The following is a 144,179-nucleotide window of genomic DNA, read 5'->3' on the forward strand; positions in this document are numbered from 1 at the left end:
TTCTTCATGAGAGTTGTAGCTGAAACGGGAAACGGGAGTGGAGTGATACAATTGCACGCTACGATCCTGCATGTCTCTCTGTGAAGCCACAGTCAGGCTGTAAAGAACATTCACAAGCTAATCTTCACTGTTTGTCATAAATTAAACATGAAAATGGATTTATAAATTAGGTTTTGGGTGGCGAAGTGGTTGCAAACTCATCTGAATTTCCATCATAAAACATTCACGAGAAGATGGCTCCTAAACAGTGTCCAATCCAAGCCGTTCGAAGCTGCCAAGCAATGAAAAAACCCAATAGTCGCTCTTTCCTAGCATTGGGGTTGCTTACATAGTCTCAGTACAAGACACGACATTGCATTTCAGCATCAATTTTTCTTCCCATCCGCTGTTTTAGAACGTCGCAAAAGTACAATTTATATGAGGGACCTAAGTACAAGGGCATCGTGGGGCACAGGATGCTCCCATGGTCTTTCCCAACAGTCGACAGGTGGTTTGAAAACACAGCTGAGTTTGGCAAACAAATTATTTTCCTTCATGGGTACGGAGCCAGTGATTCATGCTTTTGAAAAGAAGAGGCTAGTCAGCAGTGGAGGTAATTGGATATGAGCTGCACTGTCATGTAAATATTTTTAGCCCTCATTCATGCCGATGCAGGAATGACCTTCACAATCACCAAAGCGAGTGTTCTGGCACAAAACCTGGCACAGCAAAAATATAGCTCAGCTGTTTCCACTCACAGCAGGTTTTGCATTTCACTTGATACACGAATCCCTCAGCAGCGCTGAAACTCATCAGTAGGGCGAGCAAAATATTCTGCAACAAAGACAGGAAATGCTGAACACAAGAAACGTCTTTCTTCTCCAAAATTTCGGAAATGCTTGTAAAAGCTGTAGGTGAATGAAACGCGGGCCGCGATCACACGCAAACTTTTGCCCACCCCTTTCCTTCTTTCTCCCCAAGAAAAACAATGGAAAAAAAAAGGATGACAAGACGCCCCCAGACAGAAATGGTCGCGAGTCACGAAAGGTACAGAATGTCGTAATGTCCCGGCCTATACAGCAGATGGAAGCGAGGTTCGCAGTCTTCGGGAAAGTCGTGGGTGTTGACCTTGCCGCTGAGGTTGCGGTCCATGTACTCGATGCGCACGCCGACGCCTAGGTTGCGCGTGAGCGAGATGACATGGATGTGGTCACTCTCCTTGTACATGGGCTCCACTTCCTGCAAGCAGACAAACACGACACGTGAGCCTTTAAGGGACAAAAAAGCTTCACGAAGTGCAAAGTTTCATAAGCCCCCCCAATCAGTTTCCAAAAAGACTCAAGTGTCCGAAATGCACGAGTGTACGAAAATGCTTGGAACAGGAGACTGCATACCTAACTTCGCTTACTTCGCTTTCTTTTCTGAAGGCCCACAACTGACAGCAGCATATGTGGAATTATGGCTGCTGCCACCAAGGGCTAAGCAAGCTTTTCTTAATGCAACAGCATTTTTTTTAAAAAGCGGGCGAGAAATTCCAGTTTGCTCCTCGGCGCTAATGAGCTCGAACAAACCTACCGCAAACCGGAGTCATGCATATGTGCTGGTGAAAGAAATTTGGAAGAAGCTCTCCTTGATTAATATCTACGGAAAGGGTAGATTTGAGAAGAGTGAATAGCATTTTCATCGTCATTCTGCTTCACTATGGATGCCAACACAACAAGACAATTAATATTGTTTACCCATCTATAGCTAGTTTACTCTATACAGGGGCGACCCAGTCAAAATACAATTTGGAGCAATTTTTAGAGCAGCAAAATGTTACTTTTGGAGCACTAAATTCCAAACTTGGAGCAGGTCACGGGGAAAAAAACTTGCATATTTTATCACAAGATATCAAATTTGGAGCAGTATAAACAAGGCTTACATTTAGAAAAATACAAGTATAAACCATTCAGCATCACCTAAATCGTGCAGTGTGGCACTCCTATTTCAATGAAAGTAGTATGTTGAGCCACCTTGTTGAGCAAACAAATGATAAACTCCATATTATCAATTGCTTTGCCTGTCAAATCATTTGACAGACTATGCTAATTTATTATCAATCTGCCAAGCTCCCGACCTTGAAATATTGGAGATTCGTAAAACCTGGGAGTTGCGGTGGAAAAAAAAACTAGTCACATTTAATTTTTTTTTAGGGAAACAAAAATGTTATACACTGCTTCAAATGATGGCCAGTAGCTTATTTAGACCTCAATGATTATACTGGTACTCAGAATTATGCGACGTACAAACACAAGAGTACATGGGCAAAGTGTACAGTGTGCCACTAGAGCTAACAGCCCCTTCTAAATCTCATTACGCTTTTCCGCAGAGCTCCGGTGTACTGTGGCAAAGAAGCTCATTAAGGGGAGATGCTACTCGAAAAAGGTTTTTTTTTATTTCATAACCCAGCTCCTTGAAATTTTAGGTGTTAGTAAAGCTTGCAGTGCTGATTTCATAACTGCAATTATTTGTTTGATAGCTATAGTAGTTCCGGAGTTACTACAACTTTGATATCAAAATATAGTGTTTTTTGTGCACATAATAAAGCTTACTAAAAATTTTCACACAGAATTGCAAAATGGCTCATTCTGCTGCACTTGAGCAGTACAATACAGAAAAGTACCTCAAACAGAAAATTTATTTGCTACATTAAAAAAAAAAAAATTAAAAGTACTAAATGCATATTTTACATCTCTCTATCAGTGTATCAAGTTGTGTAACAAAAAATCTGTGATGTATAATGCAACCTAAAGTAGATACTTGTATTCTAGAGTGGCTGATTAAGCTCTGTGCAAAATTTCATCAAGATAGGACTATTTTATGCCTAAAAAAGATTGTGCACAAGATGAGAGAATTACCTCAAAATGGAAATCGAGAAAAATGCATTTGAAAGTTGTAAATATGTTTACTCATGATTACACAGTGCGATTTGCACAAAACTTGGTGATATCATAGAAGGGACACAGCTAGAGCACCTAAAATTGTCCTGCTCCATATGTGGATCCTTCTCGCCGCTTGAGAAGGGAGTCATCAAGGCGCGCTTTCTTTGCCACGTTCCGCCGATGGGCCCTTGCCTCGGCTGTTTCACACGCAGACATTCTTTCGATTCTCCTCTGGTCGCGGGATTGGCCCAGGGTGATCAGTTGATCTGGTGGGACTACACCAAGCTCCTCTAGCACGTGTTCAAAGCTTGAATGTCCTTTATTGAACCACAACACGGCCATAGCAGCTGCAGTTTCCACTGTTGTCCGGGAGGCAAACTTAGTCTTCGGACACAACAACCAGATTTTGCTGTTCAAAGATTCTGCAGCGTTTTGGGTCTTCCCTTGGATACAACGCACCAGCAACTTTTCATCTGTGAGCCGCTTGTAAATGGGAAGCACAGCCAATCCTTGAGCCTTGGTCAAGATTGGTGTGTGGTCGGGTGGGGCCTCCCCAAGCGCTTCAGCTCGCCTATGCTTGCACCAGGAAGTTGCCCCTTCTGGACAGTATCGGTGGCTGCCTGCTGTGTTGCTCGATGATGAATGGAAATATGAGGCCCAGATGGCACGATGCATTTTCAGAATATCACCTCTGTTGTTTGTGATTGCAATACGGTAATAGTTCTGCAGCTTCTGAATTGTGCCATCTGTCAGCTTTTCCCCTCGTGGAAGTCTTGTTGGCAGTTTCCGAAGTGCAGTGCCTAGACGCTTGGCCACATGGTTTGTGCACTCCTCCTTGTCCACAACAGCTTCACCATATACCTTGGCCTCAGCGACAGCGGTATAAGCTTTGCTGTCCCCATCACTGAGGAACTTGGTGAAGCGCAATGGTGTTGTGTATGAGGATGTCCTGCCCCATATGCGCAAAGCTGCCTCAGTCTCCATGGCATGAGAGGAGCACTCTGTATTTTTTTCGCAGACAGGTGTGTGGAATGCTTGCCATATTTCTTCCTCATCACCCAAGTCCTGGTGCCGGCTACAGGCAAGGCAGTAATTCGATAGCACTTCAAAATCTAGGCACAAACCAGTGTCCACAGACACAGCAGTGCCGATGCCATTGTGGCTCTTGTGCCCTCTTTTTTGCCATGTGCCATCATACATGACAGCAACATCAGCCCCATCCACTTTCTCTTTAGTTATCATCCGCGCTTTCGCCAGGTTTTCTTGCACAGCTTTGGTAGCTGCAGCATGAACTTTTTTGCCAATTGCAATAAAAGTCTTATGATGCATAGGTATTGGCAGTCCAAGAATAGCGCAAAAACGCGACAGCTGTTCATGCCCAATGCCTATTGCACGCGCAGCCACAACTACCTTCACATTGACAGCGAAGCTGTCACGCGAGCTGCCGCTTCGGTAGCTCCAGTCATCAACGGCATCGGTGGGCTGTCTTTCCGGCAGAACACGCCGCGAACTATGCGCGGCAGAAACCACTGACTCAGGACACTCACTGTTATCACAGTGCAGCTCGAGGAACGAAGAGAGGCCCTTACGTTTACTTGCGGTGTCGCGAACGACGAGTCCAGCGGTGTGGCATGTTGGACAAACAGCACGGCTTACCATCGATGTCAGTGCGCCGATGTCACAAAATACTCCGCTCACAGAGCCACAAACACTCTTCGTTCTTTCGCTTTCGAACTGTTCAATCTTTTTTTCTGATGCGCTGATGAACTTGATCGCGGCGTCGATTTCGTCAAAGTTCCCGCAAGCCGCCGTATCCCCGCTGCCTTGATTAGGCCTAGTGGCCCGCGGCTCGCATTCTTCTACCGCTGCTTTGCGCTTCGGTTTACGTCGACGCCCTTGGTACTTGTTCTTGCTTGCAAACTTTCGTGCTCGGAAGTCTCGCTTCTTCGAGTTATCCATGGTGAACTCGGAAAAACGTAGAAACGCACGGCAAGTGCCGATCGTCGCAAGCGCTCAGCGAGCGAGGCCGATCAGATGTAGCCAATGGCGGCCTCGGTAGCGTACCATGTGACCGGTAGAGATGCGCGAAGCGGCTGCAGCTTGGCTGCAAACCGACTTGGAAACGACTGTTTTGTGAAATTCCTCACTAAAATACGAAACTAGGGGGACGCCTGTACACTAGAAGGAGCCTTGATCTACACCACCGAACAAACCCCGATGGCGGACGTCATCGTGTTGCCGAGTGGCGGATTTTCAAAAATAGCCGTCGGATGCGTGAATTCGCGACTTCGGCAGCTACCTTCACTAGCGCAGATCGACTTTTTACCACTTTCTCGTTTGAATTCAGCTATGACCTTTGGGGAAATGATAGTTGAATGATCAAAAGTGATTTTAGAAGCAATATCTCAAAAGTGGAAATTTTCGCAAAAAACGCGATTTTTCGACCCGCATCTCCCCTTAAGACCAAAATCAAGCACTTTTCTAACCGCTACACCATTTTTTCACCAAGGGGTTCAGAGCCGATTCGGCTTCCTTGCAAGGCTTGTTCGACCAGGCGCACGCCCGCTGGCCAGGCGATGGTATCGGATATCTATCGGACCATGGCAGGAACAGTGCAACTTCAAGACAAAAATAAATATTTTATGTGCCGCTGCTAAGGCAATCAACGTGGTCACCGGTGACGCCGGCATTTGCCGCACGTCGAGCTTGTTCACGCGAGAAATACGTGACATACGCTTCCAGCTTTAGTTCTTAACAAGCCATAGTCGCGTTTTCAGGCTAGAAATTTTACATTTCCCGCGAAGTGTTGGTGGCTACAATAACACATTTTTGTCTTGAAGTCCCGTAATCCTGCCAATAGGTATCCTCTGCGTTCAGCGCGCCGATGGGCGAGCAGCGTTACTTTATCTGGTCGATCGCATCTCACGAGTGTAGGGTGGGCGCCTAGAACATTTGAAGTAAATTCTAGGCACAATAGTTCGGGTCTGCGTGCTTTGAATGATGGTGCAAGCTGCAGGTGGCAGACATGGCCTGCATTTCTTGCCTAATTTAGCGCACCTGAAAAAATTTTGAGGCTGGCTGGGCAGTTTTGGCGCAATTGCAGCAAATTTCTTGGGTTTGGTGCAGCTTGGCGTAACAATCAGTAAGTGTATCTAATTGCCGCAATTGGCACAGGTGTTGCACTCTTGCCTATATCATTTCGCAACGTTCAGGAACAGAAGAGACAAACATCTTAATAACAGGCGTGTAGTTGTTACTGAACATTGCCTTATTTTTACGCTGTGCAGCAGTTCAAACTAGCTACTGGCTGCGTTTCCAAAGCATGAGACGTCAGCGAAATATTACCGCCGATTGGGCTTGGGGTCGCAAGCCCATACAAGCCTCCACAAAGAGCACGTTTTGACGCTGAGCCAATGCGCATTGACAAAAGCTGCACTGACACAGTACATGCTGTCAAAATCGAATTGAAAAGCGCTGCTTCCTATGGTGAATAATTTTGGGTGCACTGTTGTGACTTTCACATCCCCCAATAACAATGTTTAAGTTGCACATGTTTTGAAGCACTGGCACGGTGGTTGCTGCTGTGTTATACCTCGCCAAAGCCAAGAGAGGCGCAGTCTGGCCCCATTTGCACCAATTTTATGAGGACCGTGCAATAACTTTGATCTGGTGCACTTCAGCCCTGCTGGTAGAAGTGGAATCGTGGCATTCCTGCTGTCTGGTCAGATCTCAAGAGAATTAGAAACACCTATTCATTAATACCCATTATTCATATGTTGTTACCACAATGCGAGATACCTTGCAACTACTGTTATGCAGGATATGCCAAGGAGATACATCAATGAGCTTGGCTTTGTTAAGTGCCACAAAGCCACACAACCACTCAAAGAGGGTCTGGCTAGGGCAGAGGCATGATGGCAATGTCAGAATACCAAATAATTTTTTTTCCCCCGAGAATGAGGCGTGTGCAGTGCTTCTTTTATTATTTAGCTGCACTAACTCCAGATTTTAACTGCCATGTTTATGTCCTACGTTCCCGGCTTTATGCCCTTTTTTTTCTTGTGGTACGTACATATTTCTCGTCCTTTTCTTTACTAAACAAACTCTTACCACTAAACTGTTTGCATACGTTATCCAGTTATATGTGGTCCTACTAAGATTTTTTAACTTGCTTATCTTCGGCCAATTTTTGTGACAAATTGTTCAAGATAACATAAGTGGTTTCTCACGAAAAGTTCTGTAGCAGAATACTAATCTATGTGCATCAAATCCCATTTTTCAGGAGACCGTTTACTAAACACCCACAACAGCCTGTCAGTAAGTGAGGAATATTTATTTAAACACAAGAGCTATAGTCCCTAGGTGGCGCCATTCACAGCATAGCGATCCTCTCCACTACTATTATCATGCTCTACTGAATGAAAACACCAGGACAACGTGAAGTTTCCTAAAGCAACTTTGTCACAACACAGCTCAGATAAGACCTTTGCTCATTTGTCTTCAGTGGCACTGAACTTTCATTAAACTTAATTCTTTGATTGAAATCTACGGAAACAGTTCCAATATGACAGTGTGGCATGTCTAAAACAGCTTGCAAAACTCTTTCAGCATGGTCATAAAACAATGCCAATCATTAGTGAAGGCTTTTGAAAACAGGCAAGCTAAAACTGACAGCACAATACATGGCCTGAAATTTACAATTAATACAGAAAGTCAGCTAGAAATAGTTTCCTTCTAGCTACAAATCATGTTATACACCATGCCACAACCCAAATTTACGTATGGCCATCAGCTGATTTGAGAATACTAGTGACATGCAAAGACTGGTGGCCGCCGCAACAGACCGCCTCGTAACAGCGTGCGCATTTGGTATTACACTGAATGTAACAGATGCGTTCATATGAAGAAAAAATATTTAAATAGTGCTCAAGGTCATGATGCACTCATGATGTAACTTGTTTCCCCGTGCCACCCCTTTGTGCTTAGTTTTCAGTGTACTCGCTGCGACAAGAAAAGACAAAGCAATAACTGCATTAAACAGACCTGTAACTCCTCCCGTACTTAAGATAATCTAGTTGTTTTGCGCCAGACGATTCGCGAGGCAATAAAACCTATTCATGAAGCAATTCAATGTTTGTTTTTTTAGAAATGCTGCAGGGCATTTTTAATGATGGGAGACAACTGCAGTACCGAGTTGCTATGTCCTTTGTTGTCGTCTGACAGAGGATGTACGTGCGGGTTGCGGTAGTCCAAAAAGCATAGACAGTCTGGGTAAAAACTTTTTTACTACGTGGACGTGGCAGCCAAACTGCCGGGAGAAATGGTGTTGACTCGCTTGTAACGAGCGGGAGGAGAAGAGGAGCAGTTGTCAACCGGACGCCTGCAGGTATGGCGAACCACTTAGATGGTCGGGGCTTTCACGGGAACAAAAGGAGTGTGTGGAAGTCAGGACACAACACGACTGCATCATAAAAGGCAGTAGCATAGGATTTCCCACGGGATGTTACAGCTCTTCAATCAACATTCACTAATGAATCCATCTTGAAAGAGGGCAGGGGTGTACTCTTTCTATTCCATTCCAGAAACCTCACAGTGCTTGTTGAACGACAATAAAAGGCCGAATTTCAGGGAGAACAGCCTTCAGAGGGTGCGCATATCCCCAACACAATCCATTTGAAGTGACCCAAGGCAAGCAGCGATGCTGCATACACCATCACTGCCTCTAAATTGCCATAATTACTCGAATCTAACGCGCACCTTTTTTCCGGTTAAGCGAGTTCATAAATCGCATGCGCGTTAGAATCGAGTACGAACAAAAAAATTATGGTCAATCTATTGCCATTGGCAAATCCAAAATGGCCGCCCCCTACGTGCGTCGGCATGGCGCGTCGGCCATTTCTGCCTATGTGTTTCCCATGTGCGGCACTTCGTATGTGTGCTGAGGAGTTCGTCATCTAGTAGTGCATTAGCATCCACGGCGTGGAAGGGCCGACTCCAAAAACTCTAGTGTATCACGATGCCGCTTTTAAAGGAAAAGTCATCGCGTGTGCAGAAAAGGATGGAAATCGGGCCGCATCGCGGTCGTTCGGAGTTCCCGAAACGTGCGTGCGGGACCGGCGGAAACAAAAGCAGAAGATTGTCGACAGCAAAGCTTCACGCAAAGGCTTCAGTGGAGCATCGCAGGGTCGGTTTCCGCAAATTAAAGAGCTGCTCGGCGAGTATGTGCTTGAGCAGCGAGCGGCACAGCGGCCCGTGACGACAGAACTGCTCCAATTAGTCTTAGAAAAAGGTCTAATGCGGAGCCAGTTTAAAAGCGAGCAGGTGCTGGCTAACTAACTTTATGAAGAGGAAAGGCTTTTCGCTCCGAAGGGGAACATGCATATGCGAAAAGTTTTGCAGAGGAGTACGATGAAAAGCTTCACGATTTTCAGAGGTTCGTCCTAAACTTGCGGCGCAACAACGGCTACCTGCTTGGGCAAATCGGGAATGCCGATCAGACGCCTCTTTACTTCGACATGCCTGGCACGACAACCGTCGAGAAGAAGGGGGCGAAGCAAGTTCGCGTGCTCACATCGGTCCACGGTAAAACTACAGAGACGGCAATGCTCTGTTACACGTCAGATGGGCACAAGCTTCGCCCGAACCTCATATTTAAATGGAAGACCCTCCCGAAAGGAGTCGTTTTTTCGAGTGGTGTGATCGTGCGGGCCAGCGAGAAAAATGGGAGCGCGTTGCAATCGATGCCTTACGTTTTTTTTTTTTTTTTTTTCGGGGTGGAAATCAGGTGCGCGTTACAATCGAGGGCGCGGTAGAATCGAGTAAATACGGTAACGGTGCACACTTTTGACAGCCTCAAGCTTCAACCAATATCAATCTTGGCCTTAGAAGGGGCCCTATAACACCTTCGATCATGGTCAGAAAAACACTGCCGATCGGTAGTCAAGGCTCCAGAGAAAATGCGAGCCATTGACTAAATTTCTGGCTGCACAGCATGCAGCCAAAAATTTAGTCAATTCTCAACAATTGGCTGCAAATCATTCCCTTTTCTTGCGACAACTAACGCTGTAAACCAAGATGACCATAACATTAACACCAAGTGAATCAGTATTGGCTGATTTGAACATCTTGAGGAGCATAATTGCTGTGCTGGCCGCGAGATGCCACAACATGCAAGCACTATACTATGTTCAGGGAACGAGCGAGATGTAGGTGCGGATCTTCAAGAAGGAAGGGGTTCGCATCACGCACGTGACTTCGTGTACGCTGGGCCACCTCCTCCCCCGCCCAAAACACCGGCCAACAATAGACAGGGCCCCGGTGTCGTTTACGAAATTCCGTGCGCCGAATGCCCCTCGTCGTATATCAGCGGGATGAAAAACCTACCCGAACGACTGAAGCAACACGCATACGATGTGCGAAAGTTCTACAAAGAGCGCAGCGCAGTCGCCGAACATGCTGAGACACTGAATCACCAGATAAATTTCGAAGCGACGGCCATCCTTGAAAGCGAGCCTAACTGGAGGAGAAGGTTGTTACTCGAGTCGTGGCACATACAGAGGACCGCCCATAACATCATCCGCTCTCTCTGAACCCTTTTCTTAGTGTATACACACGAACTGCGCTCCACGGCAAAACGAGAGAGAGAGGGGGGGGGTCATTATCCATCCCGCGAGTGCTTTGAAGTGAGTGCTTTGCTAAGCCTCCGCAGTCGCCCCTGAGGAAGGAACCGAGTCGGTTTCGCAACGTCGGGTTTCTTCAAAGTTTTTGGTTGGAGTCTAAATCATCTCCTAGTTTCATACCCAACCAGACAGACTTCTGTCAAATGTTTAGATACAATCCTACTAAAAGTAAGCCGCGAGTTCAAAGAAAAAAATTAAGTAAAATGTGCTTATTGTCACGGCCAAAGAGTTTGCTAAATATACATTAGTGCTAGTCTTAGTGTCTATGGGAGCTGCAATGCATAGTGCTTCAGCGAGCATGGGAATTATGGGTATGACATGGATTTGCCTAGTCTTAGTGTGGCTTGGAGCTGCTTTGTCATGAAACAACAATTGGCAAATTTTTGGCAATTACGCTTTACCACCTTAATCTTTCAGGCTTACCACTTCAAATCAGGTCATGAAGTGAGAAATGGTAGGCTATTTCTTTCGAAACAAACCAAAACACAGCAATAAATGAAGCCACAAGTGCGTTCGTTGCCCGCAAACATAAAGACTAGGCAAATTCGTGTCGTACCCATTATTCCCACGTTCACTGCCAAATCGCAGCGCCAGAGTCCCCTTTAGTTAATTTCAAGAAACTGTATGGTCACGGCGTGTCCTGACGAATAGTCGCAGCTGCTTGCTTCCTTGTTATCCCCTCCCTGCATATCTTTCAGCACAAAAAAATGAAGGAGGCACTGGGGGTGTGCTAACACCCCCTGTCTGTGCCTATGCGCGCACGTGTTCCCCTGTCTGTGCCTATGCGCGCACGTGTCTTGGCCTATGCGCGCACGTGTTCCGTGCATAGGCAAAATTTAGAGTTCACGTACTATTGAGCGGTAGGTGGCGATGTTCTCGCGAGTGTTTATTACCACCACCTTCATGGTTAGCACGCTAGCGCTGGCAGTGACGCCTAGCGGCAAGCCTGGGTGGCAGCACATGAGAGATGGGCGGGCCTCTTTGGGGTGCGGCAGTTGGCGCACACGGTTGTCTTTCACGGTGGGTCCCCAGTGGACGGCACCGTGGCTCGTCTCCCGTTGCCGCACAAGGTGAGATGCTTTCACGCTACCTTGCTTGTGTTTGTTATGTTGAGTGTAGTGGAATATTGGGCAAGATTGTTTTAGCCTGTTAAACACAATTGATGTATAGTCAACTCCTCTTAAACGTAACTCGACGCGGATCCATAAAACTGTTCATTCAACAGAAATTTCATTTAAGCAATGTACACTTATTTAGTGAATTAAAACCTTTATTCAAATTGCACAAACCTCACCTTACTCATGTGGTTGAGTAGGGAAAAAAAAGGAGTGAAGGGTGGTTTGTTTGGCAAGCTTTACTGTATTTACTCGAATGTAACGCGATTACGATTGTAACGCGAAGGGCGACTTTTCAGTGCCGAAAAAAAAAAAAAAGAACACGAATGTAACGAGAGTAAAGCGGGGGAAAAAAGTACCTTTATTTGCTGCACATGGTAGTGGCAAAGACATCCCAGTTTCTAAATATAAAGTGAGTTTTGTACATTCGTCGCTTTCATCGCCAGTGATCGAGCCCTCTTTATCACTTTCTTCCTCTCAGATGAGGTCATCCTCCGTGCCATCCATATCGTTCGATATACAACACTTTTTAAACGCGCAAACTATCATGTCGTGCGGCAGCGCGTACTAAGCGGCGGACACCCACTCGGCAATCTTCGCGGCGCTAGGTCGCTTTATCCTACCCGTAGGTGTCAAAGCCCGATCTTCTCGCATCCATTCTCCGTACAGCTGCCGCATTCTATCCTTAAATGGTTTGTTCAGGCAGACGTCTAATTGCTGCAGCACGGACAACATACCTTCGGGAATAATAGCGAGCTGCGTCTGAGTTTCCCGCATCAGCTTCTTCACTACGGGCGTCAGGTGACCGCGAAATGAGTCGAGAACTAGGACGGAGGCGGGGTGGAGGAGCGCACCTGGCCGTAGGCACCCCAGTCAAGCATAAGCGGAGTGTCCATCCAACCTTTCTCTTGGCAGCGAACAATCACATCCCTGGGGAACAGCTCCTTCGGGATGGTTTTGCGCCGGAAAATGATGTATGGCGGCAACTTGCGCCCATCCGCCAAGCAGGCTAGCATCACCGTTAACCGCGTCTTCTCGTTGCCTGTTGTCCTTATGCGAACTTGGGGGGCACCTGTTTCGCTGACAGTCCTTGACATAGGCATGTCCAAGAAAACGGGAGTCTGGTCCGCGTTGCCAATGTGCCCCAACAGCATTTGCGACGAGCGGCGCAGGTCGAGCACATAGCGCTGAAACTTTACTAGCTTCGCTTCGCAATCTGCTGGTACCTTCTGCCTTATCGACGTTGTTCGCCGGAGGGAAAATCCATTTCTTCGCATGAACTTTCGTGCCCATCCACGTGAAGCCTTAAAGTTCTCCCGCGGGATCCCCATCTCTCGAGCTACGTCTCGGGCTTTCCACTGAATCAGCTCAACGTTGACCCACAATAGGCGATTTCGCTGCTCAATCACGAACTCCGCCACTTTTTTTTCGAGTTCTGTGTGATGGCCACAACGAGGTCCACGGAAGCCTTTTCGGCCGGGCTCACTCTTGAAGACCGCTTCACGCTAAAACCTCCACTCACGGATAGTAGATTTCGCCACATCTAGCCGTCGAGCCGTGGCTGAGTTCCCGATTTCCTCAGCCATCAGTATTGCACTTCTCTTAAAGCGGGCATCGTACCGAACTCGTCGCGCTGCCATTTGCTCGAGCCGAAGTTGCGGAAGCACAAAGGAAATGAACCGCCCGCAAAACACGTCGCGAACAATAAGATTGGATTGAATTCGATGTTGCCAGCGTGCATATGTTGCCAGCACAAGGTTGAAAGATCGCTAGGTTTGTCGTAGCCATTTTTAAGGAACCAGTGGGGCGGCACCGCCAAGGCACGATTTGAGGTGCTTCGATTATAACACGGACCCCCAAATCACTGCCGATAGATTTTGAAAAAAAAACTCGCGTTACATTTGAGTAAATACGGTAGTTGTTTTTTCACAAGGTACGCACCCATGCCTGACGAACTAGCCAGAAATTCTGGACAAGCCTCATGCTCAAAATTGCGCTGTAAAAGTTCAACAGCCTCTTTAGCTGAGAGGTCTAGTGGCACCAATGCACTGGCAATATTGTCATCATATTCATCGCTGGAAGGTTGATCCTCATCTTGCACTTCGCAATGATTTCCTCGACAGTCCTCACAGCAGGTACGTACATTTTCATCAATTCATTCGTAGTCCTGCAGCGTGAAAGGGACAGAGGGCACGACCTCACTGAATACTGCCTCAATGTCGGCACCAGCAGGGCTTTCTTCTTTATCAAGTACTGCTTCTTGCAATTGAAAACCAGCATGATGAAAGCATCTGTTTATTGTTGCTGGCTTCACTTGTTCCCAGGTACGAGCTAAAATGTGGTAGGCTGCCAAAGATCTATGCTGTAGCATTTCCCGTTGTCTGCACAAAGCATCATTAGATGAAGCAATTGTCTGCAGTAATGAACTTTAATGTTGTGAGTAACCCCTTAATCCATCGGCTGGATCACTGCCACTGCATTGGCTGGCAAGAACTCCAGAGTGATGGCTTGGAGTCTTTCAACCTGACCGTGGGCTGGGCAATGATCGACGATGAAGACAACCTTCCTGTCGTGCCTCGTAAATCTTGGGTCTTCCTCGCGTAGCCAGTTTTCAAAAATGGCCATGGTCATCCACCCTCTTCCGTTTGCATGGTACGCTACGGGAAGGTATCGAATGCCTTTGAAACAATGTGGGTGCCTTGACTTTCCTATTACCAACAGCTTCAATTTCTCATCTCCTACAATGTTTGCACCCACCAGCACAGTGATGCAATGTTTACTGCATTTTCCTCCACTACAGACTTCGCCTTTGAAGGTGAGTCTTTGATGGAAGCACCTTATAAAGAAGACCCATCTCGTCGATGTTGAAGATGCCTCGTGCCTCAAAGCTCATCAAAATTTCCTTGTGCCGCCCCTGTTGCCAGTTGATTCAAATGCTTCTGTTGACTGCAGCACTCTCACCTGAGATTGCGTGTTCTAAAGCGGCTCAGCCATCCGTCGCTTAGGACGTTCTTAACACCCATGTGCATGGCGTTTTCTCGAGCTTTCTGCTCGAGAATTGGTCTGCTTATGGGCAAATCGGAACTCTGTGTACGCTTGAACCGCAGAAAAAAAAAGTTTTTTCTAGTTGTTCATAAGGCGTCATCGGCATCAGTATTCGCTCAGAGGTGAAGGTCCCGTTCTTTACAGCGCCTTCAATCTTTTCTCTGTCTTTGCAGGTCCGCGACAGCGTCGATTTTGGGATGTCATATTTTTTCGCCACCTCGGTCTTGGGCAGGCTGTTTCGATTGAGCTCCCGAAAAATTCGCAGCTTTTTTTTCAAGCAAGAGTGCATGGTGCGGCCCCTTCCTTTCTATCTGGCTGAAATAACACTGTTATCCACAGCACTTAGCCGCACAAGTAGGCCTAACACACAACTGACTCGCCGACTCTGCTCCCACAGCCACCACACAAGTGAAAATGGCTACTAGATTCGCTTGTCTCGAGGTGTTGCCATGGTTGTAAGAATGCCTTTGAGCTGAAGGAGTCTATGCTGTGTTTAGAGTTTGTGCCGTTTAATTGTAGGTGACCAATAATTACTGTTTCGATTAACCAATTAATTTTACTGTGCAACACATAGAAATCCAGCCATATGAGCCCGTTTACTTCCTTTAATGAGGCATTTTGCTTAAGCGAGTTTCGTTTATTGGGAGTCCACTGTACTTTGATTCGGCTGGTGATACAGTCGTCGTAAAAGTAGTTAAATAAGGTGTGTTCTTTCGTTGGGTCCAACCGTGCTAACTGTGTCTGTTCATTTCAAGAGCGTGTCATCATTTCAAGACACCACCTCACTTAAAGAAGCCCTAAACGATGTCCGATAATTAATTATTATTTAAAGTAAATGTGCACATTATAATCAGAATGCCTGTCACAAATTTATCGTGGGAGCTCTTGCGAAGGATGAATTAATGACACTCAATAACACTCAAAAACTCAATGACAACCCAAACTGACGCTCAGTCCAAATTTATTACTAGCCCTAGCCACTAGCCCTAAGCCAGTATGGCGTCAACAATGGAATGTTCTTACAGCTCGCTGCGTTGCGACTCGTTGCCCCTTGCTGTGTCGAGAAGTAATCAGGTCCTCCATCTTTGACGAGCTGCTCCACTTCTTTAGTTACCATCGGTTGATCCCGCTGAACGAACTGCTCTTCCTCATAGCCGATATCCCAGTCCTAGTTTCAATTTTCGGCCTTGCTAGGCTTAGCTCGTCATGGACTTCCCTGCTGATATGTTCGCTATGCTGACTGGTGTGGACTGTTACCATCCCGGCTCGAAGTGGAATGGTGGGGGCAGCTACCGTCCTGGCTCAAAGTGAGATAGCTGCACATCCACCAGCAACTGCAGCGCAAAGGTGCGACAAGTCCGGGCAGCCTCACTCGAACCACCGAGGTCGATAACCACTTCCCGAGCCTCTTCATGCCAACGTCCATCAGAACCTGGCGGTTATGCAGCTCCTGTTGCCGTAGTGACGCTCCTTTCCCACGTCTTCGCAGTTCGGACCCCCTATGCACACTGCCAGCTCATCCTGTGGGATTTTTCACCACAGGTCTGTTCACAAGCCAGGAGCCCTTTTCGACCGATCTCCTGCCACGACGTGGCTGGCGCATGTGCCTTCAGATGAGATTTTTTTTTTTTTTTTTTTCAGAAAAAGCTCACCTGAGGGTCACCATGCTTCCATGTTCCGCAGAAGCCTCATGCCTCTTACGACAATGCCAAACGCAGCAGCACTACAAGCTGTGGGCGACCCCCAAATTTTAAGAAAGATAGTTCATGTCCTCAGGTGTAGGTCGCGACATCAGCATGTCATCGGCTCGTCCTCTACAAAGCTGTCTTCCCAGTGACAAGTACAAGCGCTCGTCGCTTTTCCTCCTCGCACAATAAGGAAGAGAACTCTGTCAGGAGGAGACACGAGCTGACGAGAACAAGTTAAAAGCAAAACGAGCGAGGACCTCTTTTATATCACCAATGGCGCATAACTCCGTTATTACGGCACCATTTCAAAAAGTTCTCGCTGCTACGAGTTCGCTGTAGACTCGCACACAATGGCAACACCACTAGTAAATTTCAACCCCTGGGTGGATTACGGGTTCCTTATACCATGTGACCAACTCCACCTATACTAGACGGACGGTAAATATTTTTGTGGCACTAGATTCGAGAGGCAATAAATGCCTTTAATGAAGTCATTCAACAATTATTTGAAAAAGTGTTGCGGCCCCTTTTAACGCATCGCCTTAATGAACAAAAAGAGAGATCATTCCTTAGCCCATTGGCATAGCCACCATAGCACATGAGGTTGGAAGAGGGCCCTTTATTTTGACTCCATTAAAATGGAGATTGGGACATGTCATAGTTGGAGGCCCGCAATTTTTCTGCACTGGGCTGGAGCAAGCGAAAAGTGAAAAAACGTGCCTGCTTGCAAAACTCCTTGACCGTCCGTTCTCCATCGATGAAGCTCGCAAAGAACGACGCTTCCTTCTGGAGCTGCCCGGAAGTTAGCAACCTGCATACAACAAAGATGCAACAGTCATTGACATGCTGCTGCTTGTAAGATACAAGAGTGAAAAGGCACAGAAATCCTAAAGAGCCTGACAACCATATTTGTGGCATGAGTTTCCTTCAGTGCAGTGGGTGGCTTACAAGAACACATGCATCCTGCTCGGTGATTGTGACGTCATGGCTCGCGCTGTCAAGCAGCCGCCGCGTTCTGACAATCCATCAAAAATCTGACAATCCAACTGTTCAAAAATACAGGAAATTAACTTTGTTTATCGAAACAATGGCATCTTTTGAGTTGAATGTCGAAGTTTCGTCAGTTTTTCCAGCTTTTGTTCAGTATCCCTTTAACTCTGTCACCGCTGCAATCTTGAACTGACTCGCACAAACAGAACTACTAAGCCTGAACTACTGAACGCTTGAAATGCTTCCCAAGAAATGTTTGCTGTTTTTTGTGCATGTCTCTCCGAATTTCGTATGAGAATATAGCGTCCCGCCTGCCATAGGCACTGACGGGCAGCCTTACGAAATCGTCGAAGTCCTTCCCAGGAGTTACAAAGTGAGTCTTTTTCCCTTCCTTGCCCCTTCCCTCAATCCTTCCATGAACATCTTGCTTATTGTTCACTGAACCCTTATCTCCAATCTTCTGCACTGGTGCTCCCACATTCCCTTTGAAGCTCTCTGCACCTCTTGTGGTGTTGCACTGAATAATTCTGAATAAGCCCACATGCCCCCCTGCGATGGCATAGTGGCTAAGGTACTGAGCTGCTGACCCGCAGGTCGCGGGATTGAATCCCAGCTGCGGCGGTTGCATTTTCCATGAAGGTGAAAATGCTGCACACCCACGTGCTCAGATTTGGGTGGACAGTGGTCAAACACCAGGGAGTAGAAATTTCCGGAGCCCTCCACTGCGTCATTCCTCACAATAATATGGTGTTTTTGGGACGTTAAACCCCACATATCAATCAATCAATTAACTAGCCCACCTCTGACCAAGGAACAATATAAAGCGATGACATCAGAAATTTCAGTCGTTCGTGACATCACGATGTCACAAAGTTAGCCAAGCTGTGCTCTTCTATTTCGTGGAGTGAGAGCAGCTGCACTGTCCGTATTGCACACCACATCTTCTAGGTCCCCGTCTGATAGAAAATTACAAAGGGCACTGACAGACAATTTCATGGTCGAGATAACCCGCAGTACCAATTGCTGAGAACATGCCTATGTTATTCACCAAACGTCAACAGCGCACACACATAACCTGGAAGATAATCCACATTAACCTTTCTTTTGAAGTTCGCCTACGAAACCTAGCACGATGCCTCAGCTTGCAACAATGACATCGTCCGAGGTGACCAGACTGCGACCTTCAACTTCAGATATGTTATCACTGGGACCGAGCTCAGAGCTGGCACTGATAGTATGATGGTGTCATGGTCACCATTTCACTTTTGCTGCGCTTGCGCCAGCAGTGGCTGCTCGTGAGTTCATGCCCACGGCGAAACACGTGGAAAGTGTGGAAGCCTCAAAAAGACGTGGTCACCGATTGGCGACGACGGCACAGCACGTATAGCTGGCGAAAGAATGCCAGCGGACAATGCAGACAGCGTGAAAGTGCGCCACAGTTCTGAGCGCTGTTTCACACGCTGGATGGCATTAGTTGCACCCGAATGCTTGCCATAGTTCGAGCTCTTCCAAACCTAAACTGGGGGTGGTCAATAACAAACAGACTTAAAGAAGAATCTCTCGGGCACTGCAGCAAGCACTGTGCTAGGACGTATAGGCTGGAGAAACATAAGCTAGAAAATGACAAACCAAAATGTTTAGTGTCAGTATCATTTTAGAGCATTCACTTTAACAAATAAATCAAAAAACAAAGAAAACAGCTCAACTTTGCCAGCATACCTCATGTACACTACTATGTAGTCCGAGTAGCCCTGGTCGTTGAAGATCTTGAGCAGGTCCTCCAGGCTAATTTTGTTCTCGATCCTTCTCAGAACATCCATGAACTGCAAACGGGGCAAAAAGAAAAGCGAAAGCACGTGGTCAGCAAAAAAATATGCCTGTGCCTTTCCTCGTTCTACTCCGGACAGAACTGCGCGAAGAGCATGTGGAATCAATAGAGTCTGCACAAAACACAACAAACTTATTTACACTGTGAAATACTCATGAACAATGACAGCTTCAATTCCATTTCACCTTTCCCAGCCACAAAGAAGTTGTACCTCATCTGCGACGAGACGTACACTACTGCACTGCCACAAGGTAAGGAGTACTTCGAAATTTCCGACAAACTCAATTCAAATAGTACTCCAATCTTCAAATACTCAAGTGCCCGAGTATTAGCTCACTTCTCTGAATGCAGCTGCCAAAGTTGGGAAACCCAACGCGCAACCTCTTTCTAGGCAGCAGATCATTCCAGGCGTTCTTGAGACACCTAGGCAAACAAAACCCGTGCAGTCGCCGAGCCATTACGCAAGACCACACGCAACTTGTGACTTACGGTGTCATGGAAGTCCTCGATGGTGAATCGCTGGAAGCCAAGTGAGACTAAGTCCTCCCTGCTGTTTTCGGCAACCTTCTTGAACCTGCATGTCAGGCAAGAACGAGAACATTTACAATCGTATCCCGAGGTTTTCACAAGCCAAAACTGCCACGCGATTACAAAGAACACAGTAGACAGAAGGTAACAAATTCCGATGCTCAGGCTTCTTGCTTTTGCGTGCATCTTTCCCACATCCTCCCCCCCCCCCCCCTTTTTTTTAGCCAACACACTGAAGTGAGTCTACAGAGTACATGCAGGTTTTGAAGGACAATACGTTTTCAAGGACATTCAATCACCTGTCGGGAATTTTTCAAGGATGCTGAGCAGCAAACCAAGCAGGCATTCTCAGTTAACCCACTATACTAGATCTAAAAACCGCCTTAAGCTTATGAGAGACACGGCAGTAAAGGACCCCGGAAATTTCGACCACCCGGAACACAATGAATTACCCTAGCTGAGTTGAGTCCCACACATCAAGGAATTGGTGACTTGTAAAGTTGGGGCATCGTGTAACGTTTGTAAAGCATCTGGTGAGTGGAATAGCTTCAGCGAGTCACTGCAATGCGTGTCACACTTTTGCCATACAGTCAACGCCATGGCCCACATGTCTGCGGATGTAACTCCACCCCCGAAGACAAGACTACATTGCCAGAGTTTAAGTTTATCGGTGATCGTTCTCAAATACACTTAGTTTCTCGGCATGCAATTGCAGGTTGTTTCCGTACAGGAGAATAAAATGGTAGGCTGGTAGAGTGGCAGCACCTGCCAGAGCAGATATCAACCACTCCACAAGCATCAACTTTCTTGGAGGCCATTACTAAACACAGCTCTAACCATCGACTGCACATGTGAGAGCGCTGCGACAGCAGTGCTGCCAGGGTGTCTCACGAGTTGAGGCATGGGTGTGGTCATGAAGAGAGTATAAATATATTTGTCCATAGTGGCCTTGGTACATGACGCCTCGCTTAATTTGTGATGCGAATAATTTCACTGTGTTCTTGCTTAATTCACAAGAAAACTTCAAAGAACTTTCTTAGGGTCTTTCTAAACCTTAGAGTAATTTTCCTGTAAATGCATGACGACTGAGTTCCATCCTACAGTGTATTAGCCGTTCGGATACGGTGCTTGAAAATTTCGCACCACAATGACGCTTGAAAATTTCGCACCACAATGACGATGCATTTCCACTGGGAGGTGCTATCACCTCCCAGTGGGAATTCCTCCTGGCGTCGGCACATCGCCTGGCCAGCGGCGATGCCAATGGGCAATACTTTTTTGTGGTTTCGATTTCGCCGTGCGATTGCCACGAAGGCATGCAAGACTTGATATTTACGTTACCGGCACTTTCTCACAAGGGCGGAGGAAGTTAATTTCCGTCTTTATTCGTGCTGCTGTTGGCTTGTTATCAACAACATTCACGAGATATTCTCATTTTCCTCAATCACGGCGTTTCTTCTGCCCAAGCCAACCTCACGCGCCCGAGATTTCGCGTGTGTGTGTGCCAATAAAAGTTACCGATGCAAAAAAAGAACAGATGTGCATTTTATGTGTGCAGACTACAATGAGGCCCTGAAAGCTGACTCGTGTAGTATTGGGAAATACCACGCTCAAAATACTATTGAACATTATGCAGTTCTGAATGATACCAACACAAATATACCATAGTTACTCGCATAATTTGCACACCCCAAATATTTAGCCAGGCTTACTAAAAAAAAAAAACGTATTTACCCGCCATACTTTGTGCTCTTCAACCCGCCCAACCCAGCTCGCTGGAACGCGCACGAAGAGACTTTGGATCTTAGAATGCTCTAAATGAGTGCGCCTCTAACTGAGCACAGTTATATATAAAATAGGCTGCGAGTGCTAAGTCCCTTTTTCCGTGAACTTCACCCAAACTTCAGTCCCTATAATACCATACCCGGGTTGATAAGTCGTCAGAGCTGTTCAAGCTATTGCCTCCCCTTGTCTCCCCATCTCCTTCACCACGAGAATGCACACTCGTGACATGGCGCGGACAATTATCTGCATGGGAGGCTTTCAGGGGCCTGTCATGCCAACTGTTCCCCTTGTTCTCTGCATCCGCACTGCAACGCGCACTTGGTTGATCTTGGAAGCTTAGGTTTCACCATCCATACATCACGTTCATACTGTTCCCCAAAAGTGGGCTATAATGATTATGTATACAGCAAAATGCAAGCTCCCAGGTACTAAGTTTGCAAAAGTAAACGGTAACCGTGCCGCCACCAAGCGTTTCAGTGTGAAGCTCCATGTGTGTTCTTCGGTATGGAAAAAAAGCAGAAGAGTGTGTGCTTGCTAATACAAGTTTCTTGCCGTTGAAGAAAACCTTTTTCGATCATGCGCGAGACCTTGAATCCTCCGGTATCGACATGTTGTGGGACCTGGTCTCACCCAGCATTGTCGACAAGCGCTTTAAGAAAATGGGTTGCAACATTACAGCCAACTGCAGTTTTAGAACTCCCTTCCCTATACCGTATTTACTCGTGCAATGCGCCCACCTGCATAACGAACCCGCGCCACACTTCGGTCCTTTGCAAAAAAAAATTGTTTTTTAATGTATCTGTGTGTTTCATTTCAGTGCGATAGCCAGAGTCGTTTATGATCGAAACAACATTATATCACACCATTATATCATAAAATAACGACGCAATAGAAGTCAAAACAGTTTGACAACCATGCTAAATAGTTGCGAGCAGCGTGAGCGCGGACGACCAAAATTCGAAGTCGTGCCCCTTTGTGGCAAAGTGCCATCTGTCAAATGCAGAAGAAATTTTCAGCCTATAGCACCATGCAAGCACCGCGGCATGAAAACAAAGCAAAAAACAAAGCGCAACTGCTCTTACTGTGCCGATGGAGCGATGTGCAGCCACAACGTGCGTGCACCACCATCCAACATTGCGTTTTTGTTGACGATCATTCGGTACACTAGTAACATGGCCAATTTCAATCTTAAAGTTGGTCAAGCATGTGCTGGAACATGGGAACCAAGCAGCTCGACGGTATTTTGCTCTCCGCTTGCATGCAGCGAGTGTCCTGGCAGGTATAGCGCGGCTGTGCGGATAGCCCGTGTACAACTTCGGGCTACAAAAAAAGCACGTCACACATTTCGTGGGCCAAAACAAGGACAGTTTTCCTTTGAGGAGAGCGAAGTTTTCGAATAGAGTAGTCCTGCCACTGAATGGAAAGCCAACACCAGTTGGACAGCGAGTTTTTATTACCGTCATGCAACATTTGTGCTGTTATAACCACCCAGCCTTTTTTTTCTCTTGCGTTATGAGCCCTCCCCCCTAAGTGTCTTCAACTTTTCAGAAAAAAAAAAGTTGGGTTCATTACGCGAGTAAATACAATAGTTACAATGAGTATAGAATATAAAGAACTAATTTATGGCCAGAGCAAACTTCTCGCCCCATCCCTACTTTGCTACAACCAGGCTCGACTGTATGCACAACTGCTCGAGATCCACGCATCGTGCTGCAACAAAACTGGCTTGCTTTCAACAAAACATGTCAAAATTATGCAGACATGACCCAAGCCGAAAGCAGTATAATGTATGCACTTTACTTAGCCCTGAATTACTGCCTTTAGATTCCTGTCTGCACATCTTGTTTTTGGCATTTTGATATTTTCTAGTCATGCACTTTTGGGCGACGGGTTCTAGAATTCTAGAATCTAAATTACTTCGACAATGCGTAGCCCCTTTGTTTCGTAGCTCGTTTCTCTTGCATATCTTAGCAAATTCGCGAATATGAAGTTTGAGCTCCACTACGAAATAAATTCAGTTTATCCTTGCACGACCATTTCCTGAATCAAGAGGAAAGCACAGCGTAAGCACGTGCCTTGTGTACTCCTCCTTGTCGTTCAACAGGCTTTCGAGGTACGCAAAGCTGAATGCGCGGAAGAAGCAGTTGCCGTCTGGCCGCGTCTTGCGGATGTGGCTGTACTTCCTGCGCAGGTCCTGCGAAGTTGACCAGAGAGCGAAACTTTTCAAAAATATAGCATACGAACACTTTTTCTCCCACATTGCTTACATTTTCCCACCTTAAACGGACACCAAAGAGGAACAATGACTTGAGTTAGATAGATTAAAAGGCACTTTGAGAACTCTGGGGCCGTATGTTTCACTGTCACGAGTTCATTATTAGAAAATAATATCAAGGTTTAAATCTCATTTTTTTATTTCGAGCTGAAATCTCTTATGTGGCGTATGTAATTTCAAATGTACTTTTCGCATTTTCGTGACATTGACTCGATGAGATTGTCTGACACTTTGTATGCAAGGTCTATCGCGCACACAGATGACAATGTACCTCATTTCTATTGTTTAAAAACTATGTAGAGCCTGTGAGATTCCTTCAAAATTAAACACATCAGAGGGTTTGGTGCAGAAATGTCAATGTGGCAACTCCACTAGTACCCTCGTCTCGCACATCTTCTCACTTACCAAGCATCGTGTCGCGGTAAGAATAGTATTTTTGAGATTGTTTAATTGTATTTCCCTAATATATGAGAAATTGTCTTGCTCTTTAGTGTCCCTTTAATGTAGACTGTTGTCAGCTACGCAATTACGAAACATGGCTTGAATTCCTCGTGAGTGCTTTGTTTGATCACAGAACCTCACATGATTATGGAGAGATGCTGCGCTTTGAAACATTTCAAAACTTCTGCATCGATTTCAATGAAACTTGACGACCTTATGCATATATGTGCATAGATTTCAAATATGCACTAATTTTTCTCGTGCACCATATAGTTTTCGAAATGCCAAGCATATCACGAGGCTTTCTTGTGGGCAAGGTCTTTTCCCAATAGAGCTAAAAAGTATACCAGCATATCACAATCCTGAATGATGCCTTGTTATGACCGGCGCCAGAGCTGACGGGGGAGCGGCGCTCTTTTAATCCTCAAACAAGTAGCTGATTGGCCGGCTGCCTATGCCCGCCAGGTATTGTCTCCCCACTAGCCGGAGGGCGAGACGTCGTGTCCCCACGACGCCGTCAGCCGTTCGAGAGAGGACAGCAAATACAGCAACTTCCTCGGAAGAGACCGCGGCAGCCGCCGCAAATCACCCCGCTAATTGAACGAACAGATCGGCGGGCCCTTTGATGTATGCTGTCAGGAGCTTGGGACCCCTCGACCAGCGGAACACACACAACGAGGAAGAGCCCCGCTGGCGCCACCTTGCAGTGCAGTAATAATGACTCAATATTGGATGTTCACGTGGGCCGTGCATGCTCGTACCCCTCGTCTGTTATGTGTGTGTGATTGGTGTTCCACTCAAAGAGGTGGAGCCCGACAGGGCTTAAAACGGCGCCGCAGAGTACTGGACGTCACTCGGAACCACGTAACCGTTCAACCACCACGCTCGTGGTTTGTGAACTCCTAACCTCATGCTGTAAATATTGTAAATAGCGCCATAAACCTGTTAGTTTTTTGTATCCCCGTCCTGTTTGTTTTTCGTATTCCTATCTTGTCAGCGTTCGTTTCCTCAACCCGAAGTTACACCACGCTACCACAAGAGACCGGGTAGCACCTGGTCCACAACAACGGGTGCTCAGCGCTGGGATCCGAAGCGACTACTGGAGTACAGCTCTGGGATCCACAACAACTGGTGTCAGCGGTCGGATACGAAGCTACAAGGGACAACAACAGTTGGCCCCAGGGAAGCAGCTGTTTTGAGACATGGATAACGTATGGGCGAGTGCTCGGCTTTTCCTTTGAGTGAACCAGGTTCTAAAAGAGGGTAAATTTTAGAACTTGTAGTTAACTTTGCCGAAAGACTCAGTTTCGCCGTTTCAGAGTTTGTTTGTTTTTTTTTAGGAAGTAGCGAGCACTCAGTACGATCATGGACTTACGGGAGTTGAAGAAACCAGACTTGTTGCTGTTGTGTGAGGAATCGGGGATCGACACGAAGGGTTTGGTACAAAGACCCATAATCATACAGGCAATTATTGATTTGGGGGCTGATGATGGGGAGCTCTGTGAAGCATTGGACCTCATCAAGCAACGAAAGAAAGAAGAGGAACAGAGAAGAGGATGCGAAAAAAAAAAATGTTGCTTAGAACACGAGCGTGAAACAAAAAAGACAGGAATCTGAAAGAGAGGAACGTCGCATGAAACGTGAGCGTGAGGCAAAAAGACAGGCGCATGAAATTAAGATGCGTAAACTAAACTAGAACTCGAGTTGGGAAAGAGGTCGGGTAGCAGTCCCCAAAAAGTGATAGCTCTTCCCAACAGAGAGGCAGAGTTCAAGATGTCTTACACCCAGCCATACGTGGTACCAGGGGATATTGTTGGTCTGTACCTGGCAAATTTCAAACGGATGTGCGAGAAAATGTCGTTTGAGCAAGACACCTGGTCCTAAAGGCTACTCACGGTTCTGCCCTGCGAGGCAGCGGAGGTTGCTGCGCGACTCAGCAAGGAGGACGCAGACGACTATGAGAAGGTCAAAGCTTACCTTCTAAGAAAGTATAGACTTTGCGCAGAGGCTTTTAGACAAAAGATTTCGGGGCACTAAAAAGTCGAAGAGCGAGAGCTATCCTGACCTTCTGTACAAAATGAGAGCGAATTTGACAGAATGGCTAAAGAGCACCGAGTCATACAGTGACAGGAACTGACAGGAACGCTGTAGTGGAGAGGATTCTATTAGAGCAGTTTTTAAATTGTCTCCCAGAGCAGGAAAAAAACTGGTTACTGGACCGGGGTGACATAAGTTCTGCGAAGAAAGCGGCTGAACTTGTCGAAGAGTACGCATCGCGCAGATATTACAGCAGCAACCTGGGAGCCCATAGAACCTATAATTCTAAATCAAACTCGAATAAAAAAACATTTTTCGAGTTTTCGAAGAGGAAGGGGAAAAGAAAGGTCCCTTCTGGCAAATTTCAAAAGAAGGAGGATAGTGAACCAAGTGAGGTGGGGCAAAACGCGGGACAAGCGAAGAATGCTTTTAAAGTTAAGAAGCCGTTCACTTGCTTCAGATGCAATGAGACCAGTCACATAGCAGCGAACTGCCAAAAAGAAATGATGGCGTTTTCGTATATCAGTGACTGCGAAGACAACATGAGGTTATTGGAGCCTTACATGCATGACCTGGTTGTGAATGGAAAGCCATGTAAAGTGCTGCACGACCCGGCGGCAACAATAGATGTTGTCCACCCGTCGTGTATGTCGCCATCTGACTACACACGACAATGCTCGTGAATCCGCCAGGTGGTAGAAGAGCAGAGTATGCTTGCCCGTTTTAGCTGTGTTAATCGAGGACCCTTTCGGTAAATTAACAACCGAGGCTGCAGTTTTAGGAAAACTCTCTAAATCTTATCTGTACTTGTTCTCAAACAAGTCAGATATGTTATTGCTAGAGAAGGGCATTCTTTTCAGTGACACGGTAGTACAAGTGTTAACCCGTTCAAAGACACGAAAATGGGCAACTCAGTTAACGTCTGAGAAAAATGCTATAGAGGAAGTGCGTCATACGAAAATGGGCAACTCAGTTAACGTCTGAGAAAAATGCTATAGAAGAAGTGCGTGATACATAAGTGGTGAAAACGAATGAAAGCAGTTCAGACAACCGTGATAGCGAGACACTTGAGATCCGCCACTCGGAGAAGAAATCTCGCGAGTATGCGTTACTTCCGCCAGCATCAGACAAGTTTCCTTTACTTCTGAATGGGAACAGGGGTAGCTTGGCTACTAAGCAGTTAGAGGAGGATACCGCCATTCAGGAAATCAGAGAGCATGTCGAGAGCGAGGCCTTAGCTGGTCTAGAGGTAGAGACCATTTCAAAAGACGATACTTGCAAGGTGCCAGCAGCTTTAATGGGCTCAGTAAGGAGCTGGAAACCATCCTCATGCCTCGAAAGAACGCTTCAACATCATCAAATGTAGGGATGGTTAGCGCAGTGGCCGATGAGAGCAAGAACGCCACGCTTCAGCAGTGCAGCCATACCATTGAGGTGGTTTGCAAACATCGCAGAAAAAGAAAAAAGTGGAAGCGTTCGTCACTGCGTAAGCCTAGGACAGGTCCCACTCAGTTGCAAGAACTACGAAAGGGTTGGCCTTTAATTCGTTTCAGGAAACGCCCATGGTGGCCTTCATGGAGGCACAAGCGGCGAGCCAGGTGTAGTGGGGGAAAACTAGGTGCGTCACCCCAACGAAACGAGCGGTTCAGTTCGACAACTTCAAGAAAGTGATCTCGTCCAAAGGGTAAAAATCGAAAAAGCGCAATGGCGAAAAACCGTGTCGGGGCGAGCACAAAGAGACCATGTCCCCTGCTTCACCCCCGCTCCTGGTGTCCCTTTCGCATTCTTGAGGAAAGCCGGCCGAAGTGCAGAATGGGGCGTAACAGCAGCACACAGTCTAGCGTTCGTGCATTTTGCAGCCTCTGGCGTGCTCGAAAACCACCAGGACCGCAAGCCCATCGTGTGCGATTCAAGCAATCTAGCTGAGAAAAGGGGGCAGTCAGTTTTAACAATAGTTGCACGTGCGTGTTAAATATGGCTACTCATTATTGCATTGGAGATGCAGATTTCAGCCAGTTTAATTTTGTAAGTTACGTGATGCGGTGTTAAATTTTTTTTAAAGCAAAACTGCTGAGCTAAAGGCTGAAGGTTTGTAAAAGTGCTTTAACCATTAGGGCAATTATGAGCAGAAGGCGAAAACTGGTAAATTGTGTTATTTATCTAGTATTTTCAAAAGTTAAGTGTAATGGCGTATGCCTTCACTGTGATGTGAATGTGGCATGAATGAGCATTTGAGGGAAGATGTTAGCATAAACCAATTGATTTCGTAAATTGATTAAGCTTGGCACGACACGGCAGAGTTGTTGTTACGCGCTGTGAGAATTGAGAGACATCTAGTACACGGTTTTAGAGAAAAAAAAAAACAGTGCAATTATTGTGAGGTGCTTTTGACGACTATACCACCTAGGATTATTTTTATGTTGTACACAGAGTGTTACAGCGTAACGAAAGAATGTTAGAAAAACTGTGAGGTATTATGCGTTCGGTTAATAGTGCCGTGTATTTTGCAGTGCTGTACGAATGAGATTAATTGAAAACGCTCAAGAGAGCTCGGTTGTTTTTTTAATCAAAGGCGTTAGCATAGGCAGGTAACTTTAACCTATTGAACCTGTTATAAGGCGGATTTTGTGCACTTTTTGTTGTTTTACTTTAGAAGAATGATTGATCGATTGATCATATGAGCAGATCATTGAGCTTTCCTTAATCTTTGAGGTAGTCCGTTATGTCACAGTGTAGGTTAAGGTTTTGGGAAGCTGGTGAGCCTAATGTCTTAAGTAGTAGACGGTTGTTGGCGGCCGTAGACAAAGACGGACATTGACAATTGTAGCTCTCGCTGAATTCGAGTTTATTCAGCGTTCGCATACTTGACGAATGCTCTCCGCGGGACAGAACCGATAAAAGTAGTCAGTGATTAAAAGGAGGAGGCAGCCTTCTAAAGTGAAGAGGCAATACTGATCGTCATCCGGTTTTGAGAGCTTCTGTTTACTACCGAGAATTAACGGTTCGGTGTTATGCGAGAGATCGAGGCCTAGGTGCCGTTCTATGTCAGGACGACAGTGGTAACAAGCAAAGCTGCACTTTACTTGAGTCAGAAATTTGGCTCTCGTGAGATAACGTACTGCGCTTCAGGGAAGGAGTGCGCTTGCCTTGTGTAGGCCATTCATCAGTTGCAGAGTTATCTCGGAGGTGCTAAATTTAAGTTAAAGACAGACCATTGTCCCCTTACATGGCTGCAAACCGTGACATCAAAGAACAGTCACCTTGTGAGACGGGGCTTCATTCTTTGAAAATGTCATTTTGGCATTAGGTAGAGGGCAAATTGAATGGAAATGCTGACGCGCTCCATCGCTCTTTCTAATCTATCTAGGGGTGATTTTGATGTATCAAAATTGATGTTTTAGTTTTTTCGCGCATCTTATGTGAAATGTGGAAGGTAGCACGTCTGGTTTTTCAATGCAAGTGAGTTCTGACAGTTTTGAGTGTGCGCTTTTTGTTAAAGCTAGTAATAAAAATTGGTTTGCCATCCCTCTTTTGGCTTGGTTTGTTTGAAGGGGGCTGAGTGCTTGCTTGTGCATGTGGTCGAGTTTCAGAGACGCTGTCGCAGTTTTCGGCAATTACACAGGCCATGCGACAAGCGAAGGCGAGTTCTTGGCATTACACTACGGACTCTTTCGTCGTCCCTTCGAGCAGCAGTGGTGACTGCTGCTCTCCGTGACTCATCTGGCGAGGGCGAAGCTGTTATGACCGGCGCCAGAGCTGACGGGGGAGCGGTGCTCTTTTAATCCTCAAACAAGTAGCCGACCGGAAGGCTGCCTATGCCCGCCAGGTATTGTCCCTGCTAACCGGAGGGTGAGACGTCGTGTCGCCAAGACGCCGTAAGCCATTCGAGAGAGGACAGCAAATACAGCAACTTCCTCGGAAGAGACCGCGGCGGCTGCCGCAAATCACCCTGCTAATTGAGCGAACAGATCGGTGGACCCTTTGATGTAAGCTGTCAGGAGCTTGGGACCCCTCGACCAGCGGCACACACACGACGAGGAAGAGCCCCGCTGGCGCCACCTTGCAGTGCAGTGATCATGACTCAATATTGGACGTTCAGATGGGCCGTGCATGCTCGTACCCCTGGCCTATTGTGTGTGTGCGATTGGTATTCCACTCAAAGAGGAGGAGCCCGACAAAGCTTAAAACGACGCCGCAAAGTGCTGGACGTCGCTCTGAACGATGTAACTGTTCAACCACCACACTCGTGGTTTGTGAACTCCTAACCTCATGCTGTAAATAATTGTAAATAGTGCCATAAGCCTGTTTGTTTTTCGTATCCCCATCTTGTCAGCATTCGTTTCCTCAACCCGAAGTTACACCACGCTACCACAAGAGACCGGGTAGACCCCGGTCCGCAACAACTGGTGATCAGCGCTGGGATTCGGACTACTGGAGAACAGCGCTGGGATCCACAACAGCCTGTACGCAATAAAACAAAAACAGATGCTCTAGATCCTCTTGAACAAAAGCTTAATATGCTTACAGCTCATAAGTTACTCAACATGAAGCTCCCACATTTTTAGACAAAGACCCATTCAGGAAGGATGATAGACCGGGCATGTTGATATTCCTACAAACTTAAACATATACGGTGCTATGTCGAGAGTAACATTTAAACTGAATTCTTAGGTTGTCACAGGGTTTGGCAGCCCAGAAGGCAGCAGCTGAAAGCATAATGGCATTTAAAAAATGCTAAGGCCCCACTTAACATAACGTAGGACAGAAAACTTTGGTTTGAAACCTCTTTTAGTATGAAGAAGGCTCTTCACTTCAATGAGATTCCTTGCATGAATCCTAAAATAGCTGCTTTAGAAAAGCACCTTTGCCCAGACACCTTTTTTTCGGTTGGCATAATTCCGTGGCTTGAAAAGTTGCACTACAGAAAACAACTCAGTTTGGTCAAAGCACAGTTACTATTTTAGCACATAAGATCACACTACCAATTACTTCAGAGAGTCAAGACAGAGTTCACTTGCAGCGTATTCCACGGTGGAATTACAATGGCTATATTGGAGCAATTTTTTCCGCTCCTTAAGAAGCAGGCTCGTTCTAAAGACGAAACGAGGGCCGGATTCAAGAATTGTAAGCAGCGAGTCGAAGTAGATTTAGAGTAATAGTAATAGTCACTTTGAGGAGCAGGAATAGTTACTCCACAAGAATAGCTGTAGTGGATTAGAAGGCACTGGGTTTGGCTTAATTGGCACTAATCCTTTTTACTTTTGTACTTGCCTTTCGCGCTTAGGAAAGTTGAGGGTTAGAACTCTGCGTGACGCGTTTCCTTTTACACTAATCCTTACTTGAGAGGCGTCACAAAAATCGTGAGGTTTTGTGGCAATGCTAGACTGTACTTATTGAGATATTCAAGTTGGCACATTATGTGTTCCCTGTGGCTTCACATTGTGCTTTATCAAGCTGGTGAAAGGCAACGAGCAGACACAACAGACAGGTGCTCGGAGTAAACAGTAGAAGCGAATGACTACAAATAACTTATCCTGGCAACCTTGCTTACGGAGGACAGAACTTCCATTTGGCTCCGGCTATGGGCATTGCGTTCCAATCATTGAACAGGTGGCATTGCTTTAAGTCAGTGTTGAATGCAGACTCCTAGTTCCAGATCCACCATTGCAATTTGGTAAGTAACACACGAGTTTAGTGATGCTTGTCAAAGCCAACATTCGGTTTTGAAAAATTCATACTGTCGAACAAGGTTTGTAAGGAGGCTTCGACTTGAACTCAGGACAACGCAGGGAGCATTGGAAAAGAAAATAATAAGCACAAGCTAAAGGGACAAAAGGAGAGCAAGGTGGATGAGGAAACAAATGGTGCTAACAAAATCTTAGTGCTTGGAATGGGCATGGACAGGGAATGTAGCGCGAAAGTAAGATAACCGTTTGACATTAAAGGGGCCCTATGACACAAATTGAGCATGTCGCTTTCATTGCTTTTCTCAAACTGAGGAATGTGCCGATATTGTTGTGCAAGTGGCAACACCACAATCGAAGCTGTTATAATTCTATTTCTACGAGGAAGCTACACCGTTTTCAGATTAGCGCGACAAACAGCAGCTATCTTTGTGATCGGAAGCGATGCTTCCGATAAAAAAAATAGCCATGCATTTGATTGGTCTAATGCGACAGGTCATGCGTAATACTCTCATGTTCCCAGATAGGCCACACTATTATTCGCTAAAATTTATAAAAGCGCTTTTCATAATCCCTTGGATACAAAAGGATTATTGTTTTCAAATACAGAACGACACAGAACGAAATCAGTTACAGAACGACACAAAGAGCACTGTACAACGGTCACCACGACGCCAGTAGTCCGGCTCGTCTCTTTAAGAGGTATGCGATGATTGAAAATGGCTTTTGACGTCAGTGGGAGGGCGAAATGCAAAAGGGAACGGTTTCTCTCGTTGTCCGCAGGGATTTTAAAGCTCAATAATGTTGAGAGGTGGGCCAGTTGGCGACTGATCATTATACCGTGTGGTGAAGTAGCGCTTTTTACAGGGACAAAGAGAACAAAGGGAACAAGTAACGAATGTCCTGTGCTTGTTCCCTCTGTCCCACCTCACCGTACGGTATAATGGGGTTCTGAAGTTTGAAGGCTAACTTTCGTTATTCTGCATGCATTTCGATCATTTTGAGTTCACCTCAGTATATGGCCCTACATGAACTCCAGTGCTACTAAATGCAGGTGAAGATGCATCACAATGCCTCGTTAAGAGTAGCAAAATGGATCCTAGGGAAAGGCAAACATGGAAGGACAAGGGCAGATGAACTTGAGAAGTGTGATGGTATAACCTGGTCGGAGCAGGCACAGGATTGGGCTGATTGAAGAAACATTGGAGAGGCCTTTGCCCAGCAGTGAGCGCAGTCTGCTAGCGGTGGCGACGACCATGAAACAAAAAAAGCCTTACCTTGACTTTCTGCTGGTAGACTACGTCGTCTAGGGCATACTCCTTCTCAAGGATCTCCAGGTCTTGCTTTGTGTCTACCAATGGTATGCGTTCGGCAATCTAGAAAGCAAGCAGTTAAGTGATGGCCTGTCACTTACTGCCAGTATAAGTTTGAGCAAGTCTGGTGAATGCATTTTTTTTTTAATTTTTTTTTTTAACACATTCACAGCGGCGTCTGCCACTGGCGGTGCTCTTCCTATGTGGCTGCGTTGTTACGACCATGCGATAATTTCACCAAACATGAGCACAGAGGTACGATTCTTCTTGCAAGAGGTTATATAAAATCAGAAGAGATTTTCTCTTGTGTTACCTGCAATGAACCACTGGTGGGTCGAGGCGCAGCGGCAAGACATGCAGAGTGGACCACCAGTCGGTCCCTCCACACATGAAACAGGACCTCAAAAAAGCTTGTCGCAGCAAACGTGTTATATGGTGCATGTGCATGTTTTGATGACCTACTAATGACAATCTTACAACGAGGCAGTGTAGAAAAATTGGGTAAATAAGCCTCGAGAATACCACCTATGATATTTTAACAGCAACGAGCTGAATACAGACGGCAAGCGCTGACAACACTGAAACAGCCTCATTGGAGCACCGACGTGGTGGGACAACTTCTTGGCAATGTCACGATATTGTTATCAGTTCATTGCATGCCGGTTCCTTTGTTATTCCCTTCACTGACACCCGCTAACGTTCCAGCGATGTCGTTATCACCCTTAAGCAGGTTAATCAGAGTGTGTTTTGACTACCTAAGCCACCATGTTTAAAGCCATGTTGTGCGTCCATGACAATATGTGAAGGCTAGACATGCCCTCACAAGGATGAACGTAAAAAAAAAACCTTGCTTACGAACAGGCCAGCAAACTGGCTTTTAACATTACAAAGAAGGAATCGGGATCGCAATGCTGCTGAATGCAGAGACACAAGGCTTTTTCAACTAACTTAATTAGCTATTTTGTTGAGACTACTCCGTTCATTTTGACATACCACTAATAAGGCCCCTACCACTAAGTCGACAAAGAAATTAACGTCACTGCGACGGGCTTCTGCTCTGATGTCGACAGGGTTTTACGATTTTGCACGCAGGCTTTGGGCACGCACGCTGCTTTCGAAGGAAAGCTTGCGTAGCCTTGTAATTGGCGCGTGAGGCATGAGCTGCTGGGGCAACACGCAAAACTAGGGGCACCCACATCGAACGGGAGCATCACGGTTGTTCAGGAAATTTTTGCTGTCGGTTTCACTTGTCAAGTAGCACATTCGCTCACGCCTGCCGCACGTCAATGTAGAGACCGGCAAACCAGCCCATGAAAAACACGACTCTATGAGCCCGCAAAAAAAAAAAAAAAAAAAAAAACTGCGGCTATCGTAACCGGTCGAATCTGCCAGCTTGACATAGAGGTGGTGTGCCAAACAGGGAAGTTGAAATTTCAAAAGCGTCTGCGAAACAAGAAAGGCACGGAGCTCACCTCGCGTTCGATCTCTTTCTCCTGAGCGAGTATCGCTTCATCGTGATTGACGTCTGAAACAGAGGAAAATATTTTATTCATTTTTTCAGAAATACGCAAGTTGTCAAAATTCGGAGAAGCGACCAGCGTCGTTCAAAACGGAACACCTCCAAAGAATTGGCAATCGAAAACTAAAGGTCGGTCGACTTCGACCACAAACGAGTGTACGAGACATCAATCTTACGATAGGGCGAACCAAATCAGACATTTCGCATAGCATCGACAAAAAAAAAATAAACAAATCGACTCTCTCTCTCGCTACCTCCATCCATCTCATCAAAAGGATTCAGGCTTAGGGAGCCGATACAATGAGCAACCAACCGCTCGGATCCCAGTTCGGCGTCCATCTAGAGTTAAGGGCGTTTGAACAGAGAAACAATACACGGATATCGACGGTAAAGGCTATTTCCAACGTACCCGAAATGGCGTTATCCGAGGGTGATTTTGAGGACTCCTGCCGCACATCGTCAGCCATGTTTACTTTTGAAAGATTCATTTTCGAGTGGCCACCTCCGCGTCGGCTGGTGTCGCTTCGAATGCGGGCGTAGGTGATCTTGGTGTTCTGTGTACGAACTTGCGCGTGATTTTTTGTTGTTGTTGTTGTTTTTGTTTTTTTTTTGATTAAGAAATACAACAGTGCGGGTAAATCGACGAGGCTTTTATTAATTCCAGCCTGCTTGAACGAGTGAGATATCTGTCAAGTTATTTTACTAGAATTATAAAAATTATTAGTATATAATTCCAAACCGCCCACTGGTAGCAGCAACTGCAAACGCACCGCTAAGAAACGTGTCTAATAAATGTACACGTCATCTATACTGAAATCAAGTAACTGTACCATTAGCTTAACTACTAGCGTGCGAAACGTCATGTTCAAACTAAGCTCTTTCTTTCAACCTCTCACCCCAACAACGTTTTCTTGTTTAAAAATTACGAGTCTTGAAGGCTATTTTTCTGGGTGGTACGAGACAAATTTACGTCACGGTCGCCTTTTAGAAGCTGTCATATATCGTCTTTCACAAATTTTCAAGCAAGCCTTTAGAAAAAAAGGCAGAGTTCGTTGCGAGGCAATACTTTTTAACTATACACGTTTGTTTATGTTATCTATACGCTATAAAAGTGTTTGCTTCAGTACTAATGCAATGTTTACGCTGTCTTAATTGAAGCCTCCAAGATTATAAACACACAATAATTTTGTTTTTCTTGTCTATTACTACCTTTAATGACGGCGCTACTAAACATTACACTTTGTGCTGAGCATTTTTGTTTTGTCTCTCCATGCGTTTTGTGCTAGACAAATGAGCCGAGGGAAGTTCCGTAAACACATCACGCGTGGTCGGAGAAAAGCGCAACTTCGCGCCGGGCTTCGTTTGCTTCAGTGAAAGATGAGTGCGAAATATTGTGGTGACAGCTCTCGATGTTGACCCAGATCCGTGCCCGTATTTCCTGTCTTCGCGACAGATCGGTGGTAGTTGGAGTATGGCGCCAAAATTCGAGCTCAGCTTCGGAAACGAAGTGCGACATCGAGACGCAAAATGCGCGCCGCATCAACCCCATCGGAGTGCAGATGCTGTCGCCGGCACTACACCGTCAAGTGTTCGGCGACGTCTGCGACAAACTCGACCGCGAAGCGGTCCAGAAGAGCGTGCAACACTTGAAAGAACAAAAGCTGTGGGGCCACACAACAACGTCACTACCCGAAGTCGACTTCGAGCTCCCACCTTTGCTGGGCTGTGACCTCGACGAACACTTCGCGGAGCTCGGCCGCCGGTACTCTAAAGACTACCGGCTAGCCGCTGAAGCACTCAGTTCGAATCCCCTGCCGCAACAGCCGCCGCACTGGAACTTCGCCCCGGGATGGACCAAGTACACGAACGACGGCAAGGAGGCCGTCGAAGTCGACTACCCCGACGAAACGTCGCTAGTCTTCGATGTCGAAGTGTGCATGAGGGAGGGACACTTTCCGACGCTCGCGACTGCCGCGTCGGGAGACTGCTGGTACTCCTGGTGTAGCCCACAGCTGGTGGGCGAACGTTTCAGGTGGAAAGAGCGCGTAAGACTGAGTGACTTGATACCGCTGGAGAGGACCACAGGGCCGGAGAAGTCGCCGGCGCGTGTAATTGTCGGTCACAATGTCGGATTCGACCGGTCCTTCATCAGGGAACAGTACGCAATCGACGGAAGCCGCCTGAGGTTCCTGGACACACTGTCGCTTCACATGTGCGTTTCGGGCCTGACCAGCTTCCAGAGGGCTCTTTCTATGGCCAGTAAGTCATCAGAGACAGCCGCGCGAGGTCCTCCCGTTGAGCTCTGGCAGGACCTGAGCTCCCTCAACAACCTCGCCGACGTGTACAAGCTCTACTCCGGAGGACGTGAACTCAAGAAGGAGGCAAGAGACACCTTCGTCAATGGCACCCTGCAAGACGTCGCAGAAGACTTCCAGGCGCTGATGACCTACTGTGCAAACGACGTAGTCGCCACCCACTTGGTACTCGGAAAGCTCCTGCCGCTGTACTTCGAGCGCTTCCCGCACCCGGTATCTTTTGCCGGCATGTTGGAGATGTCAACGGCGTACCTTCCGGTGAACCAGAACTGGGAGCGCTACCTCAAGGAAGCAGACTCTATCTACGAAGACTACCAGCAGGAGCTGAAGCAAATGCTGACGAGTATTGCCAACAGTGCCTGCCGTCTGTTGCACGATGAAGCGTACAAGAAGGACCCTTGGCTCTGGGATCTTGACTGGACCGTTCAAAGCATCAGGATCAAAAAGGCACCTGCTGCTTCTGAGGTTCTTGCAAAGAGCACGAAGGGAACCAGGGCATCCTCGAAAAAGATTGTAGCTCGCGCAAGTGAAGCAGGAGCAGGCACTGGAGCCGTTTACGAGACAGCAGTTTCACCAAATTCATCTAACAGTTCTCAAAAGCCTTCGGAAGTAACCCCTGACTCATGCCAAGGAATGCCAGTTTCAGAGGCACAAGAACACAGCAGCCCAGTTCCTACTGAAAAGGAATTGTTGGTGCAAGTTCAGCACATCTTCGATACTTCAAAGCTGTTGTATAAAGTACAGCCATTTATGCCTGGCTACCCTGCCTGGTATCGTGACTTCTGTTCTAAGCCTCCTGAAAATCCTGAAGACAATCCAGAATGGGCACCCGGACCTTACCTAATAAGCACTCAAATGCGCTCAGTGCCAAAGTTGCTTAGGCTGAAGTGGGACGGCTACCCTGTCCACTACGATGAAAAGCATGGCTGGGGCTACTTGGTTCCAAAGGGTGAAACTGACGGGATCGTAAGTATTTCTCCAGCTGCTGAAGAAGAAATGGAAGAAGCTGCTAAAAAACCGAAGTTCCCTCTTGCAGAATTTCTGAAAGCCTGTGGTTACCAGAGGTGCTCTACAGAAAATAGTGACACCGATGCAATGTGGCAGAAGCTAGAGAGGATTCCAGAAGAAGGGGCTAGAGAACTATGGCGAAAAGTTCTGGGAGAGAAAACTGATTCTCCGCGACTGGAGGAAAATGCCGATACCGACATTGGCATTGAGGGGTGCAGCTTCTTCAGACTCCCACACAAGGATGGTCCTCACAAGAGAGTTGGAAACCCACTCGCCAAAGACTTTTTGCCCAAGGTCTCCGACGGAACACTGCAGTCTAGCGACAACCCAGAAGCCAACCAGGTACTGTCGCTGAGCAAGATGATTTCTTATTGGAAGAATGCCCGCGATCGCATTATGGGACAGATGGTGGTGTGGTTCGACAGGGACGAACTGCCGGAAACAGTTGGAGCCAATGAGCCTACCGACAACGGCGTCATCCTTCCGCGAATCATTCCAGCCGGTACGGTCACACGCAGAGGTGTTGAGACGACCTGGCTGACGGCCAGCAATGCTTACAAAGACCGTGTAGGTAGTGAACTCAAGTGCATGATTCAGGCTCCCAAAGGCTATCACATTGTTGGTGCTGACGTAGACTCCCAGGAACTCTGGATTGCTGCCATATTCGCAGATGCTTACTTCGCAGGGATGCACGGCTGTACAGCTTTCGGTTGGATGACCCTCCAGGGAAACAAGGCAGCCGGTACAGACATGCACAGCCGGATCGCACAGTCTGTCGGCATCAGTCGAGACCAGGCCAAAGTCATTAATTATGCCCGCATCTACGGTGCGGGCCTTCCATTTGCGCAACGCCTCTTTATGCAATTCAATCACAGATTGACCTCACAGGAGGCCGCCTCGAAGGCTAAGATGATGTACGCCCAGACGAAGGGTGTGAGGGTACACGGAGGAGAAAACGTCGGTGGACAAAAGGTACGCGTACAAGGTGCCCGCAAAGTGTGGTCTGGAGGAAGTGAGTCTCACATGTTCAACAAGCTTGAAGAGATAGCCAACTCAAAAGTTCCGAAGACTCCAGTTTTGGGTTGCTGCATCAGCCGTGCTTTGGAGCCGGCCGCCGTGAATGCAAACTTTTTCAACAGCCGCATTAACTGGGTCGTACAGAGTTCAGCGGTAGACTACCTGCACCTCATGCTGGTCACCATGAGGTGGCTTATGGAGGACTTTGCAATTCGTGGACGCTTTGCTGTTAGCATTCATGACGAGGTGCGCTTCTTGGTTGCCTCGGAGGACAGGTACAGGGCTGCTCTGGCACTGCAGGTGACCAATCTGCTTACACGCTCCTTCTTTGCCTGGAGATTGGGAATGCGAGACCTTCCGCAAAGCGTGGCTTTCTTCAGCAGCATTGAAGTCGATACGGTGCTTCGAAAAGAGGTGGACATGGACTGCGTAACACCATCGAATCCTCAAGGATTGAAAGAAGGCTATGGCATACCACCCGGCGAAGCATTAGACATTTACGCTGTGCTCCAAAAGACAAAAGGGGGCCGCTTGTCTCGTGAGGCTGAGTTAGCCTGATATTCATTCTTTATTGGTAAATAGCCATGTTCCTAGTTTCGTTTATCAAAGCCTAGTCTATTCTCACTCGAGTCAAACAAGTATTCTGTGTTGATAACACTTTCATGCTTTTTAGATTAATAAATAATAACTCTCTCAACCTCATCATTTCTTGTGTTGTTGATCATTACATTACAACACAGCCAGGTCACAGTTATGCATGCGATTATGCAGGATTATGTTTCTGTCTTTAGAGCTGTGTCCAGCTTGCCTTCTAAGTGCCTTTCATATGACTCATACTTGTTTCATGAAACTGCAAAGGCTTGGCAAATTTATCAAGAATCAATGTACATTTCCTCCTCAGTGTATTTTTTTTCTCCAGACTGCATCTTATGGTAACTGTATTTATGGTTGTTTCTTTTTATGCCTGTGTGACCAATTTGGGGATGTTAGTGTCCAAGCAAAAAAGATACACACCAGAAACACATTCACTGTTATCACTGGTAAATCTGATATATTTTGCAGTCTGACCTGGGTTTTGAAGAAAAATTTCTGAGTGTGGGTTGTGTACTTGATTCATGGCATCATCACATGGGACAGGGCTTTTTACCTTTGTTTCTATGCAGCATTGAAATTCTAAATGTACTACACTAAAAGCAGGCTACAGAGTAAGTCAGAGCCACAGCATACATGCTATTGCTGTGGTGGATATTGCAGAGTCATCGGAGCACAGCCAGGTGGAGATATAGACATATTGAATGCACTGAATTGCTAGCACTATAAAGTGTCTCCTTGCTCACTTTAATTAGGGTTTCATAATATTCCAAGGCACTTTCTTGTATGTGACAGATTGCACGCTCACTCTGGCACGATGTCGCAGTCTTTTTGTTGTTGTTTTGTATATTCTGTAATCGTTTAATTTAAATAAAATTGGCTACACAACTTTTGAAGATTTAACTTGAGGGCAAAATTTCCGACTTGTGGAGTTGTGTGACATTTTTTTTTTATTATGAACGGCGCAACTCGCCTTAATCACAATGTAGTTTTAAACAGAACAAGCAAGAAATCAATAAATAGTAGTAATAAATGGGACGTCAAACAGACCACCACATTTATTCTGATATGGTAGTCCACTTATCTACATCACAGACTACCAAGAGGAATGCCCATTGCTGGCAAGAATCGCAAGTCTGTCACAAGAACCACCATCATCCTGTCACTGCAGACGAACGCTACAGTTGATGCCGACGTTGGTACGTTAGATGCAGTGTGTGTGTTCCCGCTTCCCTCCTTCTTTCGTCCCCTCTTCATTTTCTTTCTCCCCTTACCACTTTGTCAGTGCAGGGAAACAAACCAAACCTTCTAAACAAAGTTTCAGCCCAAATAAGACGATTATTTACCAGTAAGATTTTGAAATTCATGTATTCATTTGTCTTTATCCCTTTCGGTCTTGGCGCAACATTTCCCTTGCATCTCAGAAACGTAACCAATATACTGCGCATTCATGGGGTAATAGTTCTTCAATGATCCCCACTGCAGTTGCGGCACGTTTGTGGTGGTAGCAGCCACAAAGAAGAAGCGCGAGCGAAGTCTTCGGTGAAGCCGAGGTGCACAAGGTGAGGCCAAAGAGGATGGATGGATGAAAAACTTTTATTGGGGTCCTGAAGGATTCCACCCCCGTTTTATAGGGGTAGAATCGCTGGCCGCTCCCACGTTGGGACGGGGAGGCCCAGCCTCACCGCCGCATCGTGGGCCTTCTGGACAGCCTTGAGTTGTTGTATGAGAACCGGACTCGTGAGCATTAAATGAAAGGAGTTCTCAAAAAATTCTTCACTTTTTCTTTGTAAAGAGGGGCACCTCCACAGCAAAGAGGTTTAAAAAAAAATTGCTGGAGTGGAAGTTCCCGCAATGCTTTGCCAGCAGCTCGTGAAGCCAGGTTTTGCCCTCCAAAGATCTCACAAACATGCTGTTTTCTGGTGGTGCCCACTTAGATATCAAAAAGTGACTTTGATTTGTTAGTCTGAAGGCTACGTGAATTGTAAATTAAAAGGTAGTTGTTTCCGAAGAAGTCATCCAAAGTAACTAGTATCGGGGAATTTATCTTCAATAAAATTTGCCTTGAATTCAAAGCTTATTTAAGAAAACTAGTAACAAAAGGACGCACTTTAAGTACTATCTGACCCGAAAAGGTTGCCACTAGGGGTGTGCGAATATGAAATTTTTCGAATACAAATCAAATACGAATATTCATGTCGAATATCAATTCGAATATCGAATATCAAAGGACAAATGCCTCTACAGTAACAATAATTTAAGATGTATTTATCTAAAGAAATACACAACAGCATGTTTGTTAACACAACATACACTGTTATTTGGAAATGCAAGTAATGACTAGCTGTTATCATGAAACATAATGACTACATGTTATCATGGAGGAATAGGAGTTTCTCCACATGATCAGGCAGGAGGCGCTCCCTCCGAACAGAGACAACCTCCCCTGCCACTGAAAAGGCACGCTCGCTTGGAACTGAAGTGGCTGGTATGGGCAAGTACTTGGGGCAAAGCTTTGCCAGACTGGGGTATCTGAAGGTGCCCGCAGTCCGCCACCAGTCACATGGGTCGCTTCTTTCTTCAGTAGGGCTTCTTCAGAATACGCTTTAATTTCCCATTCTGAAGTAGACAGTGGTTTACTTGCTACTTGACTATTTGCAAGATTATCAAATGCACTCCAAACATCAGAGGATGGCTGCACACACTCTTGTGGCTCCTGCACTTTTGCTGCTGGCTGCACGACTTCCACAGCAGGGCATAGGGCAACATCCTGAAGCACCAGATCTTTCAGCCACACCAACTTTTGTTTGTTGTTTCTGAATACCGTTGACTTGAAGCGTGGGTCCAAAAACATAGCCAAGCATGCTTCTTTGTCCTCGGTATATAAGGGCAATCTGGTATTGAGAGACCTTGCCAGTTCCTTATGAAAGCATAACACGCTAGAAGAGATCGCCTAAGCTCAGGAACGCGTGCAATTGACCCGACTCACTGCCACCAAGGCGGGCCGCCATATTCTGCGCGAGCTCGGCTTCTTCTCCTCGAGGGCCAGGTACCCCCCAGAGTTGGCTCTAATTCCCCGTGAAACCCGTGACCTTATCACGATCGCTCCCATACCACGAAATGTACACCCCGAATATAACAGAGGCAAGCGCCTTGCGTGGGCGACCGCCATTCTCAAGCGCATAGACATGGAAGCGGACAACGTCTCGTTCGTGGACGCCGCTGCCTATCGCAACAACCAAGCCTTCGCCGCGGTCGCGGTATCATCCGCGCAGCAGACTCTTAACTCATGATTGATTTGGGGGGTTTAACGTCCCAAAACCAACATATGATTATGAGAGACGCCGTAGTGGAGGACTCCGGAAATTTCGACCACCTGGGGTTCTTTAACGTGCACCGAAATCTGAGCACACGGGCCTACAACATTTCGGCCTCCATCGGAAATGCAGCCGCCGCAGCCGGGAATCGAACCCGCGACCTGCGGGTCAGCAGCCGAGTACCTTAGCCACTAGACCACCGCGGCGGGGCGACTCTTAACTCAGCCACAATCCTCACCCGAAACCCCGAAGTAGCGGAGCAAGTAGCTATAGCTATAGCTATGCTCGACAGCAAACGGGAATTCATCTACAGCGACTCCAGGCCGGCCATCAAAGCCTTCGAACGCAGAGTCATCTCCGACCAGCCTTATGACATCATGTGCTAGACATGAATGATAGACAGGTACGAACAAATCTGGATAAAAAATTGGCCCCGTATCTGCATTTAATCTGCAAATGTCATCGAAAGACGATACTCTTGCGTGTAAAGAGAGTTAATAAAACATTTATTTGATGTTCTGCTCAAGAAAATCAGCGAATGGGGTTCTGGAGGCGCGGCGTTAGACACTCGAGCGTGCAGCAGAGGCGAACGAGCGTATCAAGTCACGTCACACGTGAGACATGAGCTCCATCTGGCAGTTTTTTCTAATAACAAAGCGCGTGGCTCTGAGACGGATGTGCGCGCCCGCCTCAGAGGTGATAAGAAGTAGAACGCAAGGCGACGGGTAGGTGCCACCACCGTCTCGTTTTTAGAAAAGCGTTGGAAACACTCGCCTTTTCGTGCAAGCGTTGAATGGTCACTGCAGCGTGATAAGCGCTACGGTCCTTAAAATTACTTATGTATGCCTTTTCTAGTAAAAGGCGCACATGCAGATTATATACGTGTTGTTATAGTGCCCCAGACACGCGCAATAATTGCTTTTTAATCGACAATTGCACAAATATGAACGCTGAATCTTGATAACGTAGGTGGGCGCTGTGGATGGGGTCGGCCGTTTCAAATACCCGATGCTGTTAAGAGTGGACAAACAGACAAATTTACAGAGAGACAGACACACCAAAATTTTTGCGTCGAAGGTTCCCACGAAAAACTATCGTCTTTAAAAGCGCACCGGAGAAGTTGGAGCGGCTAGCAGTTCCTGCGCGCGGCGCGCGGCTCTTTCAGTACTGTTCGACTGCAGCGCCGCCGCCACGGGGAACGCGGAAGGCATCAGGCGGCGAGGCGTGGTCACGCCACTCAACACTTCTATTACACTCTATCCAAGCAGACAACGTTCGCCGTGCGCAGGAAGCTCCAAAAGCTGAGTTATAAACTGCGATCGTCTTCTCTTTCCTAGTAAAAAAAAAGTTTTAGTCAAAATAAATTATAATATGTTTTACAAATTGCGAAGAACTTTTGTTCCCAGTTTATTAGAAAAGAAATACCTGTGCTGCGTGTTCCAAAGCCCAATCAGATCAGCTGAAAACGATGACGTCAATATGGCAGATCGTGTCGCTTGGTTTGTTGGCGGTTGAAAACTCGTTTGGCCGAGTCGCAGCGATCTGAAAGAATCTCGAGCGAGTCGCAGCTTTAAAGCTTTGTAATAAATTACGCAGTTTACGCATAGAGCTCAAGTCGGTCTCTAAATTACCCTTGGGATTTGGTCTACCGGCCCAATGAGTTAGTGAAAAATTGCCAAAACCATTTCAGGGTCCCTTTAAATCAAGATTACGTGAAGACGAAAAAAACTTTCTTTACTGTACAAAACCTTTTCTTTACTGTGCCAGAAATAAAAATAGAAATGCCTGAAATAAAACGTAGGCATGCAACAAATCAATGGGAACACATCTTCAAGCAACACCAAACTTGTATAGACTCAATGCATAATCGGTCAGTGCAGCCTTGAATGCTGACGCGTCCTTGCTGCAGGCGATGGAGGTAGGAAGGTGGTTCCACTCAGCGCTGGTGTTTGACAATAAGGAGTCTCAACAGAACATTAGTGCCACAAAAGGGAATGGAAATTTTTTACTGATTTTCAAGACTCGATTATGTGTACGGAGGTCCTGAAATGAGTTCCTGTTTGAATAAATTGTTCTGGTAGATAACTTTCTGAAAACGACACGGACAAAAAAAATTTCTGGGAAGTTTAAAATCTGTTTTTCCGAGCACCGATTTCATTTGTGAAACTTTCGGTGTAAGATAATAGTCTTCATTATTTAAACACGCTGAACAATTTGAAATGATTTTACTATAGTTGTTGATGATTTTGTCCGGAATCCCAAACAGAACAAGCGGATTTGAGCTTGTGTCTAATCGATGTTTTGTACAGCAGTAATTTTAAATGTCCCAGTGCTTTGGAACATTTTCTGCTTATATGTACTCGAGAGATCTGTTGGTATTGTTTCTGATGTACTCAATGTGCTCATGTCACAAAGGTTATCGGGGAGCTGAATTCCGAGATATTTATGTGATGTTACGTATTTAAATTTTAAAATGGGTTTCTATGTCTGTGAGAACCATTGTCGGCTGGAAAGGAGAATAATAATAATAATAATAATAATAATAATAATAATAATAATAATAATAATAATAATAATAATAATAATAATAATAATAATAATAATAATAATAATAATAATAATAATAATAATAATAATAATAATAATATAATAATAACATCAAATTTTAATAATAGGCACAATAAGAAGAGTAAGAAGAAGGAGAAGAAATGTTCACCTTGAATCGCCGTGAGAGGGTTTTAGCCATATTTAGGGCGTCATAATTATCATCAGCACCAGCTAGGCGGAGCGTGAGCTACGTCCTCTTTTTGAAAGGTAAGCCATTTTGATCCGCTGTTATTGGGAAAAACTTGCATTATCCCTCTTGTGTTAAAGATGGCTGGAAGGCGAAAGCAATGAGTCGATTGTATTGACCGACTCGAACTAATTCTCCACTTAGCGTGGTTTTGCAGTGTCTCTTTTTGTTTCCGCTCACGATATGGAGCGCCGGTTGAGCGATGCATCGAACGCCGCCATGCAGCAAAAAAACGCAGAGGGCCCGGTCCTTGCACCCGCCTAACATTAAAATAAAATTTCAGACCTGCAGCGAATGCACAGCATCGCTGTTAAATCTCAGCCGTAGCTAAAGCCCAGTCGCTGCGCTGCATGTGTGTTTTTAGATTGAGTAACATGCCTTGCATGAATAATATCATCTGCTGAAACTTTTGGTGAGTGAGTGAGTGAACGAACTTTATTTAACCAGCGCATTGTAAACTTTTGGTGTCGTTTGTACTTTTGAAAGACGTCCAGACTTTTAGGGGCGAAGCTCCTTAGGGCGTGGGCTGTGCGTCCCCTGTAGCCTGTATGTAGCCACCTCTAGTTTAGTTCTTGCAGTGTTCACTAGATGGCGGTACCGTCCCCTGTATGTAGCCACCTCTAGTTTAGTTCTTGCAGTGTTCACTAGATGGCGGTACCGTCTCCTGTATGTAGCCACCTCTCGTTTAGTTCTTGTAGTGTTTACTAGATGGTGGTACTTGTACCTGATGATGAAAAGATGCAAGATGTTATAAACTAGAAAGCGGTACTTGTAGTTGATGAAAGACGCGAGATCGTATAAAATAGGAATGATGTCACATATGGCGCGTGTCATTGGTTGAAGGCAATCGTTCGATTTAGTGCGGCGACGTACGCTAGGGGGAGCGATGTAATAAAATCGAGTGGGCAAAATGTACAGAGGATTCATGGTTTACCAGGTTTACCTCCGGAGCTTCACCCACTCATCATCATTCACTTCGTGGATATGGCGGAATTTTTTTTATCTAGTCGGGTGAAGGGCAGCTGCCGAGTGAAGGAGGAGTATTGGGGCTGTCAACAAGATACCGGTGTGTCTGTAACAAACATGGTCCCGTCAAAGCATGCCAAGAGTAAACGGATACACCACCACAGTTGGTGAAATGCCAGGGAAGGATCGCTCCGGAGGTGTTGCTGTCTACGAAATGCGCGACGCATGTGTGCAAGCCCGCTAACTTCGATGAGACTAAGCATATTGTTGATATGTACGTGGTGTGAAAGCTGAAAATGAAATCTTGATCATCACAGTGTATGTTTATTGCAAATCATTAAAAAAAACTGACACCGGGTACTTCATGCACACAAACTTGCGGGACAGTGACTCACGTCACACCTGTATTCATTGTCGGAGATTTGAATGGGCACATTTTATGTGCCGAGAGAAAATTCTTTCTCCAGCTTCTAATGGAAGGGTTTCTGCTCATGCGCTTCATCAACTGAAGTCACCTAACCGCCGTTCACAGACCTGTGTATGGCGGCTAGGTGACTTGGGTAGGTGATGAACATGAGGATAAAGTATTCCTTTTCAAGCTGGAATGCGAAAGTCAGTGTGTATACTATTGTTATGACAAAACAGTTAGCAATAAGGTTTCAAAATAGTTTTCGTAAAGTTGCATTTCGGGGAAAGAAATGCATAATAACGTTTTCGAATCAGCCTTATGAGGCATGGAACTTCAGTGGTCATCCGCCTTCGCAGCTTGGAAACGTTTCGCAACTTTTTAAAATTTTTACAATGCTTTTTCATATATTTTTTGTGTCTCCGAGTCAATCACGATGTCTCAGATGTGGTAGTTCTAACTCATCTTTCTACTAGATCCTCAATCGTAGTTGCAGCCCCGTGAAAGTAACTCATGGACCAGCATTTCATGTACTTATTGAAGCCAAACACCAGTTCCATATCGTTCGAGCAGAAGTGGCTGATTGCCCTAAGCGGCTTCACGTTCAGAGACGTATATCTATCACACTCGATGCTTGAAAGCCGTCTTCGAAAGTTAATCAGAAAGGCGGGACAGCGTCACCCATCATTCTTTAAAAATGGTGGGGACCTACTTTACCTAGTACTCACCTATTGACCCCAATGTTGGAGGGTAATAAATAATATTAATAATATGCAAGATTTTACGTCTCAAAACCACCATATATGTGCTTTCGAGGGACGCCGTAGTGGCGGGCTCAGGAACATTCGACCCTCTCATGCTCTTTAACGTGCCCTGATATCAAACACTACATTATCTTATGCCATTTCGCCTCTACGGAAATGCGACCGCCACGGCCGGGATCAACCCCACGACCTTTGAGTCAGCAGCCTTGTACCCTAGAGCCACTGATCCACCGAGGTAGACGCGTTGGAGTGTATTATCTCATAAATCGATAGTCGCAAAAATTACTCGAGCCCATTTATAACGAGCGGCGTTACGGGTTTTACCACACACTTTTATCGCTTTCTCTCTTCTCTCGTCCCCGCGAGTGTGCTGCAAGGAAAGAATAGAGAAATGGCACTGGCAAAAGCAGTCACGTCAATGGGTGTCATCACCTTGGGTATGCGTCGTGAAACGTGATCGTTCTCTCGTGTTACTTTTGTCATTGAGTGTTACTCACTGTGAACTGTTGACAGGCTATAGAGTGCTTGCATCCTGAGGGAAGAAGCGCGCCTGGTCAAAACCGCGCATTATTTATTCTTACTATTGGCTAATACCGTGGCATGAGAGTTTTTCACAAAAATACTTACACGGAAGTGTGTCGCCACTGTCTATGCGAACTTCATAAGGGGGCTGGAAATGACGGTATACGTGTCTGCGAGGCTTGTGTTGTTGGTTGTTGAGCGAGGCTTCGGCTCGAAAGCGCATACTACTGCGTAAAAAAGCTTTTCAAAAACACAAAATTTATTGCTGGATCTCATTTATGCCTAATATATTTAAAAATAGAAGCCAACTTACCTTGACAGCACAACGAAACGGCGAAAGAAACAGACGACATAAAAGTGGTGGAGGGAACGCTCACTTTGTCTTCCGCCTTCAGACGTTCGTTGTGTAGTTTGGGAGTTGCACAACCGGGCCTAATTTCGTAGCTCTCGGGCTACCGCTACCACTGTTTCTTGGCCACACAGCCGTGGTGCTATCCACAATAAAAGCACCGTATTGACAACAACGCGCAATTTTTCAGAAATAGGGACTCGAGGGTAGAATCCGCGGAACACCTGTAATCCGTTATGCTAAGACGCCGCCTGTTTTCTTTTTCCGCAGATGTCATTGGTAGATTTCGTTTGCCGGGGATACAGCATGCAGTTCAGCGAGCCCGTGCCTTACTGGGACCACCTGAGGAGCCTGAAACATAAGAAAAGAGTTGAAACCCACAGAATGCTAGTTGAGGTGGCCGCGAGTGAAAGCCCGCTGAACTGCAGCCCGGATGTCAAAACAGGAGCCGGTCCTTCCGCCGCGGGGCAACCGTCGCCCCAGATCGCTTCAAAGCCCTTGGTCTGCGAGTTATGTTGTGTGACCACGACCTGCGAGGACGACCTAATTGCTCACGTTAAGGGCAAAAAGCATAAGAAAACACTACAGAGGAACGAGGGCCTGAGGAAGCTCGCCTCTGCTGAGATCTCGCCCCTGCCATTGGCCTTGTCATCGCCGCCTACGACATCGCTGCCGTCGGCAACGACGCCGCCGATGTCACCACCGATGTCGACCATGTCAGAGCCACAGGAGCTGAAGGAAGAGAACGGCGAAGTGATTGACTTCTCCTGCCGAGTCTGCGGCATCGAGCAGTTTGAACACATCGGCTACTTGATGAAACATCTAGAGAGCGAGGCGCATCGCGAAAGAAGAGTCAGGTCACTGGATAGTGGACGCTCGCAACTAATGCCCAAAACTCTAAGTTCGGCATTGAGCTTCTGGAAGTATAGATAGTGACCCGAAAAGATGAGGTTAACGGTGCATCTAGAAAACGACCGTGGCCGCACTTTTGCGAAGTTTGTCATCTGTATCCTGGGAGAAGATGGGGGCATGCATTTATGTAATAAATCTTTTTCTCCGTCTAGGATTGTTTTTTTTTTTGCCATTCTTTATCGTCGTACTCAAAGTAGTCGTAGATAAATCGTTGTGATTAGTTGTGATCGGCCCATCTCGGTCTGCCTGCCTGGTTCAGCGGTCGTTGATCATTTTTTAGCATTCCTTCTAGCGACCAAAGTGAGCCCTCGTTTCGGCAGCCCCTGCTTCCGCACGAGCTTGTACGACAGCCAGGCTGATAGTTGATGAATCGGTGAGTCGTGATGACGAAGAGCGCGAGGAGGTGACTGAGAAGGAATGCCTCGATGTTGTCTATCAAGCGATGTTTTGATGAGACAACGCGGCAACGGTTAAGCTTTGTTCCTGCCCACGAGGTCCCGCATAGTGAACGTGTGGTAGTCAGCACGTTGCGGCGGCATACGAAAAGCGTGAAATACGTTTACACGAACGTCAACTTTGCTGCTGATTGTTGAACGTCGCTGGCCGACATAGCGCCTCCGTGCACTTCTGACGCTTATCGCCCCTCTGGGCAACGTTTTAATATCTGTGAACCCAGCGGAAATATTAAAGAAGAGTTATTTTCCGCATGATAATCCAATCAAATATTCGATATTGTCGAATATTCGAAGTGATTCGAATATTCGAACTTTTCGAATACACTTTTTTCGATTCGAATACAAATAGTGCGAATTTAATACTCGACGAATATTCGAAACTTTCGAATATTCGCACACCACTAGTTTCCACCCATTGGGCGTGTGAGGAAAACGCTCCTTGTCAATTGCCAAACGCCATCATGCCCCTAGTAAGATGGCTGCCACAACCGCCTACTTATGATTGGCACGACTTCAATCGTTGGCGAGAATTTATATTTTTTTTAACCTCCTTGGGTGAGGAGGGTAAGCGCCATTTTCGGGCCGTCGTACCGACCAACGTTACTAGAACCAGGTTTTAGTAACGTTGGTACCGTCGCTGTTTCAATGAGTATTAAGCTGACAAGCAAGACCTTGGTTCGCATTTTGTATACACTAGTGATTAGCAGGAATAAGCAATTTTTCTCATTTTCCAATCACTGAGCCCTGATGACCTAATTTGACGACATGTTAATTGCTTGCACCACTGGCTCAATTTTTCGTTTGTGGTCTTCTGAGGTCCCAGTGACAAGAAAAACACGCACAAAAAATGTATCCGACCAAAATAAAGCATCCAAGGCTGAAAGGGTTATGAAGACGACCTTGTTGCACATAATGACATCAAGGTTGGCACAGATGTTACTGTTTAGAATCTATTTGCACTCTAGACAATTCACTGCCATAAAATGCCCTGTGAACCGAGGAATGACAGGGGTCGTAATACAGCCTCGTTCAATTAGGCGAATTCTTTGAAGTCAATTAAAAAAAAAAACATTAGCAGTGGCATGGCTTGGCTATGCCAGGATATACGTAGCGTTAGCTACCGACGGACATATTTCCATGTGTGCTGTGAGCGCTGTGAGCTCGTTTCTTGTCCTGTGAACGACAGAAAGTAAATTTTCTCAAGGGGTCGCGGTCTTTTTTACACCCAATCAATTCAATCCAAGAGTCAATAAGGCCAAAGAAAGCCCATCAATTCACTTGATTGTGTCTCGTTCTACACCTAACAGATGGCGCGTAACTTTGTCACATAAATTAAAGGGAGCTCAGTTTGAAGAGGTCGTGGTTTGAAGATGAAATTCTTGAAGCAGTGTCACGGGGGGAAACACTAGGACTAATGTTCTTCGTCATCAACTTCCTATGTTCATCTGTCCGTCCGGGCAGACTGACGAACGCAGGGACAGGTCGACAGAGCAGATGGACGGATGGATGTACGGATGGACTAGCGATCGAGCTCACGCGGGTCAAGCGCCAGCCCACTTCACTCCAGGAGCTCGCAGGATTTTCTTCAGTGTGCCAGCTGTGCGCCGTGTGACGTCACTACTTCTCGGGCATGCGCAGTACGGCTCTCGATGAGCCACGAGAAGCTTGTCAACCTCGGTCAGCCAGGCCAGTGTAGCCTAATTACGCAACGAAAATTCGACGCCGCCTGCACACCCTACCCTTTGACTAGAGACCCTTAACTCGTGTGGACGCTCCCATCGGCCGAATTAGTACACCTGCTGCTGATTAGCGGTCTTCTTCTTCTCAACCTTTCCTCCTATCACTCCGCCAGTAATGTTTTGAACTCCGACTCCCTGAACATGCACTTGACCAATAAAAGCTTGAAGAAACTACTCTTCAGTGTAGTGACGCAACAACAGCTGGGCCTGTGGCGCAACGGATAACGCGTCTGACTACGGATCAGAAGATTCCAGGTTCGAATCCTGGCAGGCTCGTTGAACTTTTTTATTTTCTTTTCACCCATCTTCGTTTTTTTCTTTTAAGCGTGCGAACTTCCTCATCTGATCGTATCCTATCGAATGGGAACCTTTGCGTCCCGACCCTTCTTCACGCTCTCTTTATGTCGCCACAAGCGATGCAGTCAGTCAGTCAGGAACTTCATTAAAAGGTCCTGATGCATTTTTTTTCTCACTACAATGCGCCCCCCCCCCCCCTATTCAAAAAAGTTCATTCACTTGGACTTGCCACCACCTTGAATGTAGCACCGCGTTTCGAACACGCTGTTTTTAGGTGGTGCCAAGACAGCACAAACGCACAGACGCATTTCAAAAGCGCTGCATGAAAGGCAGGGCAAGCAAACTTCAGGTCAAGGAGCGTTCCTGAATACGAGGTTTACAGATAGCAGGAACCTTCAGCAATTACTCTTCACAGCGTCAGGTAAGAAACATGGCAGTGGAACTGTGACATTTTATTTTTTCTCCTTCATCAGGTTAGTGGTCAGGCACGTCAGCAAAATAACACAGCTTTTCTAAAGTAACTATGAAATAGCTTCATTATTGGCTCCAACGATTGGTGGAGACGGGGACAACAACTTAGAAAGACTGTTGCTTCGCAGCCGGCTGGACAGTCACCCTTTGAAGAATACACAGAATGGGCCTCGAAACGTAGGGATATCTTTTAATTATATTAGTATTATTCATCAAAAAATGTGACTAAAATTGGCTGGACAGTTCGATTTATTCATATATTTTTTTTACCCAGCCAAACAGATCTCTTTCAAATATGTTTACCTTTACAAGGCCTAGTCAAGGCCCAGCCACACCCTTGGTTTTTCCCGCACGCTCTTGAGGGTACAAGAATACCACTGACAATGCCTTGCCGCTGACATCGCTCGTTACGCGAGGACATGCCGACACTTACACCACCGACAAGGCCTGCTGGTCTTATGCAACCCATCGATCCACCTCACCAACCGTTTCAGCAGGTCGGTATATGGGCCTAGGGCCTGTCCACGCGCTGCAGCAGAGCCGCAACGCACGTGCCGGGACCTCTGCCGCACCTAAGCGGAGGGTGAAAGTACGCCACCGATTCACCCGTTCCCGACGTCGACTGTCGGAAACAAGTGGATTGTTGTAGCTATAGCGACTACCTCAGCCGATACACCAAAACAGGGGTCCTGCACAAAGGCAGCGACACCAAGGAAGCCAAAATTAGTCTTTTGTCGAGGTCATCAACCTGGGTCATGGTGCCCCAGATGTTCTCATTACCGACGGAGGTACGGTGTTTACTGCGGAGATAACTCAGGCAATCTTGAGATACAGCCCAACAAGCCACCGCCTACCACACACAAACCAGTGGCCTCAGAGCGTCAGAACGAGACCATCGCCGACATGCTGGCCATGTACGCTTACGTCGAGCACAAAACGTGGAATGTTATCCGTCCATACGTGACGTTTGCCTACAACACGGCCGTACAAGAAGCGACGCAGATGACGTCATACAAGTTGGTCTATATATGGATAGAGCCCGGCAATGGCGCTGGACGCCATGTTATGTTACCAAACGTCACCGACGAGCAAAACGTCGACGTCGCCGCCTGTTGGAAAAACCCAACAACTCACCCGTCTGCGCATCCAGTGTCTGTGAAAGACCGACAGCCATCGCTACAATCATTACCACCACCCCGTAGAATAGCGCGCCGGCGACCGTGTGTGAAGCTGGACACCGATTCCGTCGACGTGGACTGTGTGAAAAACTAGGAAGCACTGGGTTAGAGTTACTTGGTACTGATCCATAGCTTTTGTAAGCGCTAATGGCACATTCACAGGACCAGCGCTACTTTCAAGTACAATATTTAATAGAAGGGAACCCCAAATATAAGGGTATAGCAAGCAAAACGAAAAAGCATGAAAACTAGACAAGATTAAAGGAACAATAAAAAAGTCATGCTATCACTATGCAAAGTTCATTCGCGCCAACACGTGTCCAAAGCGTATGCGTCGGAAAGGGACTATGTGATGACTTTGTTAGACATCACGTCCATAGAGTCTGCTAAAGGAAATCGAGGGAGCGCTCTAACGTGTTCTAATCGGGGCTTGGTCATTTGCTCCGGACTAATTGTCGAGGCCGCTGGGATGAAGAGGGATGATTTTATTATGGTTAGTGCTCCCTCGATTGCAGAGAGAGAGAGAGAGAGCTTTTTCTTGAAAAGCAGAGAATTTAGCCGGCTTGCGTATATCGCTGACTTGCTATTCTGCGTGGGGAAGGGGATTGGGGACTGAAAGACAAGAGGAGAGAGAGAGAAAAATATTCAAAAATTAAAATAAAAAAGGAGATATACAGACATTTTTTTGTGTCTTGGGCGGGGACATGTGCTCACAGAATGACTTATGACGAGTTTTCTAGGTGCCACTATAGTTTGCCTAGCTGACCGATACTGTCTAAATACGTGAATAAAAGTTTCATCGCATGCCTCTGTTGCGTGAAGCCCAAGACACAATCAACTGATAAACTTCATTTGGTTAACAGATGCATGCAGTGTTCATAGAGCGCATGCTTATCGGCATACGCTAGGTACTCATACAAGACATTCTCTACAGTTTCTATGGAGACACAGTTACTGCAGTATGGACTTTCTACTTGACCGAAACGGTACCGTAAGTTGTTTCCACAAGCACTGTTCAGCCGGAGACGATGGTAGAGAGTTTCCAGGTGTCGAGGAATTCGGGATGGATGTCTAGTTCTTAGATACGGGTCGACAGAGTGGAGGAAATTATAATGATGCCTCGGGAAGTTCCAGAGCCTCTTCTTTTCTTCGGAAGCAAGCCTTTTAGCCAGTTGGGAAGCATCTGATTCAGTGAAATAGGTTCGCCGGTAATTTTGCTTTTGAAGTCTTTTGCAGGCCGCTTCATCTGCTTTTTCATTGGCCAGTATATCGGAATGAGCCGGTATCCATTGCAATGAGATGGCATGAACTGCGGTAATAGCCAAGTGGTGCAAGTACGCTAAATCGAATGAAATGGGGTGATAATTTGTTTTCTTCAAGAGGTTTAACAGTATTTGTAGTGCTCCATTGGAGCCGGTGAAGACCACCAATCAGTCAGTTCGGCGTTCGACGCAGGGTGTAGAGGACTCAGTGGGACCGCCACCGAAGTTCTGCTGTCGTTGATGATGCACTGCATTGTAGCCGATAAGACAGACTTTGTCCTGTAGAGGGGACATAGAGGCCATATGACTAAATCTCCTGAGTAGTTGAGGCGTCGATATAAATATGAGAATGCTGAGTGTAACCCTAGGCTAAGTAGAATAGAGTAGTGTGCAGCAGTGTGGTCTGTGCAACACGTCTCTTCGCTTCATTGATGCCTGGTACACACGGTTTAATATCAAGAGCTGAAAGAGTTCAGGAAGGAAATCTTGGACGTAATTAACTTCTTCAGCTGTCTAATAGCAGTAAGTTGCTGCATTTTCACAGCTTGGTCGAATGCTGAATTGTTGTAGGTGAGATGTACGCGGTACAGAAAATGCTTCTTCCCATGTAAGATACGGCGGAAATGAGTGCGCAATAATTCTTGAGTGCAGATGACATCAAGCGGGAGACGTCCTGCTTCCGCTACAGTTCCCGAGGTTGATGAGCTCTTCGGAAGGCCTAGGTAGATTCGTAGGCGATTGTTTCGTGTGGTTTCTGAAGCTCTCTTGTTTGCTGGTGATGATCGGTGAAGCTCCGGTAGGCAATAACGCAAGGTTCCTTCGATACACGCTTTCTCAAACAGGACCATTGATCGTCACTTACATCCCCATCGTGTTCCCGCCATGAAATTGAAGAAGTGTGATGCTGCAGCATTTTCGCTGGAAGTTTCTTCACCTGAGACCAGGAAAGACTTCTGTCAATGGATATTCTAAAGAATTGCTGAGGCCGTATACATAGGTCAGTGATCGGCCACCATATTTTGTCATTTTATTTCTCGTGAAAGCGACGGCCGTGCTCTTTTCTGGAGAAAAGTGCATGCCCCGGGGAGCCAAATACTTGTAAAGGTTCCGTAAAGCTTTTTGATTGCCTTGGCAAGCAAGGAACTGCAATTTTTGAAGTGTCAAACGGCAATTTTTGAGGCAGTCACATAATGTGCCCCTTGGCATCTTTGGAGACGCTATGATGTATTAGTCCACTTAGTCCCTTTCCCGCGCATATGCTCTGGAGCAACGTTACGAGAGCTTGCCTCTGTTATGCCAGCGAGTCCTCGTCAAACGTCCGTGCCTCTGAAAAAGGCAATCTGGGTCAAGGCCAGCCCGCAGTCCGCCTGGCGCGATCAACTCGACGGCGTGAACACGCGCGGCGCCCCTCTGGCCCACGTGCATTGAGTCAGCTGCGCACGTGACAGCGAGCCGGCGTCCTCGTGTCTGGTGGTCTGACGCATGGCGCGGCAACCCCATTGGAGGAGTCTGCCCTGACGACCAGCGGCGCTTCTGATTGGACATTTTGGTTGGACCCGGTGCAAATAAAAGGAGCCCTGCGGCGTGTCGCGATCGGCGGTCCTACGAGAGAGGAGTCCCCATGTCGGAGAGCCGACATGTGTGTGAGTCAGCGGTCTTGGGCGAAAAGTTGACCTATGTATTAGAGAGGAGAGCTCGGCTCTTCGAGTCTCTGTCGGCCCCAGTGCCGAATTTGTAATGCCTCTGTGTATATGCTGTACATAAACCTTATTTAACTCACCGTCGTCTCGTCTGCTCGTCTTATCAGCTCTGCGCAGGAGCAGCCGCGAGCTGATAAACATACGCTACCAAACGGCTGGTGACCTTCCCGGCGGAGTTGGAAGCAGTGGCGCCTACAGGACCGTGTTGGCGTCGCCGTCTTTCGCAACAGTGGTGGCTTCGGCGGGATCGGTCCGTCGTTCGCAACAGTGGTGGCAGCGGTGGGATTTCGGAGGTGGCTTCGCAACAGTGGTTGGCAGCTGCGGGATCGGCCGGCGTCAGCGACATCGATGCGGTGAGTGCCTGATGTTTTCCCCTCAGTTCACCAGACTACTCTAGCTCAGGTTGTAGTAGTTTAGAGAAGGGCTGTGTGAAGCATTAGAGTGAGCTTTGATCGTTTCGAGCAAAGTCGAAGTGCTTTGAAACCAAAGTTAATGCGGAGGGGGTAAACACGGGAGAGTGAAAAATTGCTTGCGCGTCTTGCTAGTAGGCTTATAGTGGGTACGGCAAGTAGATTCTTAACAGGGGCAAACAGCAAGAGGCTAGTGTGAACGATGGAGAACCTTAAAGTGAAGGAACTCATCGAAATTTGTGAGGAACTCGGCATTACTTTGGGCCGTGCGAAACGAAAGCAAGCGATCCTTGAGATCATGAAGGATGAGAGACTGTCGGCTGAGGAAGTCGATGAGGCCTGGGCGGATACCAAAGCACGCCGCGAGGAGGCCGAAATGCGAGAAGTTCGTGAACGTGAGGTAGCCGAGAGACAGGAGCGCCTCGAGTTGAAACGAATAGAATTGGCAATTCTACAGCGTTCGCAGGCGCCTAGCGTAGCTTCTCCGACGATTCAGGTCAGCGGTTTTAGAATTCGGGACCAACTGCCACCGTTCGTAGTAGGCGAGGACATGGCGAAGTATCTCGTCAAGTTTGAACACGTCTGTGAGCGAAATGCTTTGGAGCGGTCTCTTTGGGCGCGGAACCTGTTAGCTCTTCTTCCCGGCGAAGTGTCCGACGCGATAACTTGCTTGTCGAGGGAAGCGTTCGAGAGCTATGACGAGGTTAAGGAAGTGCTCTTGAGACGTTATAAGTTGTCACCCGAGGCTTTCAGGCAAAGGTTCCGGTATGCTAAAAAGGGGAATGAGTCACACGTTGACTTCGCGTTTCGTCTTAAAGCCGATTTAATTGAATGGCTCAAGGGCGAAGGTGTTTATGACGATCGCGATAAAGTTGTGGAATGCGTTGCATTGGAGCAATTCTACCGCTGCATCGAGGATAATGTCAGACTTTGGCTGCAGGACAGACTTGGTGAAGTACAGCTAAACAAGGCAGCAGAGTTAGCTGAGGAGTATTATACTCGCCGAAAGTTGCATAGCAGGGCAGTGCGCGTTGAAAAGGATGAAAGAAAAGAGGGCTTTTCAAAGAAACCTGATCAACGGAAACCCGCTCCGCACCGTAATTTCAAAAAGGACCCGTCTCTTACGAAGGACACTGTAGAGGAAGGGAAAACAGAAGCGGAAAAATCGAGTGAGGTTTCTAAACAACGCACTGATACCACACGGGCGTTTGAATCACGGAAGCCACTAATCTGCTACAACTGCAAAAAGGAAGGGCACATCGCGATAAACTGTAAGCAAAAGTTTGCTTTTGCAACAATTAGAGAATCGGAAAAGAACATGCGGTTGTTGGAGCCGTATATCCAAGAAATTAGTGTGAATGGGAAAGCGTGTCGAGCACTTAGAGACTCCGCGGCAACCATGGATGTTGTCCATCCTTCATTGGTGTCTCCGGACGACTTTACAGGAGAATGCGCGTGGATCAGGCAAGTCGCCGAGGAGCAGAGTGCGTGCTTACTAATCGCCACGGTTGTCATTGAAGGCCCGTTCGGTAAGCTTCGCACCGAAGCGGCTGTGTCTGCCGCGCTTCCCGATCGTTTTCCTTATCTCTTCTCCAACAACTCAGAGCAGCTTCTCAAAGAGCAGGGTAAATCGTTCTTCCCCAACTTAGCGTACATGGCCCTCACGCGATCGCAAGCGCGGAAGCTCTCGCAAGAGCTTGACCTTGTTCAAAGCGGTGAACTCTCAAGTGACCTTGTCGGCGGGTCGACGGAACCTCAGAGAGGAAACTTTCCGCGTGAGTCATGTGAGCAGTCGCGCGAGCGGCCCGTCGCCGGACCGACCAGCGCGGTTTCCGTAGAAAGGGGAGACGACATGGCGCCATTGAGTCAGAGCGAGGGGGTTGCAACGCTCTCGCCTGTAGCGGAAAGTTTGAGCGAGCTGCCGAGAGTTGATCGAGAGACGCTCATTCGAGAGCAGCGTGAGGATCTCTCGATTGAAGCGCTAGTGGAAAGCCAAATTGAAGCGCTAGTGGAAAGCCAGAAAAACGCGGCACAAGTGCTGTCGAAGGAGCGCTACGAGAAATCGGGGAAGAAGCGCACTTTTGAAGTTGATAATCAGGTAATGCTGCTGCAGCCGTCCAAAAGGAACAAGCTTGAGGTTGATTGGGAAGGGCCCGCCACAGTATTATCGAAGCCTTGCGATTCAAATTATGAAGTGAAATTAGGAAGGCGGCCGGACAAAATTTACAACTTGATGAAACCATACGTTCAACATCAAGCGGTCGTAAATCTGTTGTTGAATGCTTCAGTGGAAGAGGAAGCAGAAAATTTGAGTTCTAGTGAGGTAATCGAAGGGGGATCGAAAGTAATCCGGGAGCAGATAAACCTAGAGCCTACCTTAAGTGAAGGAGGACCTGAGAAAGAGGACCTGAGAAAGATTGGTTCCGAGTTTGAAGACGTGTTTTCGGACCGCCCCGGAAACATGAGGGTGATCGAACACGATATCGAGCTAAGCGGTGAGGAGTCAATCCGTAGCAAGCCGTATCGTTGTTCCCTTGTGCAACATCGAAAGTGTGAGCCGCTCTTGGTGCCGCATAGGTATCGTCGCCTAAAAGTGGCCGGTTACTGAAGTGGAGCATGTTGCTCCACAGCGCAACTTTGACGTTCGCTAAAGAAAAAAAAGGAAAGGTAAACGCTAATGCAGGTGCATTGAGCAGTGCGTTCCAGCTAGTAACTTCTCAACCTTTCGGTTTCTCGCTGGCGATTCGGGGCAAAATTTTGACCTCATCACGACCTGGGCTGAGCGCTCTCGTTCAGAGTAATCTCAAGGGGCCAACTTTGTGGTATTCTAATTCGTTACGTTGTTGTACGTGGGAGAAAAAAAATTGAGTTGTCATTTTAAGAGTCTTGTGTCCCACATGTGCCTCTTGATGTAGAGGGAACAAAATTCCGATAGACACGTAGATAGGTATATGTTGTACTATACTTTGTCTGGTGTTCTGTCGGGTGACCGAAGGCACTTGCGTGTGTCGTGTGTTGTCTGTTGTCGATCCGTTCTTGGCAAGTTGCAGAACCATCGACAAGTGCTGAAACCGAAGATGGTCAGAAGAGACGAGTGAAGCTGGTCGACAAGTTGTGGCGACAAGCCAGTGGAGCTGGGATCCGTCGTCAAAAATGGGATGTGTTCCCGGAACAGTTTGGAGCTGTATTCTCCCCATGGCCCTGGAGGCGAACCTGGAGGGACCTGGCGAACGAGCGCACCTGACATCCGAGCCCCGTGGAAGCAGCTCGTCTTTCCGGTGCATTGTCTGGCGGCGGGGGTGCTGTTATGCCAGCGAGTCCTCGTCAAACGTCCGTGCCTCTGAAAAAGGCAATCTGGGTCAAGGCCAGCCCGCAGTCCGCCTGGCGCGATCAACTCGACGGCGTGAACACGCGCGGCGCCCCTCTGGCCCACGTGCATTGAGTCAGCTGCGCACGTGACAGCGAGCCGGCGTCCTCGTGTCTGGTGGTCTGACGCGTGGCGCGGCAACCCCATTGGAGGAGTCTGCCCTGACGACCAGCGGCGCTTCTGATTGGACATTTTGGTTGGACCCGGTGCAAATAAAAGGAGCCCTGCGGCGTGTCGCGATCGGCGGTCCTACGAGAGAGGAGTCCCCATGTCGGAGAGCCGACATGTGTGTGAGTCAGCGGTCTTGGACGAAAAGTTGACCTATGTATTAGAGAGGAGAGCTCGGCTCTTCGAGTCTCTGTCGGCCCCAGTGCCGAATTTGTAATGCCTCTGTGTATATGCTGTACATAAACCTTATTTAACTCACCGTCGTCTCGTCCGCTCGTCTTATCAGCTCTGCGCAGGAGCAGCCGTGAGCTGATAAACATACGCTACCAAACGGCTGGTGACCTTCCCGGCGGAGTTGGAAGCAGTGGCGCCTACAGGACCGTGTTGGCGTCGCCGTCTTTCGCAACAGTGGTGGCTTCGGCGGGATCGGTCCGTCGTTCGCAACACCTCGCAGACACTGTGCTGGCGTGAAAGAGCTCTGTATAGTGATAGCGAGATTTTTTTTATTGTTCCTTTAATCTTGTCAAGTTTTCATGCTTTTTTTTGTGGTGGCTACACCTATATATTTGGTGTTTCCTTCTACTAAAAATTTTATTTGAAAGTAGCGCTCGGCCTGTGTCCTTCGCTCGTCTTACGTACGTGCCTTAAGAGTTTAATATAGCTATGGGTGATAAACTAATCGGCGCTATTTCAGGCCACACAAAGGGCTTCACGCCTAGGTACTCTAGACAACGAGGTTTTATTACCGGACGGAATTACGAACTCTCAACCGCACCGTGCGCGACCTGAAGTGATGCGTGTACATGTCTTGCGCCTCAAGCCGTTTTACGCGCGTTAGAGAACCCACCAACTGTACTTTTTCCTTTATTGCAATTTTTCGCTAGTATTTATTGCTTAGTGTACCTTCACGTTATGTTTATGCATCGGGACGATACCTTTTTTCAGAGGGTGGAGGGGGGCAATGGCCCTTCTTTCTCTAGTTTATGCTGTCGGCCCATTACACGTGTTAGTGCAGCGTTGCGTTAACCCACGCCGACTGCTGCCTTCGTCAACGTCACGACAACGCGACAGTGGAAACGAGAAATGGCCAGAAAGTAGCCATGGCACCAACAAGCTTACATCTTGATCGATAGAAATCGCTGTTAAGTACCATTTCAGCGCAAAGTAACTACTAATGGCAACCAGTCAATCACTTTCCAATATTATCTATGCTGTGTGAGACTTTGGTCGTAAGTTTTTAGTACTTATACATCTAACGTCTGGTTTGTATCAAAACGCAGGTCAGTGATTTAGTCCGGAAACTCCCAACTGCCTCGATCACCAGCCGAGTGAGAAACTTGAGCGAGCGCTATAGTAACTACACGTGCTGTTAGTGGCGTGCGCATTCGTTTCTTCATTCCGCTGTAATAAGGTGGCGAATTTTATAAATGTGGCCGTGGCAGCACACCTGACGCCCGATCGTCGACTTGATTTTAGTACCCTACTTATTCTCCTTTTCGAGACCAGCTCCACAAGGTCTGGTATAACTGGCAATCCCAGGTGGCAGCCGCGCCGCAAGTATCTGCATGGTCACAAAATGTAACTGTATGGCAGTGTTCAATTCTAATGCAAAGTTTGCCAACTTCCACTATGCTTTCACATTCGCCAGCTTGTTGGCCATGATTGGCCCAGGCGACTGCTACGACCACTCTAACTAGCCAAATAGATTAAGCCTTTGTTGAAGTTGACAATGTTGTGGAAATTGGCAACACGCGAGTTCATAGAGGAAGTTTTATTACCAGCTCGATTGCCGAAACTTTCTGGGTAGCAATTATTTGCGGTTTGCGCTGAAAGTCGCTGAAAATTCGGCCGTGGTATGGCCGATTCTCAGTCACGAACTGACAAAGTTCTAGTTAAATATTCATCGACTTCGAGCGGAATCATCGATCTGTAAGTGTGGCCAGCTGGAAAGATCTACAGTTCAATAATTGAGCTGGAAATAAAACTTTTCTTTTGGGTGGGGGGGGGGGGACATTGAAACGTCGAAAACGATTAACCGTCGAGGATACTTCAACAAGGAAGAAAAAAAGAAGAATAATGTACGAAAGGAAGGAACGAAACAAGGAATTACTTAGGAGTACACGGCGTTTTCTAACAGTGACGAAACGGCCCAAAGTATAGCCAAATCAGTTCCATAGTCAAGACAATCAGAAGCCTCGCGCAGAAGCATCTTCGCAGTATCTACTATAGAAGCGCAGCAGACAAAAAGAAAGGGAAAAATATAAAGAGAACGCGCGACGTAAGGCGCGAACAAAGGAAACACAAAACGTATCGAGATAAGAGCGAAGTCAAGTCAGGCCGAGCCAAACGAAAAAGGCGTTACTTCAGCGACGGAAAAAAAGAAGCTGTGCAGACGACAAGACGGCGCGTCGAAAGGCGAATGAATAGCAGGTGGTGCGAGTAAAAAAAGAGGGAAAATTCGAGAAAGCAGTTTTCCAGCAACATTGGGATAACAGGCCAAGCTTCGGGGGAGGCAAGGGACTATAGGGGAAGATAGAAAGGAATGAGGGATGGTGGTCTTGAGGCATTATTACCGTCTCGTATTACGCCGTAATCACTGCAAAGTGGGACGATGCAATGGACGGTGACGCCGGGAAAAGAAGAGAAAAAATAGCAGAGAAATGACTGCTCCGGCCGCGCCGACGACGTCGTCCTTGCGTCGCCAGCAGGTGGTGTCGGATTGCGTTTGGTCCCCAGACTACCTCCCTCCTTCTTTCCAGCCGTTCGTTCATGCGCTGACGCCCCCTATTTTTTTTCATTACTTATTTCCTTCCAGCCTGCTTTTTGCTTCTTTCCAGGCAGCTTCATTCATCTTTCGCCTTTCCTTTCGATTCTATGCCTCATCAAATCTGCCCTCCTTCTTTTATTTTGCCGCGATAATACTGTCGCGCTTACTTACATGGAACCACTCACAGGGGGCGCTATCTTCTGTGCAGTGACGTCTTTGGCCGAATCTGTTCTCATTCGTTGTATCGCTTTTTTTTTCTTTTTCACCAGTATCGTAATAGAGAGCACAGTCATGGTGCTCGTTTCCCAGCAGTACAGTAGACAGTGGTAGAGAATTAAGCTATCTTCACTTTTCGTAGATATGCCTTAATTTATCAAAAGACCAGTTGTTGAAACAATAACGTGGCCGCGTGGCAGCCTGTACAAACAACATTGGTATTGTGTACATTTTACTATTTGACACAAACACCGTGAGACCGAGATAAACTGACAGACAGGTAAAGGTACTCAAAGGGACGAAGTGTCATACAGAAGATGAAGTGACAGCAAGAGTAACTGTCACATAATGATTTAGACACACACATAGGGATACAGTTACAAAAACATCGGCATCGTGATAGAAAAAGCGACAGAAACGAAGACAGTGGTAGACAGATAAAGTGACAGACAGAAGGTGAAGTCGACAACGAAGGCGACAACGTAGAGACAGAGTGCCAGAGACACAGTGTAATAGGCATTGTAATCGAAACTGAAATAAGTTGGAATAACAGCCACATAGACATAGTGATAAGTCTTAAGCGACAGGCAGAAAGAGGACGAAGTGACTGTGTTAATGACAGATATAATGCGAAGTGCCTAATAATACAGAAAGGAGTGGCAGAGACAGTGTGTAAGGCAGCCGTCATAAAACTAGTGACAGACAGAGTTCCAGCCACATAGACATAGTAATAAACATTAGGCTACAGACAAACTGACAGAGGAAGAAGTCAGAGTGTTAGTAGCTCAATGGCAGACACAGTGCGAAGTGGCTGGCAATGTTGAGACAGTGACAGAGACAAAGTGTAAGAACTACATGGAAGAAGTGACAGACACGTTGACATAGTGATAAACATTAAGGAATAGACGGATAGAGGATGAAGTGACAAAGTGCTCGTAACTGAATGACAGGTGGCGAAGTGGCTGACTACATAGAGACAGTGACAGAGACACAGTGTGAGAGGTAGGGTAAACGAAGTGGAACAAGTGACGGAGTGACAGACACATACACCTGATAGACAGATAAGTGAAAGACAGAGGACGAAGTGAAGAGGTAACAGTCACAATGCGATGTGACTGACAACATAGAAACAGCGAGATAGAATGGATAACCGACATGGAACAAGTGACAGACAGTGACAGATACACAAGCAGATTGACTAAGAGACTGAAAAGTGACAGTGAAAGGACGAAGATACCGCCTTGCATAGTGACAGATACAAAGAAGCAGTTATACAGCCAGACCAGTACATTTTGGAGTAAGTTCACATAGTTCTTGTTTTTGTATCAACTAGGAGATTTAGCACTGAGATTTTCCACAAGCGTATTACTACAAAAGTACCTTGTTAGTGCAAAGCTCATGAAATCTGAGCCACGAGAAAAGAGGACTCAAAAATAACTTAGGACTCGTTGTCTGACCCTTGTAGGAGCTTCGCAGACGACACCTTACACCGCAAAATTTCTTATGCAAGACAAAAAAAAATTGTGTGTGGCGTTAGTTCGTAGATACTTTAATGATGGCTCGCACTACTTCACAGCGGGACGTAAACCCATGCATATGAAAAGTTCCTGCTGCTGGCTACATTACGCGAAAAAATTATGACTACCCCATTACTATCCTGTCAAAACATCCACTGGACGTATATATCAGGATCAAACTCGTGTTTGCGAAGAAGTTCACGCAATAGCTGATGGAACGATCTTGTACGCATTTCAATAGAGTACTGCCCAAATGGCAATAAAATATACTATTCGTATTACAAACTGGGAGGATGATTTGCCTGGAGTTTGTCTGTCTATCTATCTATCTATCTATCTATCTATCTATCTATCTATCTATCTATCTATCTATCTATCTATCTATCTATCTATCTATCTATCTATCTATCTATCTATCTATCTATCTATCTATCTATCTATCTATCTATCTATATCTATCTATCTATCTATCTATCTATCTATCTATCTATCTATCTATCTATCTATCTATCTATCTATCTATCTATCTGTCTGTCTGTGTCTGTCCGTCTGTCCGTCCGTCCGTCCGTCCATCCATCCGTCCGTCCGTCCGTCCATCCATCCATCCATCCGTCCGTCCGTCCATCTGTCTGTCGCCCCACCGGTCTCGTGGCTAAAGTACACGGCTGCTGACCCGCAGTTCATGGGATCGAATCTCGGATGCGGCGGCTGCATTTTCGATGGAGGCGAAGATGCTGTAGGCCCATGTGCTCAGATTTGGGTGCATGTTAAAGAACGCCAGATGGTCGAAATTTCCGAAGCCCTTCGCTACAGTGCCTCTCATAATCATGTGGTGATTTTGGGACGTGAAACACCACTCATCTATAATAAATGTGTATATCTGTCTGTTTGTCTAAACTTTGTCTACCGCGACCACATGTATTTCCAAGAGTGAAACAAATAAATGTTTTAACGCTTAATAACGGGGGTTGAAGGGGGGGGGGGGCGGAAGCTCCAAGTTTATGCAGCTTCTATGTGATAGGTGTGCATTACAGAGAGCCTACAAGTCTATCCTACACATTTAAGTTAGCAACTGAGAAACAGAGCACAAACGAAACATTGACCGCCCAACAGATGGTAGTGAAAAATAGACGCTGAAGCGTTAGGTATCATTGAGTATAGAAAAAGAAAAGTTCGAAGTAAGACATATATCCGGAAAAAGAAAGAAAGAAAAAAAGAAAGAAGAAGAGAAAGAAAGAAACTAAATTTAGCAAACATGTACAAAGAAAACAGGTCTAAAGCCAACAAGTTTATTTTCACCTTTGAAACCCTCCTTTCTGCACAGGCATATCTTTTTTTTATTTCCCCCTTCTCGCTTTAGCAGTGCATTTCTGAAACTTATGATCGTTTTGAGGACTCTAGGCGCCTGCCATTTCCCACTGACTACACAGCGGGTTGCTGAAAGAAAATGAGGGACAGACATAAAAAGAAAAAGAAGGACATATAAAATATGGCCATACGGCCGCGCATTCTGAAAAACCAAGCCATATGTCGCGTTCCGAACGCGTGTTCGCAAAACCCGCCAGTCATTTGTCACATCCCCCGCGTCGCCTGACATCTTCATACACAATATAGTTGGGTTCAGCAGCGTGCGTTTCTGCTTGTTCGTTTGTTTCAGTTTAGTGGTTTACGGGTCCGTTTTAATGAATGGTTCTCAGGAGACCTGCAAGAGTGGTTGAGCATTATGTTTTTTGCGTGTGGTTCTATCTTTCCTTTTTTTTATTTGCAAACGATCATATCGAGTGAGTTAGCAAACAAACCAGAAGTTCCCCGAATCGATGAGATTGTGATTTGTCAGCATGGCTATGTGTGCGAGCGTGTTTTTGTGTATGGGTGTCTGTGTGTGAGAGAGAGCCGGTGTATTTGCGCATTCGAGTCTGTGTATGTGAAATGGTGCGTGTGTACCACGGTATTTATGAGTCAGTATGTGTGCCTTTGTGTCTGTGTGTGTTTGTGTGTGTTTCTGAGTTTGAGTTTGTGTGTTTCCATAAGGGAGTTCGTTCATGTGTTCGTATCTCTACGTGTTTTTGCCTCGGATTCAGATGGCCACTGAACCCCCGAGTTTGAGGAGGAAAGAAATGGAACCCTAACTAAAGCTTACCAATTTAGCGAGGGAGGAGGGGGAGCGATTGTTTCACCTTCCACATTTGCCGAAGTAAATGTAGACTCACACATACAAACTGGCGCACCAACCTGCCTAAAGTACAATTGACCTCCCCCCCCCCCCTTCCATCAACACACGAAAAATTTTCTGGCTACTCTACTGCTTGAGCGTATACAAATGAATTAACCACCTGGTGGTTTAGTGGCATAACTGCTCGATTGTTGAGTACGACAGCCAGGGCTCAAACGCGGACTTCGAATGCGTCTCTTTCACGGAGGAAACGAAATATAAATGCGCGTGCTTAATATGACTTGGGCTGCATGGTCAAGGTGAATCAAGACTCTCCCCCTATACGCCATGCTTCGTAATCTCATCGTGTTTCTCGTGCTGAAAATTCTGAATTATTTATCACGTTCTTTATGAATAAGGCTGCGTCTGTACTTTGTATGAATACGGGATGAAGTTCACAGTTCATATTCAAGAAAAGCTTACTCGTACCGTGTGCGTCGAATATGACACAACAGAAACGTTTAAATACAAGTTTTGAATACTCTTGGAATGTTCATTCCAACTCAATTTATTTAATTATTTACCTAGAAATACTATGGATCACCATACATAGACAATGCTAGAAACAATAGATATGATCGCCATTAACGTGTTTGGTATAATGTATATATTAATCCACGGGAACTCAAAAGCACACTCGAGAAAGTGTACACATTCGCGTTGTACCTGCCTTAGATCTCTTTTTTTATAGTAACAATTAGTGAAACAGTGCCATATCTGTGAGCGCGATGGGCGATCCGGAGCTTCGCTAAGCCTAAACGCACACGGAATAAAAAGTCAACGGCCGTGTTTTGATACTGGATACGTTGCGCCAGGAGAGACGGGCAGGAGGGGAACACAACGGCCGTAGACAGACGAGGTTAGGAGCGCATCAAGCGGGTTGGGCTGCGTCCCTAATCGGAGCTATATAATTTGAGCTTGCCGCCACCACCCCCTCCCCCCTCGTCCAAACAGACTGGTGGGAAGGAGCGTACTCAGGGGAGAGGGAACTCCCCCGAGCAGAGATTATAGCACGGGAGTACTCGAGCGCTCCTCAGGGACAGAGGATGGGCGAGTGGAGTGGCGTGAGACGTACGTCATTCGAAGCCTTCCCTCCTGCCGCCCCACTTGTGACGTCAACAACCGAGACCATCCGAGCGTCTACAGCGCTTACCGCGGGTAAAACCCGCAGGTTCCGTCACGCACTGTTTGCTTGCTTGGCCCTCGCGATTTGCCTATTACGCCCTTCGGGAGATTGGCCATGAAATCGACTGTTAAATTAGGGATGAACTTTAGAAATAAGACAAAGGAAAAAAACTTGATTGGTCATTTGGGCAGTATAGAAAAAAAATTGAATTATTACTTCATGTACAAGCAAAATACGTATAGAACAAGAAAGCAGTATACAATAGGCTAAAAAGAGGAAGCTAGGCTGAAAAGCAAAAATTTGAATGATAATGAATTAGCAAGGAATGATTTTTATCTTGTCCAGGTGTTCCTGTTGCTGTGGCCCAGAGAAGAAGCCTCAAGGCAAAAAGAATATTCCGAGAATCAGTATTAGTTTCTATGTTTCTAAATAAAATTTCGAAGTTTTTTCTATTGTTAAAGAAATTACCCCAAGAAAAGGTACCAAACAATGATCGATCCCCAGTTGACTGGAAGCCTAAAGACATCTCCTTCTCACTTTCCTTCCAGTCATAGAACGTGGCTCGCGCCTCTTCACAAGCTTTCTCTGCGTAAGGTGTTTTTGCAATGCACCTATGATTGGAGACATTAGCAAGCTTTTTTTGCACCTCACCTTGTTTTGTCTTGCCTCCGAGATCAGCATACTTTCGACCAAAGAATGACGTCATGCCATGACGTTCTATGTGACGTCACTTCATACGACCTCACACAGTTGTGCCACGGCACGTAGCAAGTTCTGGCACCCTGTGACGTCCTTATGACGTCATATGGTGGCGTCATCACGTGACAATGTTTTTTTTTTACTTCACTCGTGCTTACGTTGCCTATGAGGGCCGCCGACACAGGACGCAAGTCAACTTTTCACGTCTGATGAGGCGTATTAGACTTTCGTGTTAACAATGTAATGTTTTATAGCGCAGGGTACTTCATTAAGGGGTATAGGTGTCACTCAGGGTGGTATAAGTCGCATTAGAGAGGTATAAGACCCTGACTAAAATAATTTGGTAGGAGTGACGTTCGGCTTAACAACCTTTCATCATCATATATTCAAACGAAATGACCGACGGCGACTATAACAGTCAGTGAAAAATACTGATCGCTCACAAAAACAATGCAGACTGTATTCATCGTACTTGTGCTTCCAGACGCTAGCGGCCACACTTGTCCATGTTGGGACATTTGTGTCTCTGCTTTATTATTATTCGCATTTGTAATTGTATTGCCATGAGGGGTGGGTTGGGGGTGGCGCCATTTTCGACTTATCTTTTTATACATAATTAGTGAAACCGAGGAACGCCATTGTATTGAAAGAATGGTTCCGGTTTATTAGGAAGAAAAAAGCTCTACAAAATGAGCAGAAAAATAAGAATGCTTTCGGTGATTTTGGTGTTTTTTTTCTTTTCTTTCGGTCGCGTGAATGTCAACGTCGTTTGAGGGAAAGGGTGGGGAGGCTTTTAATGCGCACCTATGACGATATCATTATGAGGGCACACCATAGTCGAGAGCCCCGAAAATTCCAACCATCTGTTGTTATTTAACGTGCACTTACATCGCACACCAAACGGGCCTCCACCATTTCACCACCACCACCGAAACGTTTCCCGTTAGCCCGAGCATATTGCGCCTCGGTGTAACAGTGGCTAGGGCGCCTCGGTGTAACAGTGGCTAAGCTGCTCGGCTGTTCACCCGAACGTCACGAGTTCGATCCCAGCCTTGTAATTCGGTGTAACAGGAGCCTCGGTGTAACAGTGGCTAGGGCGCCTCAGTGTAACAGTGGCTAGGGCACCTCGGTGTAACAGTGGCTAGGGCGCCTCGGTGTAACAGTGGCTAAGCTGCTCGGCTGTTCACCCGAACGTCACAAGTTCGATCCCAGCCTTGTAATTCGCTGTAACAGGAGCCTCGGTGTAACAGTGGCTAGGGCGCCTCAGTGTAACAGTGGCTAGGGCACCTCGGTGTAACAGTGGCTAGGGCGCCTCGGTGTAACAGTGGCTAAGCTGCTCGGCTGTTCACCCGAACGTCACGAGTTCGATCCCAGCCTTGTAATTCGGTGTAACAGGAGCCTCGGTGTAACAGTGGCTAGGGCGCCTCAGTGTAACAGTGGCTAGGGCACCTCGGTGTAACAGTGGCTAGGGTGCCTCGGTGTAACAGTGGCTAGGGTGCTCGGCTGATCACCCGAACGTCCCGAGTTGAATCCCAGCCTTGGCGGTCACATTTTGTTGGAGGCGAAACGGTAGAGACCCGTGTATTCTGCGATGTCAGTGCACGCTAAAGAAAACCACATGGTCAAAATTTTCGGGGACCTCCACTACGGCTTTTCTAATAATCACATCGCGGTTTTTAGAGTGTAAAACCCAACATACTATTACTATTTCTGAGCCCAACTTTTTATAGTTCACAAAAAGAGAAATGCAAAAATATTTCTTCACCCTGGCCTAGTATCTTTCTTTTTATCATGCTACGTTATCGTTACTCGATGTGTCACATTTTTTATTTCAGCCCCTGTCGTGTTTATTTTGATACTGTTCAGTGTATTCATGAGTGCAGATACATAGTTATTAGTTTTGTCTGTGTCTATTTGTTATGCTGTTGTATTTGTAGAATATTCGTCTAATTTTTTTGTTCTAATTGCCTACTGACATTACATCAATTTTTTTGAAGAACTTTAATTTTGAAACTGCTGCCATGTACGTGGGGCCTCAGACACTCTCAAGGGGTTTTTCAACCGCCTTTCGCCTGAGGAACCCCCCAACTGGTTGTAAAAGACTTGATGGAAATAATCAATGAATGAATGAATGAATTAAGCCTGCGCATAAGAAACATTTGTTGCTTCATGTGTAGTGTCCTAAAGAGCATTCCCACGCATAGTATTCCGCTTCACGTAAGAGTACTCACAGAATACCCCGGGTTACCAGACGTTGTTATCCACATACATTTTTATGACGTTTATATAAACGTGCGCGCGAAAACATGATAGGGGGGGGGGGTGCGAAGTCTGTTCCATGCATTAAATTAAGAGGGGAGGGGGCGCTGTAATAACCTCCCCCCATTGCGATCGCCTATGGGGACGTATCCTAAAGCCACAAATGTAGACATGTTGGCTTCATATTTTTTGTCTTTCACCGAATGTTCAGTTCTGACAAAAAAGAAGTTTAGAAAGGCAACGCATTCTCAGGAAGGGCTTGTTTTCGGGATAGTTAGTGCTTACTAATGATCATTATGCAGAGAAGAAAAAAAGACACAACAGAGGCACACAACCACACAACACAAGCTCTTGTGGTGTGTGGTTCTCTGTATCTGGTGTGCCTTTTCTCACTACATTACGATTATTCACTAATTCTAAAGTACGCCAGTGGAAAAAGTTCACATGAGCAGAAAGGTACAGAACACTTTGCGTCTGTACTAACAGTTCCCTTATCTGGTTCATCCGGATGCAGATGCATACATGCAGTGTAAATAGAATATATTTAGGAGGTGCCTTCGTCCTGCAAAGAATGATGACAGGATGGTGATGATTATGACAAAGAAATAATGAATGCAATCAACTGATGAGAACAAGGGGCAAAAGAAAATTGTATGACTTTCGCCTTCGTGCCGCACAAGGAATCATGTAATTTATTTTTATAAATTCGGCTATGTAACAGTATTTACATTGACCACCGCCTCATCAGCAATTACCGCAGTCTCCTTCAAGGCTATGCATACGCTTGACTTGGACTCAGGTGGGTCTGTCAAAAAGAAGCGCCGCTCACGCACCGTTTTCACACGAGCCTAGTGACAAAAGTTGGCCGCGCTTTCGCGTGCTTCACTGCAAATGTCGTAGAAACGTGATAGCATTCCGTCAGGAGGCACTGCGTGTGATATAGACGCCATCTGGCAGTAACGCCGGGAAACAAAAGCTTGTATAGAACGCAGAGCCACGGTAGGTGGCAGCACAGTATTGTCTTAGTGAAGCGTAGAAAACGCTCGCCTTTTCGTGCATAGCGTTGCATTATCGTTGCAGCGTAAGAAACACTATGGTCTTTAAAATTACGTACCTATGCATTTTCTAAACGCAGAAACACCCCTCCTAGTACTCGCGTATTCATGTAGCGCCTCGGATATGCGTAATAATTGCTTTTTGATCAACAATGTTGAGAGGTATAAAAGCAGCCACCAGATCAAGATGGGTTTGAAAAAAAGCAAGGGGTTGAACTTTCGCCTGGGGGTTGAATCGCTAGACACACAGGCAAACAGAGAGAAAGACAGGAGACAGACCAAAATTTCAACGTTGAAGTACGTCAAGAAAGAGTATTATACCGTCTTAAAAACAAAATGCAATCGCCTACGACAGCACATATGTCAACACGCCCGAACGCACGCACCAATGCATATACGTTCGATTTTTATACCGGCATGCACCACTCTATGCCCTCATATCAAACACGCACTTGTCGTTCATCCTGCACACAATTTTCTGGCCGCATTCCACTTTCGACGCGTGCATGAACTGCCTTGAGAGCAGCGCGGCTGACGACAAGAATGGCATCGCCTTTCCAACTGGCCCGATAGAGCGAGAGTAAGTGGCGTTCGGGTCACTTGTGCACGAATCCACTCGTGCGGAAGGCAAGTGGCTTGCATCACGCTATTGAGTACGCGTTCAATAATGCCAGCCTTCATGTATTCGAAATAAACGTAAGAAAGCAGAAAAGAAAGAAAGGAAGAAAGAAGGAAAGTAAAGAAAGAATGAAATGAGTAAGAAAGAATATATAAAAATAAAAGAGAGAGAGAATTCATTAGACGGCCATGAGATCTTTCTAGCCTGCTACTCTGCACAGGGATAAGGGATAGGGGAAAAAGAGAGATGAATGATGATGTATATAGGCGACAGGAAGAGGCGGTGCGTATAGGTCCAGTAGGCACTTAGCACAGCACCCTGCAGCTTAGTATCCAGTCGAGTGCATTTGAAGAATACTAGAACAAAAAGTATTCGAACACCAGTAAGCAGAAAGCGGTGTTGGCAGCACGAAATGGACCAATAGCGCGACGAGTTTTGACGTCAGTGTATGGCAGTGCTCGCGCTATGGCTTCGGTAGTGCGCCATCATTTAGCTGTAAGAGATGTCTCACTTGGTGACAGATTTCGAGAGTTACATAGCAATAAACTTATAAATATATAGAGAAAAAAAAGAAGGCTCGGAAAAGAGACATTCGTAGCTCACCTCAATATGTCTCATCATTCAGAAGATTGCAGAGCCATAGCTTCGCTATCAGAAGCCCCACTGGCCAAAAACGAACTCCAGCACATATCAAACGGCTGCCGAAGCGCTACAGTTGACCTGCCAAAGGGGCAAGGAGGCAATCCCCTTTTGACAAAACAAGGAAGGTGAAGGGTCGGGCACCCCTGTACTTCCTGGTCCCCTCCGACTCAAAGTCCTGTGCAGGCGCGTTATTCCAGAACAATTCTAGGTTGACCAGCAACTACTGCTTTGGTTTCTATATGCCCCATTCAAAGCTTTGCTAAAATCACCTAATGCGAATTTTCATTATTATTTCCCATACGCTCGGTTGTTGCCTAGTGGTGCTGTCCATAGCTAACCAATCAAAAGCCATTTAGGCCTCTCTCCAAGTCCACCGCCAAGATATGTGCAGCAGGCCGCGGTGGCACCACAGCGTGCACAAAATCAGACTGCGTCGCGTCGCGTTGTCGCTCACACCGTGCACTACCCGCTTTAGTACTAATCGCCGCCGCACGCCCACGTGGCACTGCGAGCGCTGCGTCATTTGGGCGCCGCGAGACCCATTCTGTCGGTGCCCAAATCGGTCGGCGCCGGCGGATTATCGGCCGGTGGCGCTTTTGCGAAACAGCTTCGGGGCGACCGGATTGGGAAGGATTAACGGCCGCTGTAGGGGGAAGCCGCTAAGCGGTCTGTTAAAGGACTCAGTTCTCCCGGACAAACGAAATGTTCGTTCAATGGCACAGAGACACGCACGTATTATCTTTTCTCTTCACGCCACCTCTATGGAGTTTCCTGCATCCCGTGGAATAGTCTACGATCGAGGTGGTTGTAAAAAGCAGTCTTGCTGGGCGCTAAAAACAAACCGATGGTTCGCATTGATGTCACATTGATCCACACACAGCAGCCCCCCGGAGTGCGAACGGATGCGTTGTTTTCGATCGACCAACAAGCTTGTTAGCCTTCACAGTGCTGCACGGAACTGTTCTGGCGGAAGGCTTGCCAGAAGTGAGGGGTTGACGAGGACAGCTTGCTCAGCGAGTGCGTTGGCGTAGGGTGTCGGTCGTCGCGTAGGGCGACGCTTATGCGAGGCGTCAAGCTCGTTCCGAGCCACGAGGTGTTGTAGCTCCCTCGCTTTGTTGTCATCGCGCACTTTCGGGGATGCCCTTCTCACTTGAAAGGGTCGCTGTTTTGTCGCGCAAGTGAATCTGTAGATATACGCAACTTTCGTGGGCAGGGTGGTGGAAGTTATAAAATCGAAATGCAATGCCTGCTAGTACGTCAAGAGGTAGTAAGCACTTTTATTGCTAGTTTCAGATTTGCCTTGTTCGAGGAATTACTGCCTTATTTAAGATGCATCTCAAGCAGTCGCGGGAAAATGTAAGTAAAGTCAAGTTATCGCTCATTTTATAGAAATGTCTTCATTTTCTTTCCATTTATCGGACAGCACCAAGTTTTCCACACGCCTTTTTTCGAAAGCACACATGGCTTCCCTGGTGTCTATTTGTCCACGTGCGGCTGAAGGCTCACCATTTGCTTCCTCTAGAAAACTACACCGGACATGTGACGCTGAAGTACATCATGACTAGTCGGAGTGTCTCACTGCCAGAGGTCGGCAAAAAATTGTGGAGCCCACTTAGCCTCACTCATAAAATGTATTTTTTTTGCGCTTGGGCCTCACTCTTAATCAGACTAGCCAAATTATTAGTCACTCGAACTCACTCGGACTCAGAATCACGGCTCGATCTGAGTTTGAGTGAGTCTGAGCGAGTGGGCGAGTGAATCCGTTAGCTTAGAATTAGCTTGTTGTATCGTGATTTCAATGTTATTTAACACTTTTACCTTGGTGATGAGTTTCTTATTGGCTCCTTTTGACATGATATCTTGGATTACGAGCTATAAGTGGCTGAAAACGAATAAGGACTGTTTTATTTTTCAAAGGAAGACTACACAAAATAGAGTTATCAAGAAGTTCCGTGGAAGAGTTGCCGGTCTCCATGTATGTGTTTTTTTTTGTTTTCATTTATCTCTCTCTCTGCCCCGCCGCGGTGGTCTAGTGGCTAAGGTACTCGGCTGCTGACCCGCAGGTCGCGGGTTCTAATTCCGGCTGGGGCGGCTGCATTTCCGATGGAGGCGGAAACGTTGTAGGCCCGTGTACTCAGATTTGGGTGCACGTTAAATAACCCCAGGTGGTCAAAATTTCCGGAGCCCTCCACTACGGCGTCTCTCATAATCATATGGTGGTTTTGGGACGTTGAACCCCACAAATATAATCTTTATATATCTCTCTCTGACCTCGTTGCAACTCCGATTTCTCCTCTCCTGCACAGGATAACGAACCGGTCACTCCTACCAGGTAAACCCCCTTGTGTTTCCATTTTCATCTATTTCTCTCTCTCTTTCTCTCTACGTAATTCACGCCTCTGATCAATAAATGTTTAAATGGTGCATGAAGAACAGTGCTTCGAAATAACCTTGAGTAGATGTGAATATAAACGTGAATCCAGGTAAGGCTGATAGTAATGCTGAGTATCAGTAGACAGGAGCAACTCCCACTGGCATTTTTCATGTACATGTTTCTCTAAACAAGTCTGCGCTGCGAGCAAGCGAAATAGAAAAAATGCTACTGAAATCAGCGGCAAGCTGCCGGACTTTAGGGGCAGGACGGATACTGCCATAATAAGTTGTCCCCGAGTATAGCAAAACAAGCTTCTCGCAAAGGATTGTAGGTTCTGGCACCTTCCGCGTGCTCTTCCGATTTGAAACGCTGTTCCACAGTTTGTGTCTTGAAGTCGAACTCTTCCTAATTCACTAAAAAAAAGTGCTCTAAAGAGTGCTAAGTGTTCTTCAACCTGTCAACCTCCTTTAAAATTGTTTCGTAAAATGCACGAGAGATACGCGGAATGATTATCCTCGATGTTGTTATAATTTGGCCTCTCATTGGATGATGAGCCTTTCCAACTTTTGCGAAGAAATGTCATATTATGCAAGGCATCCACTTCGGCCCAAACACAGTAATCCGGAAACATCGTCAACTTATCGACCGAATAATAAATTCAGTAGACCAGGTTAAGGTGAAAACACGAGATGTGCCAAGAGCCGTACGCGTTCTCTGAAAACACATTAAAACAATGGACGACACTATGAAAAAGATAGACGGCAATCTACCAGCCGGCTACGCGCCTTAAACACGCCCCATTTTAGAAAAAAAAAAGTGATTTGCGGCTCTGACCTGCTTAGTGTGATCATGAGGCCTATATGATTTTCTAAACGTCTGTTGTTTATCCCCCCTCAGATAATTTTGACCCTAATTCGGTCAGTGACAGCATCTAAAATCTTCATCATAATACCCGATCAAATGAACTTTCATCGGACTCTTGATCACATTAGTAAATTCTTCATTCTGTCTTATGATGTCAACAAAACGATAGCGCATATCGGTGTGACTGGTTGTTACTTTTTTTTTCTGTTGCAGAACCATTTGCTGCTACAAGTAAACTTCGCCACAGCACATATTTGTCACGCGGCCAAACAAGTTTGTTGTGTTGCGGTGAAGTTATTGGAAGTGCAGTGAAGCCTAACAAAAATAGAGTAATTATTTTGGATGCGCTTGCCGGCTCATCATGCTGGCACACAGCCAGCCATATTATGTCCACTGAGCGTATTGGCCAGCGTTTGAAAATTTTATAACCGCAAAGCTGTCACAGCTGTATAGCTGACCACAGAATATCTAAAATGACCACAAAAACTATAAGCATAGACAAGCCTGTGGCACGGAAATTGGGCAAATGGCACTACTCGTTACTTATCACACGAAAATAACGAAGACAAAAACCTAACAAATGGCTGAAAAACGACAATATATATATATATATATATATATATATATATATATATATATATATATATATATATATATATATATATATATATATATATAAAGGGAAATAAGTTTATACTGAAGGGATTGTTTTTCTGTGTTTTGACACAATATTAATGAGATTCAACAGACAATAATGCAAAGGAAAGTTTAGGGGAAGTTATTAGACTGAATTGGAATGTAAATGTGAAGAAAAAAAAGTGGGTGAAAAAATAACTTGCCGTGGGCAGGAACCGAACCGGCGACCTTCCAATTACGCGTTTGATGCTCTACCACTGAGCTACCACGGCGGCCATCTTTTAAACGTGGAAGTGTATATATTGTATAAAGAGAGAAAGTAACATAAAAAATATAGTGAAATAAGCGCAATAAAAAGGAAAAAAATGTCGCCGAATTTGCATGTCTCATTGCAAATGTCGTCGAACTTACGATAGTCTTGCGTCTGGAGAGAGTGAACAAAATGTTTATTTGATGTTCTGCGCAGGAAAATTGGTGATTCATATTTTGGTGGCTTAGTGCCTCGAGCGTGTAGCGGAGGTGAACGAGCGCATCGAGGTACGATGGACACGAGCGCCATCTGAAGTTCGAAAGCGAAGGAAGGCGTGTGCGCCCGCGGAGAAAGATGCGTGCTTGTCTCGGAGGTGATAAGGGGTAAAACGCAAAGCGACGGGCAGGTGCCACCAGCGTGTCGTTTTATCAAAGCCTTGGAAGCACTTACCTTTTAGGGCATCGCGTTACTTGCGTGTGCCTTCTCTAGTATAAAGGCACACATACAAAACATCGACGTGTTGTTATGGTGCCGCAGATATGCGGAATAATTGCTTTTTAATTGACAATCGTACAAGTATGAACGCTGAATATTGAGCAATATTGGTGGTCACTGCGGATGGGGTTGGCCGTTAGATGCCGTTTGAGGTATCGGTAATGGCGGACAGACAGACAGACAGACAGACAGACAGACAGACAGACAGACAGACAGACAGACAGACAGATTAAATTTTTTTTGTCGAAGGTCCCCAAGAAAGACTATCGTCTTTAAAAACGAAGGACTTAGCTGCCATCCCTATCCTTAAAGTCTCGGCGTTTGGTGCGGAAACTTCGATGTGGAGTCACCCAGGTGCATTTATTTTTCGCGTGTTTTGTCGTGTACTTTGCGCCCACTTGCTGTAAGTTTGGGGATTTTGGAGTTGTTAGTGTAGCTTACGTATATGAAAAAAAAATGGTCTGTTCCACTTGAGAGCATTTGACAGTAGCCGTGGGCGATGCATGCTCAAGTTTTGGGGCGTTTTGTTGCGCAACAAGAAAGCTTCACCGCAAGACAACACGTGTGTTTTACCGCAGCACAGGTTTGTTTACGGCAAAGCTAACTTTAGAGAGTCGCCCATATTGTAAACTTTACCATGAATTTGGCAGAAAAAAAAAAAAAACATGCTGGGCTTATCTTTGTCACTTTTGCTAATATGCTGTGCTAACTATTTTAACTCTAGTTTACGACACATTTCGTTTGCCTGCGTTTTTGCTCTATCTAGACGAATGTCGGTACAACATTTGAAAACAGAGTCGATAGCTGTGACCGCCTTTTCTAGGTACAAGCAATTAGGAAGAACGGCGAAACCACCCTACTTATCTGACGGTACGACACAAAGTTGATTGTTTCCAAGAAACTTGGCCGTCTTCGCACCGGAAGGCTGTTGCTGGTAGGCTTACCCCGTAGGAGCACGTCGACGCCTTCTGAGATGCACCTGTCCGAATCCTCCGGTGAAGCGCGGCCAGCAACAGAGCGCACCATTGAAAGAAGCTCGGGTGCGGACCTCTCTCGGTCGACGGCGAACTCCGGACCTAGGGCGAGGGTGTTGTTGACGTAGTCTGGGAGGACGACGTCACTGCATGAGTAAACCACACCTGATTGCCGGGGCTTGGTTGGGCAGCTAGCGACTCTGTTTTCAAATGTTGTACCGAATTCGTCTAGATAGAGTAAAAACGCAGGCCAAGGAATTGTGTCGTAAACTAGAGTTAAAACAATTAGCACAGTCTATTAGCAAAATTTACCATGAAGTTGCCCGTCAAACTTACCACTATTTGATGCATACCACCTCGACCGAAATATAGTGTACTGGTACCTTTAACCGAAGTAATTCATGTACACGATGATGACGATGACTATGTGAGGCGAAGCCTTTTTATTAGGTGTAAAAATCTAATGTGTCCTAATCAAAGAATCGGTAAAAGAAGAAAATTGATTCTCCCGTCACGCGCACACACAGCCATGAGCCAGATAGTACTAGTTCCCAGTTACAGCGTAAGACTTCAATGCGTCGCTGGCACCATCTTATGGCGTATATTTATGCAAGGCAGGCGGGGGGGGGGGGCGCAGAGTAGTTTGCAGCTGCCTGTCTGATCTTCCTATCGAAGCATCGGTAGTCGCCAGCGGGCTATCGAATGAATTTCGCGAAAGGTGTGCCCCACTTACGAGCTGGGGAGAACTCTTTACCCACTCTCGAGGATTGAAACTGCGTCGTACTTATATTGTACAGCAATCATCCACGTAGCTTGTATGTATGTATGTATGTATGTATGTATGTATGTATGTATGTATGTATGTATGTATGTATGTATGTATGTATGTATGTATGTATGTATGTATGTATGTATGTATGTATGTATGTATGTATGTATGTATGTATGTATGTATGTATGTATGTATGTATGTATGTATGTATGTATGTATGTATGTATGTATGTATGTATGTATGTATGTATGTATGTATGTATGTATGTATGTATGTATGTATGTATGTATGTATGTATGTATGTATGTATGTATGTATGTATGTATGTATGTATGTTCTACAGCAGCCAGTATAAGCTGCGCAAGCAGTTCCGAAGCACAGTGCCAATGGCCTTTTTATGCGCCATACGGTTTGCGGGACGGCGTCCCACTATTGAAGTGTATGCATCGCGGCACGGGAGGGAAATAGGGGTGATGTCAAAGGTGTGCACTGCTTCGAACCAAGTTGGAAAAAAATGAAACGGAGGAATAACAGCCCATCATTTACTTTCTAACTTTTTTTTTGGAGAGGGGCTCGTTTCCTATTGAGAATGTCGAAGCAACGAGGTCTTTATATAGTAAAGACTCTTCGACGCGTTTGCCCATTCAAGGAGAAGCATAATGCCTGAATAGAGCAGCGGGGTGCACTTTGAAGCACGATGGGGGGAGGTGGGAGGAAAAGAAAAGCAGTGGTTTGTTGAATAGACCGCAAAAAGGCACGCCCGCTGAGCAAAAAAAAAAAAAAAAGAAGAAGACTCTTCCTCCGCAGAGAGAGCAGCGAAAAGGGAAATGGACATCCGTGTTTGTATTGGTTGCGGTGCCTGCATCCAAGCGTTTCACCAATGTAAACTTCGTCTGCGGACACACGGGGAGACCGAAGTGCCCGTCGTTTTTTTTCTCGGCCCCTTGAAATTAATTAAAGCGAAAGTCTTCGATTCCTCATCAAAGTGCACGTGGCAGTCAACAATGCGAGTGATGCAAAGTGTAATCATCATGCCATGACTTCACCATACGACCGTGTTACGACGTCATAGGTGACTGAAGTCTGTGATGTTATCATGAAGTCACTATAGGAGGTACTTGCTGAGCTTTTACCGCCAGGCGGCGCCAGCGAGTGAGCCACCATAGCCGTGGTTCATCAGCGATTCGGCATAAAATGGGGCGTGGCGGCGCTGCACCTTTCCAAGCCGTGTTCATAGAAAATTTATGCATACCACGTGCTACCGAGAACTTTGGTTGTGTTACGACTACGAAATTCGGGCACGAGATTACTACTGTGGCGACTGCCATGCTAGTACCCCTTGCGGTGACGTCACGTGAGTGTTTCCCATCACGTCCTCGTCGCTCGATCAAAGGTAAGCTCATGTTAGAGGCACTGCGAAAGACACTCTTTATGCAATCTCTTTCCGTTGTTTCATGTTGCACCAATGTCCCTGAGCGCTTATAACAAATACACAATGTTAACGAGTATAGCCAAACGAATGCCCCGCCGTGGTGGTCTAGTGGCTAAGGTGCACGGCTGCTGACCCGCAGGTGGCGGGATCGAATCCCGGCTGCGTAGGCTGCATTTCCGATGGAGGCGGAAATGTATGCCCGTGTGCTCAGGTTTGGGTGCACGTTAAAGAACCCCAGGTGGCCGAAATTTTCGGTGCCCTCCACTACGGCGTCCCTCATAATCATATGGTGGTTTTGGGACGTTAAACCCCACATATCAATTCATAGTCTAACAAATTTTTCTGTTGAGTGATTTTTTTATATACAATCTAAACATATGGTATATGGTGGTTGTGATGTTGCAGCAGGAACGGTTAACCATACCTACCTGGCCGGCAGTTGTTGCACTTGGGTATCTCTGTCAGCACGTGTTGAACAGCCCAGTGTGTCGTACGAAGGCCACCATAATTTTGGCACGCCCCTTTTCTCGTTGCCGCGTGCGCTTCGGGAAAAGTCGCATCTTCAAATGTCCGATGCCCGAGGAAACCTTTTTGCAAGCTGCGGACCATCGCTGCTCTTTTCACATCAAATTGAGGGCAAAGCCAAACAAAATGTTAAGTGCCACCGTCGAAAACCCAAGATGGTGAAGGTCATCGTCCAGTCTTCAATGAGCAAGCCGACGTGCATGCGGAGCCTGTTCCCATATGCTGTACAACAGCGTCGCCTGTTGTCGAGAAAGTCCGCGTATTACGCATGCTTGGTGTAGACACTTGTAGATCACCCTGAAGGGATTGCGTATCCTATCTTTGTTCTTCTGGTAAGTCTCAGGTGCTCTTACTTCTGGAACACATGTCCGTGCTTCTATAGTGCACTGGCATCATCATTTCGTCGCCTGCAATGCCAACGTTGTAGGGGATACAGTGAAATTTCATATTAAAGCTCTCGCCAACCAGCCATTCATTAGGCGCTTGAAAGTGTCTTGAGAACTTTTCTTGAGTTGGGCCCCGATGGAGTCATGTTACCGAGTCCGTCAGCACTATACATATTTGTGCAGAAAAGAATCACAATTTCAGCAGCAGACATTGCACGAATGCACTGCACCTCTCTTCTACATAGAACCGATGAACTTTCTATGCACTGTCTTCATTCTCCTTGCCCTGCTAAATTCTGTTGGCTTCAAATTCTTCATTACTCATAACTGGCAGCTGTTATATGGAAGCACCTAGGAATGTCATCCCACTGAACTTTATGGAGAAATTCACCCCATACTCAGGCAGTCCCCTGCACTGGGTATGACCCATAGTCAGCGGACCACCACAACAATAACAACATCAAAACAACCTGCAGGGCACACTGCAGGGCAATCAGTAGCGCGTCGCAAGCAGTAGAAGGACGAGATTTCTGGCCTCCGCCCACCCTCTTGGTCACAACACACACATGTACACGCAAAAAGTTGTTCTCGAGTGGGGTGCCCCCGTTGTGTCTACTGCACTACATAGAAAGTTTATCTAGAAAGCTGTACGGGGCGTGGGGAGGGGGTCCTATATGGGAGGTGGGGGGAGACGGAATCTTTCATTGCCAACTCGCCCCCCCCCCCCCCGCAGACTCCATAGCCACTCCGGTGCCGATTTGTACTCTCTCAATGCTTTCGTTCACACCGACGTCGGTTGTTCTTTTCAAGCCCGGCACCCCCAATCGACACGGCGGCATTTTTCGCGCGGTTCAATGAAAAGAGCATCGCCCCAAGCCAGTGCGAGGGATAAAAAAAAAAGGCAGGGTGACGCTGACACGGTGATTTCACGCCTGTTGAAGCTGTGTGGAAATCGGCGTTGTGCATATAGCCTGGCATATTCACGGACAATGTCGCGTACTGAGAATGTCCTTCATAGTTGAAACGTGACGGATAGCCAACAGAAATAAATATCTAGATCACCGAAAATAAAAGGCGAGTCGGTGAGCCTTTAGGACACGTGTGCTGGTAGCGCAGCGTGTAGAGTACTCGGCCCATACCATCTTGGACAGAGATACCTCCCAGGCCCTCCAAAATCAACAAGCTTTTTTCTTCTAGCTTCTGTTAGTCTCCTGCATTTAACTGACGTATTACCGTGGCGGGAGTTTGTCAGTGAAGTCTTTGTGGGCTCTGGCTTAAACACCATCACGTTAAAGACATTAAAGACAGATAACAAACGCCAGCACAGACTGACAGCGCAAGCTTGGGGAGTGGCTTTGATAAAGCCCCCTTGATAAACCCCCTTGATAAGCCCCCTTGATAAAGCCCCCTCTTTCACCACCTCGTGCGGCAGTGTTGCGAGATGTCCACACACAATAAGTCATCATAACCTTGCGAAGTAGCGAAGTATCTATTTTGCCAAACGAATCACTTTGCGGAGTACCCATGTCTAGTCTTCGAGGCAACACGCAAAGCTGTGTAGAGAGAGAGAGAGATAAAAATGCAAGGAAAGGCAGGGAGGTTAACCAGACGCACATCCGGTTTGCTACCCTGCACTGGGGAAGGAATAAAGGGGAGAAAAAAGTGCCGCCATATCCACGAAGTGAATGATGATGAGTGGGCGAAGCTCCGGAGGTAAACCTGGTAAACCATGAATCCTCTGTACATTTTGCCCACTCGATTTTATTACATCGCTACCCCTAGCGTACGTCGCCGCACTAAATCGAACGATTGCCTTCAACCAATGACACGCGCCATATGTGACATCATTGCTATTTTATAAGATCCCGCGTCTTTCATCAACTACAAGTACCGCTTTCTAGTTTATAACATCTTGCATCTTTTCATCATCAGCTACAAGTACCACCATCTAGTAAACACTACAAGAACTAAACGAGAGGCGGCTATATACAGGAGATGGTACCGCCATCTAGTGAACACTGCAAGAACTAAACTAGAGGTGGCTACATACAGGGGACGGTACCGCCATCTAGTGAACACTGCAAGAACTAAACTAGAGGTGGCTACATACAGGGGACGCACAGCCCACGCCCTAAGAAGCTTCGCCCCTAAAAGAGATTGCAGAGAGATGAGAAGGTACACACAATCACGAGCACACTCGGGGAGCACACACAGTCTACAGGCGGTCGCTCAGGTTTGTTGACTTTAGGTAAAGTAGCAGTGCTTTAGTTGCTTTCTACGCAACTGAGACAGCTGTGTAGCTGCACGTTTTGTTCATGGTGTGGTTGACGGTGATGTTGAACGAACTTAGTTGGGCCCTTTGTAACGGGTAGGAGGCTTTAAAACACCTAATCGTAACGCATTTCATTCAATGTGACGCCTGATGCGAATCTACCCTGCGTCAACGCAACATTACTTTTGTTTTCGGTGGGGCCTGAAGTCACAAGCTTGGGACGTGGTTCCACCGCTTGCAAAGCCCTTTTTTTTCTCGTTCCCTTTAAATTCAATTCAGTATGTGGCACTACAGTTAGAGACGATAAAAAATAACGTCCCCTATGATTAGGTTGACTGAGATGTCTGTTGGATTCGATACAAAAGATGGTGCTCCTCAGAGTGTCCCACCAACGCAGGAAAAAGATGCGCTGGCCGTGTTTTGACAAAGAGCATATTTATATGTCCCCTTTCGTTTGTCACATTCATTACGCTTCTTCCAAAGAGATAAAAGGCTTTAAGGAGACGCTTTGCAGTCTTTTTCTTTCCCTCTTTCCCCTCACTCTGGAACCTTAACAGTAGCAACAAAACCCAGTCAACATTGCTCTCAATTTAAGCCTCGCTTTGTGTAACCCGAACCCTGCCACGTTCGAGATTAAAACGGCAACTGGGTGTAATACGCTCGATGATGCGGTAGAACCCCAAACTACCCCCTCCCCCGGTTTCACTCTCTCCCTCTCTCGCACCCATCACGGAGCTCTCTTGAAGTGGTTCTCTGGCATCCCGCTGTCAGCGCCCTCTGCACAACGTTTCTACATCGGCACAATCGCACGTGGTAGGTCCCGCCCTGCTCGCTACACGCTCGGCTATGCCTACCTCATGGCGCCGTTTAGGGATGTTTAGTCCCTCTCCAACAAGAGCCAGCCTCCTCTCTCAACCCCCTCCCCCTCCTCAATTGAAACTTTTCAGTGGGTCTTCTTTCTTTCTTTCTTTCTTTCTTTCTTTCTTTCTTTCTTTCTTTCTTTCTTTTTTTCTTTCTCTCTTTCTTTTCTTCTTTCTCTCTTTCTTTGTTTCTTTGCGATGTGCTTACAACGTTGGGTTTTGACAGCTTCGTTCCCCAAACACACTCGGCACTCATGAAGACTCCACGCAGCCAGCTTCACTGCAAGCTCTGCGACTCCTCCACCCCCCACCCACACACATACACATACATACTCTTCCATACTTGTTTTGCTTCCGTCGCAGCACGTTTTCATATTCCACCAGAAAGGGGGGGGGGGGAGCCATTGTCCGCTTCCGCGTCTGCGCACATCCACAAAACTTAGAGGAACGGCCGGAATCGAGGGGAGGATATCGGTGGTTGGGGGATGGAGAGCGGCGATTGTTGGTGTGCGAGGGGGGATATAGTAAAGAGGGGGCGTCACGGCTCGATGAGGGCTGTTGAACTGTTCTACTTAGCTGTTGCACGCCTGTTGACTGCCGCGACGATGGCTTGCTTTTTTCGCTTTCAGACCGATGATGCCAGCCGGTGGGCGCGTAAAGTAGGCGAATACATAAAGACGTAAGCACACCAGCGCGCCAAGCCGACCAAGGCCCGACTTGTGTTGGCCGAGAGAGGTCGGTGGCTTGCTTTCCATGTTGTTTATCTTTTTTTTTCTTTTATGTCGTGCTAGCTGCCCCGGTTTGTGTACACATTGGACACGCACTAGCACGCTGTATGTGTACCGAGCAGAGCTGTTGGTCCGGTCAAACCGACTGCGCACCACCATCCGGCTTTCTTCCGTGGTGTATATTGTATCGTAGACAACATGGGGACCACGGGGTGTGAGCTAATACGTGCATGATGCATGGATGGGACGTAGATCCCTGTATTCTGGATGTTGTATCGTCGATGATCCAACGCGTACAAGGAAGATGACACCTTTTCGTTGTGTTTGTGACGTAAGAGCGGAGTAGGATTGAGCGGTGTTTTGATGGCGTCGAGTGTAGACGTTCACCAGTGCCCACATGCATGCATACCACTGTGAGTAGCGAACAGCTTTGAAACACCGGGTGCGGGAGATGAAAAGGTGACAACCGAAGCGCTGTCTATGGCAATCATCCAGGATCATTTGTTTTATATGCGACCATTTGCTCAAGCAACATGTATACCGATGGGCCATTGGTAAAGCAGCTACAACGAAACTATAATAAAATATTCATTTTTATGCCTCGCAAACGCGATGAAATAACGAGAAATGCGGTACAATTTTTTTCTACGTGCGTTTAATCGAATGACGCGCTCGTGACACAACGAGATTCCTTGTCTTTATCCCGGACGAGTTTATCCGATTACTGCGGGCATCATGACAGGGATCGAACCAGTGACCTTCTTTTCTGTAACGAAGATATGAGCGACCAATGAGGCAGGTACAGCAGTCATTCAAAATTCAGTGAGAGCACCATCACAGCCCTATCGTCAAATGCTGTGATAACGCATCTTGAGTTGAGGACTAACTCGCATAGCCTACGCTACCATGGTGTACATAGATGCAATCCCGTTTCCGACAGTGACTTAAATCAAATCAATCATTGATTGCTTCGTCTTCCTGTTAGGGGGGATGGAAGTTAAGTGCTCAGTCATAGTGCGTTACAGTGTTGAATACGCTGGAGGGATCAGTGACGTAACTAAAAAAAAATCACAGGGGGGTAGACCCACATCTTGCCTTCACGGCCATTTTGTTTTTAGAAATGTAGGTTTCATTTTAAACTATATAGCAATTAAAATTTTGCTTTGACATGTAATTTAAAAAAAAGATGGTGTCCAAGCTCGCGTAAATATATTGTTCTATCGAGTCTTCCTGAAACCGGTCAAGCGACAGTTGTGATTCCCTAAAATGCCTGTTTACTTTATTTAGCGTACTCGTGTTTATTCCCTTAAACTGTGTCTAACACAGTTTAAGGGAATAAACACGAGTACGCTAAATAAAGTAAACAGGCACTAAAGAAGTGGAATGCCTGATATTTGTATGTGAACTGATTCATATACTTATGACGTCTGATAGCTAAATCGTGTCCCTCCTCCCCAGTTTGAACAACAGAGGGGTTAAGATCCCCTTTACCCTTCCTCCACCGTGATTTGCGCCAGTGGTTGGGACCGCACAAGTCGTCGGGACACTCTCCATGACGGTAGAAGACGCCAGAACTTAACGACAGGACGACGGCAGAAGGCTCTTTCGACCAGAGATGGGACCCTGATCAGTGGTCGAGAACCCCTCTGATCTAAACAGCACGCTATAACAGAAACAAGGCACTGCAAGGCGCCAGATAATCTGTGCGATCCCGCGGCGAAAAAATGAGTGACACTGCTAACAAAAAAGGATAAAAAATAAAAGAAAGACGGAACGTCACCGTATGGGCACCGAATGCTCAACTGCCTGCCCCATGTGTCTGGTCCGGGCGCTTGATATAAAAAAAAAATAAATCCTCCTCAAAGCGTGTACACGTGTGACATAATAGAGGGGGCCACCCGTCGCGATGTACGCTGGAGTGAAAGCTCAAAATGAACAGAGGGGAACAGAGGCCGAGAGTTTTAACGGAGACCTCGCAGAGCGTCGCTCTGGTGCTACATGCGGTCTATATACAGCTGACGGAATGAAGAACAAGAAAAAAAAAAAGACATACACACGTACCGCCAAGTACCACTTTAAAGAACGTATACCTTGCACTTTTTCAGCTCTTGTTTTTCTTTTTTTTTTGCTGTAGAATGAATGTATGAAAGAAAGAGTGGAAAGGAGGGGGAAGACGTTGCAGTATAGGCTGTGAGGGTTATGAGAAAAAAATTCCCGCCACGCATTTTACAAACCACACACGCTGTGATAACTTGTGGCGTGGCTTCAGAACTCATGTGGCTAACAGAACCGTTAAGGGTAGGAGGTGAACGATGATGGCTAAAATGAACGAGAGAGATTTAGCTTTCGGGCTCCAGCTGTGCACTGTAATTCGACCATTGGTGTTCAGCATTGGCCGACTTGGTTAATCATTCTCAAATTGGCATGTGTAGAGACTAAGTGCTTGTACCACGTTTTCGCCAAGTCTGCCAATTTTTCATTTTAATTGAAATTTTTTAAAATTTGTTTCCCGAAAAGATACTGAAATCAATACTTGCATCAGCAGCATTTGGATCCTCATCATCTGGCTAGCTTGTGTCCGTATATAAATACAGATACATACGCTCACAAAATCAATTTTCACAGTAAGTGTTATTCTGTTCCTGTATGCAGCTTATGGCGTGTTGAAACTATAAACATTAAAACAGGTATTGAATACCGCTTCAAGCTAACAGAATATGTTTTGCTTTATTTAAAATTTGCTGCACTGCACAAATTTAGGATGAACCACACCTTCCGTCCATGAACAATGTTCTTGTTGATCGTGAAAGAGGAATGAACTCCCGTTATTGTATTTGATATTAAAGGCTACAGAATTTTCAAGTAACCGTCGACTGATCTCAATATCGGAGTTGACTGCCTGACGAATTGATTGCCGCAAAAATTCGTCAAGCACCGTCGGAACTGCGGGTAACTGTTGCACGCCTCAAGCAGCTTCTGCTTTCTGTCATCCTCCGTCATGCATGACATCTGGCAACTTCTGTCATCCATGGCGGAAGCACTGGAAGATGTACGCTGGCAGGAGATGGCGCTATAAAAATAGATGCTACTAAAGTCCCTAGATTTATTTCCCTAAAACGTCTAGGGAGTATAGATACTACTTCACGAGCACGTCATCACCGCTAGCCAGATGATGAGGATCCGAAATCCTGCTCACGCATTTGTTGATTTTCGTAAAATTTTCTAGGAGACAAATTCAAATTAATTCGAATAAAAGGAAGAACTGGCAGACTGAGCCAAAAGTTATGGTACAATGTACTTAATCTCTGCACATGCATTCGTCATAAAACCCGCTTACACTCTGTCGCAGTGTTTTCAGAGTGCACGCTGGTGTTGCTCTACACTGGATATCGTGGCGACACTCCGTGGCAGGAAGCGCATGTGATTGAAACGTGGCTCCTGATTTATGTCAGCTTCGAGCCAATAGGGCCCCACCGCGGTGGTCTAGTGGCTAAGGTACTCGGCTGCTGACCCGCAGGTCGCGGGTTCGAATCCCGGCTGCGGCGGCTGCATTTCCGATGGAGGCGGAAATGGTGTAGGCCCGTGTGCTCAGATTTGGGTGCACGTTAAAGAACCCCAGGTGGTCGAAATTTCCGGAGCCCTCCACTACGGCGTCTCTCATAATCATATGGTGGTTTTGGGACGTTAAACCCCACATATCAATCAATCGAGCCAATAGGAGCCGCATGCTATCTGACGACATGCAGCTTGTGCTCCGCCCACCAACGTTACGAGAAAGTATCCTCTATTAATTAAGAGAGGGTACTTGGCAGAGCGGCTATACTTCGCAACCCCAGGTGGTCGAAATTTCCGGAGCCCTCCACTACGGCGTCACTCATAATCATATGGTGGTTTTGGGACGTGAAACCCCACAAATCAATTAATCAATCTATACTTCGCGCTTCTTTTGTAAACTCTGTGGTTCGCGCGACTGCACGGCTGTACTCTTAAAAGCACCGTTTGTTGTTTGTAGGAATGTGTGTTTTTTTTTTCGCCTTGCCCTGAGAGGAGGTTTAGAACTTTTTTAATTAAACATAGCAATAAATATGCAAATCCCAAGTGCTGGAAAAATTTATGTATTCAATAAAAAGCGAGGTTTTCTTCGAAGTTGGCAACCAGAAGTCTAACAGCAACGCAAGAAGACTTTTAAAAACCACATTCATACGTTTGTTTTTCAGTAGACAGAATGCCTACCAACAAGTAAACAAGTTCTATGGAGATGTATTTACGTATGCTGCTTTCTATAGACTACCCTCTACAGGAGGTCACGGGATTGAACTCCGGCCGTGGCGTTTGCACTTTGATAGAGGCTATATTGCATCTGCAGGCTCACGTGCATATAGGTTTAGGTGCTCGTTAAAGAACACCAAATGACGAGAATTTCTGGGGTCCTCTAGTCCCGCATACCATTATCGTAATTCCCGGACGTAAAACCTCAACAATTAGTATTATTAGTTTTCTACGGATGGGCTTGGTTCCGTGCGTGTAACAATCAGGGGCATCATACAGCACAAACAGGAGTTACAGGACCTAAAGCAGTATTTCAGAAGAACATACAAACATTAAGGACGGCATTCAATCGTATACCAACAAAAAGTCGACTATAAATAGAGTTCAATAAAAAGGAAAATAGTATTCAGAAGACAGTTTTTGTAACTTACAGTGTGGTCCGTAAGCTGCGAATAAACAATAAGTCCTGTGCACTGAGCCGTGGACCGACACACAGCGATTTGGGTGCGTCCACGAGTTTGTTCCAGCGCCTATTGGAGCGTGCAAGCGCTTCATTATTTTAATACCCGTCGGTGTCGTGTTACCGCGCGGTACTCCCCGACCGCCGATGGTGACGCCTGACGTCGGGGGAGAAAATCGTTTTTCGTGGAAGCTAGATGGGCACTCGATGGGTCGGGGAGCGTGGTGATTTAAAGAGGGTGGCCCACGCCAGTGGATTAGAGGAGAACGATGGGAGTGATTTCGGTGTGAAAGAGGTACTCCGTTTGACGAGTATGTTCCGAGGAATTGGTGTTCAAGGAGATACCTGTACGGCGAACGTGATCGTTATAATGTAGCACTATATAGAATGGAAGGAGGTACAGAAGATGTTATAAAAGGAGTTGTGTCAGTAGAGCACGACGGGACAGTTTTTAAAGGTAAATTTCAACGACATACACTAATTACAGCAGGGCGACCGCCCGCACACAGTAAACTATTTTGGGAAGTGATTTAGACTCCTACCAAAAGTTTTAAACTATTTTCTGTGTTTGGTTACAACTTAATGAAAAATGACAGGTCGAAACCAATTTCAATACTGCTTCACTTAGACACACTTCACCAGGCGTGTATAGGGGGAAGGGTTTCAAACCCCCTCCATTTTTTTTTTCAGGATACATGATGACCAAGAAATCTGGCTGCGCATTTGCACTGCCCGTGTTGGTCGGTAAGCTGAAATCGCTATACGCTCAGTCTGCAGTGGGTACTGGATGTTCGATGGCAAATAGGCATCATGACTCGACTATCTACAGTTGAAAGTGATACGTATGAGATCCTGCGCTTGTTAGATATGAAACACATCAGTGGAGTTTAAGATCACGTGAATATGTTGTGTGCTCTATCTCCCCCATCTTTTAATTTCTCATTACTCTTTCCCCAGCGTAGGATAGCAAACCGAACGCGCCTTATTGATCTTCCTGCCTTTCCTTCTTCTCCTCTGTCCGCAGAACTGGGGTGGGCCTTCTCTTCACATGTTAAAGACAATATAATGCTTGCCCCATGGCTTCCGCTTGTGCCGTAAGTACTCTTTCTCGGCTAATGCGAATGCTACGCCTCTTAAGAGGTTTGACGTGACCACTTAAACATTACGCTTGGCAGAGCTGCAGAGTCAGGAATTTACGAGGACGTTCACGTTTGAGACCTAATACCAGTGACAGAATATGTGTGGTAAAGTCAACTTTCTAAAACCCTTGATAAGTGTTTGAGGCCATGGAAATCAGTTTGCGCTACTGGACAGACCCTTTTGTGCAAAATTGCGCGTGCCAGATAGCGATGGCGGTGGGAGGCACTGGCTTTTTTTTTCCTTGCGTTGTAACCTAGCAGTGGCCGACAGGCATCAGCAACCATGAGATTGTTGTTGCGATTCCTCAAAGAAACTGCACTGATAGAGAACTAATTATTGTTGCTTTTGCGCATTGATCGGTCATTGCCATGTGTAGAGTCATAACGACATAGCAGTCTCTTTGCAGACTTTTACCCTCTTCCACACCCATTTCCACTTCCCAAGTACAAGGTAGTCAACTTCGGACGTCTGGTCAAGCTCTATACGTGTTTCCTTCACATATCTCTTTCTCTCTTTAATCCTCATCCATTCCCTCTAGACAGAGTGGAGTTAAAGAGCCACCCTTTTCATTTGTCTTACTGATGAGACGACAAAAGGAAAGTTACGGTGGGCTACATTCTTTATAGACGTGAGGATATTTTGCATACAGTGTAAAGAAGACCAACGCATCATACACACGATGCATGCCCACACCCGAAATTCTGGCGTGGCACCCATGCCGCGCATGCAGTATTCTCATGCGTGATCATATGTTTTATGCGAGTTATCGTGGAATCATACAGATCCAACAGACGTGTTGCGTATGAGTCATATCTACAAATATGTACGAGGGTGTTAACCCCTGCAGTTTTTCGCGGAAAATCGACGCTGAGGTAAAGAGATCACCACAGTCGGGATCAACTTCGGAAGGCAGTGGCGTTTCCTCTTGAAAAGCGGATTAATATCGGACTGCACCAATGGGTGCGCACGCTAGGCTGAAGTCATCAGCCTGGTGGGGAGTGACGTCACCGTCCGACTCATGAGTGGTACCCCCTTCTTCAATTACGGAGCCAATCGGTAGTCACGGTTTGGTCATGTGGGTGGAGCCCCTTCAAGTGCCCTGCTGATTTACTTCTGAGCGCACTTTCGCTTTTATTTCATCGACACTGAAACAGACCTATATGTACGTAGAGTGCCAGGAAAAAAAAAAAACCTGAAATAAGTCTGCACTAAACGAAAACGTCAAGTCTATGGCGGGCCAAGATCTGAGCTTATGGCATGGTAACATTTGTAAGGAAAGTGAAGCGCAATATGCACGAACACTCAAGAGACTGTGACGTTCATTTCAAAGCGCTACTTCCAAATGACGCACACAGGCCCGGATATAAGCCTTCTTCAATCACGCGTGCGCAACACAGGTGTCTTATCTAGATAGCTGACTGAAAAGATGGCCCCTCAAAGGGGGTGCCGTAACCTCTTCGATGACTCCACTTGATGATTTTCTTTGTAATGTCCCTTAAAAGCTATTCTGTCAGCTGTTCCCGAACCAGGCGACGTGTCCTTATATATATATATATATATATATATATATATATATAATGAGATATAACAGACAGTAATGCCAAGGAATGTACAGGGAAAGTTATTAACATTAATGGAATGTAAATAAGAAGAAAGAAAAGTGGATGAAAAAATTACCAACTGTAAGCAGGAATCGAACCTACGACTATATATATATATATATATATATATATATATATATATATATATATATATATATATATATATATATATATATATATATATATAATTCTGCTTTGCTGCACTGACAGACAGGTGGGTAGCGATGAAAATGTTCGAAGAATCTCACTTGTATTTCCCAAATTCGCGAATTCTCCCCGTGGCAACCTCCTCAACCTGGACTTCATCGCTCCACTCCCCCCCCCCCCCCCCCCCCGCTCTCAACTTCTCCTTCGAGCGTTCCAAATACACCCACGTAAACAAATACACGCTACACAGACAAACGTTCAGATAGACGGGAAATGCAGCCATCGTCTTTGAAACCCAACACCTGATCGCATTTCTTTCTTTGGTTTCTCTCTCTAACTTGTCCCCAGATCCGGCAGTATATACAGACCGTCGTACGTGTATAAAAGACGAATAAAGACTTCGGCTTGCCATCATGGCGTCGAGGAAAAAAAAAAAACAAAAAACTCCGCACAGTGCCGCGTGGCGACGAAAGGAAAATGTTTTCCTTCCGCTCCACCGTGCGGCGCGCGCGGCTGTTGTGGCCGCCATTGTATATATTGTGTCCCTTACCCTCTATGCCACTGCCTCCATTCCCACATACGTGGTACGCCTTTTTGGGAGACCTCTATATTGGGAAGGAAGAAAGCTTCTCCCGCTCCATTACTACATAGCGCTCTCGAAACGCAGAAAAGACGCACGGCCGCAGCGGAAGACGCTCTTTTGTCCGGCCTGCAGCGCCTTGCCTCATGGCGTGGCGCACAGTCAGTCTCGTAAGATGGTCTCTTGTAGTTTGTATGCCTGTATGTGTGCGTGTGTGTGTGTGTGTGTGTGAGAGAGAGAGAGAGAGAAAGTAACATCTTGTGCGTCCGTAAATGTTTACATGAAAGTGCGTGTGCACTCGAGCACGGGCTTATTTGCGTGCGGTTGCGTAGTTCACTCTGTCCAACCTGTGTGTGCATGCGTGCGTGCGTGTGTGTGAGTGTCGCCGCCTCCTCCCTCTATCTGTGTATGTGAGTCTACGTTTGTGTCTATATTGTGCATTTGTGTCTGCTCATGTTAGTGTGCGGTTGTTCTGCGTGCCCAAAGCTTACGCGCACGTTTACGCTTATGCCCTCCGTGACTGTATACGTTGGCGTTCCGTGCGCGTCATTTGCGCGCGTGAGCATGCGCAATTGATTCCTCGCTAGAATTTTGCATGTTTACATGCTTATATCGCGTAAAGGGGTCGTGAAACGCTGGCTCTAAAAGGAAAATGCAAAATCACCGGCGTCCACACGAACTAACTAGGTGACGTCATCATAAGTGACGCTTTGCCTATCGAGGTACGCGGAACTCTTCGGTACTTGCGAGTGCGTGCAGTCGTGATTCCCATCAGCGTCTTTGCCATACGCAATCGGCGCTGGTGACGTCAACTTGAGCAGCGTTCTTGTGGGACGCGGATCGCGTATGGCAGACGCCGATGAGTGCTTCTTGCACGCGCTCGATATGCCGTACAGAGTTTCACGTTCCTCCACAGGCAAGGCATCTATGCCGGTGCACTCGGGCTGATCATATAGTCAGCGCGTGTGGCTGCCGATGGTGCCGCATTTTCGTTGTAAAGCGACCGTTTTACGACCCCTTTAAGTTTAGCGCGTGAAGTGCACGTGTGGTGTTTCGTCCACTACGCGCGCGACTACACCCCCGCTCGTGGATCGCCAAGAGAACGCGCATGATCGCCTTTGCCAAATCACGTGCATCGAATGACACTACGCATATATCAACGGTGGGATGCGAATGCATTATGCGCCCGTCAGAGGATGTGCAGCATCCGGCGTGGCGTGCGTAGTGGCAATGGTACTATAGGAAACTCAATCGGAGCCCCGTCTTCAGTGCGCATGCGTCGTCTCACGCACGATCATAGAATTAACATCGTGGGCGAGGCAGTAACAACTGTTGCAGGATCGAATCCCGGCTGCGGCGGCTGCATTTCCAATGGAGGCGGAAATCTTGTAGGCCCGTGTGCTATGATTCGGGCGTTGTTGAAGAACCCCAGGTGGTCGAAATTTCCGGAAGCCCTCCACTACGGCGTCTCTCATAATCATACGGTGGTTTTGGGACGTTAAACCTTACATATCAATCATATCAATCGAGGTATTAACAACTTGTTGGTTTTCTCACATTCCTACATTTGAAAACCGTATTGCAAGCGTGGGTTCCACTTCTTAGGTGGGGAGTCGAGCCCGCACCAGCTACTAAGCTTAATGCTTAGCAGCACAACGGGGTAACCGCCCTTGCGTGGGTTCCTTACAGTATCGCGTTTCATGTGTAATTTGCATCTCCTGTGCGAGTCATGATCAAGTGCCCACGAATGAAGACGTGCCAACCATAAGATAGCGGCTGCGGCAGCCATATTACTAGGGCATGATGAGCTGTTGACGGTCGGCGATTGAGAAGGCGCGTTTTCCTCGCACGCCAAGCGAGTTTAACGTGGCAACCTTTTAGGGTCGCATAGTACTCAAAGTGCGCCCTTGTGTTATTATTTTAAGTGTGAATACACTTTATAAGCGACCCCAAACCATCCACCGCCGTCGGCGGCGTCCGCAGTCTTCTCTCTATCTTTAAAAGAAAGAGGACTTGGCGGGCCGCAGCGCGACGCTCTACCGAATAAGGGCCAAACCTCATAAGCGCGAAAATGCACGCGACAGCGACGAGCGACGCTATGAGCGACGAAACAGGGCGTTCGCGCGACGTGTCGCGTGCTCGTTTTCGCGCGATCGCTCGGTTCTCCAGATTTGGAAACCGTCGCTCATCGCCCGGAAGTGCTGGGCTCAAGCAGCCAATAGCGAAATACCGGAAAAGACAAAGACTACATAGGTGCTAGTGACCCTGCCCGAGTCACGTATGCGCAACAAGAAATAACGCAATGTTTATTACGCATGCGCATATAAAAAAGTGCTGCAAGGCAATAATAAACACTTTCCGTTTCATTAGACAACAATATATCTTATTTTTAAATTGCATACCGCTAGCTACGCGGTTTTCTTGGTGTGAATAGACGGCCTCATGCCAGCAACAGTGGAATTCGCTCGCTGAAGCCGTCGCGTGAATGAGGTTTGCCTGCGCTAGCGACTGATCGCGCGAAGCCGATCTACGTCGCGTCGCTTGTCGCTGTCGCGTGCATTTTCGCGCTTATGAGGTTTGGCCTTAAGGGTGGTGGTAGTGGTTAGAAGATGAGAAAAGGCACCTAATTTCTGCAACCCGGTCGGGAGCACGGCGCAGTGCCTTGGCCTTAAGCCACGGACGCGACGCTGATATCGGTGTCAGTAACGCGCCTTATACCCCCTCCCCCTTCGCTCGCTCCTCCGCTCTCCTCGCTCGCTGCAGCTGCGCGTGCACCCCTCTCTCTCGCCCGCCCGCCTTCTCTCTCAGTCTCCCGTCGAGAGCGGGTCGTGAGGGGGAGTAAAGTTAAAATCCGTTGGCATTCGCCAGTGAGTTAACGTAAACTCCCCCGTGTGATCAAATTGCGATTCCCATGAACCATTACACCATAAAGGCACCATAGTGTGATTAATAAATATAATAGTGCGAATTAATAAATACCCCTCATAGATAGCATCACCCCGTGTATTCGCACTTAACCATGTTCACCCTCGGGGAAATGCTTGGGAGTTTTTCTTTAGTAAGCCTTGAATTCAAGGCAAATTTTATTGGAGATTAACTCACTTATACTAGTCTCTGATGATTATTTCTTCGGAAACAACCACCTTTTAATTTATAATTAACGTAGCCTTTAGCCCAACAAATTAAACCCACTTGATATATAGGTAGGTACCACCAGAAAATAGCATGTTTCTGAGATCTTTGGAGGGCAAAAGCTGGCTTCACTACTGCTGGAAAGCATTGCGGGGCTTCCACTCCAGCCATTTTTTTAAACCTCCTTGGTCGTGATATGTTAAAATAAGCTAACATCGCAGATCAAACCGTTAAAAAAATAAGCAACATAAAAATTAAGAAACGATTACTTCGTTGAATTTCGTGCTTCACAAAACTACGTGACTCGAAACCAGGCACACTTCTCCAGTTTTCACCAAGCATTTTTTTTTCTCGTTTTCACATCACCAATCGCTATCGTTACTATCGGAGCGCCTCTGCCTGTCTCTACATAATAAGGCGCTCAAGATTGCGATCATTAGTATCGACAAATAGACATGCCACGTGAACAAATGGCGGGAGGCCTTCCACTGAACGCAACAACGCTTAGACGCACGTGTTCAGCGGTGCAGAATTCCAGAACGCAGAACAAACAAGCTGGCAAAGGAGGGCACGCGAACGATCTGTCTGTGTATAGTTGACCCCTACACGAACCAGCACAAACAAGCAAAGAGTTGCGTGCAGGCGAAACCCTTTCGCAGTGAAGCAGTGAAACACAAAAAATGAAATTCGCAAATGAAACAGACTCGTGGGGCGTCGGTAGATACTGTAGAATGGCCGGATAAGAAGCCATTGGGAGAACTCCTACAAAAGAGCCGGCCACTGTCTCCTACAAAAGGGTGGCTCTCGTAAAAGGCAAGGGCCGCGCACAAAAGTATGCATATTGTTTGTTCGCCCGCATCACCCACCCCAACGGGGAGGGCGCCACCGTACGCCCACGCGAGGCCTCGGTCGCTTTCGATGCTTATCGGCACCCTAGTGACGTTCGTGCACACACAATCTGCCCCAAGAGCTCCGTCGCATTGCAAAGGGTTCTTGGTGTACTCGCTGACCTTTTTAGCGATGCCCCCTCTACGCTGGCGACAAAGGGGTCCACCGACGGGTGGCTTCGGGAGACGGGAACGTATACCGTATGCACTTCGATGTTTCGGTCGGGAGAACGTTCCACAGTAACGTCCGTTTTTCGACGTGGTTCTTCTGCAGACGTTGCGCCGAGCAAAGTACTGGCGAGAAAGAGAGCGGGAAAAGCAATGCGCAATGCTTCTTTGCAATTCATGCCTCCGCTCAGCGCAACATTATAATGTCTCATACCAACCAGCTTTATATATAGTTGAAACATCCCTGTTCCGACGCGATGCTGTTGGAAGTCCGAGCTGTATGCTATATGACGGGTGGCGATTCAGCTCCGTGGTCGTCGAGCTGGCCGAAAACACCGGTGGGCTCCTAGTATTGCCCATTTCGGGACGTTTACATTTGCTTGTTTAGAAAAAATTGTTAACGATTTCGAGTACTTAGTACGTTTCAATGGGAGAGCGTCAAGCCGTCCCAGTGGGCCTCACACTTCGTAAGTCCGTGTTAACAAAAACTACTATGGATAAAACCCTATAGGGTTGATTCTGAAGGGTCACTCTACAACTGTGAGTGGGTATGCATTCCAAGCAGACCATAATTGATGGGTTTAGAAAAAAATGTTTAACGACTTTGAGTACTTGGTACTCAACTATAGGAATGTGTTTAGAAAAAGTGGTTGATGATTTAGAGTACTTGGTACTCTACTATGGGAGCTCCCGCAAAGTTCGCAGGAGTTATCCGACATAACGATACCCTATGGCCTGAACAATGTGTTTAGAAAAAGTGGGTGTAACTATTTAGAGTACTAGGTACTCTACTAAAGTAGAGCGTAAATGGGAAACGTAGAGTTACTTGAGTTTTCCAGCAGCAAGGAGAAGTTTATTGACTTCCAACGAAGGATAAAGTACATGACAAAAACATCGAGCTTCACGACTACAAAGGGTGCATGTACAATCAGGAAAGCACCACTAATGTCCCTAAACAACGATCCATTATCAATGAAACCAAATTTAAACACGGTGCACTCAGCTTGAGTCACTTTGAAAAGCATCCGTGGTTGATATGAATCAACTTGCGCACTTGGGCTTTCTTTTCCAATGGCTTTACTTGTAAGCTCCAAATGAAGACTAGTGCGATAACAGAAACAGTCTTTAGCTTTCGTCTTTTAGGCAAACGACTACAGAATTAAAAATGTATTTGGAATTTTGCCATTTACAAGTCTGCTATGAATTTCCAACTGAACTAGGGGCAGGTTGAGCTGAAGGGAGGGCTGATTACCATGGCAATGAAAAAATAAGAAAAAGTCATGGATAGTCTTTTTTGGGTGTGCTAGGAGTAATTAGAGGCTTTTTGAAGAACCTACTCGGTTGCACTTTTTTCTGAAGTTATTTTCAGACAGCATTGGCATACCGCTTTTCACCTCATTATGGCGTTCGTCAGTATCTCAAACGGCACCGCAGAGGTCATTGTGGTGCCTCGCGTACGCGATTCAGACATTAACATTTTTTCAAACTACAAATGTTGCTGTTGCACACAGCCTTTACACGTCACTCTCTGGAGTTTTTTTTATGGCACCTGTACGACATTCAACAAAGCTCTCACAGCAAATGCTCCCCACTTACACTGCGTTTCGCATCGCGTGTCTGAGACATTCGTATAGTTCAGACATTAAAGATATGTCCTAGTCCGGTGTTTTTACGCTCCGCTCATCAGCTGGGCGTAGCACGCAGGCTTAGCAAGTGGACTAGTGGAGTGACAAGCACCGTCTGGGATATACAATGCCTAGAAATGGTATTGAGCCACTGTATATACGAGGGGTGTCGCGGCTATCTTCACGAGCGAGTGGATGCTCATGCACGCACACTCTCTCGCGCATGCATTGGCTCCACTTCTTCTAAGAAGCCTGCCTCCACGGACTACATGGTTCAGATACATATACATCATACATTGCAGCAGTATCACTGCCACTACGACTGCTACTGTGAATATCCCTATGAATGCAGTATGAATGCTGCAGTACTATTGAATTACCAAGTGAAGCTTCTTACCCATGACAAATTTCTGCGGTGGCGGCTTGGTATGCGCGAAAAACCAATCGAGTGTACAGAAACACTCCCTACAAAGGTGAGTTGGTAGTATACGCTTATTTGTATGAGCCGTTTTACAATAACTGACTCTCTCTCTCTCTCTCTCGATCATGGGCTTGCCAGTCGTAAGCCATCCTTTACGTAGTAATGTAATGTTTTATCGCGTCGGCTTGTAATTCCACCTCTTCGTTCTTTGTTGCTGCATGAACATGAATGCATAACGGTCATTGTTGCCTGAAGAGTCGAAGTAAGGGTCAGTTTGTTGTACATAGTGTAAAATTTTTAGCGTTTGCGTGTTGTGTCCCTGTACAGCGCTAAAGCTTTGCATTGTTGCCTGTGAGAACTGAAGTGTCACGCTGGTAAGCGCATCGTTGCAAGTTCGATTCCCGGTAAAGTTAGTAGGAAGCATTGCGCAATGTGATAAAAAGAAAGCAAGTACGAGTGGCAGAGTTCAGGCGCAAGTGCGCCAAGCTCTGCTTCACCCCATTTTCCTTGTGGCGTGTGAACTTCTTTTTTTCTTACTTTTTGCACTCCTCCTTACAATCACCAGCATTCTTCTCTGTTCGACATTTCTTTCCTCACATATCTTTCTATATTGCCTCATCTTCTCCTTTCTTTCCCATAAACTCTCCCGTCACACTTTCTCACCCTAAGTTCTCCTTCCCATTCCTTGTTATACAACACTTTACATGACTATTAAGGATCCCAAGGTCATCATGGTCACAAGGGCTATTAAGGTCATTAAGAATCACAGATTGGGTTACAAGAGAAGGCAATCGGGTGAAGGAAAGACAGAAAGTTATGTGGGCAGATGAGATGAGGAAGTTTGCGGGTACAAAGTGGCAGCAGCTAGCACGCGACTGAGTTGAATGGCGGAACGTGGAAGAGGCCTTTGTCCTGCAGTGGGCGTATTCTGGCTGATGATGATGATGACAACATCATCATTGTCATCATCATCATCAGATGTTAAGAGATATATGAGGGAAGTGCGACGGTAAGCCAATTCTGTGGTTTATTCTCGCGCTTCCCTCATACTTCTCCTAACATCTGCCCTCTTCTGACAACCCTTTCTCACCATCTTTCCAACCTATATATATACTATTCAAGGATATGCCATACCTTACAATCTCCCCTCTTCTTTTTCCTACCTCCTCCCATCGAGTCTCCTCCTTACCATCAGTACCTTCTCTTCGACCGTCTTGCTGTACTACATAATACCCATGACTATGCTATACGAGGTGAACCTTCGGAATGCCCGTTTGACGTTTTCCCCTCCTTTGTTTCCTCTCCTCACCCTCACTTCATTTCCAACTCCATTGCAATATACTATACTAGGGGTCTCAAAACACGCGTCCCGCCAACGTTTCGCATTGGGCATTATTCGTCTCATACTTTATTATGACTTGAGGACTTGTGTCATTGCTAAATAGTGCTGTCATTAGTTGCTCGCCTATCGTGATTAGTAACACTATTTAGGGGGGGGGGGTGGTACGCTACAAACTTGGTTGACTTACGTGGCTGACTTGAGCATTATTTCTTGTGAGGCACCCCATGCGATCACGTGGTGGTGAAGAATAGGAACGGAGAAAAAAATCAAAGCATAACCACGGAATTAATGATGATGAGTGGGGCGAAGCGTCTGGCAATCTGTCCATGCTTCCGTCAATACGTGCGCCTGTACCGGCGCTTGTTCGTCCTTCCGTCCTTTCGTGTGTCTGTCTGTACGTCTGCTTGTCTGTCGGTCCGTTGATGCGTCCGTCCGTCCATCTAGTGAACACTTCAAGTACCACCATCTCGCTTCTTTTTGTCATGTATTCATCGTATACAAGTACCGCCATTCAGCGGACAATCCAAGGACTAAACGGGAATATGTACCACACTTCTGCAGTCAGCACTTTTTTTAACACCGAGAGCGGGATAACAACGCCATGCTACGTTTTTCGTAACACGTGGACTTGCGTATATGTGCCCGAGGGCGGGTATGTGCCACCGGTGGTTACAAACGATAATGGGGACGAACGGGTGACGCCATGGGGAGCCTCGTCCCTAAAAGGCTCTGCTTCAGAATCAGCATCGATATTTTAGTAGTTGGGGTTATCGACATGTTTTTCAAACCCCGACACCAAATAACCTTCAGAAATGACTGATATAGCCCACTTTACAAAAATAACGCACGCCGTTATCTTGTAACCTCCCCTTGCCCCCTCTCTCTGCTTACAACTTCGCTCGGCCGGCCCTTTGTGGGACAATACAGGACAAGATGTAACTGCGGCACGGCAGCCTATACCACTGTGCTTGACACATACGCGCGTTCTGTGGCTGGACACGCGAACCGGTGAAAGCCCAACCTTAAACAGCTCCACTGTGAAAAATCGCGCGAGCCTATCGCAATAAAGGTTAAACCGCTAAATGGTTAACCGCTAATCGATTAAAATGTTAATCGGCGATACATTGGCGATGAGAAGTTGCCTCGCCGCAGCTCGCTCCACAGACTGATACGCTGTTTATGCGAATATCGAACTTCTGGCAATGTTCGGTGCAAATTTTTCGAACGTTCTGCTTTAGAGCTACCACGTGCACAACTTCGAAGGTGATGTATTAAATTCGTTTATGTAAATATTTGTGTGCATTACACTAAGCACTACACTTTCATAGGCTATTGGTAATATTTCTGTTATACCTCCATTATTCCAAATTTGAACAGTAATTCTTAAAACCACTCGATTCTTGGCCAATCCCCCATAGTGGGTATGCACCACTACCAATAGGTGAACAACAACAATGTAATTTACGTTCCGCTCTTCTGCGAGCTAGGTCTTCGTGGCGCCACCAAGGTAGCACAATGAGCCAGACATTGTTGAACCTCGTTATAATGAACGCTGATAGAGGTAGTTAATGATTGTGTTAAGAAAAAAATATTTACACTATGTCCAGAGCATATAGGTTATGCGAGACGAATCAGTACTCAGGAATACATTCACGTTTTCACAATTGCACATCACATCACCACAACACAAAAACTGATATTTTCACATACAGCAAACTGCAGAAATCAGATCAACCGATTAACAAATGCATATAACTCACAACTGACGCTATAGAGAATGGGTCAAATGGGTGAATGCACATATCTTTTTTCTTAGTATACATCACCTTGGTGGTAGAATGTGTTTAGAAAAAAGGGTTAACGATTTAGAGTACTCGGTACTCTACTATGGCAGAGCTGAAAGCCATCCCTTGGGCCTTGCTCTTGATGAGGCCACATCGACAGAATAATGATGTGTATTTTGAAAAAAGTGGGTAACGATTTAGAGTACTAAGTACCCTACTATGGGAGAGCGTAAAGAATGCTGTGTATTTAGAAAAAGTTGTTAATGATTTAGAGTACTTGGTACTCTACTATGGGAGATCTTGAAAGCCGTCCGGTGTCCCGCCATCTAGTCCTCCCAACTCTATACAGCAAGTCTGCACGATTGCATTTTTCTCAATGACATTCTCGTTTGCTAAAGAAACCTAAAACGCGAGAACCACCGTGGTATCGCCTGTTATAAATAAATATTTGGTTCGCTAAATGCTCGAAACTTGATAGAGTAAAAACCAACAGAAAAAGTAAGAAAGGATTTCAACCACACGTGTTTTATACATCCCATAATCTCCGCAAATATCTTCGTGATACAGCGTTAAAAATTAAAGCGCATTTCACTTGTTGCGCTGTCGTATGGACCAAAGTTTAAAATCAAATCCCGGCTGCGGCGGCTGCCTTCTCGATGGAGGCGAATATCGTTGAGGCGTTAAGGAACCCCAGGTGGTCGAAATTTCCGGAGCTCTCCACTAAAGCGTCTCTCATATTCATATCACGGTATTGGAACGTTCAACCACATATATTAATATGAAACACCCCAAAGAGACGGGTAAGGATTATCCCGTTTGCAGTGAATATGAGACCTACAATAATGCGTTTTTGCAGCTAGGATATTTGCTTGAACCTGACTGCCATTTGCTTAGAGCAAACCTCCATATGCACGGTTTCAATCGTAACGGGGTTTATTGGCGACAGGTAGCACTTGTGAAGAAGGTTTACGGATGCTGAAGGTGGGTGGCGGAAACCAGTAAAAGAATGACAGCCTTATAGCACCGACAGTTCGTGCTCGGCTCTTCCCGCTAATTAGAACCCACTGCGGCTTATGGTCTTCTCCCTCTATACAAAACGAATATCGGATATAACAAACTAACCTATTGTGTCGTGATTTTCCTTTTAAGGAGGCATGGCTCTATTATATTGGGGAACTGTAGACAAAGGAGAGACGCTTACTTCTGCAGCCCGTAAGGGGTCACGGCGAGGAATCTTGAGAAAGAGAAGACTAAAAGATGACGCGACGTGGTGTCACAGGCATGTCTGCGATGACAACAGGATGGTTGGTAAACGAGAAGAGCTTCTGAGTCACGCTCTGCAGCGTTACGTCAGAGAACATTTAGAGCAACGTGTACATAGGGAGGGTTGTTGTTTTTTACAGTAACAGCGACCCAGCGCCGCCGATGTTGCATTCATAGATCTGTTTATTTCGAAACTTTAGCCCGGAAAGCAAAGGTATGCATTTGTGAGAAGGGTGTCATTGCTTCATTTTGGTTTTGTGAATCCATTTCGGAACTGCTTTTTTTTATAGAACTCTCCCAATAGAAATCAGGGGGTGGGTGAAGTGCTGCAGTGAAAATCGGTTGCCTCTAACTACAGTGTAAACTACTCCGCCACTCTTGTGACGCAGTTGGCGTCGCATGTAAAGGGGGCGCCACATGCATCTTCAGTGGATGCTTCGCTTGTATAGAAGCTGCTCGCCGCTGGTATCACGCACGCGTCGCGAAGCGCGTTTCTGTAATACTTAAAATGAACTTACTTTTATTGACTGCCCCGTGACTGTATTGCAAGTGTATGTTGCTCTCGGTTCGCCTTTCTTTTTTTGCGTAATTTGCGATAGTTAGCCGAAAATAACTTCGACGGCAGGCAACGCAACCTACCCTTTTTTTTCCTTTTTGCCCTTTTTAGCGCGACACAGTTAACACTTTTGATTTTGGCGCACTTGAGTTCTGTGCATAATTTTGTTCAGCACAATATATTTGTTCAGGCTATATTACATGTACCCCAACATAGTACCTCCTAGAAGAGGCCGATGCACCTTTGAAAATGTACGGTTTCATGCAGTGACCAAACATACGGTTTTATGCTGTGTAGACGTAACCTAAAATATTATTGTATCAAGCTTACACCCTGCTTACCTCCCCGAAATCGGAAAATCGCGTCCCAATGCACCCATACGTATAGCCGCATCCGGTAATTTTCTCAACTCGTCCTGGGCCCCCATTTTGCTGTGGACTCAGCCTTCCTTTATCGAAATACCTTTAGCGAGAACTTTGCAGTACGGCACGCATTGGGATTCTGAGAACATTACCACTTTCTCTGAGAGCACTTCGTCATTCGTGGTCGACACGGTCATGCATGGCCAGAAAAAACTTTGCTTGCTCCAGTATGGTGACGGCACTATTAATTTCAAATAAAAACTATTCACACCATCAGATGGCGAATTAACGTGTAGATGCTTGTAAACATTCGTCTCAGTCTGCACCAACAGCGTCGTCGGTAGGAGCAAAGAGGCCGGATACCGCATTGTCGAAGGGATAGAAGGCGGGCTCTTGTTGTCCGTCTGAAGTTTGACACATCTTCCTCTTACGAAGGGCCATCTCTTGTGTCGGCTTTGTACTAAAGTATAGGCCGGCTGGTTCGAAAAAATCGTCGGCACAGCATCATGCACCACCCACGAGGTATTGGCGCTTGTTTTTCCTCGATAATGAGCCCATAGTCTGTGAGCACGTATAGTGTTGTTCGAAATCCAGCTCGCGACCAGTGCACTGGTGTTTCCCAAGTCCTTGTTCGCTCTGTGCAAGCTCTTCTCCAAATCTTTCCCCCTATTGCGTTCCTTCGGAACGCTAAAAGAATGACAGCTTCGGCCTACCCTTCACGAACATGTCGCCTGTTTGGCAGCCAGGTGTAAAAGCATTGATTTTGCCGATGTTACGCCATGGTTTAGGCCCTAAGAAGCATGCAAATTTATTACGTGCAGCGCACCGCTAAACGCTGCTGGAAAGAAACTAGGTGCCACAACGTTCACAGCAATAGGCTAGCGCTGACTCGCAACTGAAATATTTACTTGAAGAACACAAGAACGTGAACGAAATCATGAAAAAAAAGAAGCGTGTCAACATTGCGCAGAATTAGAAAAGAATATAAAAAGTCGAATAGCACATCACTTGACGGTAGATGTGCTGAAAAGATATGCGAACTCTTTTTTTCGTACGAAATATTCATGCCTCAGTGACGTATGCTTCATCCATTCGTTTAACATGGAAAGCACCTATCACTTCCTTGGTTATGTGGGATGTGTGCTTCGACAAAATTTCTGCATCGGCAGAGACAAGTGAACAGCGTAGTGATAAAGGGGAGTGAAGCTTAATTCAGTGCCGGCGGACTGAAGTAAAGATTTGACAGTGGTGGTTCTTTGATGCACTGATTGCTGAAAACTCTATGTGAACGCTTCTTATTTCACGTGCCAAAATGGCACGAAGAAGCTTGGCAGCAAATGAGCAAAAAATTAGGGTGGCGTGCATTGACTTACATGCTAGCGCATGAAGTCGATGATGCTAGTAACGCTCTAATGATATGCCACGATTTTTTTTCAAATGAAAAAACTGCCCACATTCATTAGCTTTCAAGTTACTAGCGAAAGAAAAATTTCCCACAATTAAAGTGGATATATAAAACCTTACCATGCGTTCATCGGCAATATTGTAGCGTTTAGGCTGATCAAAAACAATCGCATGAGCACCTATAGAACCTTATGGCCACTGGGTACAAATCAACTAAGCAGTGGCGTAGCCAGGGGTGGCAAACCACGCCCGTGCCTGCCCCCCCCCCCTACCCCTCGCAGATGTTTTCGCTCGACGTGTACAGAGCGCAAAATGACCATTTGCCCGCTAGGCCAAGACATGTTTGCCTCAGCCAAATGACCATTTGCCTGCTTCAGGTCAAAGTTGCGAGCTCCCCTCCACCAAAAAAAAAAAAATGTCTGCCTCTGCAACTGAGTGGCTCAGTTGTTCGAGCTTCAGCGCGGTTTGGATATTACTTGCGAAACCGCATGTAGAAAAGAAAGAAGACGCGTGGCGTGAGAGTTGGACAGGACAAGGAGAAGTAGCTACGCTTCTTGAGTAGCGTGCCTCCTTAGCGATTTGCATGGGCTATAACAAGAGCGAAATTACTTTCGCAGCAAAGCAAGCGCGATTCCGTGGAGCCACCACGCTTTAGCAGACGACGCGGCGAAGGCCCACACCTACAACTGTCACTGCCCTTGCGCATCAGTTAAGATGTGGTCGCCTCTGCGCATACCTAAGTTGTCCCTGCGTACAAGATGTTTGGAACATGTGGGTGTTTATAAAAAGTGGGTAACGAGTTAAAGTACTAGATACTCTGCTATGAGAGCAGTGACATCACCTCAATCCGCCTACTGTACATGGAACCAAATGAGTAACGGTGCATCTATGTTGAGTCGTCTTGAAAAGCATCCGCAATTGATCTGGCTAGAATGCAGACTCCGGATGCTTGACTGAATCGCTGCACCACTAATATAAGTTATAACGAGCCCTGCTAAGCAGGTAATCAACTATAGATTTTATATTTTAAGCAAACAGCTACAACTGAAACGGTATGCTAAAAATGGCGCTGTTTTAACGTCTGCTGCGAATTTCTCACTACATGTGCAGGGAGCTTGTTCGATCGAGAGACTGATTGATAAGCACAGCAACCAAACAATGAACGAATGAGTGAACGAATAATCTAGTAGAGCACAAAGAGGTAAAAAAAAATTGCTGGAGTGGAAGCTCCCACAATGCTTTGCCAGCAGTAGCTTTTGCCCTCCAAAGATCTCAGAGACGTGCTATGTTCTAATGGTGCCCACTTAAGCATCGAGTGACTTTGATTTGTTAGTCTAAATGCTACGGTAATTATAAATTAAAAGATGGTTGTTTCCGAAGAGAGAATCCGCAAAGACTAGTGTCGGTGACTTTATCTCCAATAAAATTTGACTTTAATTCGAGGCTTACTAAAGAAAACTAGTAACACAAGGAAGCACTTTGAGCCCTATCTGACCTTAAAAGGCTGCCTTGATGATACGCAATATCACACTAGTCGACCCATTCTTGTGCATGCTCTTTTAGAGTGGATTACTTAGTACTTTAAATCGTTAACCACTTTTTTTTTGTAAATACAACTCGGCACGTACTTTCTGGCGTTTGGTGATTAGCATGTTTCAAGTCAGCTGCAATGGCAGTCACGGCACAGAGACATTTTTGTTGAGATTATAATGTGTATTGGTGCTTTTGTATTGTCAAAGCGGAGGGGACTGGCATGCCTGCGGGGACGCTCTCAGAGGGCCTCTGCTACATCGCTTATGAATCATGATGTTATCACATCTGAACGAACAGTTATTCATCCTGGAGGTGGAAGCTTTCCTCCTGCGGTGGGCAACACGGTTTATTCTTCTCAGAAAGAACAAAGTGTCCATGCCTTGCCGCATTACTGAGAAGGTAGGCTAGTGTATGCGATTTCACTGAACTTACATTTAGCACCGTATAAGCACTTATTTATTCACATACACAATTTTTATAATGATGTTTTCTGTTCTATTTCATGAAGTGTACGTACGCCTGTGCATAGCTTTCTTTGTCCACGTTAGAATTTCTGTTTACGGGTACAAACAGTTCCTGTTGTTCATTTGAATGTATATTATGATATATTAGCAATGTCTTGAGAACGAAAAATGTAACATATGAATGTCCTCTTCGCATGTATGCTTATTTCAGAAATAAAATGCTCTCAAACACATGTACAACTCGGGACGGCTTTATTCTCTCCCATAGCAGCGTACCTGTGGTGCTCTCAATTGTGAACAACTTTTTTTCTAAACACAAGTCAAGTGTACAATGAACTTCCCCTTTTCAATCGCCGAACGTCAACAGCTCATGATGCCCATGTGCCAAATTACGGTTGCCACGGCTTCACTCGTGAACGAGAATTTGCACTCGAGCAATTGTTTTTATTTCTTTAACTCCTTGGTAGAGCATTCAGCCTGTGGCAGGCACCGGTTCACCGCGGCGGTGCTGCGATGACGGGGCTGGTCACGGTTTCGATCAAAGGTCATGGTTTCAATCAAAGGTCACGGTTTCGATCAAAGGTCACGGTTTCGATTAAAGGTCACGGTTTCGATCAATCCCGGCCGTGGTGGTCGTGTGTCGGTGGAGGCTGAATTCCAGCGGTCCGTGTACTGTGCCACGTCAGTGCACGTTTGATGACACCAGATGGTCAATTTCGGGAGCATTCGACTACGGTGCTCCTCATATTCATATCGTGGTTTCGGGACCTCACAAATAAATTAGTACAGCGAATGCGCAGAACGTGAGGACAGAGAAAAAGGGCAGACAAGCGCTAGTCTACAACCGTAAAAGCTCATTAGTTTGGGTTTCACGGGAAATACGCAAGGTGTCAATCAAACAATGAAATGATGTCTATTGGATCAATGCCCCTAAGTTTTCTCGAAATATATGTGAATTCGGTAAGTCTTGTGCGTATACGAGCAGCGCAAAAGCCGCAATTACCGTCATTTCCGACTTCGTTACTTGTGCGAACGCGACTAAAGACCCCCGTGACAAAATCCTAAGCGTGATATGAGCCAGTGCGTTGTCACGTACCAAAAAGGCGATTGTGCGTGGTGACCACGGTCTTCTGAAAGCGCTCGGCCGGCTCGGCTGATCGCGAATGTCGTTCGTCATTTTAAGTTGCCTCCGTGATCAGCTCCTCTTTGACCGAGCGATGATGTCATGTTAAGACGTCATCACCCCACGTAATGTGACATGACGTCATAATGATGATATGCACACATGTTTGGCGAGATCTTACGCGATGACAGCGTAATCTTTACACGTCATTATCTGGTCAATGAAGAAAGAATGAACGCCAAGCCACGTACGTACATGCAAACGATTATGGCCTGGTGTCCCCTTCTTTTCTCTTTCCTTTTTACTTTTCAAAAAAAAAAAACTTCAATTGAAATTCACCGCCTGTCTCGTGTGCTTATTCCATTGGTCGTCATACCGCCGAGTGCGGCAAGAAATTCACCATAGATGGAATCTATGATCCGCGGTTTCCGACACGGTTTTGTAGTGACTATGAGGATGCACAATGAATCTCGAGCCTCGTTGTAATGAACAATGATATAGCCAATTATCGAACCTAATAAGAACTTTGGTTGATCAGGCTTCAAACCAATGACATTTACTTCTTTAAAATGAAAACCCGATTGGATCCGCATGTCACACGTAGGGAGAATGAATATTTGGTTGGCGCGATGCTGAAAACTCGGAACCTAAGAATGTAAAAAAAAAATAAAATATGAAAATGCAATTGACAGCCCCACTTGTTTTATTCGTTTGAACATATCCGCGAAAATTTTGGTACTAAAATGTAGAAAAACAGCAAATTCAATTGGTTGCGACACCGCCTGAACCAAAGTTTCAAGTACCGCACTAAAGGAAAGGTGATAATTTGTTCGTTCATAATAGCTCTGCAATATAGAATAATGGATGTTCACAAGTAGAATTTTTGCGTGAACCTGAGTGCCGGTTTGTTAGACTCAATTTTTATACATACTGTTGAAGAAATGCTGGATATAATGAACTAACTTTTGTGTCAGTGCCTTCGGTACAGGGAGGCACGGCTGTAATATACATGGGGCCAGTAGAAAACAAGGAGACGCTTATTTTTGCAGCACATATGAAGTAGTGATGCGGCAACTTAGGGAAGGGAAGAGGGGATCGGAAGGATAGTAGATGAGGTGTGGTGTCAGAGTCTGGTCCGCAACGACAGCATTCCTGGCCACTATATATGTACAGAACATAGGTTATGTGTGACGAATCAGTACTCAGATATACATTTACATTTTTCCAACTGTACACCACATCACCACAAAAAACAGAACTGTGAAAGAATCTGCCCTGGGATCATGCTGTCGATGGAGCCAAGTATACGTAAGGGCGCATTCATCTTTAGTCATCTTGAAAGCAACCGTAATCGATCTGGCTAGATTGCAGACTCAGGCTGCTTACCCGAATCACTGTACATATAGCCTATAGTATAAAAGGCACTGCTAAAAAAGAAATCAGCTATACATTTTACCTTTTAAGCCCACAGCTGCAGCTGAAGAAGTATGCTCGAAATGGTGCTGTCTAAATGTTCGCTGTGAATCCCTCACTGAACAGTAAGCCTGTTGGGAGATGATTTAGACTCCAACCAAAAGTTTTGAAGAAACCCGATGTTTCGGAACCGACTTGGTTCCTTCCTCAGGGGTGACGGCGGAGGCTACGCAGCAGCGTCGTCTTCAAAGCACTCGCGGGGTGGCTCATGACCCCCCCCCCCCCTCTCTCTCTCTTTCTCGTTTTGTCGTGGAGCGCAGTCCGTGTGAATACACTGACGGAAGGGTTCCGAAGGAGCGGTTGATACAGAGGACAGCACATAATATCTACTAAACCCTCGGAAACCTTGCCCCAGTGTATTCCCATGGACCCCGCGGGTGCTTTGGAGACGACGCTGCTACGCAGCCTCCACAGTAACCCCTGAGGAAAGAACCAAGTCGGTTCCGAAACGTCGGGTTTCTTCGAAACTTGTGGTTGGTGTCTAAATCATCTCCCAGTTTCATACCCAGCCAGGCAGACTTCTGTCGAATGTTTACTTTCAAGTAAGCTTGTTCAATTGAAAGAAGGATTGATAACTAAAGCGATTAAAAAAAGCAATGAATGAGTGAACGAATCACGTGAATGAATGAACTAATAAAACATTCAGCCTGTTCCACGCAGTAGTTCCCCGTCGTAATGCAGCGGTTGCAGGGCTCGGACGCTCAGCCGAAAATCGCGGGTTCGATGGCGGCCGCGGTGGTCGCATTTCGATGGAAGCGATATGCCAGAGGGCCGCGTACTGCTATTACCCTCCCCCATCTCTTTCCATCACCTCCTGGCTCGACTGGATCGGCGCCGAAGGGGAAGAAGAACAGCGTCGACTGGTCGCACAGGCGGTCGAAATGCTCGGCCTGTAAATTGTGGCTGAATAAAGGTCTTCTTCTTCTACTACTACTACTACTACTACTACTACTACTACTACTACTACTACTACTACTACTACTGCGCGATGTCAGTGCCCGTCAAAGAACACCAGAAGGTCAGAATTTCCGGAGCTCTCATTGCGGCGTCTCTCATGATCTCTTTTAAACTGCCAGGGTTTTGGGACATAAAACCCTGGCAGTTTTGTTCTATATCTATAGTAGCACGCAGTGAACACTGCCATCCCTTTGACGTTTTCCTCCTGTACTCCTTCATTTTTCACTATTTTATATAATTCATCACTGGCTGGTGATAAAGGTGTTTCCTCTGAATCTCGTGTAAGTCTCGTGTTTGGGTTTAGATTTAGGTGCACCTTAAAGAATCTCTCGAGGGATAAATTTCGGAGCCCTCCACTACTCTTATAAGCGAATCATGGCTTTGAAACGTTGAATCCCAATAATTATTATTAGAAACTATTCTAAGCGGTATGTTGGCGCCGGTGAAACGACCGACAGCATCGTCTCTTCTCTAGAAAGAGTGAGTGCGCAGAAGACGAAGTCAGAAGAGATGCACGAGTGCTGACTTGGAACGAAATTCGGCAGATCCAACACGTTTCGGGAATCCGCCTTGCGTGAAGCAGTCGGCGAGTAATTGACCATGACTAAATGTTTGGCTTTGAGCGAAGCCTGTTAGGTGAATTGACGTCTCTTCGTAAGTTCAATAGTTCAGCGCACATAGTGGACTTACCAAGAAAATCCACCAAATTCGCGTTTAAAGTGTGACGTAACGTACGTGAACACTCACGTTGAAGTAAAGATGTCAGTATGATCGAAACAAAGTGCACTTTACGATGCGTCGATGTAAACTTCATACAGAACTTTGATTAGCATATTTCTCCGGGGTTGGAAGACACTTCAATATAGCTTGCTCAATCATAGCAATAGAAATGCTTATCAGACTTGTAGAAGTGGAGCCGACACTAGAAGCACAGTTCACGTAAACCGGATGTTACGCCTATCAGATCAAACACAGTGTGTTTATTTTCTCTGTTGTATGATTAGACATCCAGCACTCCAACCACAAGTGACGTTGCACCAACACTACGTTTGCATAGGGGTTTTTTTTTTTCAAAGCATTCCCAGACCAGGAGTGGCTGTTTAGCAGAATACCTGACTATCGCCAAGAATGTTTCACTTCGAAACGTGCTGGGATCCTAATTTTAGATGCACGCTATCCCTTAGAAAATCCAAGGCATTTCGAATCTATCTATCTATCTATCTATCTATCTATCTATCTATCTATCTATCTATCTATCTATCTATCTATCTATCTATCTATCTATCTATCTATCTATCTATCTATCTATCTATCTATCTATCTATCTATCTATCTATCTATCTATCTATCTATCTATCTATCTATCTATCTGTCTGTCTGTCTGTCTGTCTGTCTGTCTGTCTGTCTGTCTGTCTGTCTGTCTGTCTGTCTGTCTGTCTGTCTGTCTGTCTGTCTGTCTGTCTGTCTGTCTGTCTGTCTGTCTGTCTGTCTGTCTATCTATCTATCTATCTATCTATCTATCTATCTATCTATCTATCTATCTATCTATCTATCTATCTATCTATCTATCTATCTATCTATCTATCTATCTATCTATCTATCTATCTATCTATCTATCTATCTATCTATCTATCTATCTATCTATCTATCTAGTCGCCTACACCTGGGTGCTCCCGTGATCGCCTCCTTATATTGTCGAAAGAAATCGGCGTGGCAGGGTGACCGGATGCGACCATCTGGTCATGACATGAATAACGGGAAAATCCTGTCGCGTACGTCGTCAAACCATATCCTCCAGAAATGTGTGATGGCCGCTTACCACGGGTCGCGTTGCACGGGAATGCAATAAAGGTCACCGTCAGCTCATGTCTACCCAGGAACGGCGAGAACGGATATCGGTTATTCAAATACGTGAGCGTCAAGAAACACGCACATCAGCAGTGTTGAACCGAAAAATGCAAATCAAGTAAAGACTAGGATCCCAGAAAGTGTCGAAACCAAGCATTCTGCGGAGCAGTCAGGTATTCTACTAAAAAGCTGCGCCTGGCCAACAAACTGCTTCGAAAAAAAAAAACACCCTATGCAAGCGTAATGTCGATGCAACGCCACTTGTGGTTGTGTTTCTGTTTATGTAATCTTATGGCGAAAGAGCAAACGCAGAACACGCACTTCTGTGATACAGACTTCACGTAAGGTTAGCATCTGTGGTTGTAGTGTTGGCTCTGCTTTTATAGCAGTAGCGGGAGGAGGTAACGGGAGTTTGCCATTACCTCCTCCCCACGCTCTTTTTGCAACTGCCGTCTCTTATCCTCCTATCCTCGTCAGCTTTGCCGGTTACACCGATGCCGCTCCACGCACTAATTGGCGCCAAATGAGCTGCGCTCAATTACTTGTTTCTGACGGGAGAACTTGTGTATGGTAAAGTAGATGCAAAATCTCAGAGTCCGCGGGACCAACACACGTCTTATGCCATGTTTGCACATAAACCCATTTCTTCGTGCACGTGCATGAAAGGCATGTGCTGTCACAACATGATGTAGCGGGTGCGACGCATTGCAGACGCCGACACAGTGGCTCGGTGGCTCTGTATACAGGAAGCCCTGCATAGCTGCATGTCTGATCAACATAAAGGCTGAAGACGGGCTATATTCACGGTGACGGTACATCTAACGCACCAGTCCTTTACACTGACGTGGCCCGATATCCGCAGAAATGGGTGATGTGTCTCGTCGTAGTGGCCAATACCGATTCCTAAACGATATCGGCTACGATTAAAATCGCGCACAGCGGCACGACAGAGAAAGCTGCTATGGTCGTCGCTATCATGCACGCTTCACAAATACCAATACCAGAGAACCAACCACAGTAGTTAAAGATTCCCAAACTGCCTGTCGGATATTGCGAAGAGAGCGGTACCACCCCACACACATCGTATTCTGACATCTTTGTTACACAGAGTGCATATCGTCTGAACACCTGTACCCGACCCTCTCCATAGCAATGAACGCGCTAATGCGGTAGCTAGTGAGCTTACTTGCCGAGTACCACCGGGAGAGCTGTCCAATTCAGACGACATACCGAACGAAGCATTAAACTATATTGACACGCTATACAGTATTACCAACAAGACCGCACCACACAAACGGGAGGACGTGGCTGCCTGACAGCATTTCCATACTAATTCATTCCCTGCCTTCACATTCTTCATCTCTTCCACCCAACATAATACCCCTCATACTGCCCCCATTGTGCAACGGAGCCCGTGGTGTATCACTACAACTCGGAATGTCCACAACCACCAGGCTAACCCCCTATTCCTTCCCCTTCACATTCCTCCTGGGAGACTGCGCTGATCAGCACAGAACCGCAGGAGCAGCGTCAGCTGATCTAGTGGGCACATGGTGTGGCGCGATTCAATGGGCTCTGAACTAAGGGCTCTATCCAAGGCGGATGACCTTTCCGGCCTCAATGAATGAATTTTTTTAACACATACGTGTTTTTCGCCGGGGTAAACCATGATTGCGCTGACGTATTTCCTTTACGGAAGTGATGTTGGAAAATATATACCATGAAATTGCAAAGACAAAACCACAAGGCAAACATTTGTCGCGCGGAATCGAACCAGCAACCTGCCGACATTCAGCGCATGGTGCTAACCACTACGCCAAGATACGTTGTCTGGAATGCTAACGGCAGGTCACTTATATACATCATACAGCCTCGGCAGTCCTCAGAGCTTCGGAACTTTAGCGCGTCTTCGTTATCAGTGGCAGGATGGCGCAACGGGCTCGCGTTGGGCGCGCTGATCGTCGCGTCCACGAAGCGCCGCCTCCGCGGAGCGTGGTCTGCCCTGCACGCGCGCTCGTCACACTCGTAATTCGGCAGAGGACGAAGGTCTCTTGCACGCTGACGCGGGCGCGTTGAAGAAAGGGGCGTGCTGCTGACACGCGACGCATGCAGCACAATTGTGACAGTTGTTCGCGCTTGTCCTGTGTATATATTTGTGCGCTAGTTTCGCGCGCCTTTCTTTCTGTTCAGCGCATTTTAAGTGTCTAGCAGGGGCAGTTGTTAGTCCGCGCTCGTCCTGTGTATGCTGATTTCGGGCGTGCTTTCTGTTTGAGGTGTGCGCTGCAAGTTTCGAGCTCCTTGCCGTTCTTAACGTGACTTTGCAATTTGTTGCTGTTGCTTAAACAATGCAGAAGAAACGCTCAACTTGCTCTGTAAAGACACGTCTCAATACAAATTCCTATGTAGGGGGATCAGCTACGTTGTTCTCTCTCTCTCTTTTTGGTCTTCATCCGCTTTATTCGTTACGACGATGACGACGCCACTCAACGGGCGTCTTCGAGCCACGTTCTGCGAAACCAGATTTGATTGCACACCGTATAAACCGAAGTTTTAAATGTCACAAATGGCTAGGCAAGAATTACCTCGTTTGTATTACATCGTTAACGCGCCAGTAGTGCTAAGCTGTCCTGAATTCAAGTCTATGATCACGATAAATATATACTCCATGACGAGACAGTTGCGAGCCGTCAGACAGTAATGTATGCCATTTAGCAGCGTAAAATCTGTGTTTGAAAGTTTATATCAATGTAGGACTCTGTAGAAACTTGGGTGCAGTGTCTATACAAAGAGAGCAATATATAAAAATGGATTAGCACGGTATCATTTAGACATGTTTACAGAAATGTCTAAGCCAAAATTTTATATGGAAGTTATTGAGGAGTCTGGTTAAAAATATGTTTAACGATTAAGAGTACTCGGTATACTCTGCAATGGAAGAGCATAAAACTGTCCCAGTCGAACAAATGCTTGAAAAGAAAAAAAAGACCCGTTTGTTCAGAAAAGGGGGTCCACAATTTACAGTATACCCCGTACTCAGCTATGACAGGGCAGACCTGAAGGTGCGTTCAGAACAACCGTTTAATAATTCAGGGTACTTCGGACCCAACTATGGGAAAGCAGAATGCCGTCACTCTGTTTGCCTGCTGAGCGGAAATGAGAAGACCTGGAGGTGTTTAGAAAAAAGAGGTTACAATTTAGAGTACTTGGTACTCAGCTAAGGGAGAGCATAAAGCCGTTCCGTGGGCCTCCTAACGTGATCTGCCTCGCTGGCTGCTGATAACAGCTCACGGCTCACGCGGTGTGTTTAGATATAGTGGTTTATGATTTAGAGTACTAGTTACTCTGTTATGGGAGAGCATAAGCCGTCCCATGGATGGTGATTACACACCCCGTGAACTCACGAACCTCGCAATGTTAGCACCTAGCTGTGAAAAGCGTCCGCGCCTTCTTATGCTCAGTGGAGCCAAGTGCATGAGTGTGCACCTATCTTTAATCCCTTTTAAAAGCGTCCACAATCGATCCGGTTACATTGCACACTTTGGCTGCATAGATTAGTCGCTTTATTTGTAACCTACATAATAAGAAAACTGCCCAAAAGGATATCAACCTCACATCGTATTTTTTAGGCGAATAACTACAGGATAAACACAATGCTTGAAAAGGTGCTGTTTGGACCTCTGCTAAGAATCGCTTACTGAGCAAGGAGAATGTTCAACCGAAAGAACGACTAATAAGCCGCGGGAAACGAACGAACGTACGAACGAACGAACAAACGAACGAACGAACGAATGAATGAACGAACGAATGAATGAATGAATGAATGAATGAAACATACAGTGAGTTCTACGCCATGAAAAACGCCGGACAGCGATGCTGTCGTCCCTTTCGTCACGCATTAAGTTTTCCTCCTGTAGAACTATTCCACGCTTGTAAACGGTGGTGGTGCTGTCGTTATACTGAGGAGCATGTAGCGAAGTCGAGCGCAAAGCTCACAACTACCCTGTGCGATCACGTGATAAACGGCACAGAGATTCCGTTGCCTCCGAGCACAACACGTCGGTGAGCCTCCCTCACACGGGAGACTCTCTAGAAGGCGGGAGCAAGCTGTGGACCTAAGGCCAAGACGTCGCTATAAGCGCCTTAGTATGTCGACGGCGCCTACCCCTGTTTACAAACATGGAGTAGGTCTGTAAGTTATGATGTTCCCCGCATACCTACTACCTGGCTCGTGGTAAGCTTCTCTCCTCGTAATCTCGTGATGACACAGGCGAAATGACCAACAGTCTGGTTCCTTCGATAGCTGCAGGACGAGTGCGCGTTCTGCCGTGGTAGTGTAGTGGCTACGGCAATCGGCAGCTGACCCGAATGGTATATGGTGTGATGAGCGAAGAAAACGACAACGACGGAAGTGCGGGGCAAGGCGCGTTTAATGTGCGCGTGACTGTCAGCGAATCAGCTGATGACCAGTGGTGGCCCATAGAGGTGGCGTGCCACGATTGGGCCACGTGCGACCATTACGTGGCAGTAGGCTTTGTGGCTGGGGACGAGCCGGAGCAGCGGCAGACGGGAGACAGTGGGCCGAAGCGTCGGACGCAGGCGATCGAGGTCCCGGCCAGGGAACGCGGCCGTCCACGCTGCTGCCGTCCAACCACCAGCTTGGGCGGCATTGCCGGCACGAGTGCTGCATCTCGGGGCGCGGCCTGGCCTGCTGTTCTCTTCCTTGCCGAGGGCATCGCGGATCTCGGCGAGGCGTCTCCGCGGTCAGCCGTTGGACACAGCGATGAACGTGGCCTGGCTAATGGTCACGGTTGCGTCGAGCATCGCGTCTCGGCGCACGCTCTTCGCTGGACGGGCTGGCTATTCCCCGCATGGAGCATCGCGTCTCCTATGCGGGTTGACTGCTCCGTAGTCGCACCTACGCCATCAAGCGCCAGTGTCACCAGAGCGTCGAACTTCGGCAAGGGACGAGCGAGACGTTATGCCGGGCGAGACGCGGGCGTGTGTACGGAGGACCATGGAGCCGGGCGAGGTTCAGGGTGGCCGAGGATTCAGATGCCAGGAGAGTTGCTGCCTGCATCGAGGATCGCCGAGTGGTGCCGAGCCGTACCGAGCGACGCGCCAGCCTCGGAAGTGGGCCGCGAGCTCACGAGCTGCGCACCCGAGGGTACCTGGCTGTGCCCTGGCCAAGGCGACGAACGCCGGTGAGTGAGCTGCCGCACCGCAGCTGTAGTGAGCAGCATTTCAGCACGGCACAGACGGTGCTGTGCTGGCCAGAACCCGCACGTGGAACCGCTACGCCCGGAAGGTGATCAAAAGCTTGGAAACGAGGTCCGAGGTCGCGCTGGTCAAGGCATCTCCGCCACTGCAGCTCGAGAGTGGAGGCCACGAAGGCAGACGAAGCAGTGCGCCGCTCGAGAGGACGAGTTCCTGGGAGCGTTCCTGAGCCGGACGTGGGACCCGTACGTGTCGGCCAGGTCGAGCTCCGGCGTGTTCGTTCGGGGTCGAGTCCGCCGGCTTCTACAAGGTGCAAGGACGAGACCTGCCCAACGGCTCCTGCCTGGGTGCAGTGGCCGGGAGCAGGTTCGAGGACGAGGCCTACCGGGTGTGGTCGTCGTGAGCCGTGGCCTGATCCAGGACCTCCGGAGTTGCGACCCTGACTGCTGGGTTGGCCGCGACGTCCGACTCAACGGCGCTGCACACGGTAGCGTATCCGTGCGTCGTCAGCCGTTCCACCCATGCCATGAAATAAAAAGTTCATGTTAATGATTTCTCGTCCGCTATCAACAAACATAGTGACGAACGTCCGTTTAATCATTTAATCATCACATATGGGTTCCGTCTCAGCCATGCCGGTCGCATTTCCACGGAGGCGAAATGGAAGAAGGACCATGTGCTGCACGATGTCAATTCAAGTTTACAAATTCAAGTTATACGGTTATCTACATAATAAGGTCAATGCGATCTCACTCTTCCCTGAAATCAGATAACACGACAACGTGGCATTGATCTTACTGGCTTTTTATTCTTCCACTTACCGCCTTGTATACCATCTGAGGCTATAAATAGCTCACAGAGTTCCTTTTCAATTCTCCCGAAGACGGCTCGAAGGCTGAAAAAATTCGACAGATCTCACGTATACCTGGGAATCGACGTCATGCGATGCATGCGGAGGGAAGGTTACCATGTTGCAATCTTTTTTTATTGAGCGACACGTCATGAAATGACGCTAAATATACGTACAAATGTTGCACGCCCAGACATATGTTGAAGAGTTGCAGATGTTTATATAACCAGTTGTTTGTACTTCGCAAATATGTTAACTGGAACATGCTTACTAGCAACACCAGAACCTGATATGAAGCGCTGATGCTCGCGAAGATGCTGGCCATTGACACTGCTACATAAATTGATTTCCGCCCATGGCACCTCACCACTATTGATGTTAACCCGACGTGACGGCTGTATGAAAGGAGTACATATGTAATGTTTATAAAATTGGGTAGGCAGCACTGCAACCACTATTGACGTTTCAGGAAGATTAGCATCTATTTAAAAATTGTTCCGAGACCTGGCGTAGCTCTGTGGTAAAATGATTCATTGCCACGCAGAATGCTTAGGTTTGATTTCAGCTGGGACCCTGACATTTATTTTTTGCATTCATCGGGCCAACGCTACCGATGGCGGGTGCTTCTTAACGCTCACGCGTTAAAATTTCCCATGCGTGTTCTTGTCGTTCCTGGGTAGATACTAAGCGTCAATCACCTGTGGCACATACCCGCATACCAGCGGCACATACTCGTGCGTGGGTATGTGCTACTGTCTGGCGGAAAGTGTTTGATGACGTACGTGACGGGATTGTGACATTATTCATGTCTCGACCAGCGCATCATATTCGTCAAACCGTCTTACCCTCCCATGCTAATATTGGTTCACGCCAAGTTAAGGGAGTGACCCCGAAAGCACCCAAATGTAAGCGGTTAGATAGATAGATAGATAGATAGATAGATAGATAGATAGATAGATAGATAGATAGATGATACGCTCAATGTTGCCGAAGTTCGATAAAGAAATGCTTCGCATTTAAAATATCTTCTTTCAAGTATGAAGCACTTAATGGCCTTGGCTTACCGTTCCCCTATACATGTGCTGTGCTGTGATCACGCTCGTATAATAAAGCGCTCACTACACGCACAACAAGGCTAGAAAGTCTCAAAACCGGGTTCGAATTAACAAACAAGGTGCAACATGCCAGAGATAACCAAAAAGAAATCACAATAATTAACGTATATTCACTAAGGACTTTTTCGTCAGTCAGCCAAACAACTTTATTCGTGTCCTAAGGAACTACGGCCCACGTTGTGGCTGGAAGACCATGGTGCTCCACCCGTTCACAGCGCTTCGGACAGCCCTTAATTGTTCCTGGAGATCGCCGCTTTTGAGGGCATCCTCCAAGTCCTCTTGTTCATTGAAAGAGGCATTTTGTAACGCCGAAAGTTGCCAACTTCTCTCTTCCATCATCTCTTATTCCCCATGGTAGTTATTCGGTATGAGGATTGGCTTACCTCCCTGTCCTTCCGTCTTTATCCTCCTTGCCAGAGCGTGTACTCTAACGAGCGATACTCTTCATGGCCCTCAGGGCAGTGTGGGTCGACGTACGGAGCAATTCGGGAAACATGCAACTGACTCCGACAACACGCAACAGAGGGCTCCACCGCGTCGCCGAGCGGGCGAACGCCTCTCCCGCTACGCTTCGTTAGTGCTGCATCACTACACCTGATGGTTGAAACAGCCTGGCAGAAGTCGCTACAGACGACACTTATCTCAACTGCAGTCACAAGCAGGAATTCCGGTGAAAGGACACACTTCGCACACCGAGTTTTGCGGAAACCCAACATGTTTACCTCGAGCATTGACGTCATCAACGCCAATGTAAAACGGAGCAGTGCGAATACTGCGAACGGTAATCGCTTGGTGCCCGTGTTACGCACTTCCTCGGGTTTCAGAGTATTGGAGCTACTGCACGTTCTTAGGGGTCGAAGCTCATTAAGGACGAGGCTGGTTAGTTGGCGTTGTGCGCCGTAACCGCCTCTGGCGATGACGCTCATGATGATAAAGAACAAGCGCGTTCCAGACCACGCATTTTCTTTCTGCCATCACGGCACAGCACATTCAAGGTACCCACGAAACGCCATGACAATGGCTCACGTTGCGGGGTTTGCGCGGCGTTCCGATGGAAGAACCACACCCCTCGGCTGCTGGGTAGGCCTACTTTATATTTGCAAAACGGCGCCTGTTCGCGGAATGTGCGATCCGTATGCTGCGTCCCTCTTGAAGAGAAACAATAACCCTAGGCCCCTTCGCTCCGGCCGCTCGGCGGAGGGACCGGAAGCCGGCGCTTGTGACTCGAGGAGCGGTGGTACGCCCATTTGCCGGGAGCTGTAGTACGTCGCTTGTTGAACATCACATCCCTTCCTTCTTAGATGGAGTCACCATAGCGATCGGGGGTTGGCGATGTCATTGCGTACGTGATGCCGTGTCCAGCGGAATCACTGGTTCTTGAGGCCTTGGCTCTTCTGTTATAGGCTAAAGCCTGATGACACACGGGAGTCTGCTGGTGGATCCACAGGAGGGTCTGCTGGTGGACCAAGCATGCATGTAAGGAGCCGGCATGGTGGCTTGCCGACTTGCTTCGCGTTGCTCTCCGTGCCCGCTTGACTTGCTGTTTCACGCCTGAATTTTGTCCAGACCAGTTTTTATGCGGTCTAGGTGCCTTCGAAACTTTCCCGTTTCACACTTAATCGTGCAAAACGTGGGCCCTAGCCTCTCTGTCATGGTTCCTTCCATCCATGCAAAATGTCGGATAAATACGGCTTGCTCTACAGAAACTTCTTTCGGGGAGCTATACAAACCCTGGTGTTCGAAAGTATTTCTTGGACAGCTGGGGCTGGAGTTGTGTGAGCGCAGAGGCTACGTCACGCCAGAACATTAGAGAGGCTGGTGTTTTTCCCTTTGCCGTTGACACAGTTTTGTGTTGCTGAAGAAAGAGCCGCGTCAGCATGCATGCAAATGTTCCTGTTTGGTTTTTGGCTAACGCCGGTTTCGTTTCGAACACCATCCTCTCTGCTTGTGGAGCGTTGGTGGTATGTGGAACTTTTTACATGTCTTCCCCGTTCTTTTTTAAGAACTATTCAAATTCTGAAGAAACTAAAGATGGACCATTGCCCGTCACGAGTGTTTTGGTAGCCCAAACATTGCGAAAAGTTTTCTCATTTCCTCGATCAATGGGACAATTTGAACGTTACGCATGCAGCGCACTTCCAGCCACTTGGTGTACGCATCGCCCACCACTAGCAACATCCTCCCTTCCACAGTGCCAGCAAAGTCCGCATGGGTGCATGGTGTGCCAAGGTGTCGTTACGCGCTCCAACTTAGGCGTAGGTGCTTCGCCTGGTGCCTCTTGGTGCTGCATGGCGACGTGTTACGCAGTTTCTTGCCACTTCTTTACTGTTCCTGTCAACATCTGGCCACCAAAAGTGACTTGCAGCACAGGCTTTTACTGCGACAATTCATTTGTGGTTCTCGTCGGCCAGGCCCAATAGCCGCTTTCTCGCTGTTACAGGAATGGCCACTCTGCAGCCTTTAATTAAGCTGCCCTCCTGAATGGAGAGTTTGGTCTCGAGCTTCCTGTATGCTTCAAACTCCTCATTTGCTATAGTTTGCGCAGTTCAACGTTTCTGACAGCTTCTTTCACACGTGACAATACTGGTTCTTGCTGGGTCATTTCGCTCAGCTGCTTTGTGTGATAGTTCAAAACTTGGCGTAAAAACCAATATGAGCACGTCCGCTGGCGGATAAGGCTCATCGACCTGCACTAGTCGCAGAAGTGTGCTGAGAGCGTCAGTGCCTTTTGGGAAACGAGACGAGAAAGGAAAATGACGACACAGAATGCGTACAGCGCCATCTAGTATGTCGTCACCCAACTGAGTTTGCATGCATATCTATGTGGCAGCGCCTTTTCATGTACGATAAGGGAACACTACGGGGTACACCAGATGGATCGACGATCGACAACCGACCAGGTCTTGCTATAAGGAGCTTCGCTCCTAAATATTGATGAGGTTCAACGTCCCGAAAGCACGGCATGATTACGAGGAACGCCGTAGTGGAGGGCTCCGGAAAGTTCGACCACCTGGGGTTCTAATAGCGAGCACACGGGCCTGAGCACACGGCCCTCAATCATTTTCGCCTCCGTCGAAAATGCGGCAGCCATGGCCGGGTTTATGTTACATTCAAAGATCTATCTGCCTTCCACCTGTAAACCCGGAAAGCCAGGAACCATTGGCTGGCCTTCGAGAGAATCACGTCACTGCTTCGTTTTGAAGGGGTCCTGAAACACTTTTTTGAGTATCAATGGATTTAATTCATTGTGAAAGCGTGTTTCCTCACAAATTCAACACCGCGAAAATTTTAAATATTCGTCCAGTACGAGCGGAGTTACAAAGATTTGTCACACGTTGCAATCGATTTCTCTCTTTTGTCGTCCCGACGAAAGCGCTGGAAACTAAGCAGGGAGGGACGGGTGGGGCAAACAAAAAACGTCACGCGCGCCTCGTGACCTTGAGCACTTTTTTTTTTTTCATCGAATACGCGGCTTTCTCAGTGGGATCGCGTACGCACGCGTGGACAAGTGACGGCCTCTCGCGGCGATTTCCGTAACAACCGAGTGCGCCATGTTCATATCAGCCAATGGCTGATAGATGGGTCATCTAAATGTGATTTTGGGCCTATTCTGTGAATTTTCGAAGAAAGAGAAAGCAATGTTGAGCTGACTTTGATAATTTATTGCGAATTCCGGGCCACGTGCTATTTGGCTCGCGCGTTCTCGGAAGCCTCTACTACCGATCGCCAGCGTTTTCTGACCATGCTAAAAAAGTGTTGCAGGGTCCCTTCGAGTTCGGCCTCCGTTGCGGAGCCGACCATTACGATGACGCACTGCGGCGAAAATTGGCCGCGTATATCGAAGAAACCTACTCACGCCAATGACCGCTTACATGATGCGGGTAGATATTTGTAAGAAAAGGGTTGTATTAGCCAACTATCCACAGCCTGATTTCGGACAGCAGTGAGTGACGAATGAATTAATACTGTTAGACAGCATACCAACCGTGTGTTTAGAAAAAAATGTTCGACGACTTGGTGTACAATGTCCACTATTGTGTTTAGAAAAAAATCTATTTTGACGTAGTACGTAACACCTTGTGTCTGCTCAACTAAACTGGTTAACAATTTGGAGTACTCGGTACTCTACTAAGGGAGAGCATAAAACCGTCCTGCAGCGGGCGACACAATTGAGGAGGCCATGTTGACGAAAACTCCACCGTGAAGGAGTTCCCGACGCTTGTGAACATAAAGCCATCCCGTTGGCCTCACACTTGTGTACGTGTGTTCAGAAAAAGTGGTTAACGATTTGGAGTACTTTGTAGTCTACTATGGGAGAGCTGAAAGCCGTTCTCGGGAATCACACAGAACAAGAGCCCAAGGGCACAAGAATCCCTCGATTGGATTGGATAAACATTTATTTGGTCCTCCGAAACACAGATCACTGTGTTGCGGGCAGCCCTCACGTGGGGACCGAGATGCCAAGCTCCTCAGCCTCCTCGCGGGCTTGGTGGACAATCCAGAGCTGATCTGCCAAGGACGAGCTGCGGATTGCCGCCTCCCATCTCGCAGAGGTGATGTTCGATATATGAGCGAATTGGGTGCACTGCCAGAGCATGTGTTCTAATGAAGCTATTTCCCCACAATGTGGACAAAGATTACTTGGGTATAGGTCAGGGTACATGATGTGTAACATTTTCAAAGTAGGGTACATCCACGTTTGCAAAAGCCTTAATGTAAGTGCTTGGGGCCAGGTTAGATTTTTGTGAGGTGGAGGGAAAATCCTTCTAGACAGGTAGAAATGTTTAGTGAGCTCGTTATATGTTGCAAGAATTTCCCGGTTATCCCCTTCACCGGTAGAACGCATCCCCGGGGAGGCGCGGTTGGAGAGTTCTCGCACCGCCTCGTGTGCTGCTTCATTGAGATTGGGAGGGGAATCGTTGACTTGCCCAAGGTGAGCTGGGAACCAACTCAAAAGATGATGCGTTATGTTCTTGCTTTGCAGTATTCTCAGCGTTTGTTCAGAGACCGTCCCCTTTGCGAACGCCCGTAGTGCTGCCATGGAATCACTGTAGACGACTTCAATGTTATCCATCTTCAGTGCTAAGGCGATGGCCACCTATTCCGCAATGATTGGGTCTTTCGTCCTGACCGTCGCTGAGTTGACGACATGGCCAGCCCATCGACCACCACTGCCACAAACGCTTTCCCATTGGCGTAGGAAGCCGCGTCAACAAATACGACCCCTCGTTCCTCGTTTGAGACTTGACGAAGTATAGTCCTGGCCGTCGCTACTCTTCTTCCGACGTTGTGTTCTGGATGCATGTCTCTTGGTATAGGAGACACCGTGATATTCTCCCTGATGTTGTCGGGGATATCATTGTAATTGCGTCTGATTGCCATTGGCTGTTGGCCCAGCTCCTGCAGGATCATTCTCCCCGACCTTGTTGTAGATAACCTTGCAAACTGTGCTATCTCTTGGGCTTCTGCTATTTCTTCGAGCGTCTTGTGAATGCCAAGCTCAAGCAGACGCTCGGTGCTGGTATGTATTGGTAGGCCCAGGACTTTCTTGATAACTTTTCTGAGGAGCACATTTAGTGTCTCGGACTCTGCTCTTGACCAGTTGTGCACTGCTGCCTCGTACGTGAAGTGGCTTAGAACAAACGCATGCATCAACCTGATGAGGTTGTCTTCCTTGATCCCATTTCTTTTGTCGGCCACTCTGCGTATGAGGTGCACCACACTGTCTGTTTTCCAAGTTAATTTGGCTATAGATTTGCTGTTGGCGCCGCTAGACTCTATCAGCATGCCCAGGACTTTGATGGAGTCGACCTTCTGGATAGCATCCCCTTGATTTGTACGGAGGTGGATGTCTATCTGGTTTAACGGCTTCCGTCCCCTGGGCTTCGGTCCCCGGCGTGCAGTCTGATACAGTAAAAGTTCTGACTTACTCGAGAAGCACTTGAGCCCAGAAGGACGAATGTACTCTTCTACGGTGTCAATCGCCTCTTGCAGGGCGCTCTCAATCTGCCCCTCGCTTCCACCGGTGCACCAGATGGTAATGTTATCTGCGTAGATGCTGTGCTTCAATCCTTCGATGCTCGAGAATTTCTGTGACAGTCCAATCATGGCAATGTTGAACAGCATTGGTGAAAGCACATGCCCCTTGCGGCGTGCCCCTTGCTTCTAGTTCGATTGCTGCGGTCTCGATATCTGCAATCTTCATCACGGCTTTCCGATCTGTAAGAAAGGACCATACGTAGTCATAGAAGGCTTTCCCCAGACCAAGCTTGGAAATTGCTTCGAGCATGAATGAGTGGTGGATGTTGTCAAACGCTCTTTCTAGATCTAGGCCCAGAATGGCTCTCACGTCTCTGGTTTTGTTGTCGATGAGCTGGTGTTTGATAAGCATCAATGCATCTTGTGTGGATAGCCCTGCCATGAATCCAACCATATTGTGTGCATATATGTCGTTATCTTCCACCTACTTGTTTATCCTGTGCAGTATGGCATGTTCTGCAACCTTGCCGATACATGATGTCAAGGATATTGGCCTCATGTTGTCCAAGTTAGGGGGCTTGATTGATTGATTGATTGATATGTGGGGTTTAACGTCCCAAAACCAGCATATGATTATGAGAGACGCCGTAGTGGAGGGCTCCGGAAATTTTGACCACCAGGGGTTTTTTAACGTGCACCCAAATCTGAGCACACGAGCCTACAACATTTCCGCCTCCATCGGAAATGCAGCCGCCGCAGCCAGGATTCGTACCGGCGACCTGCGGGTCAGCAGCCGAGTACCTTAGCCACTAGACCACCATGGTGGGGCAAGTTAGGGGGCTTTCCTGGCTTAGGAATAAGGATCGTCCTGGCGAGCTTCCACTGCTCTGGCACCCTGCCTTCTTTCCATGCTGCATTGATCATATCCTTCAGGGTTTCAATTGAGTCGTCATCAAGGTTACGAAGGGCCTTGTTTGATATACCGTCCGGGCCAGGGGCCGACCTGCCGTTGAGATCATGCAAGGCTCTTCTGATCTCCTCGATGTTAAAGTCACCCTCAAGACCTGGATTGGGCCTGCCCTGGTACTGTGTACTTGGTGGTGCCAATACTCTTTTGATTGGGAGGTTCTTATGCACGAGCCGCAGCACAACTCTGTTCTGTAGCGCGCCCTATCTCTTTATGCAAAATTCGAGCGATAACATGCTTTTGATTTGTTTTGGTGGTGTTTTCGTTAAGGAGATGCTTTAACATATTCCATGTCTTGCCATTTCGCATCTGACCATCGACGGAGTAGCAGAGTTTGTCCCATTGCTGCCTGGATAGTGCGCGACAATGTTCTCGACTGATCTGTTTACCTCAGCTATCTTCTTCCTCAGTCTTCGGTTCAGGCACTGACCCTTCCAACAGTTCAGTAGTGCTTGCTTTGCCTCAAGAAGACGAGCGAGCCAGCTATCCATTCTTTCAACCGGAAAATCTGTGGTAATGGTGGAGGAGATGGATTTGATGTCATCTTTAATCTGTTTGACCCACTGCTCCAAGCCTTGTCTGTGGCCATCTTGTTCCCTTTCCATCCTTATCTTCCTGAACTTATCCCTGTCTGTGAAGTGGAATTTTCTCTGCTTTTTACGCTCCACGGAGAAGGTAGTGGCAAGAATGCAGTGGTCACTCCCTAGGTCTACAGCAAGGTTCATCCACTAGGCCTTCTTGATGTTCCTTACAAATGTAAGGTCCGGAGTGGAATCCCTGCAGCAAGATGTACCAAGCCTTGTTGGTAGGCTGGGGTCTGTGATTAGGGTGAGATCAATTTCACTGGCACTTTGCCAAAGTCGATTTCCTTTCCCAGTGTTGTACTTGTAACCCCATGTATGTCGAGTGGCGTTAAAATCACCTGCTATGACGAGTGGGCATTCCCCGGCGATATTAACAGCTTTCTTTAGAACTGTCTTGAACCATTGCCTTTGTTCCTGTGTACTGCTGTATATATTAAGAATGAAAATGCTCTGACGGTTGCTGGTACCTGGCACGATCTCTACCATGACGTGTTCCAACCGGCCTGCTTCTATCTTGAGGTCGTGGGTTACGTGCGTTAGTTTGTTGCATACGAAGGTGCAGACTCCCCTCCCTTCAGTATCCCCTATTACAGGCCGGAATCCAGGCAACGTTGCTTGCGGTGAAAGGGTCTCTTGTAATAACATAATATCAGGCTTTTCTTGGCTGCTCCTGATATACTGCTGTAGGGCTGCCTTCTTTTTAAGGTAACCTCTACAGTTCTATTGCAAGATACGAAATGCTTCACGTAGCGCTGTCATCATGGTTATTACATGGATGGCCAGAACCTGATGCTGCACCTGTCGGCAGGTTTGGTACCACTAGTATTGGTGGCCGAAGGGGTGAGTTTGGTGCATGAGGAGGCCTTGCTGTATTGTGCAGATATGCTTCGACCTTTGTAATGCGCAAAGTCATATGCTCTTCCAGTGCCGCCACGCTTGACTGTTGCCTACCCATCTGCTCGCTAAGATTGGCTACTACTTTGCTGAGCGTGTCAAAGACCTCTTTCATATCTGACATGGTCGTTTGGTTGGCTTCAACGTGTTTTGCCATCACTGCCCTCTTTTTTGTGGTTCTCGATTCCCCCACGTTTTCAGCCACAGGAACATCAACTGGCTGAGGCATTGGCTGTGAAGACTGCGCGCTGGTTAGCTTAGTGAGAAGAATTTTTATTTCCTTTAACTCAGCTGATAGCCTCTCATTCGAATTTTTCAGTCTCGCGTTTTCTTGCTCTAGCTGTGCAATTCTGTCATGCTCTGGCAGCTTACCTGTCATCACCTCTGCCGCGCCGTTGTGCACTCGCTCAGCCCAGCTGCCTTTCGATGCAACTGCAGGCGTCCTCCCCGGGTGTTAAGCCGTGATCTCGAACTGAACGCCAGGCAGCTGGCCATTCGGGTGCCGCCTAGGCTGATCCCGACCCTGATGGTGACCTTGAGAACTCGAGCGCCCCCTTGATAGGGAGTGGGCCTTGCGTCTAGAACCTCTTCTGGAACGCAACCTCCCCCTGGAGTGGGGCCGCCTTTCCTGTTCTTGGGTAGTCTAGATGCTCTGGGTCCCGTAGGCTGGAATAAGCTGCTTGTCGTTGATGTCTGGACTCGATGTGATTGATGCGTCCCGGGCTTCTGCGGCTGCTCGCAATCTTTCCAAACGCCTGCGTCTGACGACGTATGGCACTAAGAACCTGTTCTCGCACTCTTTGTCTGCCGTGGGATGGTGACCGTCGCACAGCCTGCATCTTGGATTGCACTGGTGCAGGCTATCTGGGTGCTGGATATCGCAGCCCCTGCAGATGGTTTCAGCTGGGTTCGGACAGACGTCAGACCGATGTCCCAGCTTTCCACAGACGTAACATATATCGATGTTCTTGCGGTAAAGGGAGCACTGCAAAAGTGAAGGTCCATATCTCACGAATCTGGGCACCTTGTGTCCTTCGAACGCTATGATGATTGTCCCGGTGTCCTTGATTCTCTTGGCCTGCAGCGCGAGCGGGTTGTTCGCGTACACAATCTTTCGGGTCAAAATGTCCTGAGTATCGCTTACGGGGATCCCACGAATCAATCCTTTACAAGTATCGTGGGGTGCCGCGGCGTACGCGCTAACCTCGAAAACTTTGCCTCCAATGTCAATTTGCTTGATCTTGAGGTATCTTGAAGCTCTGTCTTGGTCCGGAGTGCTTGCCACCATAATGTTCTGCTGCAAGTTGGAACAGATTATGTCCTGCATGGCCTCCTCCACTTTGATGCCGGCCGCCAGTACTATCGCGTCTGCCACGGCTCCAGTGCCAATTCTCGAGATATTTAATCCTCCACGTGGTCGTAGCACAATTTTGCTGAAGTCCTTGGGTAGTGGCGGCATGCGTCCAGCTCGCACGATCGTATGCTTGGTATTATACCTACTACGACTGGCTCGAGCGTCTCCCGCAACGCCGGCCTCGGTCGAACTCTTGGCAGCAGGAACGCTAACCGCGGCTTGCTTATTCCTTGAGCGTCTCGTTTCGGCTTCCTTCCAACCCATGTCTTCTGTGCAATCTTCTGGAGAGATGTCCTCTCCATCTACTTGGTATTCCATTCGAAGTTGCAGGACTTGGAACACGCAGAGCGTTGAGTCACGTTGGCGCCGGGTCGGCGCATCGGCGACAGTCGCCTCCTTGGTTGTTAGGCTTAAATACCTCGGTAGCGTTGCCGTGTAAAAATGCCCCCAAAACGGTTTAAAAGTACACTCACCAGCACAAAGGTGGTATCTGCTCATTTCTTGAGAACTTAGGCACATGATGGGACTGAAAACTCGGCGACAAATTTGTGAATACCACAAGAAAGCATTCTTGAAAGCAGGAGCCGATCTTCGCGCATCCACACTGGTTGGCACCTAGAGCGTCTCCCCAAGAATTCCTCGAAAAACTGTTGAAATAACAGTTTTTGCGGATGATCTTAGCCGTAGTCATCCTGAAAAGCCTTTGCAATGAACTTGGTTACACTGGTAAATTCAGCTGCTTACACCAATTGCTTCACTTATAACCTTCATAATTAAGAATACAGCAAAAAAGACATTATCGCTAGACTTAATCCTTTAAGCAAACGGCTATAGACCATGGGAATGCTTGGAATGGTGCTGCTTAAATGTCTGCAACGAATTCCTCACTGGACAAGGAATACGTTCAACCAAAAGAAGGACTGATAACCACAGCAATGAATAATTGTTTATTAATAATTAGTTATCAAATAATAAATGGATGAATGTCTTGAATGAACTTTATTTGGTCCTTCGAAACGCTCTTTAGCACGTTGCGGGCCACTCCCACAGCGGAACAGAAAGATCAAGTCTCTTTGCTGCATCGTGGGACCGTTGGATTGCCCATATCAGTTGTTCGAGTTCGGAGTTACAGTTCTCCTTAACCTTACATCACTCTTCATTACTGTCACGTACCTTTATAATCGCCTTGTTGAATTATACTATACAAGGGTACTTTACTATACAAGGGTACAAGGGAACTATATTAAACTTTACCCTCTACCTTTCTCTTTTCATTCCTGTCTTCATTCGTTGACATCAACGCCTTGCTGTCTAAAGGTATGAAGGCATCCATGCAAGGACTATGGAATGATCCGGATTATCGCCACAAGCGCATATACAGGCTTGACACTTGTCCTGTTATTTGCCTCCCGTTCCGTCTAAAGAGAGAAAAAGAAACGACTGCGGCTAGGTGTTGCATACACGCGACGATGCTTATGCATGATTGGACAAGAGCAAAATCCTAACTGCAACTTGTGTAACACGCCAGAAACGATTATTCGCATCCTGTGTGTGCCCTTTATGCGCAGTTGAAAGATAATCTCTTACGTGCCTCACAGATGATATATATAGACTGTCGACCCTTTTCGGAACAGAAACGTTTGGGTGCTTGGGAACGTGCGGATAACGCCCAACGCAGTTTAAAGGGCCTGCTCGCATTTCTAAGCAATACATGCTTAGATTCCCGTATTTAGAGAGTCTGCTGATGTAGAGACTGTTGTGTGCGTACTACACTCAACGAGACATTCTGCGCAGTGACCCATTGTGCTATACCACAATCATCCCTCATCGTGCCCTCCTCTTTCTTTCCGTTTTCTCCTTACCCCCGGGAGGAGTAGCAGGCCAGAAACCCGCTTTCAAGGCCTACCTCTCCTCCTTGTTCTCTATAAACGTCTTCTTCTTCTTCTTCTTCTTCTTCTTCTTCTTCTTCTTCTTCTTCTTCTTCTTCTTCTTCTTCTTCTTCTTCTTCTTCTTCTTCTTCTTCTTCTTCTTCTTCTTCTTCTTCTTCTTCTTCTTCTTCTTCTTCTTCTTCTTCTTCTTCTTCTTCTTCTTCTTCCTCTTCTTGAAGCAATACAGCCACCGCCTATAAAAGCGCTCACGTGGCACATACTACGGCGGAACACGTGTTCCGCGATGGGAGGGCTGTAAGCTGTCCTGGTGCACTATTTGCTCCGTATAGTCGTTTAGAAAAAGTGGTTAACGAGTTTGAGTACTATGTATACTCTAATATGGGAGAGTATAAAGCTGTCCCGTGGGCCTCACACTTGATGAGGCCCTGTTTACAAAAATAACGGCGTGAGTCGAGAGGTATGAGCCTAGAGCCGGGAAAGCTTAAATGTGTTTAGATAAAGTGGTTAATAATTTACAGTACTTGGTACTCTATACTATGGGTCAGCATATAGCTAGCCCGTGGTCTTCATACTCGATCAGGCCCTGTCGACAAAAAATTCGCCCGGCCTTCCTCAGACGTGGCACATCGGCATGGTGTGGTGTCTAGAAAAAGCGGTTAACAATCTTGAGCATACAATTTCCCTAAAATTAACCAGAGAGGACTCTATCGCTGTGATCGTTCAGCGACCACGGGAATGATGGGTAGTACACACATTTGCCTATATATAGTGTTCGTATTTGCGGGTGGCGAATCGTACTTGCGGCTTCGTTTATTGCTGTGTTTCGGTTTTTGTTGTGAAAGAAAGATTCAACCCTATTGAACTTCTTGACCCGAATTGGAAAGGTAAGTCTAAAAGAATATGGTGGTGCACGAAGCGCAACCGCTGAACATTTGCTGATTTTTTTGTTTATAAAAAAAACAGCTCCAAGCCACACAAACACACACGAAGCCACAAACAGGCCAGAAGAACGAAGATTAGACAAATGTGTGTACTACCCATCATTTCCATGCTCGCTGAAGCGTGTTGCGTTGCGACTCCCATAGACACTAGTGCCAGAGTTTTCTCTAGTGCATATTAGGAAACTCTATGATCTTGAGTACTTGGTACTCCACTATAAAAGAGTCGCTCTATGTGTTTAGAAAAAAGTGGTTAACGATTCAGAGTACTTGATACTCTACTATGGGAGAGCATGAAGCCGTCCAGTCGGCCTAATTCATGTGCCAACGAAGCCAATTGTAAAACGGTGCACCCAACTTTTTTGATACTCAAAAAGCGTCCATGCATGGTAAATCTGGTTGCATTTCAAAACGCGACTGTCCACCTGAATAGCTTCACTTATGGACCAAACATTATGGAATACCGCTAATAAAGAAATCATCTTCAGATTCTGTTCTTTAAGCAAACGACTACACAGAATAAAGAAGTTGACTGGAAAGGTTCTGCTGCGAATTCCTCGCTGTGCAACATACAGATTGAACCGAAAGCGCTACTGACAACTACAGCTACGAACGAATGAAGGAATATAGAAGGACTTTCCCTGATGGCTGTGGATGTGGTAACAGGGTGTTCCAGCAAAGCCGGGTTTCCGTACAGTAAGTACGGAAACACACTACCGTTGTCTTCGGCACTTAGCCATTGTAGTCTCTGAGTAAACTGTATTAGCCAATTTGCTCATCTCGTCCCGCTGCACAGGGCACAATGAGCTGCTTGCACGGTGATAGCGTTAAAACAAGCTACGCGCCGATTGCGACGGTATGGTGTTTCTGCACTTAACATATACTGTGAACCAGCGCGGCTAAACGACCCTATTATCCTTGACGGCAAATGTAGATACTTGACACCTGTAATGGTACTTCAATAACTAGGCAAAAAAAATACAGCACTAAATTCACAGTAAAAAAATATCATGTGGTTTAAGGCGCTACACAAGGGTCTGCTCGGAAGCGTCGGGCGCAAGCTACAGTTCCATCAAGAGCGCCGATACTTTGGCACCGCGCGGCGAACAACGGGGGGCATTTGCGACAAGAACTCCCTTCGCTAGTCCTCCCCGGCAGCCCACAAACCCATCCGACGTCAGACCGTACGTCTTTTTTCAGCCACCTCCGATGCGAAGCAAAACTAAAAAAAAATAGACCGACAAAAGAATCAAAAGGCACGTCAAGGGGAAAATGAAAGCGCTAGCGAACGTAGTACCGCGTTTTCTCGTTTTTTGTCCGCCACCGGTGGAAATATTTCTTTTTGCAGAGACGACCGAATCCAACTCTCTCTCTCTCTCTCTTTCGCTTCGGCGCACTCTCATTGGTGCGACGCAAACCAGACGCTCCGCCCCGTAGAGCTTTCTATCAGCCAATGCGAGAGGTCGGTCCGCGAAGCCGTCCTGCCCGCATAGCTTTCCGCCCAGTGTGCCATCTTTGTTTTTAAGTTCTCGTCTTCGAGCTTCCCCACCCGACACAAAGCGGCGCGTGGTGTGATGGTCCGTTCCGTCAAGTGGTCAGTGAAAAACTTCGATCGGTGACGTAGGGACACCCAGTGGTTCGTCCCGTCTGCGAATCTACTGCGTCAGGCTCCTGGATATCCAACGGCCGTCGCTATGGTTTTGCGGACATCGCCTACGGCTAGGCGACACCGCTGACCACCCATCCGGTGGTTTCTATAGTCACCACCTGAACCGAAAGACGACGCTGATCGTCACCTGTGAGTGTTTGATGGTGCTACGTGATTGGGAAACTTCTGAAACAGCGACGACCATCGCGCTTTCAGTGTGCGTTACCAGTGGTTCGACGACAACTTTGGTGGGGTGGCACTGTTGTGACGTTTCGGGTAGTTGGAGAGTAGTACGGCGTCGGGGAGTTTAGACCGAGGTGCCTTTGTCAAACGTCCACTCTTTTGCGAGCATAATAAGAAGTCAGAACGACCGAGAAGGTATTTTATATCAGCACTGCTCAGCAAGACTGCTTTCTGTGCTCAAGGATGCGGTAAAAGTGTGCAGCCTACCAATCATCGATCAGTCGTCACGTGTGTTTTAGGAGCGCTGACAAAGCGGCAAGTACACAAAATATGTTTTCCGAAGCATGGAAGTAACGTTGAACGCCGGGAACTTCAGCTCGAAGGGTTGAGTGTTCTTAGTTTTGGTCGCTCGTTTGAAATCAAATGTCCAGGCATCTTGCAAACGGTGGTGCTCACATGGGCCGAATTCAGAGACCCCCGGTGCAGTGAATGTTGATTTCGGAGAATATTTGACTACATGAAGCGAGTTCCAGAAGCCTCCTTGACTCCAATTCGCGTGCAGCGTTTGGCCGCCAGGGCACCACGAGTGAGGTTGTGTTACGGTACCCTTCTGGTAGTCATCGCCATCACAGCGAGCGCCACTGATGTACGGAGCATAAATACGTCACCAGTGATGTATTCAATGAAATAAAGAGCTCGTACACTAGTCTCAAGGGGCATCTCCACGAAAGCCTGTAGTGACCAAGTTCTGTTAACGAAAGTGACGACGCTTTGACCCGTGACCAGACGCGCGGACATACCATCACTGGAGGCAAAAGTTATTCTGTTCAACGTACAGTCTGTCACAAGTCTTCGTCTCGCAAAACGAAGGTAACGTACGGAACACAGCAAGGTTGTCACTCTCTGCCCCCATGTTTATAAACTGCAGAGGCCATTTGGCCAGCAAGGACTGTTGCGTTTCAACTAAAGGCCGAGAGGAGACGGTCGCGCTGTCTTAGCTATTCACTGCGCTCTCTGTGACATGACAGGTCGGTTTAAGGCCGGCCGTCAAAACATTTGGCGGAATAGTTAGCTGAGACGTCTTTGCCGACTCCCCTTCTGAAAAGACTCTACCCCTCAGCCCCGTTACGTCCAATTCGCTTTCATCGCCCATAATGGCGACTTCGATTCTCAGCAGTACCAGCAGCGGCAGTACAGACTCCTCTGGCGACAGCTGCAGGTACCGGTCCTCTTCGTCCTCTGTAGCGCTAGACCTGAACCGGGAAGACCACGGTGGGTCGTCCGGGGCCACGCACTCGATGCTTCTGGACCATCACGCCGGTCCAGCGACGTCCGCGTACGGTGCCAGCAGGCGCGTCGACCTGATGGATGACGAAGACGACGACGAGGATGAAGACGCTTCGCTCGCGGGCATCAGCCATCATCACCTGTCGTCGTCCCGCTCGCATCACCACCACCTGTTGAGGCGAGCAGGCGGCCACGAGCTCATCAACGGTGTCTCGCACTATGCCGAACTGGTGGCGGCGGGACATCACGAATCAGTGTCACGTGGTACGCTTCCGCCGTTGGATCCCGACTCCATATGGTCAGTGCCGGTTTGGTTCATTTGAGTGGTTTGTATATGCTATGCGAAATAAGAAAGCAGCAGTCTAAGAAAGGCATGCAGTCCGTAGCCGAGGGGACTTCTCCCTAGAATTACTGCAGCGGGCATGGCTTAGAGCAACACAAGAAAGTGCACAAAACATCTAACCCGTCATTGGACCATTCTTAAGTATAGTAGATGAAGATTCGTGTTAAACAGCTTAAGAGAGATGAAACAACCACGTTGTCAGCGATGTTCGTCGATGGCCTGACGAAGCTTCGCCTTCTCGCTATAAAACATTGGTGAAAACATTAAATGACTTCCTGAAAAGTTAAAAATGTTTGCTGACGTTTCGGCCCCCACACGAATTCATTGTGAAAAAGGCTCTCGTGGGGCAGTCGAAACGTCTCTAAGCATTCTTCGCCTTGGTCGGCGCTCCTCAATGTTTTCGCCACTAATATTCATGGTCCAATGCAGAAATGGTATACGGGCTTCGAGAGTGCGCAATACCCTTAGAACTGTCAAAAGATTTCACTCATTCAAACCACGCCCATCCAGATTATGGAAACTGGGCTGAATTTCGAACATCCTATTGTTTTTCAGCGTGTGACTCAATTAAGACACCCACGAACGCTTTCGCATTTCGCTCCCGTCTAAACGGAGCGGGAGTCTAACCCGTGACCGCCCACTCGTTAACGCAACTCCGCAGTCACTATAAATGATTTGATTGATGTGTGGGGTTTAACGTCCCAAAACGACCACATGATTCTGAGAGACGCCATAGTGGAGGGCTCAGAAAATTTTGATCACCTGGGGTTCTTTAGTGTGCACCCAAATCTGAGCACACGGGCCTACACAACATTTCTGCCTCCATCGGAAATGCAGTCACCGCCGCCGGGATTTAATCCCGCGACCTACGGGTCAGCAGCCGAGTACCTTAGCCACTAGACCACCGTGGTGGGGGCAGTCACTATAAGTTACATTGACTATCCTATTTCACTTTATTCACGTAATAGTGTAGACACCTCTTCAGTTGGCAACTTTCGTTTAATGGACGAGATCACCACTACAAAGATGATCCTGGTTTCTGCATGTATATATGCTGATTTGACTAAAGCGTATAAATAGACGGCTATGCAAGTGATAAGTACGGACATTAGGTATACACTGTGCATTTGTGAGAATATCGCATGCTGTTCGGGCCGTACATCATCACCGAGGGCAACAGCTAAAAGCGACAGGTGACCCCACGTTCAGCTGACTCTTGTGGACTCACCAGTTGATATCTACGCGTACGTAGGTGTACGTGAACCACAGATAGTCCTAACAATGGTACACATTTACAAAAGCTGATTGTAATTTTTTATATGAGTGCATCGTAGGCTATCAGATTGTGCACGTGTAGATTAAAGAGGAGCTCGGGTCCAGTTCTCTGGTGTGTTTGTTGTCTATAAAAGCGAGCGTTATTTAAGAATGCCTTCATTTTTAGAGTAAGCGTGTGGGGCCGCTTAAACGAGTTCAGGCTGGAAACCACTTAGGGAGCGCTACTTTCAGACGAAGGTAATATTAAAACAATGAGGATAAGCACTTTGTGCTCCCGCTTACACGTCATCCAGTACATGAACAGGAAAAAAGTGGTTTCACTAAATAGGGCGACGGTAGTGAGGTCTCACACGACTTCCATGGCCCCACCCGACAAATTATTATGAAATGTATCCCTGATCGAAAACTTTTGTCATTGCCTTTTTGGAATTAAAGATGATCCAACGCACTCCCACTGGATATGGCAGCTGACAAGAATATCTTTTTGAAGCGATATATACATATGGCGTAAGCGGACAAGGATTCATTGTTATTTCGGGTTCTTTAGCGGTGGGACTGTTTAAGCAGACTGTTGTTCTGTGCAGAAAGAAGAGACAAATATCATCGCCATAAACTGGCACGTCTTTGATTCGTCTTCCTCTGCTTCACTCCCAGAACACGTATGCGCTAATTTGTCCGGCGTGGGATCCAATAATGTTTTTAAGTGAGACAACTGGTACAGAGTAGGAGAGCGAGGAAAAAAAAGGGAAATAAAGGTGGGAAAAACAAAGATCTGGAAAGACATCGACACACAGAAGGAAATAAAAAACACAGAGTCAGATCCAGAGATATAAAAGAGAAAGTGAGAAATATAGGGAGAGATATGCACAAAAAAGAGGAAGTGGAATATAGAGAAAGAGATAGGGCAAAAAATAACGAAAGATAAATAAACGGAGGCAGAAAAAAAACATAGAAACACTGAAGGAAAGTGGACAAGAGGCATAAAAAAAAGACAGAAAGAGAACATTGAGGAGAAGCGAAGAAGGCTGCTGATTTCCACGTTTGCTTGCTTCAAAATTAAGCACAGCTATAGAGCGAAGGTGCCTTATTATTTTTTAAGCGTAGGAAGGCATCGTTCTACTTTATTAAACGGTGCACATCCCCAAACAGCGTTGTCACACTTAACTGCTAAAAAAATTCGGTGAGGTGGTTATAAACAGTGATTCGGGGACATAACAAGATCTATTCCTTAAAATGTGTGCGTGCACAAACAAGAACTATAGATACCTGATTCCTCATGTATCTAGCTGTGATACGCGTAGCATTAGATTATACGAGTCGCACTTTTTAAGGAGCTAAAAGGAGAATAAATAAAGACCGTGGAGGGGTTTCATATTTTTTTTTCCTCTTTCCTTTTTTTTTCTTAGCTCGAGCACTTACATATAAATATATATAGCATGAACGACTTTTTATCAACTTCTTTATCTGAAGAAACCTTCCTTGAATGTTTTGGATGTAGGAGCATGTTAAATGACGTTTCATTGTACTCCTTATCATCATCATCATCATCATCATCATCATCATGGTCATCATCAGTCTGACTACGCCCACTTCAGGGCAAAGGTTTTTCCCATGATCTGCCAATATCATCCAGGTCTTCTGCGTCCAGCTGCCGCGTTACACCTTCGAGCTTTTTAATATCATCGACACACCCAACTTCCTGTCCTCCCCTTCGTGCGTTTCGAATCCAGTCCCCTTCGCCTCTGGGATTCCAGTGACAGTCAGTTACCATTATTGACCGGCGGTTTATTCTGTCTACGTGCTACGTGTCCGGTGCTTTTATCAGATATATCTAATTGAAGCCGTTGACGAGTGTACCGAGAGGCACGCTACCACTGGCTCCAGTTCCAGACTGCTTGCTCTTGACGAACACCACTTATCAGCGTAGGTCGGCGAACTCCCCCGCGAGTCGACTCAGCCCGCCTCGCTCAGTCTCGGATGGAGTCGTGAGCCTGAGTAAGTCTGGCTGAGTAATATTTCGGTGAGGTCAAATCCGAGTGAGACCAGTTGAAGACAATTTTCGTGATTGTAAGTGAGTCCGACTCAGTAAAGGTTTGATGAGACGAAGTACGAGTGAGTCCGAAGCGCATAATATAGTTTATAAGTGAGTTTAAAACGTAGTGGTGGGCTAGTTGGTAAGAGATTAGACCGTATGACAGCGTACACCAGGTTACAGAAAGGAAACGTCCCTTTGTTGGAGTGTCATTTGTTAGAATGCTCTTTGTGTAACCTATAGTGCACGCTGCCGTACGCTGTATATGAGTAAGGCTTAGCGAGCTCGACAGTTTTTGCCGACCTGTGCTTATCAATGGCAAAAAGAAAAAAAAAAGAACTGCAGGTACTGCCGATCTTTATATTCATTTAAAATTTTTCCGCCAGTCTTACCTGATATCTACTTTGCCCGTTCATGGGATGTACAGAGGTCGAGTCGTTTCATATATATATTTGAAACAGGAAAGCTCAGAACAAAATTATGGGTAACTAAAACTGATTTACTTGCGTGATAGGAATCACGAATTTAAAATAAACAATAACTTAGTTTCGATTATCACACTTGGAATAACTGGACACACCTTCGATTATCACTGGCACTATGCGCTTCGGGAAAGTAGCCTACAGACTTTTGTTTGGAAAAAAGACGTGGAGAGGATTTATATGCGTTGCATAAGATCAACATAGGAAAGCTAGTATTCAAAACTCTTTTCTTTAAAGATTTCAAACAAGTTATGTAAAACGAAATCGTTCGATTGCTGAATTCAGACAAACTGGCCATTTAGTTGAATATCAGTGAACTACTTCACACGGGAAGTTCGACACGGCCTGGTATAACACAGAACTGAGATAGTTTGTACACATTCGCGCTGAAAGACATGACGCGCAAAGACGGACAGAAAAGGAACACTTTTCTTTTCTGTCCGTGCTTGCATGCCCCGTCTTCCAGCATGATTAGTGTTTATTAATGGCACGTATTTACAGTCTATAGTGGCGACACGCGTCAAAAGGCAACCCCTGTACGTTACACAAGAAAAAAAATAAAACACGTGACACGTTGCAGGTGGTATAAGAACGAGCGGCGAAAACAGGCATGTGCCGAAACGACGCCGGCTAGTACCATTCAAACCACGATTTGGTTTTGAGATACGTCGTAGTGGAGGGCTCAGAAAATTTCGACCATCTGGTCATATTTAACGAGCGCTGACATCGCACAGCGCATGGGCCTTAACTATTTCGCCTTCCCCGAAATGCGACGGCCGCGGCCGGGGACGAACCAGCGGCTTGCGGGTCAGCAGTAGAGCAGCCGCCCCGCCGTGGTGGTCTAGTGGCTAAGGTACTAGGCTGCTGACCCGCAGGTCGCGGGTTCGTATCCCGGCTGCGGCGGCTGCATTTCCGATGGAGGCGGAAATGTCGAGGCCCGTGTGCTCAGATTTGGGTGCACGTTAAAGAACCCCAGGTGGTCAAAATTTCCGGAGTCCTCCACTACGGCGTCTCTCATAATCATATGGTGGTTTTGGGACGTTAAACACCACAAATCAATCAATCTCTCGTAATCATATGGTGGTTTTGGGACGTTAAATCCCACATATCAATCAATCAATCAATCAATCAAAGCAGTAAAGCAGCCACTGATCCACCGTGGTGGACACACGTTGGCAAGCTTTCTGAAGAGCTATATCGTCCTTTCCCCGCGTCTGTTATCATATCTGCCGCAATTAAACGTGGCTGATTTAGAGTATGTCAGCGGCAAGTCTGGACTAGCCTCACCGACAAGTGAGATAGTTCAAATTTTAAGGCGTATAGCTTTGCACGCACCGTTAAACGTGAGAAATAGACAATCGGCGTAGGCGTCAACTCGAGTGATGTAAAAAAAATTATCATGACATGACGAGCTCAACATATATAAGACGCTACAGGTGGCAAATTTCGTGACGTCACTGTGACATCACGTGCCGTCATGTCACTACAAAGGGGGGCTGATCGCGGAGACTATGCAAAGCAGTGTGAGTTGCAGTGCATTGCAATGCCTCTGAGCACAGAGGCAGTGCTAAAACACGTTATCGGAGGTAGGTCGATACATTTACTGAGAAGAAAAAAAAAGGTGGCTTTCGCCATACACTTTGCTAAAATTTACTATAGAGGACTCTGTTGCTGCTATCACTAAGCGACCATGCGGATGATGGGTATAGTACGCAGATTTACCTAGTCTTTGCGCTTGCGGGTTTCGAACTCACTTGTAGCTTCGTTTATCGCAGTGTTTCGGTGTTGTTACGAATAAAAAAAAAAAGGAACCGTTTTGAACTTCGATCGAGACCCGATTTGAAAAGCTGAGCATGAAAGGTTAATGTGGCGAAGCATAACTGCTAAACCTTTGCTGATTGACGTTTTGCGGCAAAGCAGCTGCAAGTCACGCGAAGCCAAACGAAGCCCGAAGAACGAAGAATGGGCAAACTTGTGTGCTATACGTATCATTCCCGTGCTGACAAGCGCCGTGCGTTACCGCTCCCACAGACACTTGCGCCGGCGTTCCCTCGGGTGTATTGATAGGAAATTCTGTGGCTTTCGCC

The 144,179-nt window shown here is 46.7% G+C and overlaps 3 protein-coding genes and 1 non-coding gene across 4 annotated transcripts in view; 3 read left to right on the plus strand and 1 right to left on the minus strand.

The window, feature by feature from the left end:
• Positions 1–713: 713 nt before the first annotated feature.
• On the minus strand, positions 714–35,397 carry LOC119167203 (ubiquitin thioesterase OTUB1). The gene is made up of 8 exons (XM_037418639.2): positions 35,240–35,397; positions 34,784–34,836; positions 33,276–33,374; positions 23,637–23,755; positions 19,738–19,822; positions 19,140–19,243; positions 17,151–17,241; positions 714–1,218 (listed from the first exon to the last, which is right to left on the minus strand). The coding sequence occupies exons 1-8, from the start codon at positions 35,316–35,318 to the stop codon at positions 1,018–1,020; spliced, it is 831 nt and encodes a 276-aa protein (XP_037274536.1). The 5' UTR covers positions 35,319–35,397; the 3' UTR covers positions 714–1,017.
• A 728-nt stretch (positions 35,398–36,125) lies between these two features.
• PolG1 (DNA polymerase gamma, catalytic subunit tam) lies at positions 36,126–39,867 on the plus strand. Its single transcript, XM_075866925.1, has one exon. It carries the CDS (start codon positions 36,240–36,242, stop codon positions 39,726–39,728), a length of 3,489 nt encoding a protein of 1,162 aa, XP_075723040.1. The 5' UTR covers positions 36,126–36,239; the 3' UTR covers positions 39,729–39,867.
• Positions 39,868–52,188: 12,321 nt separating this feature from the next.
• On the plus strand, positions 52,189–52,261 carry TRNAR-ACG (transfer RNA arginine (anticodon ACG)). The gene has a single exon. It is a non-coding gene; the product is annotated as a tRNA-Arg (tRNA).
• Positions 52,262–136,398: 84,137 nt separating this feature from the next.
• The window catches only part of LOC119182744 (uncharacterized), an 84,818-nt gene continuing 77,037 nt past the window's right edge, over positions 136,399–144,179 (plus strand). Inside the window, exon 1 of the mRNA XM_075866926.1 lies at positions 136,399–138,258. Within this exon, the coding sequence (XP_075723041.1) occupies positions 137,828–138,258 (431 nt within the window). The 5' untranslated portion in view covers positions 136,399–137,827. The remainder of the gene's footprint in view (positions 138,259–144,179) is intronic.

This window comes from Rhipicephalus microplus, chromosome 6, assembly GCF_043290135.1.
Source record: "Rhipicephalus microplus isolate Deutch F79 chromosome 6, USDA_Rmic, whole genome shotgun sequence".
Lineage (NCBI taxonomy): Eukaryota > Metazoa > Arthropoda > Arachnida > Ixodida > Ixodidae > Rhipicephalus > Rhipicephalus microplus.

Excerpts from the sequence above, each read along its gene's own strand:
- PolG1 (XM_075866925.1), top strand. The coding sequence starts at position 36,240 with ATGTTGACCCAGATCCGTGCCCGTATTTCCTGTCTTCGCGACAGATCG.
- LOC119167203 (XM_037418639.2), bottom strand. The coding sequence starts at position 35,318 with ATGAATCTTTCAAAAGTAAACATGGCTGACGATGTGCGGCAGGAGTCC. Across the intron at positions 23,756-33,275 it reads TCTACCAGCAGAAAGTCAAG|GACCTGCGCAGGAAGTACAG; the intron begins GTAAGGCTTTTT and ends TCAACTTCGCAG. Across the intron at positions 17,242-19,139 it reads TACATAGTAGTGTACATGAG|GTTGCTAACTTCCGGGCAGC; the intron begins GTATGCTGGCAA and ends TGTTGTATGCAG.